This window comes from Hibiscus syriacus, unplaced genomic scaffold, assembly GCF_006381635.1.
Source record: "Hibiscus syriacus cultivar Baekdansim isolate YM2019G1 unplaced genomic scaffold, ASM638163v2 tig00110895_pilon, whole genome shotgun sequence".
Lineage (NCBI taxonomy): Eukaryota > Viridiplantae > Streptophyta > Magnoliopsida > Malvales > Malvaceae > Hibiscus > Hibiscus syriacus.
Window position 1 is genome coordinate 5,614,120 of NW_024062903.1, and position 144,179 is coordinate 5,758,298.

The 144,179-nt window shown below is 33.5% G+C and overlaps 4 protein-coding genes and 4 pseudogenes across 4 annotated transcripts; 4 read left to right on the forward strand and 4 right to left on the reverse strand.

Annotated features, from left to right (window-relative positions):
* Nucleotides 1-4,708: 4,708 nt before the first annotated feature.
* LOC120146080 lies at nucleotides 4,709-9,445 on the reverse strand (annotated as a pseudogene).
* Nucleotides 9,446-36,803: 27,358 nt separating this feature from the next.
* LOC120145816 (aspartic proteinase 39-like) lies at nucleotides 36,804-41,736 on the forward strand. Its single transcript, XM_039159541.1, has 10 exons — nucleotides 36,804-37,204; nucleotides 37,747-37,876; nucleotides 37,978-38,225; nucleotides 38,617-38,844; nucleotides 39,377-39,539; nucleotides 39,723-39,796; nucleotides 39,892-39,988; nucleotides 40,111-40,174; nucleotides 40,859-40,930; nucleotides 41,037-41,736. Exons 1-10 carry the CDS (start codon nucleotides 36,984-36,986, stop codon nucleotides 41,201-41,203), a joined length of 1,464 nt encoding a protein of 487 aa, XP_039015472.1. The 5' UTR covers nucleotides 36,804-36,983; the 3' UTR covers nucleotides 41,204-41,736.
* A 171-nt stretch (nucleotides 41,737-41,907) lies between these two features.
* LOC120145882 (peptidyl-prolyl cis-trans isomerase FKBP16-4, chloroplastic-like) lies at nucleotides 41,908-43,924 on the reverse strand. Its single transcript, XM_039159601.1, has 10 exons — nucleotides 43,761-43,924; nucleotides 43,509-43,655; nucleotides 43,304-43,359; nucleotides 43,150-43,205; nucleotides 42,931-42,988; nucleotides 42,621-42,695; nucleotides 42,425-42,514; nucleotides 42,256-42,333; nucleotides 42,142-42,182; nucleotides 41,908-42,069 (listed from the first exon to the last, which is right to left on the reverse strand). Exons 1-10 carry the CDS (start codon nucleotides 43,837-43,839, stop codon nucleotides 42,042-42,044), a joined length of 708 nt encoding a protein of 235 aa, XP_039015532.1. The 5' UTR covers nucleotides 43,840-43,924; the 3' UTR covers nucleotides 41,908-42,041.
* An 11,352-nt stretch (nucleotides 43,925-55,276) lies between these two features.
* Nucleotides 55,277-75,130, forward strand: LOC120146081 (annotated as a pseudogene).
* Nucleotides 75,131-90,156: 15,026 nt separating this feature from the next.
* Nucleotides 90,157-91,802, forward strand: LOC120146002 (annotated as a pseudogene).
* A 1,323-nt stretch (nucleotides 91,803-93,125) lies between these two features.
* Nucleotides 93,126-94,778, forward strand: LOC120146141 (60S ribosomal protein L24-like). Its single transcript, XM_039159798.1, has 5 exons — nucleotides 93,126-93,224; nucleotides 93,826-93,901; nucleotides 93,984-94,085; nucleotides 94,329-94,477; nucleotides 94,590-94,778. Exons 1-5 carry the CDS (start codon nucleotides 93,214-93,216, stop codon nucleotides 94,744-94,746), a joined length of 495 nt encoding a protein of 164 aa, XP_039015729.1. The 5' UTR covers nucleotides 93,126-93,213; the 3' UTR covers nucleotides 94,747-94,778.
* A 17,367-nt stretch (nucleotides 94,779-112,145) lies between these two features.
* On the reverse strand, nucleotides 112,146-113,028 carry LOC120146040 (annotated as a pseudogene).
* Nucleotides 113,029-131,351: 18,323 nt separating this feature from the next.
* On the reverse strand, nucleotides 131,352-140,503 carry LOC120145802 (pyruvate kinase 1, cytosolic). Its single transcript, XM_039159525.1, has 16 exons — nucleotides 140,203-140,503; nucleotides 139,985-140,081; nucleotides 139,774-139,871; nucleotides 139,278-139,433; nucleotides 138,847-138,924; nucleotides 138,552-138,683; nucleotides 138,341-138,421; nucleotides 138,189-138,260; nucleotides 138,000-138,089; nucleotides 137,531-137,675; nucleotides 133,885-133,973; nucleotides 133,271-133,366; nucleotides 133,066-133,133; nucleotides 132,079-132,178; nucleotides 131,750-131,809; nucleotides 131,352-131,645 (listed from the first exon to the last, which is right to left on the reverse strand). The coding sequence occupies exons 1-16, from the start codon at nucleotides 140,269-140,271 to the stop codon at nucleotides 131,493-131,495; spliced, it is 1,584 nt and encodes a 527-aa protein (XP_039015456.1). The 5' UTR covers nucleotides 140,272-140,503; the 3' UTR covers nucleotides 131,352-131,492.
* Between the last annotated feature and the right edge of the window lie 3,676 nt (nucleotides 140,504-144,179).

The following is a 144,179-nucleotide window of genomic DNA, read 5'->3' on the forward strand; positions in this document are numbered from 1 at the left end:
CCTAAACCTAAACCCTCAAAGGAAGCTTGTCTTACCAATTTCTAGCTTTCCATTTGGATCCTGTAAGGGGGTTTTATTGGCTATGCGGTCAACATTATTCTTTGACATTCAGTCAGACTGTAGAGATTTGAAATTTGTAATAATTAAAAATTCTTAAATACTTTAATTCAATTACCATTTCAAAAACAATTACAAGAATACATTGATACTTACTGGAAGTACATATATTCACACAGTGGTTGCTTTCGATTTTCTTCAATGCTAATACGCTGGGGCACCATTTGAATGTCATCATCTTTGTGAACAAAGATTGAACTTTCAACCTATAATAGGTCCATTTCAAGGTCATCATCTTCGCGAAAAAATGTTTATTTAATTTGAAAACAACAAACTCAACCCCTATTTATGAAGACTGCAATAATAATAAAAATTAGGGATTCAATAACATACCTTTTGAATCGATTGCATCAACAAACAAACAACTACAATTCCAAAAATGCGTTACCACTATTTAGAACAACTATCTTCCCTCATAAACTACGGTCGTCTTTTACATATTTCTCTGGATTAGGGTTTTCTTTGTAACCCGATATGTTATTTATATTGAATACTCTTACCAAAGTAATGATACTTTTGTGTACGGTATCGATACTTTCAAGACGTTTCATTTTTTTCAAAAATGGTAGCGATTTACTGGTTACATTGTATATTAAAACCGGTTTTTATCAATTTTAACCTTTTATATCATCATGTATCGATACATGTATCATAGGTATCGATACTTCCTACGTGCATCTAGTTTTGGGAAACATACTGGACAAAAGTATCGTTACTTTATATAAATGTATTTTACCATTAAATCGGTATATTTTTACAGCTTACATTGTATATTTACCTATTACTTTAAAGTAATAGGTTTCGAAGTTTTAAGAATCGATACTTTTCATACGTGTATCGATACTTTATAGGCTCAATTATGGATATCGATTTTCTCAATTTTTTACTTGTTATGTTATTTTAAAATCGATACCATTACCCTTACATAAGTATTGATACTTTTATGTACGGTATCGGTACTTTCGAGACGTTTCATTTTTTTCAAAACTGGTAGCTATTTACCATTTTTATCATATTGAAACCGGTTTTATCAATTTTTAACGTTTTATATTCTCTTGCATTGATACATGTGTCATAGGTATTGATACTTCCTACGTGCATCTAGTTTTGGGAAGCATACTGGAAAAAAGTATCGATATATATACCAAAAGTATCGATACTTTTTATAAAAGTATTTTACCATTAAACCGGTATATTTTTACAGCTTACATTTTATATTTACATATTACTTTAAAGTAATGGGTTTCGAAGTTTTAAGAATCGATACTTTTCATACGTGTATCGATACTTTAAGTTATTTATATTGAAACCAATTTCGTCAATTTTCAACCTTTTATATTGTCATGTATCTATACATGTTTCTTAGGTACCGATACTTTATAGGCGTAATTATAAAAACCAGTTGTGTCCATTTTTAATATGTTATATTTAATTAATTGTTTAAAATTTTTGCCGTTTTCTCAAATTTTAACCGGTTTAGAAATTCTAAGTATGGAAACTTTGTTGTCAAGATTATAAAAAATGATACTTTGTATCGATACATTTGCAGGCAGATATAAAATACATTAATAACTAGTATTGATATTTCAAAAATCCTCAAATATAAAATCCTGACCAATCAACCAACAACGCTTCGGAGATTAAATGTCGTTATATAATTGGAGTAATCAATCTAAATAAAACGCGAGAGAAATCCCGACCATCATAATTTTGAGTAACAAGTAGGAAGATTGGATATGCGACAAATGTCATCCGGATAGTATCTATTTCATCCAGCTCACGAAGATAGGAGAATCGTAAACCAAAACCATATAAGAGAAACATAACTGATGTAGAAGCAACTACATATTTAAAATCTCGAAGGTGATCTATTTGATTCTATAACATTTAAAGCATCAGAAGCATATCGAACTTATGATTTGGGTGCTACACGGGAAATGCAACAAAATGCAACAAAAAATTCTTGAGAATTAAACGCTAGATCTTTTAATAATAATGTCAAATAATAGAAGATACACACGTAAATCATAAGTACCGGTACTTGGAATTTCAAAATCTATTACTTTAAAGTAATAGTTAAATTAACAATGTAAACAGATGAAAGTCCTCTAGTATAATGAAAATAGTCATAAATGACAAGTTGAGACGCTTGTCATGTACACCTATTATCATTGCACCGGTAGAATTTTACCGTTTACATTGTTAATTTAGCTAAGTATCGACACTTTATATATGTGTACCCTTCAATTATTTTTATTATTATTACAAGTTGTAGCCCTCAATTATCGGGATTTTTAGTTGCCCTCTGTTGCATTTCCCGTATACCACCCAGATCATACATCGGAAATGTTTATGGCGCTTTAACTGTTTGAGAACCAAAAGCATCACCGTTGAGATTTTAAATCTGCATTTGCTTCTACATCAGGTATGTTTCGCTCTGACAGTTTCAATTTAGTGTTAACCTATCTCAATAAGTTGGGTGAAATGGATAATATATGGAAGGCATTCTTGACGTATCCAATCTCCCAGCTTGTTCCTCAAAATTATAAAGGTCGGGATTTACCTTGCGTTTCAAGTTGGGGGAAAAAACAAGGGAAATTAGGAATAATTAATGATAACATGCAAATTGTCTAAATTAATAAGTATTGAAAAAGGGTTTAGGGTTACCTTAGAAATGGCATTTGATGTAATCCCTCCTGATACATTGAGCAAGTTGTTGTTTGAAGGGAACAAAGGCTCCAACTCATATTTATAGTGGAGCTGAAATTTAAATTTAAATTCAAACTCAAATTGAAATTTAAATTCAAACTCCAATTAAAATTGAAATGAACATGAAATGCATTCTTAAATTGAACATGAAAATTGCATAATTGATTACTATTGTTCAAGTAACATGCGTTATGTACCATCAAGTCGGGAAAGACAATACTGATTTAATTCAAAGCTGAGTTTATGGGGTTGTCACATGGGAATAAAGCAGTGACATGGAAGAGAAGAGGAGATAGTTAGATTGTTATCTTTGCACTGGCTCATATGACTGGAATATTTACTGTGTAAGTCACATGTTCTACTATAGAATATTAAAATATACAGTTATTGTGTTATATTTTTTAGTATATTTAAATTAAAAATAGTGCATTATGTGTATTATGTGAATCGAATGAAAATATACATACAATATAAGTAAACCAAACATACATACACAACAATTTGTTAAATAACAATGTTCAAATAGTCTACCCACAACAAAATTAATCCGAAGAAAAAGGGTTATTTCTAACGAAGTCTGGAACATTAGGTGCATTCCACAAATTTTCCAAATACTCTCGAATGTTACCGCCTTTTGCTGAGGACATATATAAATAATTGTAATTATCAAACTAATCAGGTGCAATTTTAGTAACAAAAAACTAAATTCGTATAAGCAGGAATAAATTTGTGTCATACCTAAAGTATTGTCCTCCGAATACGAAGCGTCAAATGGATGTGGACATATGTAATTGTATTGCTATATAAAAACATAAATTGTTAATCATCCAATGTATAAACACCTGTTTAAGTGGAAAAACATATGGCATAAATGTAACTTACTGGATTATAAATCATTTTCTCGCAGAATCATCGACAAATAGTGTATTTAGGGAGTTAAATTAAGGAAACACATTCCAAACATCATGGAGATCTTTACAGTAGGTAACACTATCTTTTTGTTTTGCAATTTCCTTGATCCTGTTTACAGACAGTCTAACATAAATATGTTGGAATCATAAACAAATAAAAGTCAGCAAAGTTTAATGACATTCATCTTACCCAAATGAATAGAAACTGGTTACACAACAAAGATAGTTTCTGAAGTACACGATCGATGTTATGCCTGATATTGTTAACAATTTTGAATATTAACATCTAATTGTAGAATTTCAATTGTATATAGTATTTCAATTGCTTAACAGTGCTAACCTCACTACTAGAAAAAAAACCCCTTTAATGATGCGCATTCCGCATCATCTATGGGTGTAGATGACACACAAATGCGCGTCATTGAAGCCACCGTCATAAATCTCAGATGTCATACAATTGTGTGTCATAAATCTATGACGTGTATTTATGACACGCATTTATGATGCGCATTTATGACACGCATTTATGACGCGCATTTATGTCGCGCATTGCGCGTCATTGAATGAAGATGACACACATTTGTGTGTCATAAATTTACGTCACACATTTACGACTTACATTGCATGTCATTGAAGCACGCATCATTAAAAAATATGACACACATTCATGTGTCGTGATTGTATGTCGTAAATTATATATATATATATATATATATATATATATATATATGTATATTGATAAATAATCAAACTAAATCACATTTAATGCCTCATAATACTAAATATATATATCATATTATATATAAGCAATCAATTTGCATACAATATATTAACATTAAGTTATCAAAAATATTGTAATCATATGTCGATACAAGATATCACGGTATAATATTGTAATCATATGTTTGGATTTTGCAATAATATCTTACTTTAGTTGTGATCTCTAGATGACGTCAAAGCTCTTCATCATGTTATTTCAAAAATTGTGACAACCGGGTAATTGTGGCATAAATTCCAACATTGTTGTTGTCAAGTTGCTTGCAGAAATGATCACAGAATCCACTCAGCAACTCAACAAAACAAAATAATGAGTTATCTTCAGCAGCGGCCTGCAAGAGTTCAATAAGAAAAATGTATGTATTAGTTTTGGAGCATATAAATTTTTTTGGCTTGTATGCATCAGTTTTTACTCAAGACTCAAATATGATGTCATGTCACATGCGAATATGTATCTGAAATGGGTGTGTTAAATTTAAAAAAAAAAAATCAAGTAGTATTTGGATACACCTTGTAGGGTAATATCTCCTAAGTTCAAACCCATGTCTCTATATGCGTTAAGTGTAGGTGTTTCAAGAAGAATAAAGAGTTTAAGCAAGTGTCAACTAAGTAAATGAAAATTTTCTTCATCATGTTGCTTGAGACAAGAAAAAAGTGGGAGTTGGTGGCAATAGTGTTGCAGATAGAAATGGGCAAAGACATGTTTGACAAGAACACCAAACGATAAACAAAATGTAAATCTCAAAGATGAAAAAAGTGGAAGGTTCCGGAAGTAGAAAACACTTTTTTGGTTGCACCAACAAGTTTTGCGTGAAGTAAAACATTAAAACAAATAATACAGATTAGATAGAAAAGGCAATGAGATCTTTACCACCATTTCTTCATCGGGATCATTTCTAAATACATAAAATAGAGGTGCCAAGATTTTATTCATCCCTTGAACATATCTTATACCTGGATTTAACATGGAAAATATAATTAATATGTCCTTCAATGCATCCTGAATGAGCAAGGTACAAGTCAGAAATGGCTTTGTTTCTCATATCAAAAATTGAGTCCAAAGGGCTAAACAACAAAAATTACAAGAAAGAAAATGCATACCCGATTAGACTTTGCAAGCTGCGAGTTTCCAGAAAAGAAGTTCATATATGGATGAGTGCGTTTCACATCTCGGTCAATATGTTCTATAATTTTTGAGTCCTTGAAATACCACCAGCCCAAAAAAAAGTCACTTAATCTTTATCTAGAACTTAAAAGGAGGACATTTCAAAAAAATTCGGCTCATCAACAACATGACTAACATCGCAAGAAAACTAAGCGAACAAATGGGGGAAAACCTCTTCCTAAATGCTTGCTAAATCAGGAAAACTTTAAGGACTAGAGAATAAAATAAATGACATATTCAATTAATAATTGAAAATCAGAACTCTCCGTTACTACTTTCATGTATAAACTGATATACAAATACAGTTGTAAACTAGTAATGCTCAGTTCATGTTCTCTCAACTAAGTATTGACCAAAAACTAGTATGTGTAGCATGAATTGTTTTTCCCTCATCCAACTTCTTGGATTTCTTACTATAATACTATATAACACTGACAATTTTAAATACCAAATATCAGGATCTAATAATAACAAAAATAATCAGATAACACATTATAAAACATATGATTATTCTTTTTTAATTAAAGCTAAAGATAATATATGGGATAGATATTTTAATGCTAACAACAGCACAATTGTGCAAGAAACTATTCAATATTTTAATTATAATTCAATAGATTTTACATCAAAGTGTAATACCCCTTCAATGTTTTTTCACTTCTGTCCATATAGTTGTTATCCTTCTTTCTTTCTTCTATCCTTAACGTCAACTAAGCACTAGAAGTCAGGCTCCAATAAAAACAAAATGAACTAAATTATTGGGAGGAAGCTCAACTTAGCGTTCACAGTCTTTATTTAAAGCATTTAACATAAAAGAAAACACCACATATGCAATACAGTTCCAATAACTGATTTTCAAATAAGCCTAACAATATACCTGAAAGAATTGATTCCATATGATGCTTTCGCCAAGGCTTAAAGGATGTTCTCCATGATTTACCTGTGATCTTGAAAACAGACCACTGCTTTCAGATTCTGAATGATCATTGTCACGAACTACATACTTCTCCAACTTCCTTTCCATTTATGTCTGACTAGCCACAGAATATTCAAAAACCCAAAACTCTCACAGAAACTGAGAAAGAGATCGAACACACAAGATAACCTTAAAAATGCTGTTAAAATTTTACCATGCCAGAAAACAAAGTGACTTATAATATCATACTTGTCCATAGTGTATGAAATCATTATAATGTATTTATTAATACACTATTTGGTTAAAGTATCTAGACATTCTTGGTACTATAATCAAACTATAGTTAAAAGTGAAATTTAACCCTTGTACAATATAATTGTGTAATTCAATCTTTGTATGGTATAAACAAGCAAAATCTATAACAATGTTCGTATAAAATCATCTAAATGTTGACATGAACTTCTAAAAGTTAACAAAGCATATGAGTCAAAAATTGACACAACCACTGTTTTATAATTGAAAAAATCCATTTGCTACTTAAGTTAATCTACAAGTCTGTATTTTCATATTTCAGAAACCCGTCTTAGCATATAGACGGCTTTCCATCAACGCCAATATCAATTTTACTCATACTAGAGAATTGTTTTTTGTCTTTTTCAATAAATAGGACTGTTAATTTAATCTTTGTATGGTGTAAACAAGTTTTACTGATAATAGTGTTCATGAAAAATCGTTTAAATGTTAAAATGAACTTCTAAAATCTGACCAAGTATATGAATTCAAATTTCACAATGCATGTGTTCGTTAATAGGAAAAATTATTTTGCAGCTTTAGTTCCATCTTCAGGTACGTACTGTCAGATTTTCAGAAATCTGTGTCAACATTTAGACATTTCTCTAGTAACCATTATTGATTTTACTTGCCTGTGATGAAATCAAATATGAGATTAAATTACACGGTTTTATAACTAAATTGCAGTTGTGACCTATAGGGATTCATCTATTACACTATTTTAACACGCAAAAGGAAAAGGAAACACTTACAGGATTCATCAATAGTTCTTCTTTAAATTGTTTGTACTCGGACCTTTTCTTACTTAATTCATACGACCATTGCACACGATCTGGTGGTAGATACCCTAATAATAACTGCCAGAGCAACCAAATAACCCTACCTCAGCATTAATCAAAAAAGAAAAGCAAACCAACTTTCAATGTATGGGAATTGACGATTCATTCGATTAAGAGACTAAAAATATAGGAATCTCAACAAATTTCTAAATTTCTCAGCAACTAAACAGAAAAGATAGAGACACCACCTTCCACACTGTAGACATGATTCCTGCACCTTCAGGAATTCCCTACGACGCAATCTGTCGCAGTTCCCACAAATTTACTACCTTCTTTGACAACTGACACGAAGAAGATGGGAATTAGAACGAAAGAAAGAAGAAAAACAGTAAAAAATGGAGAAACAATTAAAAACCTCGGTTAAAAGTTGAGCCTAGCGAGAGATATCATTCAGAGAACTGCCGGAAGAGCTAGCGTTTTGGTCATTATCATTGCTATTATCATCACTATTTCTATCAACTCGATCTCTGGATTCAGATTTGGGGGAAGTAGCAGTGGACTGAGGACTCGAGGCTGCAGCGAGAGAAGGCACGGGAACCGGAGGTTGAACAATTAGCTCGGAGACGACATTGGAGGAGATGGTGGGAGAAGGGGAGTGACGGTGGATGCGGTCGTCGCTACCGCTGAGAGTTGTGGACCACAGTGAACTGTTGAGCCAATCGGGTATTCCATTCTTCCCTATTTCAATGTTGGAACCGAGACTTGTTCTTCACAGAAATATAAATAATTTTAATATTTCTTTTGAAAAGTTTGAATTCGATCAAATCGATGAATGTTTGAGGGACTGATTTCGGAGTCGAAGGATTTGATTTATTATTTATTTGGGTAAACTAGAACGGGTTTATTTTTTATTTATTTTAAGCTAAAATATATAGTTCCCGAATTAAAAGATGACTTTTAGAGATGACACACAATGAAAAGTTTACTCCGTGTGTTTGCTAAATTTTTTGGATTATGACTATTAAATATGACACACATTATTGTAAGTCATAAATCGTTCATATTTTAAGAAACATGGCATTTTTTATGACACACGTTTTTTGCAAGTCATAAATTAGCGTGTGCCGTCGTTCGTGTGTCATTAAAGGTATATTTTCTTGTAGTGCCTCATCTTGGAAGACCAAATAGCAACAAAAAAAATTTCTAAACAAAAATGCATAAATTCATATACTTCTGATCTCAGTATAACATCTAAAACATGAAGAAAATGAGATTAAAGTTGTACGCTTATATGTTAAAATAATGGATACAAATAAACAAAATTAAAACCTTTTGGATTTCTTGAGAAGTAGGCAATGCCACCATTTATATAAAAAATTACAAGTTTTCTTGTCGGCGGTGTTGCAGACACGATATACTTGTTTGGATCTTTAACGTTATCATCATCATCTGTAATGTCGTCATCTTCATTAAGCGCTTGGTTGTCCACCGTTGTTAAAAGAAAATCAAATACATTTTACAACATGTAAATGTTTAGAACATAAATAATGAATTACCTAACTCGTTTGATCTCGTTGATATAATTTGGTATGCAAGCTGAGACTTCATCGCATAATGATGCAATATCGTCTCGCATTTCGCTCATATGAGAATCAAAATGCTCCCGAAAATTGACCATGTATTCCATCATTGTTTTCATTGTGACATACTCTCCACCTGTAGCGTCTTCCATCATTGTGTCTTCCATCGGTTGGTGGTCTTCATGGCCAATGGGGTCCATTTTCTCATTCTCTTATTCTACTCCAATGCCATCCTTGACAAGCTTTCAACCGACATTTTCAATAAAATCGTATCTCGCTTTAGTCATCGATAACATGTCAATCTTGTGGGTTAATCGAACAGGGGAATCAAGCGAAAAATCAACTTCATTCTTCTTCAACAGATGGGTGATGACACATCCATATGGTAGTGAAGTTGTGAGAGATGTTCCCTTTGTGACTATATAAACAATTGTCTTAAATATCAGTTCAGCAATGTTTGGAGCTGTTTTGGAGCTATACTTCGCTAACCACCAAAAATCGCAATCTCGAATAACAGAAAATTTTCCCCCATAAGGCTGAATAAACTAAGTGAGCATTTTTGGAACACTCTCGACTCTACATTCAGGTGAATTGGGCTATTTCTGTCAATATGTTTTATTATAGTATCTAAATCATTTTCATCTGAATCCCCTTTATTCTCGACACCTATACCCGCAGTAATAGAATCCGGAGATATATATATATCCTTCCCTATGACATGCTTATTAATTCTGATTATTTTAGTCCTATTAGGCTCACGCTCGAATGAAGCATTATTGTAGAAGACTCTAACTAGGTTTGAGAAATATTTTGATTCTACACCAAGAAATTCAAGTCAACCCCAAGATGTAAATATCTCTTTAAAACTAAAATTATATTTTTCGTCGAACATGAAATCCATGTTAATTACACGTTTGGGACGAATATTCCTTACTTTGAACTCTGATGCCATTTTTCTTTCTCCTCATCGGTTCTAAAGTTTTTCGTATCAAACGACATGTTTTGGTCAGAATCCCTTTGTTGAGAAGAAGAGCATGGTTGAGAAAAAGGTTGTCGTTGAGAAGACCTGTGCCTCTGACGTTTTGCAGCCATTTTTAGGTGCGGATGTTGTTACATTGGAACACAAATACATTAAGGAAAAAATAATCCAATCCGTAAATCAATCAAACCCTAATTTATAGCAAAATATCGATAATTTTATATGAAAATCTGATCGTAATTGTTTTGAACTCTGGTATTCGTCGGAGTGGAATAGTTATCTTCTTCCTTTTGGGTTTAAGGTTTTTGATTTGGAGGGGATGATCGATTCTTTTATCTTTTAAATGTTAAGTTAATCGGTTAATATCCTAATATCAGTAATAGTATTCAAAGTATCAGTGTTTTCATACTGGACAAAATGTATCGATACAACTTAAAAAATTATCGATACTTTTTCTTTACATATTCTCTCATTAAACCGGTATATTTTTACCGGTTACATTGTATATTTATCTATTACTTTATAATTATCAGTTTCGATGTTTTAAGGATCGATACTTATGATACATGTATCGATACTTTATTCGTCCATCTCATTTGGGATTCATACTGGACTAAAGTATCGATACTATTTAAACAAGTATCGATACTTTATGTATACCTATTCTCTCATTAAACTAGTATATTTTTACCGGTTACATTGTAAAATTACCTATTACTTTATAATAATCAGTTTCAATGTTTTAAGGATCGATACTTATCAACTTGTATCGATACTTTATGCGTATATCTCGTTTAGGATTCATACTGGACAAAAAGTATCGGCACAACTTAAAAAACTATCGATACTTTTTGTTTACCTATTCTCTCATTAAATCGGTATATGTTTTAAGGATCGATATGTCTTAAACATGTATCTATACATTATGTTTCCATCTCGTTTGGGATTCATACTGGAAAAAATGTATCGATACAACTGAAAAAAGTATCGATACTTTTTGTTTACCTATTCTCTCATTAAACCGATATATTTTTATCAGTTATATATTTACCTATTACTTTATAATTATCGGTTTCGATGTTTTAAGGAATGATACTTATTATACATGTATCAATATTTTATGCGTGCATCTCGTTTGGGATTCATACTGGACAAAAAGTATCGATACAACTTAAAAAACTAACGATACTTTTTGTTTACCTATTCTATCATTAAACGGTATATGTTTTAAGGATCGATACTTCTCAAACATGTATCGATACATTATGTGTCCATCTCGTTTAGGATTCATACTGGAAAAAATGTATCGATAAAACTGAAAAAAGTATCGATACTTTTTGTTTACCTATTCTCTCATTAAATCAGTAACAATATACCACTTACATTGTAAATTTACGATTATCTTCAAATAATTGGTTTCGATGTTTTAAGAATCGATACTTTTAATATTTTTCTCGATACTTTTTTTACTAACTTAAGTTTGGGAAGTATACGGGACATAAAGTATCGATACATATTAAAAAAGTCTCGATACGTTATGTTTACTCATATTGTCATTAAAAAAGTCTTTTCTTACCACTTACATTATAAATTTACCTATTACTTTAAAGGTCATCATTGTTGAATTTGGTAGTTATTAATTGTACATACCTAAATATGTCCTAAGAAATTAATGTTGTACCTTCCCTTCAACTACTACATCCTAATATAATTGAAAGTACCACTGAAGCATGTTATTGTATGGACCTTTACTTATATCTCCATCAACTCCTGTTGGGACCACTGAACTTGCACAAGCAAATTTTTGTAGTTCTTTTGAACCATTAGTGATGGATCATACTGCATCAGACAATGTTAAGCAAATCGAGGAATCCAATGAAGTAAATATTATTGGTGAATCTAACAATGTTAACCCAACCAAGGAATGCAATGAAGAACATATTGTTGAAGAATCTGACAGATTAGTTGGTCAGCTCTTCTCTTCACGTGAGGAAGCTTGGGACTTTTACAAGGGATTCTCATAGAAACATGGTTTTAGTGCACGTCGGGGAACAACACGCCTTGATATGGAAGGGAATCTGAAGACACAAGAATTTTATTGTTCAAAAGAAGGGTTTTGAGTATCTAAAGTCAATAATATTGATCGTTAACGTGCTCATACGCCAGTCACAAGAACGGGATGAAAGGCTAAAGTCATAATTACAACAAATAATACAAACAATCAGTGGGTTGTAAGTAAGTCTTCTCAGCAACATAATCATGCATTGTGCACACCTGCTATGACACCATTTATGTGTTCAAATAGAGTTGTGAATAATGTTGATGTGGATGAGGCAACAACATTGAAAGTCGTCAGTGTTGACAAATCACTAGTAATGAATTATTTAACGCAGCAGGCATGGGTTATCATAATGTTGGATTTACACATAAAGACCTCTACAATGCACTTCAAAGAGGTAAAGCAAAGGAAATCTTCAATGGTTACATCAATGCTCTTATTGCTTACTTTGATTATAAGAAACATAATAATCTCGGGTTTTTATGACATACTCAGTAGATAAATCAGGGGGCATTACATAATCTTATTTGGTCTGATTCTACATCGAGATCAAATTACATGTGCTTCGGTGATGTAATTGCCTTCGATACAACATACAAAAATAATTTGTATGGTCGACCAATTTTTCCTATTGTCAGTGTTAATCATCACCATAACACAATAGGGTTTGCTACTGTCATAATCGTTAACGAAACGTCCCAATCTTTCGAGTGGGTTCTAAAGAATTTTTTTGAAGCCATGATGAATAAATTGTCTAATTTAGTTGTCACCAATGGGGATAGGGCAATGCAGAACAAATTCACTAGGTTTTAATATTTTTTACTTTCTACTTACCACACTGCCAACCCATTCCATAGGCTTCAACGTCGGATACTGAAGCGAATTGATTTCTCATTTCGATTACAATATATTTGTATGAAGCATTAGGATTAATATTTTGTCATGAAATATTTAAATATCACTCACAAAGAAATATATTTCACTTACGTCAATTGTAACATATAATCACACATTGCAACTTCGTATTCCCCAATTCTGCTTGGTATTTTTGCTTTTTCAACCTATAATTTTGCTTACAAATTTTTGTCACAACACAATAATAAAAATCAAATTAAGTTTTCTTTTATTCAACTTACCTTCTGCTTCTTCTTGGGTGCAGGACATTCTGAATCCAAATCCGCGTCTATTAAACTCTTCGGTTCCGTATAACATCCACCTCATTCCTCATCACTTCATCTATCTTCTCTTCTTCATATTTTTTCAATTCATCGTATTTTTCCTCCACATAACTCTTCATCTCTTTTATTTCACCCTTCATCTTTCCCCTTCATCTAAATTTTTCTCAAACACTCCCATCACCCCCTTAAGTTCACCCCTCAATTCCATAACTTCCTTCACCACTCCATCAAATTTTCCACCCATCACCATCTTAAGTTCACCCCACAATTCCACAACTTCTTTCACCACTCTATCTATTTTCCACCCACTTCCCCCTTAAGCCTCTGAATTGCCTCTTTGACTCTTGATTGTCTTTGCAAACAATAATAAACGACTTTTTTTACATCCACCAATTCAGATATCAAAATGTCAAATTTACTCTGTTTTCCCTCACCGTCATCCCCTCTACTACCATATCTTCTTCCTTCTCCTCTTCCTCCTCTTCCTCTTCTGCCTCCTCTACCTCCATGCCAATAACCTTTAAAATTAAATTACAATATTAATACAGTGATTTTATTCTTAATGTTATATAATTACATTTATTACCTTTTCTTTCTTGGTCAGTATTTCCAACTTCAATTTCGACATCACTCTAACTACTTCTTTCTTCTTCATGCATGGATGTGTGCCACTCCGGTTCTTTGGTATATTGGCACACTATTACAGTCCAATCAAAAATCGAACAGTACAACCTACATTTATAATTAAATTTATCATTTTATATAATAATTATACTAACATTTTATATAAAAAACAAACACGTCCTTCAACTCATTTACCTCTAAGATTGCTATGCACCCTTTGAGGTATCTCTGGCGGCCCTTTTGAAAGATGATTATTGATTCAATCAATCTGGAATGGACATATTCAGCTCAATTGAGTTCACCTTTCAAGTCTTCATCACATTTCAACTTCATATTGTCCTTGCTCGGGGATGTATCACCTATTAGACAAAGAAAGATCCCGAAAAGGTACAATAGAACTCGAGCCTTCAGGTTATCCCCCTCGTAAGATCCACTTTTGATTTCCTCTTCAAGTTCAACATATGTCACCTTATGCTTTAAATCATATTTGGAGGCAAGTGCTTTCCAATTCTTAGTCTTAATGACTTCTTCAACACTTTTGCCTTTATCTTCTACCTCCAATATGGCTACAGCACATGGAACCCCCAGAGGAAATGAATATTTAACTCTTCATTCTTCTACATCAAATTGCTCCACCAAGGATCGACACAATTCCCTCTGAATTGGTCGATCCCTTACTCCGATCAAAGATCTAAACCTCATTTCTTCCAGGATATTAACTTTATTCTTCTCCTTATGGTGTTCAAGTAATGAGTTCACTCTTTTGATGTTGCACCTTGTCGACACTTCCTACATTTTGAAAAAATATATAATGTTATTGTTCTTATATATCTTTTATCAAAGTATTTACAAGTTTAATTAATACCTTCTTTTCATGTGCTTTCCTCCAAGCTTTGTATTGTTATCTATTCTTTTTTTACAGTGTCACGTAAGGTTCCTTCTCATCATTAGCCATCGACTTTCATTTCTCCAATACATCATTTTTCACCTAAAATTAAGCATAAATATTTCTTAATCAATACATTAACCCTAAATAATACTCAATGTCAATTTCATTTTACATATCGAACCGATGTTATTACCATATTCCTTCATCCTTTAGCATTCGGTCATACTGTCAACATTTAAAATTTGTAATCAATTTAAAGTTCTTAAATACTTTAATCCAATTACCATTTCAACAATAATAACAAAAATACATTGATACTTACTAGAAGTACATAGATCCACCCAGTGGTTGCTTTCGATTTACTTCATTGTTCATACTCTCGGACTCAGTTTGAAAGTCATCTTCGCGATCAACAATTGCAAGATCCGTTGACTTCATTTTTCCTTCATATATAAATTTACACAAATCAAAATCAAATATTGGTTACATACACTTTATTCAATATAAAAATATCGATAACTACTCTTGTAGTAAAATGGTTTCCTTTAAAAGAATTTAAATGGACACTACTACAAGTATCGGTACATTTATACAACCTACAATATCATTTTCTACCTATAATATTATATACAGGTATCAATATTTATTTTCTACCTATAATATTATATAATTGGTCTCAAATCTTTCTTGGCTTCAAAATCCCCAAACCAAACCCAAAACCCTAATCCTTATTTCCTTCAAACGAATAGGAATACTCTATACTACAAGTATCGGTACATTTATACAACCTACAATATCATTTTCTACCTCTAATATTTTATAGTATTGATATTTATTTTCTACCTAGAATATCACTTTCTACCTGTAATCGGTCTCAAATGCTTCTTTACTTTGAAAACCCCAAACACATAAAACCCCTATTTCTAATTTCTGTAATAATTAAAACTAGGGTTTTGACAACGTACTTTTCGATTCGACTGGAGCAACAAGCAAACAAACTTCACTTTAAAAACGCCTTCTGAAATGCAGCAATAATTATGCTTCGATTTTGAAAACTACAGCCTTGTTCTATTTATTTTCAGAGGAAATTTAGCTATATCTTCGATATTTTAACTGGATATGTTATTTATATTTAATCGATACAATTACCCAAGTCTCGATAATTTTATGTCAGGTATTGATACTTTCGATACATTTTCATTTTTTCTTTTAAAAGTATCAATAATTTCTTACATATACTTATTAAAGTATCGATACCTTCAACATATCCGGTAGTGCTTTACCGGTTTTGTCATAATGAAATTGATTTTGTCATATTTTGACCTGTTATATTGTTATGTATCGATACATGTTTATAAAATATCGATACTTTATAGGCGCTATTATTGTTTTCCTTTTAAATTCCAAAAGTATCGATACTTATTTGAATGGTATCGATACCTTCAACATATATGGTATCTCTTTACCGGTTTTGTCATAATGAAACTGGTTTTATCATATTTTTACCTGTTATATTGTTATGTATCGATACAAGTTTATAAAGTATCGATACTTTATAGGTGCTAGTATTGCTTTTCTTTTCAATTCCAAAAGTATCGATACTTATTTGAATGGTATCGATACCTTCAACATATCCGGTAGCTCTTTACTCGTTTTGTCATATTTTTACCTATTATATTGTTGTAATACCGCAATTATCATGTAAGTGACTTTTTTAAAAGATTTAAAATGTGAGGATTTATTTGATTAAATGGTAAAAGATGAGGAAATGATTTGGAATAATGTTTAGTCTAATTTGTGACAATAGATAAATTAAGAGGGAACTTTGGTCTTTTAAGAGGGAAATGAATTTAAAATATATCCCTATTAGGGATTTAAAAGGGGCGAAAGAGGAAAGTAAGCTATCTTTCTCTTTACTCTTCTTTCCCGTGGAAAGGCTCTCCCCCATAGCAAATGTGAGTTTTCAAATTGTTAGTTTATCCTTTCGATTTTGGATGGTTATTGAATCCTTGAGTATCATAGAAGCTTAAGAAAGGTTTAGATGGGATTAAAATTATGAGATAGAGAAAATAATGGAGAATTTAGAAAATGGGTTTTAAAATAATATGTTAATATACGAGTGCTTATTAATGTTTATTGTTAGAATTGACTTGTCAAAAAGGTAAATAAAAGATTAGAAGCATTGGATGAGTTTAAAACAAGTTAGGAATTTTGGTGTGATTCTTATAATCAAATGATCTTCAGGGATACTAGATGTTTTAAGTATCTAAATGAAGGAGAGTTAGTATGGATAAGTAGAGAAGAGTTACATAGTATTGTTGGGGGGTAAACATGAGGAATTTTGACCAAATTTGGGTATGTTTCGGGTTGAAAAATGGAAAATCTGGGTAATGGCATCAGTACTGATAGAACAGTATCGATATTATAGGCTAAAATGGAATGAATTAGCTGAGTAGTATAGATACTGATGCAATCAGTATCAATAACGAAGGGGGCATATCGATACCGAAGGAAAGGTATCGATACCATCCAAAACAGAACGTAAAAATGGTATCGATACCATAGTAGAGTATCGGTACCATAGTATAGTAGTATCGATACCATGGTAGGGGTATCGATATTGAGGAGCCAGAAATTATAAGATAGGATGATATCATTGTAGAAAAGTTCATAATAAGTACTTTTTAGTAATGTTTAAGTGTAATTGTTAGAAAACATAGTAACAATTGATATTGTACATGTATTTAATGGATATGGAAAAGAAAGAAATCAAGCTCTTGAGTCAAGCAAAAGGCAAAGGCCAAGTTCCGGAGTAATCAACTTTGCATTGTGGATACCAAAGCGAGGTAAGTCAGGTGAGTACATTTAGTATGTACGCATATGTTATGGTAGTCATATATGTATGATTAATTGGTATATGTATGGTGATTACATAATGGCACTGAGTGTGCAAAAAGTTAAGAAATTCATAATTTGTTTATGAATTTCTGTATGGGCACTTTGTGTGCAAAAAGTTAAGAATTTCATAATTTGTTTATAATTTCCGTATGGGCACTGAGTGTGCAAAAGTTAAGAAATTCATAATTTGTTTATAAATTTCTGTATAAGAACTTTATGTGTAAAAACTAAGAAATTATATCAATTTCTTTATTGGTATGGTGGGTGCAACCTACGTAAATTATAGTAAGATTGTGGGATTATTGCATTGGCACTATAGGTATAAATCATATAGTGTATAATGATTTGAAAGAGTTAATTGATATTATGAATAATTATTATAGTAGAAACTGTTCTAAAATAAAAGATTAGAGGTCTAGTTGTGCATTTGACAGAAAGGTGTCAATTATGCCAGTTAGATGAAAGGCTAAGTGCCTTTGAGGCCTAGATGTGCATTTGACAGAAAGGTGTCAATTATGCCAGTTAGATGAAAGGCTAAGTGCCTTTGAGGCCTAGCTGTGTATTTGACAGAAAGTTGACAATTATGTCAGTTAGATGAAAGACTAAGTGCCTTTGAGACCTAGCGGTGCATTTGATAGAAAGATGCCAATCATGCCAGTTAAATGAAAGGTTAAATGCCTTTGAGTAAAAGGCTAGATGTATAACAATGCATAACATTGTATAAAAGACATGAAAGGATACCATAAATGAAATGTATAATAGTGTCTAAAAAGGCATGAAAGGATGTCATAAAAGAAATGTATACTAGAGTATACAAGGCATGAAAGGATGCCATAGTTGAAATGCATATGAGTGCATTATCGGCATGAAATGATACCATAATTGAAATGCATATGGGTTCATTATCGGCATGAAAGGATGTCATAATTAAAATGCATATGAGTGCATTATCGGCATGAAAGGGTGCCATAATTAAAATGCATATGGCTGCATTATCGGCATGAAAGGATGTCATAATTGAAATGCATATGGTGCATTATAAGTATAAAGGAATGCTCTCAATGAAAATAAAGAATAATGACTAAAGAGATAAATTATAATAAAAGAAAAATATAAAGAAAGATAGGTATGCTAGACATACTAAAAATAATTAAGATAATTGTGAATGGATTATGGTTTAACCGAGGAGGATTATAGGATCCTTAAAAAATATATGATTTAGTACGAACTAAATCAATATGACATACTTATATATACATAAAGATTACTTTACAATATTATGTCTCACTATGTAAATACTTAACTTGTGTTGCTTCCACGCTTAGGTAAAAGAAGAGACAAATCAAATAAGGAGTGCAGCAGTTGCAACGGATATCATCAATTAAGGTTGACTTTTCAGTAACTATAGGACAATCTGGTTTGTTTTGTTGACATGTAATTAAAGTATGAAAAATGCTCTGAATTGTATTCAAGTAGAACCTCTTATCATATTTCAATTAACGTTTTGCTTTATATTAAATACCATATGTTTTAAGAAATCTGGAAACAAAAATTTTACGGGTTTTTAAAAGAGGAAATATTTTAAAAGTGATGTGACATTTGTATTTCGTATACGGAAAGGTATATGGGATATGGGTGTTACAATTTTTATGTATTGATATGTGTTTATAAAGTATTGATACTTTATAGGCGCTATTACTGCTTTTCTTTTAAATTCCAAAAGTACCGATACTAATGGTATCAATACCTTCAACATATCCGGTAGCGCTTTACCGATTTTGTCATATTGAACCCGGTTTTTTCATATTTTTACAATATATATTGTTATGTATCAATATGTATTTGAATGGTATCAATACCTACCGACAAGCTAAGTTTGTCGGTTGCCAATTTTTTTAATATTTCTTCATGATTTCCACCTACAATATTATTATTACTCAACATTTCTGATAGCGCTAAACCAACTTTGTTAAGTATCTTATTATGTTTCTGGTAACGTCATATATTAGTCATTTATTAGTTCGCCTTTCCTGAGACAATCCCCAATGTAGAAAGCATAAACAATAAACAAAGACGTTTGGTTTACCACCACCATGGTTGTTTAATCCCACATCGGTGTGATAAACACCATAAAACAGATGGAGTTCATTAATTGGTCATGTTGAAACCCCAAAAAAAAGTTAATTATTTCTAATTTTTACGTTTACAAAACAGGTTTTAGAATCAAATTACAGTTTTAACATTGGTGTGTTAATTTTCTAATCAATAGACTTACATTTTTTTATCAAGATATAATTATAATATTGATCGCACCAATCAACTTACTTAAGTAGTTAAAAGAATCATTTTTGTTTTTAGAAGTTACGAGTTCGAGCATCAGCTACTGCAAGGGTAATTGAACGTTCATTGTCAAATGATTGAGAATATTTAGAACATATATTACTTTGTAATCACCATTAGCTTAATAAAAAAAATTATGATTAACAAATTATTTATGGGTTTAAAATTTTTATTTCTTCTTATGTCAAATTTTTTAGACAATAATTATTTTGAATTTTATATATTTTCATAGAACACATATATACACTTATTAAATAATTATTTATTTTCTAATAAAAATATTTTTATATTCTTTTATTACCATTTAAGTTGATTTATTTTATACATTATAACATTAAAGAATTTAAAAATTATTTAAATGTATACTTTTCACTTATAGCGTCATGTCTAAAGTTTTTATTTATTTTTTCTTAAAAATACGTTTTAGCAATAATATTAAATGTGAAAGAATCTAGTGACTTCAGTGGTAAAGAAATTATTGTTATTCCTTGAGGTCTTAGGTTCGAGCACATTATATGATGAATCCATCAAGCTATCTCAATGGTAAAAAGAAATGTTGTTTTTTCAAAGATTTCAGGTTGGAGTAGTTGTTTCTGTAAAATATGTATGTGTTATCAATTATTAAAATAATTATGAACAAATATTACTTTGTAACCTTAAATTATTCAAAAAAAATAAAATATTTCTACCATGTTATATAATTGATACACTGATATGAATTATTATATGAGTTTACCCAAATTTGATGAAAAACCTTCGAGTTCTAGCATTAGACCATACAAATATATTTTTTACTTTTGCTGCAATTTTTTTACTAAAATTCTATTTATAAATTACTGAAAACATGAAACCCCAGTAGAAATAAAACGGTTTCATAAATTTATAATATTTATTTATTAATCTAGGGTGATTAGAATATAGTATATGTTTATATTTTTTTCTTAACTATTGATAATACACACTTTACATATGTATCTGCTCGTATTCATGATCTTAAGAGAGAACAATATTTTCTTTAAGAATTAAAGTCACTCAATAGGTTCTAAAGTCATAATGTTAGAATTTTCTGATATGACTCTATCATGTGTGTAAACATTAATAAAAAATTATTTATTACGTATTTAATCACACAATTATTCTTATAGTTTTGTTTTAGTCATTTAACTATTTTTTCAAAAACATCATTAAACTTACATTTTTATTTCATTTTGGTCACCCATCGTTAAAAAATTATCGATGATACCAACGTGTCACCATAAGATAATGACATGTCATCATAGAGAGAATAAAAAGATTGTTAGGTCAACAGTTCTGTTTATTTTTAACAGTGAGTGACCAAATGAAACAAAAATGTAAGTTTATTGATGATTTTATAAAAAAAAAAGTTAGATGACCAAAATAGAACTACGAGAATAATTGAGTAACTAAATTAGTAGTTTACCCTTAAATTAATAACAGACAATTAAATTATGGTGAATGTGCTGCTAATGTAGCTTTAATGACTTGAACTCATACATCAGAGAGGAGTGTTTAAGCACTTAACTTCTAAATCCAATTATAGATCTGATTATTATTTTCACAGTATATGATATATAACTAAAGTTGGATTTGCATTAATTAAAAAATAAAATATAAATAATATATTTTTTATATTTTCATGTAAATTCAGTGAATTATTATTGTTAGGAAAAAATAGAAAAATAGGGTTGGCCCGGACAACTTTGCTTTTTTTTCAATTTTAAGACTAAAATAAAAGAAAACGAAAGTGTAGAAAACAAAAAAATTCTGAAAATCAACCCTTTTAGTGAAAACAACGAATTTTAAGGAATTAAATTTTTTGTTTTTCAAAAATTACAAAAGTAGAGCAAATATGGGACCGGACCAAGATGTAAGAAAATATAAGCATGTGGATTAAAATATTTTTTAAATTATCCGTTTAAGAGAAAACTATGAGTTTAAAGAATGAAATTAAAAATATTATTGTTTAGACTACAATTATATTGTAAAATTTTGAAAGGATATAACATTACAAGGATCTAAAATGAAAATTTTCATAAAGTTAAAAATAAAAATTGTGTTTAACTTAGTATAAAATATAATGTATGTTTGTTTTTAATTTACAGTAAATATTTTCAAGGTTGATGACTACTACCGATACGTTTAGTTTGATTACAATTTTATTTTACACCACAGATATCAAATTGAAAGGAAATTAAAATTAAAATGATTAAAATAAAAAAATAGAATACAGTTAAATTACAAGTATCAAATCTTTTTAAATAATAATATATTTATGTATAAAAATCATATTTTCAAGTCTGGCATGATAAGAAAGATTGAAATCAAAGAATATATATTATCGATAAAAATAAAAATTAAAGGTCAAATATTGTCATCGCGTAAATCTTAAAAAAATTGTGTGTATTCAAAAAAATATCTCAATTAGACATTAGAGCACAAAATTATATCTTAAAAATTCTTTAATATAATTTTATTTGAAACATCAAAATTTAATAAAAAAATTCATTATTTTCACTTAAAAGGCTGATTTCTAAAAAATATTTTTTTCCAAAAATTATTTTAATATTTTCTTTTATTTTAATCCTAAAATTAAAAAAAAAAACAAATTCATCCTGAAGGTAGGATAACTTTGCCCAAAATTGTTGGGACTGACTTCCCTTGTCATTATAACATTCATACTAAATCACTAAATAATTCTTGACCAATTTAATTTCCCTGAATGTTTTTCCTAACGCAATATTTTATTAAATTAGTCGCATTTTTCAACCCAATAAATTCTAGCTTTATTTTTTTCATGTAAAAAAATCTAATTATCTCATGATTAATAGAATAATTGTTATCATTATAATTCTTAATTCCAAGAACTAACATTTTTTTGTTTCTCATAGGAAATGTGATTATGAGACAAAATATGATAGGATTTCATGTGCACCATTTATTAGAAATAGTATAGAATTGTCAGTTTCTCCAAATTTGTCTATATGTGTTTAAATGGTGTCGAAATTATTTTTCTTAAAAAGAAAAAATTTAATTTTTAAATGTAAATTTTAAAAGATTTCGTCTTGAATAATTTGGTGACCTTTTTAATAATAAAACATAGTTCGAGGAGTCGCCATCAATCTTTGATTAGGGTGAGATTGGGCACCCAAAAACATATTTTTTTTATTTTAATAAAAATATTAATTTTAATTGAAATAACAAATTTACGGTCTACATTACCAAAAATTTGAGTTTGGGAGTCGGTTACACATGAGAAAGATTAGCAGCCCCCACAACGTCCTAAATTTGTACCTAGTTGATTAATTAGTTGTTTTTGCAATGAAATTTACGATTTCGAGTTTAATTTAATTTAATGTCCCTTTAAATAATATTCTTTAAATTTTAAAACGGAAAAATAGCAATATTTAATTATTTCCTATCGAGAAGAATCGACCTCTCATGCCTTAAAGCAGTCGATTCTTACTCCAATCGAAATAAAGAAATATTACTATTTCATTCTAAAATTCATTATTAATTCCAAATTTAAGCTCATAAATAACAATAACAATAAAAACATTCTTTGAAATTCAGGAGGAAAAATGAAATATTTAATTATTTTCTATCGAGAAAAAACGACCTCTCATGCCTTAAAACAATCATTTCTTGCTCCAATCAAAATAAAGAAATATTACTATTCCATCCTAAAATTCATTACTAATTCGAGTGTGAGTTATTTTTGAAATCATATTAAAACACACACAAAATAAAACGAAAATTAAACAAATATTATTAATTAATTATTTTATCAATCTTTAATTAGAATAAGAATGTTCAATTATTTAAATACATCGAGATGAGACCTTAGATCCGATCTAACTGTGTTTTCTCAGTGAATTTAATTAAAATAACATAATCTTTTTTCTCAGTCTCAAGTTTTAAATGCAATCAATTTTATTCGTTTCACTGGATAGGATACCCTTTTATTTTAAGATTATTGAAAACAACCTCTTATTCTTTAAGAAAATCACTTCACTTAATCTCAAAATAAATTGATATTCCCTAAGTCAAATTATTTTGATCGAATCAATAAATGCTTATGAGGATATGTTTGTGTTTTGTGAGTACTAAATATGGACGCGAAGTATATGCAAGCATACGCAATCGAACAAGTCATACAGTGATGAGTGAGTATCATCTCCACAGGGATTGGAGGAAGTTTATAAGTTTAATAACAACAAAGAACTACTTTATCTAAGTATAGTTAGTGTGATGGTATGAACTAATGAGAATAATGAGGCAAAATGAAATGGATGTTGGTGGGAAAGGAATGATAGTGTAATGTAATGTGACAGAAAATGGAGATGTCGTGGCAAAGTGAATTGTGTATAGTGAAGATCAATTTAGAATGTAAAGGCAAATCAAAATGTAAACACTGGACTTGAATAAAATGACTTGACAATCCTCACAAAACAAGCTACTATGGGAATGAATGATAGGAGTCACTTGGGAAACTTAAGTCTATCTTCTCAGGATGGTCTTACTTCTATGTTTTACTTGCCTGATAGATTTTACTAAAGGCTCCCTACGCTATCTCTGGTCAAGGGACTCAACAGGTTGAGAATGCCTTGGAAATACCTCTCGGCGTTAGCAAGTGCATGTATCCCATTGGTTCAGATGAACATAATATGTCACGGCAATACCACTCGACGTCAGCACTAGCATCTAACATCTCGACCGAACACTACTCCTTTTAATCGATTGAAATCCTAGCCTTATGTCTAAAGGTGGATTAGGTCTAGTTACTATCTAAAACCTATTGCTTATGTTGATCCCCCTTAGTTTCTCTCGAACAATAAAGATGAGCTACTTAGTTTCTCTTGAACACTAAGTATTTTCCTAAGGAATGGCTACTCTCATAGCTCCTACAACCTTAAGACATTAAGCACCATAAGAAAAAAAACATAAGAAAAACAACCATCCATTAAAGAAAAACTTAAGCATCCATAATGAACTCCCACCGAATAAAGCTTGTTCATGGTGGAGTTTGAATATTCCATGAAACAAAACATGAAATTCATTCGTTCTATACAACCCAAGTATAATAAGAGATGAAAAACAACAAAATGATGGAGGAAAAGCCTTCGACGCGTGATGTCGGAGCTCCACTTGTCACCACAAACTACCCCAACTCACTAGCTCCTCTCGGATGCCTAGCTCGCCACTCCCTCGAGCTTGCTAATATAGGAATGCCATGGCAAAAGTGAAGAAACGGAAAAATGTGGAAACTTTTTCTTCCAGCCACCTCTCCACTCTTTTCTCATGAATTTAAGCTAAAATGTCTGAAAATCCAGTCTCCCTAATCTAGTGGCTTCATCTCATATTTATAGTGGGGAATAAACCTAGGGATTTGTGTCAAAATTCCCATGATACCTGAAGTGTGTTCCCTTCACGTTGAGGGTGGTACAGAGGTGGCAGTGGTCCCCTCTTGAGCGAATGGCATCTGAGCGTACGTGCAGACAAGGTCAGCCAACCAAGGTGGCAGATGTTCCCTCCTAGGTGTCTGGCAGCTGAAAACACGTGAAGATAAGGACAGTTGACTGAAAAATATCTTCTTTTGTCTTTTTGGCTTCCGAAATGTCGTCCGAGTTGGCATTTGCATTTGCATTATGCTCATCATTCTCAATTTGTCACGACAATTCTCCTCGCTCATCCTTGCTCTCAATCCTGCATGACATCAAACAAAGCACCTTCCCCATAACGCAACACCGTTTTCAAAATAAAATGTCACGACAAAATATATTTCCACAACATGCAACTATATGCTTCTAAATGCATCTATATGATTCTATATGTGCTTTTAGACAGTCAATAACTTAAGTGAAAATGCCCTAAATATGACCTTTTTATGGAGTTATCATGATACCATGCAAATTAATTTAAACTAAAACCTGAACTTTATATGCACCAAATTACACATTTACCTACATAGCATGCCTAAAAATAATAATACAATTAATATATATTTAAAATATTATTTATTTAAAGTATATTATGTTTAGTAAGCAAAGATTAATAATATAGCATATATGTATGAATTTAAAATTCATAAAAAGTAACACATATAAAAAAATTCTATGTTTTCATATATATGTCCACACACACACACACATATATATATATATATATATATATAATGGGATTATCATTGTTTCCAAACGTTATAGAGAAGAAAAGGAGAACACTTCTCAAATGTAAGTCGGATTCATAGATTCAAATAAAAAAGAAACATTGTGAGTTTGTCGATAAAAGAAAGTAATCTCATTATTTGCTTTTTCTTTAAAAAAAAATAAAGTGATGAAATCTCAACAATTTTAATAAAGGAGTTTGGTAATTTCCTAAAAATATGAAACAAGTTAGAGATTTCTTGGACGAAATACCTAATCTTTGAGCTATAAATAATTCATTAACTTGACCAAATGAGAGCATTGTTTTGAGTGAGTTATACTTCAAAGAATTTCCAATACTATTTCTATTTGCTGGCAAATACAACTATGGAAGCATGAGTTTTTATTGATTCATTTGTGATATTATTTTAATTTTAACAAATATTAAATCTCAAGATATGATCTCAGATATTTAATTTTGAATTTATTAAATACTCATAACATATATATAATCAAAATGTAATTATCATCATTTTGCAAAATGTACACTTCTATGAATTCACATTTTAATCTTAATCTCATTTAACAAATATGGGACATTTGAACCCATTAAGTGGTCTAAGTGGTTAAAGAGAGTGTTATTCTTTCTTGAAGTCCTAGGTTCGAGCAACTATGTCTGTAAGGTGTGTGTGCGTCGTCAATAACTTAAAAATATTATAAATGGACACAATCTAATAATCACTTCTAACTATTAAAAGAAATACGTGTTAACATCTATATTTTATAATTAAAAGTATAGAATAACAAGTTGCCTGAAGCCCGGTTCTCAAATTTGAGTTTGATTCATTACATTCCATGATTTTCTATTAACAAAATATTCCATAGCTTTAGAAAAATAAAGTAGACAGACATCGATCAACATCAACCCTTCGTAAAGGGTTTTCAACAAGAAAAGCAACAAGTTGGCATCGTTCATCCTTTTTTTTTTTTGTGGAAGAAATATTGGGAGGGAGGGAAAATGTGTACCATAAATGATTGACTATGGAAAGAGATTTGAAATTTTGAATACAATGTTTAATAATATTAGATATGATGTAATTATACAATAAATAAAATATGGGGTAAACTACAAGTTTAGTACTTCAATTATCACTTGTGTTCCATTTTGATAATCTAACTATTACTTTTTTTTTCAAAATCATATCTAACATTATATTTTGATATCATCCGTTAAAAAATGATGATGTGATATTTTTAAAAAAAATCATATCTACCGTATGGTGACACGTCAACATCATCATTAATTTTTTAACGTTGGGTGACCAAAATGAAACTAAAACGTGATGTTAGCTATGATTTTGAAACAAAAAATAGTTAGGCTACCAAAACAAAATGAAAATGATAATTGAGATGCTAAACGTATAGTTTAGCCTAAAATATAAAAATGGGGATTATTTAAGAGTGGACTCATGCTTAAATATTAGCAATTGAAGTAAGAACAAAGATCCATGCAATGCAAATCATCAATTAACAAAATCAAAGATGATGAGTTTTGACCCATAATGGTATAAATGCATTCAAGTCTCAGTCGGATATCCAACTTATGTAAATATACGATAGGCTGTTCCTCGATGAAAATGACTTCATATATTTGAAAAAACTATTCATTTTAATACTCAATTTGAATAACATTTATCTGACATTATTAAAATAGTTTATCCTTACATTTGATCCAAGTAAGGCTTTATTGTAATTTCAAGTGAAAGGTTGATTACGTTAAGGATTAATTTAGGAATAAATTAAAGATTGAGGACTTATTTAGTATAAATTAAAGGTTAAATGCTTATTTGAACACCAAGATGGTTAAGGCTTAGTTAGATGTACAAAATGTATAAGAGTTTTGTCCAAAATAAATGGTTGAAATTTTGGATTTTTTTTAATTTAGCCAAAATAAAAGATTAATGTGTAATCATCAGCTTTATACACTTCACATGTTAAAAACATATTGTAAATACTGAAATTTAAATTAAAATGTTATTATTAGGATTTATAAATTAAATAATTGAGTTTAAGTTTAAAGTTGGTTGTCTTTTCTATTGCAAATTAAAACTATAGTCTTGATGATATCCTTTGTATTATGAATATAAAGCCTCTCAATCTTATTGATAAGCTTGACTATTGCACGCAGTTGTGAGTTCCTAATCAACATTTCGAAGTCAATGTTATTTAAAATAAACGTTTTATTTATTTAAATTTATTTTTTGAGATCACTTTTTTTGAAAAATATTTTTCATCATACTTTTAAAAAGCATTATCAAACTGATTATTCTTGACATACTTTTAAAAAGCATTATCAAACTTGTTATTTAAAATATTTTCTCCTGGGCAGATTTTTGATCTAGCAGTGCTTAGGACAGGAGTATGGTCCAAATTCAAGTGGCCAGCGTTAAGGTGTTTAGTTTCTGATTTTGTCTGGTTCCCTCAAATGGCCTGTGTTCAAGTAAGTCTAGGCAAGTCATCTAAGTAAGGAGTATGTCCTCTGGTTCGAGGTGCTTCCATTGTGAATTGTATTTACTTTTCGACCATATAATTCTCACCGAAATACTTCCTTTAAACTCTTTAATGAACAGATTTTATAGCGGGTTTTGATTTTGGTCAAGAAATTTTATAATGAATCTTTAAAATGATGTCAAATATTGAGATATGATGACTATCCGTAAGCTAACATACTAAATATATATGATTAATTTGCAATAGATTGGATTTTTATAAACCACATATGTCTATGAAAAATTATATCAACAAATACGGCAAATACAAGTTACTTTGTGGTGCTAAGAGTGAAGGCTATTCGTTGGCAAATGTAGGGAGTCAAGGTCTTCGTCGCCACGTCCAACATCTGCGTGTGTATGTGTTGACTCTGGGTCAATTAGCATATATTATCAACAAATTATAAGATAATAAATTGAAACTCAAAGACCTTATAAGTCAACTTTGTAACATTGCTCCCTTTCTTGACAATTTCTTCTCATCCTCACATGCAACACTTTCCTTTTTTCTTTTCTTTTCTTCACTAAAATTAATATTATTAGAAACTAACTGTAAATTTTTTATAGAAAGAAACTAACTGTAATTAAATAAAAATGTAATAGAATTTGATATAAAAAAAAGTCACTAATTGATGTAATCAATGTTATTTTGCGTAACTAGGAAAAATGTTATTTTGCATAATAATATTTTCATCTAACATAATGATATTAATAAAATAAAGGGTAAAGTATACAAATGCTCCTCGATTATAGGGTATTGTTTTGTTAAGTCATCCGACTATTAAAAGTTACAAAATAGTCATCGACTATATGAAGTTGCTTTGTTGAGTCTCCCAACCATTAAAAGTTATAAAATGATCACATTACTATTCATATGTTCTAAACTTGTCATTTTCTGTTAAAAAATTAGCATTCGTTTGAGTTGAAATTAAGAACATACAATTACTTTTTTTGAATTAATCACTGATATTTGATCTATTAATCGACAAATCCTAATCGAATTTTGAAGAGACCCATTACAGGGTCGACTCTCCTAACCCAATTTACTTCATTCGCAAGCGCCCTGGTTCAAACCTTTGATATTGCTTAAAGAATCTAGTGTCTCATCCTACTAGATCAAATAAGATAAATAGTATAATACTTTATTAGATTCATGGATCTCCCATACCCTTATATAACATGTATAAGTCTAAACTTATTTTTTTTCATTTTTCTTTTTGAATAGTATAGAGTGATTTCAAGATAATATCTATTTAGAATCTTTTATTGTCATTGATAACGCGCATACACTCTACAGACACAATTGTTCAAATCTGAGATCTCTAGAGAGAACAATACTCTCTTTTATCACTGAGATCACTCAATGGAAGCTCTCAACCAACTTAACTAGTTTGTTCCCCGGAAAGAGCTTCAAATTCTCATCTTTTAAAAATTGGTCTAATTGTATTATAAAGCATCATAGTTTTACTTGTTTTACGATTTAGTCCATACCTTTAAAATAAAAGGTTTTTTCTGAATAGTCAGGGGTGATTATAAGGTATTATTTGTTCATAATCTTTCTTAATCATTGACAACATACACTCTGTAAACGCAGCTACTCGAACCTAATTAATTTGAAACTTTAAACTAAGTATCCCAAACCTATTATTCTCTCAATTTTTGGTATGATTATTTTAAAATTTTAATAATCCTTTAATTCATAGTAACTTGTTGCATTTTACCAGAATTCCATATCTCTAACAACTAAATCAATTTTACAGGATGTAAGTTAATAACTAAATTTGAAAAATATGACATGAGTTAATAAAAATTAACTTCATTAAATTTTTATTGATGTATATTGCCTTCAACTTATCAATTGGTGTCATGCGATTATAAAAATTATCATATGTATCAATTGATTGTTGGATATGAGATATTAACAAAATTTTAATAGAAATAATTTTTTGTTAATATACGTGGCAATTTTTAAATTCAAATATTAGCTATGTCACATCTTAAAATTATAGTTAGTTATTATAGAGAAATACGTTTCATATATTTAATTCGGAGTCTCAATTTAAAAGGTTTATATGTTAACTAAGTTTGTAAGATTAAAATTAAGGGTTCGTTGTCAAAAATACAGATTTTTCCATTGATTGATTAAAAGTATCACATCAGTAAAATATTAACGACATAGTTTTTTTCATTAATACATGTTATTATTTGTAAATTTAAGCGCCGACTAAATGTTTAAGTCCAAATTCTTAGGTCAATTAGGAAAACAAAAATAAAAATCAGAAAGTTAGATATCTAAAGTCACATTCAGGTGACAAAATATACAATAACATTTTTATATAAAACAAATAAAAATGATTATTTTTATCTTTTTTTATTTATTTATATAATTTTAAAATAAAAAAAATCTATCATTTAAGGATCAAACCCAGACGTTTTTCTCGAAAAATCATCTTTTTAATTTAATATTCCTGATCAGGCACCGGTCAGACTATATTTCCCGATCTAACACCCTTTACAGTAAGGCGCGCCCTCTGCATCGCGCTATATGCTGATTTGGCGCCACGTGGGGTAAGGAGCGCCTTATGCTGACATGGCTACACATGTGTATGGCGCGGGGCAGGGGTCGCGCCTTACGCCACGTAAGATATAGCGTGGGGCAAGGGCCGCGCTATTCAATTATCAAACCTGCATAATGCAAGGCGCGGTACAAGGACCGCGCCTTGCATTATTTTCCCAAACTTCTCGGCTTTAAGACATCCTCTCTCGGCTATAAATAGTCGTCTCCCGTAAACTCTCTCACCAACAATCCTTTGAATAAGTAAATAACATCCGACGATCATCTTATATTTGATTCAGAAGTTTGCTCTATCTTTCTTTATAAGGTAATTTTGTTATAATATTTATTTTATAGTTATATATGATTATTTGAAAAAATATTATACTAATTGTTTCAATTAATTTCTGTATTTGTAGAATTAGAAAGTGGGAGCATACGTTGAAATATTTTTGCGGTGTAAATAATAATATAAAATTATATTATTTAAATTATTTACGTTTATGTGTAAAAAAAATTATTCTGTTATATTTTTGGCCATATATTATTTATTTAATCAGGTTTGTTTCAGTTGTTTTTTTGCAGATATAATATTGTTGCAGGGAAAATACAAGCAAGTTTTATTATTGGCAGTTATCCAAGATGGCAATCGCAACATTCTTCCAATTGCTTTTGCTCTTATCGAAGGAGAAGATACAGATTCTTGGGCTTTTTTCCTCCGAAATTTACGTGCACGTGTTATCACGAGGGAAAACATATGTGTCATTTCAGATCGCAGAGCTGGGATCAAAGCAGCAATGGAGTCTTTGGGTCCAATATGGCAACCACCCTTTTTCCGACATAGGTATTGTCTCCGACACATTGCTGCGAACTACCATGGAAGGTACAAGAAGAATGATGAGCGTCAATTAATTGTGCGCATGGGTAAGTGAAACTGATGTAGTTTGTTTTCTTTCGATCGTTTTAATTTTGCAAAGAAAGCAAGTTAGTAAGTTATACATGTTTTGACCAGGTTACGAACTACTTCCTCGAACGTTTGAATCAATGCTTCAAGATTTGCGGGCAAAGAACGAGGAAGGATACGATTACTTCAGCCTCATCGATAAAGAAATGTGGACGAACGCATATGATGGTGGATATCGATATGGACACATGACGACCAACTTGACAGAGGCAATCAATTTAACTTTAAAGGGTGCACGTTACTTACCAGTAGTGGCTTTGGTAAAGACTACATATTTTCGTTTGGGGGCACTTTTTGCGAAGCTCGAGGGATAAGCTCAAACCTAGATGCAAGGCGGTCATGTCTATCACCCTAGAATAGTTGCAGATCTACAGAAAAAAAATTCTACATCAAATGGAATGTCTGTAACAAGCTTCTCTAGAAGGCATGAAATGTTTTGTGTCACAAAGTTGTCACGACCTCTTCAAGGGATTGAAGTTGTGTCGTTAAGAGTAAATCTAAGGGATAGAACGTGCGACTACGGGGTTTTTCAAGCTCTTAAGTATCCATGCTCTCAAGTGATAACAACTTGCTCACATACACTTCAAGACTATAACCATTTTGTGGATCTTGTATACCTACTATCTGAAGTTTTTAAGGTATACGAATTTGAGTTTCCCCCATAGGTAATGACAAAGACCCTGATGAGGTTCAAGATTGGCTTCCGATTGTACCAAATCCGAGTTTATTGAGGGAGCGTGGTCGTCCAAAATCCAATTGAATTCATTGCGATATGGATATTCGAGAAAGATCTAGACAAGACAGGAGATATGGGCATTGTAGAAACCCAAGACACACTAGAAAAACATGTCCACTTCTATTGCCATAAAGTAACAATTGATAAGGAAATGATGTATTTGTTTATCAAATAATAATTCTTGTACTTTGATTTGCATTTACTTTAAGTTAATGTCATTCGATAATCGCTAATGAAGATTAAAAAAACGATACAATAATACGAGATTGGACGTTTGCGTTATATGTGATTATAATAAAAGAGATAATAAGTGACAAACTTAAGAAAGTTATCGAACAATTTGGTATTTCAAAATAATTTTAAATACAACAAGCTTACAATAAGTATTAAATGGTAAATGATAACCAAATTACAATAACTAATATTAAATGGTAATAAACAAAATTAACTGAAATACATTAAAATTAAAAAAAGTCAAACAAATTTAACAAAATAAAGTAAGAATTAAATGAGAAATAATAAAAAATTACAATTAAAAAGTCCAATAAACTAAATACAAATATAATAAAAAACAAAATCTATCGATACCTGCGACGCGAATGTGTTCCGCAGGGCAGTGGCTGTCGGTCTCAAGGAGGATTTCTTCGTATCACTAGTTGTGACTCTTCGTTGTCATCATCATCACCACCATCATCGTCGTCGTCGTCGTCCTAAGTAGGTACATTAGGCTGATGAGGATCTGATGACGATGAAGCACCTCCATAGAATAAGGACCATGGAGGTGTATGACTGACTATCCCACCGGCCTGCGAAAACTGGGAAAACTCATAAAACCCAGACATCACTGAGTGTGAAAACTGTACAGGAGGTGTCTGTGTTGCGGCCATGGGTGATGAGGCTGAACCCACCAAATATCTATCATATGAACCCCAAGTCGAATCTACAAACATAGATCCATAATAGCCTCTAGGAGGGGTCATCTATGAAGGTGGCGGCGACGGGGTCATAAAAGCAGGTAAAGGCGGCAGCGGCGACACCTGGTAATGGAAAGGCAGTGGCGGCATCATATATGGTTGCGGTATGTAAGTCGCTGGATATGGTGGCTGCTGTAAAGGTCCTGCTGGTACAGCTGAGGATGAACCGGATGCACCTGCTCTCCGTCCACGAGTCGGGGGACGATGGTGCTGTGTCGGTTTGCCGTTACTGTTGAAAGGTCTATGTTTAAACGGTTTGCCCTCGTGAAAAGGTCTGCCCTCGTGCATCCTCGGGAAGCAGAAACGGTTTGCCGTTACTGTTGAACCACTCGTAATAACAGTCAGCAACCATCAAGAGTTCAAGTAAAATTGGCTCTCTATGGGAAAGGCGCCGATGTCGATCCTCCCACAACACGACCCACACATGATGCCTCACCAGCCAATCTGTATCTGTCTTGCCACGTCTATCTGTGCTATGCAACTCGTCCATATTGCGAGGTGCTTTCAGAATTGGTTGAAAACAACCAAATTACCGAAGCACGCGATAAGTGGAGTGCCACTCGATGGTCGCATAACAGATCAAGGGGATCATCGCCATCCAAACATCTGATGGGCCACTCAACTTAGGTGGGATCACCGCCCTCACATCATCAGTAGAATATGGCACCCATTCAAACTAAAACATATATATATAATTTTTATCAAAATATTAATCTAATTATATAATTATAATCTAAAATCGATTTTTAAACATTAAAATTCATACCTGTGTACCAGCCTTCTGATCGATTAACACCCTAATTTTTTCTAAATCATCAGGTAGCTCCTGATGATTTTTCCTATCAGTAGACCACCTATTCAAGAAAAATAATTTCTTATTCACTGTATAAAATTATTAATATACAAAATCAGTTTTATAATTACCTCAGGGAGTAGCGGAAATACGAATGGGTTCTTGACAATGGGACATAAAAAGGGCAATCGTTACCATGCCCAAGACTGCAACAGCAAGAGACATCCGCCGATAGCATTAGGCCTATAGTCAATGGCTTGACACATCTCCCTGTACAGGCAAGCCAAAACTACCGAGCCCCAACTGAGTGATCCGGCCAGATAAAAGTCGCTAAGATGTTACAACCATATACAGTAAACTTGGTTGCGCGATTTGTCCAGCATCAGCAACCCTCTTATCAGCTGCAGTATGCATGCCTGTGCATACTGTTTAATTTCATCGTTAGACGTGTCCTCGCTCAACTCCCTAAAATTGGCATCTAACCAATTTAACGGTATCCGTCCACCGTTAAAATTTTCCTGGACACGTCCTAGACTAACCCGACACAAAGTAGTCCAAGAACTGGAAGCTATCCCTGATATCACACCTCCATCCACCGGAAGCCCCAGGTGTATAGAAACATCCTCAAGCGTGATCGTGCACTCTCTGCACGGAAAATGAAATGTGTGGGTCTCCGGCCTCCACCGCTCTACTAAGGCAGAAATAAGGTCTGGTTCTATCTTACAGTGACCCTGATATCTACCTAGGTGTCTGAATACAACCTCTACTAAATACGACATTACACGAGTAGGTATAACTAACTTAAGGTTCATAATAAAAGGATCTAATATATGGTCTCTCTCTCCTAAAAAAATAAATAATTACACAAATTAATTTTTAAACTAATAATCATGCATTAAATTAATTAATTAATTAAATTAAAACGCTAAAATGTTACTGTATCAGCAAAGTGTCGAGATATATGATTTTCATCCAACCAAAGTAGTCCGCCTTTCATTTTATATCTATAAAAAAATTAATTAAATAAAATATTAAGCAATTAAAATAATTAAATAAATTACTAAAAAATACTAAATATAATAAAATATACCTTAATAATAGAATATAAGAGTATTTGAAAGAAGTTGAGAGGATTTGGTGTGATGAAAGTGATTGAGAATTGGCGTATTTATAGGGAGGGATAGGTGTGAATGGGTAGGGCTAATTTGGTAATTAAGAGTATAGCGCGGGGCAGGGCCCGTGCTTTTCTGACGCGTGTCAAAATCACAGGTATGGCGCGGCCCCTACGCCGTACCATACCTTTAATTACCAACCTACCCTCGCCCGTTCACACATGTATCCATGTCAGTATAAGGCGCGTCGCAGGGGGCGCGCCTTACCCCACGTGACGCCAAATCAGCGTATAACGCGGTGTAGTGGGCGCGTCTTACTACAAAGGGGTTAGATCGAGAAATATAATCTGACCGGTGCCTGATCGAGAATATTAAATTAAAAATATGATTTTTTTGGAAAAACGCCTCAAACCCACAGTCGATATATTTTTTTATATATTCTTATTATTTAACCTATGATCTTTATTTAATAAATTAAAAAAAATTTATTTTAGTACAAAATATTTTTTCCATTTAAATAACTATATAAAATAAAATAAAACTCAATTATCAAAACTAAAATTGGGTACGAAATGATATATTAACCCTTAAATTTATACCAAAACTACCAAGAAATTTCACTGCAAAATCGTTGGAGTTGCCAACTGATTTTCTTTGTCAATAATGAATGAAGGGCAGTTTGGTCTTTTCAATGTCTTCCCTCTTTAACGCCTATATTTTTTATCCGCTGGCTAAGCAATCAAAAAAACCATTCTCATTTCTCAAAATTTTTAAAAAAAAATCAGTCTTGGTCTTTAAACGTTCGTTATATTTTCTTTTCTCAATGCAGAGAATCAAACAAGATCGATCTTTTAATTTCGATTCATGTTTATAAAGAAGACCCCATTTCTTCTCTTCAAAATTTGTTCACAAAGCCTTTGGCAAAATGCGGGCTCCCAGTTTGCTGATCTTGGGATTTTTAGCAGTGTTGTCGGTGGTTTACTGTGTTGTTATCCCACTGGAGAGAGCTTTTCCTTTGAACGGTCAAGTTGAGTTGAGCCAACTCTTAGCTCGTGACCAACTCAGACATTCACGAATCTTGCAGCGTTTCGTTGGTGGAGTCGTCGACTTCTCTGTTCAAGGCTCCTCTGATCCCTATCTCGTCGGGTGATTTTCGCTTGCCTTTTTTTATTTTTTTGTCTTCACTTTTACGGCGTTAAGGTTCTTTTTGGGTTTTGCATTAATGGGGTTATTTTTGCTTGTCAATGAATTTAACCTGGTCTTTTTTTATAACTTTTCTCCCTTAATCCGAATTTATGGTTTATGTTTTTCAATAGGTTTTCTTTGATGAATTTTGAAAGTACGAAACTGGCTAAATTTAGGTTCTTTGTTTGAATATTTAGTTTTCTCCTTTCTATTATGTACTTAGTATTGCGTTTACGTATTTACTTTGTTTACAGCTTTATCTTTACGCTTCTTTTGACAGCTGAAGATGTGGAAGATAATGAATGTTGAAGGAAAAGATGAAAACTTGCCTTCTTTTTCCTTAATTTTTTTCTTTGTATCGCAAGTGTTTTTCTCATTCAATTTTGCCTATTATTCTCTTGAATTGCCTTTGCTTTTTATCGATTCTTTTAACACGTATTGGAATCTAGATAGTAGCATTGATTTTTTTCTTATATATTTTTTGTATTTATTTGTTTGTTTAGGCTTTATTTTACAAAGGTGAAACTCGGATCACCTCCTAGAGAATTCAATGTGCAGATAGACACTGGAAGTGATATATTATGGGTGACATGCAGTTCTTGCACTGATTGTCCCCAGTCCAGTGGGCTTGGAGTAAAATTCCTTCCTCTTACTTCAATAAGTTTGATAAGATTTTGGAGGGAAATGACAGTCGAGAATGTAATTGCTATCTTGTTTCGTTGTGCCCTGTGCAGATTCAACTCAGTTTATTTGATTCTTCAAGTTCGTCATCTGCTAAGCTGGTTTCTTGTTCGGATCCAGTGTGCTCTTCAGAATTTCAAACAACTGCAACTCAGTGTTCTCAGAGTAATCAGTGCAGTTACTCCTTCCAGTATGGAGATGGAAGCGGGACTTCTGGTTATTATGTAGCTGACATGTTGTATTTTGATGCTATTTTGGGACAGTCTTTGATTGTCAATTCTTCAGCTCTTGTTGTATTTGGGTGAGCTTCCGTGAGTCCATAGGGATTTGCTTTTTTCTGATAATATAGGATTGAAACGTACCATTATGATAAATGGAAGACAAGGAAGAAACATAATAAAGGGCCCAACCATGTTAATCTATTATGCAACCATAAGTATTTGAGCAACTGGAACGAGGTTAATGTCAAGATTAATTGTGTGCTTCTAGTACACTTTGATTTTTCCGTAGATGAAAGAAGGTAAACTTGGTCATTTAAGTTTCACATAGTATATTTCATATTCCAAAAAAGCAATTTTTTTCATTTTTTTTGTCTATGTTTTTCATCAAATAATATCTTAATTGCTGTTTGTCTTATGTTAATCTCACCATGTTATCAAAACTTATTCCTCTCCTGACATTTTTGGAAACAGGTGCAGCACATATCAGTCTGGCGACTTAACTAAGACGGATAAAGCTGTGGATGGGATATTTGGTTTTGGCCGAGGTGATCTGTCTGTTATATCACAATTGTCATCACGGGGAATAACTCCTAGAGTTTTCTCACATTGTCTGAAAGGAGATGGCAGTGGAGGAGGTATAATGGTTCTTGGTGAGATTTTGGAGCCCAACATTGTTTATAGTCCACTTGTCCCTTCACAGTATGTCCTCCTTCTTGTACACCGTTTGTTTTATTTGTACTTTCTGCTTTTCCTATGATGGTTTGGTTCTATTTTATTGTTGTGGAACATTTGCAAGTATTGTTGGTAAAGCTGTTCAGATACCTTCATGCTGTAATTACATAAGTTTTCTTATTCCCTCGGTCTAAATGGATCACATGACATTCATTTGGTTACTTTGAACTTCATTCCTCCTTTTAGTGCATGTTCCTTATATTACCACTACTTCTAGGAGTCGAGGCTTGCAAAAGCTTGGTCCTTCACATCATTATATCTGCTACTCTTTGATAATGGGATGGGAAAGAGTTTAGGTGTATGAAGGGGTGATGTAGATGCTGTCAACTTGCTTATTTGGGTTTTTATTTTTTGTTGGTGAACCGATGTTTCATGAATCATCTCTGGCTTTACTGTGTCAACATTTCTTTTGTGAACATATGATCTTTCAGTTTCACTTGGAATATGAGGCTACAAATTTTGCAGCAGGTTTGAAAATTTCCTTGTTTAACATTTTCAGGCCCCATTATAATTTAATGCTACAGAGCATTGCGGTCAATGGGCAGTTACTGCAAATTGACCCGGCAGTTTTTGCAACATCAAGTAATCATGGTACTATCATTGACTCTGGAACAACTTTGGCATACTTAGTGCGAGAGGCATATGATCCATTTGTTAGTGCTGTAAGTATGAATGTTATGAATATTCTTTCAGTTCTAGTCGAACTTAAAGCAGTGCAAATGGTGACATAGGAAATATACATCTCTTTCTGAGATTGCCACCCTGAAAGAATTAAATATTTTGTTATATTGCATCACTTTATTGGTATTGTGTTCTGAAGTTGACTTGCATGTTTGAATTTGCAGATAACAGCTACTGTTTCACCATCTGTTACTCCCACCATTTCTAAAGGAAACCAGTGTTATCTAGTCCCCACCAGGTTACTCCACCAACCATCTGTTTCACCATTTTTTGTTTTCACATACACCTAACATCATTTTATGTAAATGAGACTGATATTTGTTTTGTATTAAGTGTAAGTGAGATATTCCCCCCAGTTAGTTTAAATTTTGCGGCTGGTGCATCAATGACGTTAAAACCAGAAGACTATCTTATACGCTCTGGTTTCTATGTAAGTTTTCATTTTTCTTCTTCTTTTGTTCAATTCCGCATAAGTTTCTATGAAGTAAAAATAATTGCTGTTAAAGGAAATTCTGCTGCATGTAGTGTAATGGGTCATTTTGTATTTTGCAGGATGGTGCTACAATGTGGTGCATTGGTTTCCAAAAGGTTCAGGGTGGAATGACAATTTTAGGAGGTTAGTTGAGCTTTTTTTTTAATCAAATATAGTTTGGAGTTTGGATTTTTTTTTGTCTTTGCTCCATAGTATATAGTGAGTGCTAGTATTGCTGCATGAACTCGTAAAAATCATCAGAGTTGAGACTTTTTAAATGGAGGACATTGCCGAATTGTACCTTTACTGCACTCGTCTTTAACTCCAAGGAATCACCAAATTTTGGTGGTATACTGAGGAATTCTCACTAACTCTTTGAATATGGATAGTAAAAGTGGTAAATATAATTTATATAGTCAGTCTAAAATCAATTTATTGTTATTTATTATATTTTATTTATGTAAAGTTTATGTTTGGAAAAAATATTACAATGAAACTCTTCTTTTCCTTTCCATACAAAAAAAAAATTCCACCTCCAAGGATTAATTAAGAAAATGGGGTTTGGTTGATTTTATTCTCATCCACTGAGAAATTGAATAAGTTTTTTTTTTTTGCCTAATAACATGAAACCCTCGATCATAAGGTATCCAAGGTAAAAAAAAATCCTTTTACACCTGTATGAATTTGTGTCTCTCCGGTTCAACTTGGGCCTATGATTTAGCCAGTATGGATTCGGGCCTTCTATTTTGCACTAGACTTGTGATAATTTAACCATTTTGTTTACTTTTTTAAAGATGAATTTACCATTTTGTCATACTCGTATTGCAGATCTTGTCTTAAAAGATAAGATAGTTGTTTATGATCTTGCTCATCAACGGATTGGATGGGCCAACTATGATTGTAAGTTCAGTTTATAGTTAAATTATCTTTCGTTTAAATCCTAAAATCTCATTGCTTCATTTAGCAACATCGTCTCTTACATTGTATCCGAAATTGAACTTGTTAGGTTCATTATCTGTAAATGTTTCCATCACTTCCGGTAAAGACTTCATAAATGAAGGACAGTTGAGTGTGAGTAGCTCGACGAGAGAGATGCTATTCAAGCTTATACGTTTGAGTTTTATAACTCTCTTAATACAACTGTTAGAGTTTGTGGAGTTCCAGGTTTTGTAAAACCCATCAGTCTTTGAAATTCCATTCTTTCTTCAATCTATATAGTAGATTGTCCGATCTTTATTTATGGTGATCGGAAAGGCATTTGTGGTTTTTACTCGGATAGCAAAGGGTAGTTGTACCTGACAGTGTAAGGTTCTCACCTGGCCTGGATTGCTCATGAACGGACCGGAACATTGAATCTTCTTACGGATAGCTGGGCTTTCTACTTGTAAGGATCTTTTATGTCCATTGCTAAAGCTGTATATTATCTCTCCACTGGATTTGACGTGTAACACGAGTACAAACAACAATGTTGCCATCGAAAGCGGAAAGAAGGGCACTAGTTTTGGCTTGGTTTTAGTCAGAGATGCTGAAATAGGCACTTAATGTCCAAGTTTGAAGTCAATTTTGGAACATCATTGTTTGTCTGGGTTTTAGTGATATAAAAATGTTCATAATTTTTCATGTTTCCTCGTGTGTCAAGCCATAGGCCATAACCTTCTTGGTGACAAGCAAATGTAAGAAATTTCATTAAAAATTCTTCAGTTTATGATCTCGCTTTTTAATCATTTCAAAGTTTTAATCTTATATATATATATATATATATCACTGGGGGTTTCCAAAGAGAGATTTTCTGAGTTTGAGAAAATTGCTAGCAGAATTTGAAAATGGAGGTTTGTGAGTGATCCAGATACTGCTAAGCAGACAATGGAAACCATGAATGAATCACAACTGGGTTGGTTTTCTAGCCAGAAGAAGATGTATACAAGTTTTATACAAGCTATAAAAATCAATGATATTTTATTTAAAGCTCAAGAGAGCATACTTTCCACAGCTTTGTTCCTTTAACTCATCATCAACCTTCAATCACCTTAACAGGAGTTCTGCAGCACAAACTTATGTTTTAAACCAAACCGGCAGAGAATATGGATATAAAAGTAGGCATGATTACTTACCCAAATGGGCTTTGTTTGATTGACAATAGCTCAACATCCAACTGCAGGTTAGAGAGGAAGAGGAATAGTTAATATGCATAAAATGAGAATAATTGAGAAACATATGATTGTTACCTCAATGGTTGCATTTGGGGGGATTTCCTGGACTCCCTTTTTCCCATATGCTAGCTCTGGAGGAACTATCAGCAGTCTCTGTAAACAACCACCTATTGGTTAAACACTGAGTAAATATTTATAGTCATTACAACAAACATCGATAATCCTGCGTTTGTCCCTGTCTCACCTGGCCTCCGACCCGCATTCCTTCAACACCAAGATCCAATCCCTTAAGCACATTTCCTCTTTCAGATTGGCCAATATCAAATCCATAAGGCTGCATGAACTCAAACATATCATAATTGCCAAGCATGTCATTACAGAATATTACTACAATTCTGGTTTTAAGGCGTGAAAAAGGGTATGAAACATCTTGGTTTTACCGTGCCCCCTCCAACACCGAGTCCTTGTCTGCTAGTCATAAACGTGACGCCTCTCCATTTCGCGACATAATGAACCTACGAAAAAAGCAACCATACTGATCAGTTATATTCGAACTTACAGGGACAGACACAATTAATGGAACCTGTTTGGTTTTATCAAGAGCAATGTGTATGTTTTACAAGTATATTTGAGATTCTCTTTTAATTCCATTCGCAGTTCATAGTTTCCGGTAGAAAGTAATATAAAAGCAGATCATAAAGCATATGTTATGGACATTTTTGATGAAATGTAACTAGTTCACAACCGTACTGCAACCCGAGATCCCTTCACAGCCTTAAGTCCACTGCCAACCTTCAAATCATAGTACCTGAAGAATATGGTGAAGGTCAAAATTTGTATAATCATTTACATTGCAGAACATACAGAAGAAATACAACATATTCTTTCACTGTTTTATCCTCTAAGCCAAAGAAACAAAGAGATATATGATGTGACACATAAATCTAAGATGTAAGAAGAGCAACAAACTTGAGCCCATTGGGAAGAGTTGTGAATTCACTCTCAGGTATTTTAGCTCCTCTAAGCTGCAAGAATCAAATATAAAGTGCAGAAATTATACTTTATAAGGACCAGACATTACCCAAAAAAAGGATAAAATAGATATTGAAAAAGGGATATTTACAGCTCTTCGACTTGTGCTAGCTGCCTCAGCCACATCAGAGGCATACATTGCAGCAACTGAAACAAAGTTCATCAGAACATTAAACTCATAACTAATTACCCATTATTTTAAGTAACTTATTTAAACCAAAACACCATGAAAGCTAATTGATTATGAGAGTTGAAATTAAAGAGAAATTAAGTGGTAGTGATGTTAAAGCAGTAACTAGGTGTGAGGAGAGAAGCAAGCAATGCCCTTCTTCCCTGATCATGTTGCAAAGAAAAAAGTGGTGGCTTTGAGTTTTTATCATCAGAAGATGACAGTTTACAGTAGCATTGCAAAAGAAATGGTTTTCTCTTCGGTAGTCTCTTCCCTGAGATTCAAACAGATGTAAAGAGCATGAAAGTATAAACAAGATATGATCTTATTTGGAGGAAAATTTTAGAAAAGATTGAACATATTTACAAAGATGTTTTACCTGAAAAGGAGAGTGAGAAGTAAGGGTTGTGGAGGAGAGTTAAGGTGCTTTGATGAGAAGGGAGGAAGGAGAGTTCCATTGATGGTTTAAGAAGTGGAAGAGAAGGGTGAAGTTCATTGGAGCTTTCCTATTGCTATTTGGGCATGAAATGAAAAAGAAGATAACATGCTCAATACCATCCACATATTTAAAGGCTTCCCCTGTACCAGAAATGTCTATTTGAACCCAATTGTAGCAGGATTAAGACTTCAATCTTTTAGAAATTTTGATTAAGTCTCTTAAATTTCTTGAAAATTTACATTAATATATATAATATGTATTTATATATTAAATTATACCGTCAAAATAATTTTTATATTAATTTAATAAATTAAACAGACAAAAAGCATATGATGCATAATAGCTTAAACAATTATTACCTGTGATTTGTTTAAATCCATTCATTCTTCTTTCATTCGAATGAATCAAAAATATACGTATACATTATTTCTTTTCATAGAAATATACAATAAATATACATATACAATAAATATAAGCTTAAGAGTCATTTTGACCTTTTTCATAAACCTAAATTAATAATTTTATCTCTATTTTTTTAATTGTATCAATTTTATCACCAAACTTATTTAATTGTATAAATTTTGCTCTTTAATTGATGTTGATGCTTATAGTGCTAACATAATAATTAATAGTATTGATGTGATAATTTACTGTGCCGAATAAAAATATCGAGCCGAGTCGATCAACGCCAGGGATAACACTCACGGTAACACAAATTGCGACAAAAATGGCAAAAACTAAATAGAAGAATTGAGGAGAAAATAAAGAGAAAATAACTTTAATGACCGAAAATGCCTTATAATATACGATTTTAACCAATTTTTTTTGGATTTGCGAAAATGACCAACAAATTCGCAACGCGAACTCCAATTTCGCAACTAAATTTCCAAATTCGCAACGCGAATATGTAAATCGCATTTGTAAATCGCAACGTGAATTTGTAATTCGTAACACAGAAGTCAAATTCGCAAAGCGCGTTTATTTTCGCAACGCGAATTTTATTTTCGAATTCGAAACACAATATTTATTTCGCAACACAAATGTAAATAGTATAATCGTAAATCATAACCTAAAACCCTAAATCACAACTTAGTCACATCTCCATCTCTCACTCTCTACGGCGACATCCGTCCCCATCTCCGACGAAATCCGTCCCCATCTCCGGCGAAATCCGCCTATCTCCATCTCTCAGAGCCACCCTCACAACCATTCACGGTCAGAAATGGAAAATCAACCACCGAGGGTTAGTTTTTAATTATTTTTATTTTGAAATTTTTGTATTATTATTAGATTTTTCATATTTAAATTAATGATAAATTTACTGGTAATTTCAATAATAGATTAATCATTTCACTTAGATTGCTTAGTAAATTCATTCGGTTGCTGCCAATACTGCTAAACGGTTTAGTCTTTAACCCTGTGAAGTTAGTATTTGTCTTTTGGTTGAAGTAATGCAATTCATTCAAGTTTCAATTTGCAAAAGACTATTTGAAACTCAAATTCGCAACACGAAAATGAAAATCGTAACGCAAAACTGAAAATCGCAACACGATTTTCATTTCGCGTTGCGATTTTAAGTTTCAGAAACTATTCTTCTTCTGTAAATTGAAACTTGAATGAATTGTATTACTTCAACCAAAAAGCAAAGACAAATACTAACTTCACAATGTTATCTGATGCATTTTGTGAACTATGATAGAATAATGACTTGGGTGAATACCGTGCAAGTTTGAAACATATTTGGCTTTGTTTTCACTGTTTAATATCATGTTTGTTTATAGTGTATAATTTGTAGTTTTTGATATATCTAACTTGGTATGTTTATTGTTTTTGTAGAAATTTTTTTTCGGTGTAGAAATTTTTTCGGCTTCATTGACCTTAAGGAATAAATTAAGCCTAGCCACTACAATTGCGTCGACGCTTACACCTGTACAAAGAAAATTGTTTGAGGATACTTGCTTCGGGCCATGGCTGAAAGTACAACATCCAGGTGGAGATGCTATGTTGACCCATTTGTTTCTTCAGACCATGACTAACGATCTACCCGAGAGAATACAATGTGGTGATGAAGAGATATGGTTTCATTTTCCTCCGGCGTATACTTGTTTTGGGCAGGAGGAGTTTTGCTTAATCACTGGTCTACGCTTCGGAAACGATGATGTAGGTCGGTACACTAGTCATATCGCCCGCCCATCATGGTTATCTCGGGTTTTTCCTGAGCTGGCAAAGGCAAAGTCGAGTTTACACATCGACGACTTGAAGAGATTATTTGTTAAAGATGGTTTTACTCGGATAGATGACCTCGATGTTGTCCGAGTATGCCATTTATTACTTTTGCATGCTGGCTTTTTAGGCAAAGAGGACAGACAACCTATTTCTGAGGACCTAATATTATTGGTAGAGAACCTAAATGCATGGAACCTATTTCCGTGGGGTTCATATCTATGGAAAGCTACCAGGAAAAAGTTGTCATCTGTCTTTGAGGACCGAAAAAGTTTGCGTGGCCATGGTTCCAAATACACTTTGGCAGGCTTTATTTGGGCCTTTAAGGTAAGAATTTCTATATAATGTTTCCAAAATTATAATTAATTATTTAACAATTACTAATGTTTGTGTATTATATTGTTTGTAGATTTGGATATTTGAGGCTTTTCCCAACATGCGGACATATGTAATAAAAAATTCAAATGATATTGCTAGGGCTATTTCCTGGAGGAGGATCTGACTGTTGGATTGGGAAGAGTTACTAACATATACGACGATGAATGATGTAAGTTAACACAAATACTACCATATATAAACAAGTTATTACTAGTAGACGTTTAACTTTGTTTGAGCTTTTATATTGTTAGGAGGCCAAATATCCATTACAGAGGCTGACACCCACAGAGGCAGAGCTTGCCACTGATTGGTGGCAAGCTAGTAAGTGTTTTTTTGATGGCACGGATGATGAGCAGCCCCCACTTCGAGAGTCATCACCTCACCCAGAGCCATCACCTGATCGAGTCGATTATACACCTCCACAACGAGAGCCATCACCTATTCAATCACATCATCGAGCCTCTTCTCCACCATCACCTCATGATAGGCGGCCGCAAAAGATGCCACAACATTTATCTCCCTGTTCTCCACCTCCACAGGATAAGTTAGGGGAGTTACGTGATGAGGTCAATGCTTTGCGTAAGGAGGTCGGTACTTTACGTGAAGATAATGGTGCATGGCGTGATGAGGTACGGTCTTTACGTGGTGAGGTAGAGGTTTTACGCGATGAAAATGGTGCTTTACGTGGTGAGGTATCTACTTTACGTGATGAGGTAGCCACTCTATGTGAGATTTTTGTATCGTTGCAGAATGAGGTTCATACTCTACGCAATGAGGTAAGTTTGTTTAATATTATACTAAAAATGCAAATAACCTTTTTTCGGCATTATTTTTTTTTATTTACTGATTTATGTATTAATTTATTTTTAGCCGCCCGATAAGGTAAATGCTTTACGTCGGGTTTTTCTTGCACGACGAGGTTCACGCATCAGACGTCGTGCATGTGTCATTACGTCTCTGTTTACCCCAATAGTGCCAATACTCCATAAGAAGAAGCCCGAAGCACCTGTCATCATTCAAGAGGCTCCTATCATCCTTCAAGAGGCCCCTTCCATCGTTCAAGAGGCCCCTGTCATCGTTTAAGAGGTCCCTCCCACCGTTTGAGAGCCCGATTCACATGGCATAATATGTCGACATATTGATAAACCTCCTCACGTGCCCGACATGATGGATGAAAGTTGGCTTTCGTATGAGTTACCAATCAGTACCATTTCGGTATTTGAAGTGGAGAGGAGAACACTACCAGACATAATTCTGGATAATACCCTTTGGGCTAAGACCGCAGTTGATTTTTATCTACATGAGCGGAGCCAGGGGTGGTACGCTGATATATGCGAACTCGATGATGATATGCATTTTTTTCTTGATCGGTCTTGGTGGGGTGTGTTATTTCGGGTTGAAGACAATGGCTATTTCGACGGGGGATAAGTCTTATATTCTTCTTATATTGCATTTTGATTAATTTTTTTTAAATTTATGAAATTCACTAATATATGTATTTTTTTTATAAAACAACATATTGATGCATGGGTGTCACGTCTTCTGATAATAAAGAAATTGAAGAAAATAAAAAATACGCGATGGACTATTATGCCGACGACTTTTCACGTATCTCACTTGAAGGATCAGAGAGACACTTCATATGTGTTGGGTAATGGAAAATCTAAACTTTATCCTGCGTGGTGGGAGGTCGATAAGGTTAGTATTTATTTTTGAATATTTTAAAGGTGTTCATAAATAAAAATTTGATGTGCACAATTGAATTATTATTTATGATTGCAGGTGTTTATCCTTGTTTTGGAACGTCGTCATTGCCTTCTCATCGAGCTTCAGCTCCCATCCCTGAAGACAATGGTATATGATAGCATGTTGAATTACATACCATTGTCTGATTTGAGAGATATTATTTGTAAGGGATGGAGCGCTCATTTGGCTAAATACTTGGATGCGATTGATTATTGGACTAATTCTGGAAACAAGAAGCCAAAAAAGTTCAAAGTTACAATGATCAGAGATGAGACCGCGCCACAACAAACGCAGGGAGCCAGAGGGGATTGTGATCCTCTCGTATGCATGTGCTTGGAACATTTGACGACAGAAAGTAAACAGTTTATACCTCCCACAGATAGAGATAGAGGTGCAGTAGGCTTGTGGTTTCGACATTTTATGGCCAGAGCGATATATGCGAGACGCTGCCTACCTACATCCGCGTGCTGAAAGTGTGCATAAACAACACAAATTCGTAAGTTTGAGCAAGTTTTGTTAACATATATACTCTTTGTTGGTTTGAAAATGTTTGGTTAAGTACCTAGATAATTTGTTGTTTGTTGGTTTTAGATATGTAGAAAGTGTTGTTTGAGCAAATGTTTGGTTTCTGTAGGTTAATCCTGATCCTGAAGTGAGCTGCGTGAAATTGATGTATTTGTGCATAAACAACTGTCTGCATGAAATTGATGTATTTGTAAAAGTTTATTTGTTTAATTGATGAGGAAATAAGAATTTTTTTTGCTTGTTTAATTGATTTGTAAAAGTTGATTTGTTTAATTGATGTGTAAATAATTCTTATTTTTTGCTTGTTTAAATGATTTGTAAAAGTTGATTTGTTGTTTTAAATTTCAATCTGCATTATGTTGAAGGCAAAAAAGACATGTTGAATGTATACTTTCGCAACGCGAAAGTCAAATTCGCATTGCGATGGTTGTGAAAGTCAAATTCGCGTTGCGATGGTTGCGAAAGTTAAATTCGCAACGCGAAAGTCAACTTCACGTTTCGAATTTGACTTTCGCAACAATCGCAACGCGAATTTGACTTTCGCAACAATCGCAACAAAAAATCTGATAAGTGATAACAACTGAACAGATCATATCAATGTTCAAACTCAAGTTACTAATGAATGTCTAACTGAAATGTATGCATTCACACATAAAATACACATAATACAACGTTTGCATTTAAAAATCACCTAAGTTAATAAGTCCCAAAAGGTAAAGCCGGTTGTGATTGTGATTTTGATTTTGATTGCGATTTTGATTTCCTTTTGCTTGGCACCATATGAGCTTTGGATTTTGATGAGGATCCATATTTTGGTAGAGGAAAAGATGATTGTGATGGCACTGGTGATCCACAGGTCAACCTTGCATGACCACTTTCCTTGTACCGACTACATGTCGATATCCTCTTCTCTTCACCCTTAGACGGTATACGATCGTGGTTTTTTTGTCGGCCAGGTAGCCTGCTGGCCATGACTGGTGGCAAAACTATTTGTAAGTCATCTGGTATGTCCCACTTAGAAGGACGTGGAATAGGGTAGACAATCTCAGCATAAGTCTGTCGATATACTTCTGTAGTGTAGCAATCCATAGCGTATGCACTTGAATTATCTTGGTTTAGATGAAGAGCAACTTTTATAACATGGCTACACGGATAACCAGATGTTTGTCATTTCATACAACTACACGTCTTTGCATTTAGATCGACAAACCCATTTAAGTTATTATCCAATATTTCAAACAAAGTGTTTGAACATGGTTCAACTCTCCATGACGTTGACTTCACAACACGTTTCGTTATCTTTTTTTAGTCCATGGTGTAACACGACGTTTCAATGTTCCTATAAATTTAAATAAATAATACTTAGTAAAATATATGATAAGTTACGAATTTAAAGAAATAATACTTGCATGGTTTCTTTTCTTGTAGTACCACTGTTGAATAGAGGCTCGAAAAAACTCCATTAACATAGTAATGGGTAATTTCCGGGAATGACGACTTAGAGCGTTGATTGATTCTGCACTATTAGACGTCATGAAACCATATCTTACTCCAAGTTGATGTACTCTTAACCATCTTTCAAACCCGACATCTTCTAGTGTTTGAGCACATTGAGGCAAAACACGTCTTAAACAATTTATATGCTTATTAAAATCCACTTCCCGATAAGCTTTTACAACCTTCCAGTATGTCCATTTGTGATTTTTTATACCAACAGACCTTAATTTTAGATTTCTGTACAAATGAACACCACAAAGTCCATGAAAATCATCTGGGAAACACCTTCTAACATCATTGTCAATTGAGTTTGCCCTATCGGATATGATTGTCAGATTACTAATAGGACATATGCAATCCCTAAGATGCCCCATAAACCATGTCAATGAATCAGAGATTTCAGATTTGCCAACCCCGTAAGCTATTGGATGTATCCCATTATTAGCATCCATGGCTATTACTAATAAGTTTACTTCAAGGTATCGACCTTTCAAATATGCTCCGTCAACTATAATAACTGGGCGCATGCAAGTAATAAACGAACGAATCTACAAAATAATATACACAAGACATAATCATTTAAATGTGAAATGAATGTAACTAACAAAAATGAGTCAACAAAATTATATTGATTTACTAACCGCAGCACCAATGGCGATAAACAACAACTCAAAGCGTCCATCTCTATCTGTTTTGATATGAGTTACCGACCCAGGATTTTTCGGCTTTAAATTGTGACAATAAGCTGGCAGTTGGGCAAACGATTCTTCTGGAGACCCCCTCAACAATTCTAAGGCATAACATTTGGCTCTCCAAGCTTGAGAATATGAGATACTAATCTTGAACCAAGCATTCATGTCAATCATAATTTCATGTCCCCGATATACCCTGCCATTCAAAAACATTAACTCAACTAGAAAACCACCCAACACCTTTTTGTTTGCCTGTCTATGGTGAGGAAAAACTTGGGTTCTTGAACATGTATGTTTATCAATAAAAGTCCTAACTTGAAATATTTCGCAATCTTTTATCCTCTTTGCAATCATACACCACGTACAGTTTTTGTCAATCATACACTTTGTTTTGAAACAATCTTTGCTTGATTTGTTAACTTTTAGTTGATAGCCATCTTCCTCACATTTCGTATACAAAGCTATCTTCAAGTCTTCCTTTGTATCAAAACAATCATCTTTCTTGATACGAATAACTTTTGTGTAACAATCAACTGATATCTTTACCAACTCTTCTTCCGGTATCTGAAGTAATTCAGGCATATTCCAATTATACTCCTGTGGCATTTTCTTCTTTTTCTTTTCTTTGGGGACTTCTTTTTCTTCTTCAGGGTTATATGAATTACAGAATAGATGTTCATCATGTTCATTCACAGTCGTAACTTCCTCATCATTATTATAAACATCATCAAATTTGGTTGTTTCTTCTTCTGAAACATCATCAAAATCCAAGTATTGACCAAGATCAAAGTTCGGGTATTGACCAAGATCAAATTTCGAATACTGACTAGTACTCACAATTTTTTCTGTTGGCTCATAATCGTCTAACTGGTCAATACAAAAACCGGAATTTGGTGCTGAAAGTTGATTGAGATTTGGATTAGGAAAAGGTTGTGGGTTTTGATATTGTGTTTGGTATTGGAAATGTGGTGAAACAAAAAAAATTTGTGATGAAATTGTGGTGGAACCATTAAATTTTGAGGTTGATAACAACGTTGTAAATTGTGAGCACCATAAACTGGGGTTGAAGAACTTAGTTGATTACTACCTGCTACTGACCCAACTTTACTACTTCTAGGTTCAACAACATACAATGTAACATCATCTTCTTGCGAAACACTAATGTAAGCAATGAATCGTTCAACATCTTCATTGTCAGTTAACAAATAAACTTTACTTTTTCTCTGATAAGATAGTCTAAATCCACTTAGCGACTCTAAATTCAATTTCTTTGCAACACGTAACATTAGAGTTTCATAAGTTAACTTTTTTAATGATAGTTTTAGTTGAAGATTCATGGGTAAAGACATATATTCTAAAACACCATGAACATTCTCCCATGACCCTCCAAAACACAAATCTATCCAAACATGATCAATATTAGATGATTTTATTCTACAAATTGTAAATTAATTTACTAAACAAACGAGCTATAAACTACATATCATCACTAACTTAGATAAAAACATACTTTTATTAAGTTGATAGTTGATAATTTGGGAGAGAAATCATTGAAAAATTATATAAAAATAAAATTATGTAAAAAAAAATTAGAGATGGGGAAGGATGTCGTTGGATATAGGAACGGATGTCGCCGGAAAGAGTGATAGATGGAGATGGAATGAGTTACGATTTAGGGATTTAGGTTATGAGTTGATGCTGCTGCGTAGTTATATACCCAAAACATTTGTATTGTGAAACTAAAACCTGTTGCGAAATTAAAATTCGTGTTGCGAATTCAAAAATCGAGTTGCTACAACAAAATTCGCGTTGCGAATTCAAAAATCGAGTTGCGAATTTGAAATTCAGTGTTGCGGATTTGGAAATTGCAACGCGATTTACAGATTCGCAATGCGATTTACATATTCGCGTTGCGAATTTGGAAACTGAGTTGCGAAATTGGAGTTCGCGTTGCGAATTTGTTGGTCATTTTCGCAAATCCAAAAAAAGTTGGTTAAAATCGTATATTATAAGGCATTTTCGGTCACTGAAGTTATTTTCTCGAAAATAAAAGATGCAATATGCGACTGAATAGTTTTCACAAAATGGGGAAAAAGGAAAAGAAAGAACTAACGGATCATTTTAATACCCTAAGGGTGCGTTTGGTTCTCGGAATGTAAGATTACCAGTGGGAATAAAAGATTACTAGAGAATAGGATTACTGGGAATGTTATATTTTGTGTTTGGTTGGTTTAGCAGGAATGTAAGATTACCATGTTTAGTTAAAGAAATAAAAGATTATTGGAATGTATATTTGACCAAATTGTCCTTATTATATATTTGTTTGTTTAACAAGTTGAAAAATATTTATATATTTTCTTTAAAAATTTAAATTCATAAAATTTATATAACTTTTGTACAAAATTGAAAATATAAAAAGGTTAATGAAAGGGTAAAATTTTATTTTAACCCTGAACTTCATATAAAATTATAATTATAGACTTTTTTTGTAAATCTAAAATAGTTTAAGGATAAAATTGTAATTTAACCTTCGTAGAATTTTTATTATTCATTAACAGAATAATGATATCTTTGAAAGAAATTTTTTAAGGGCATTTTAGTCCAAAACGCCGGTAATCCAACAATACCTAAGGAAAGGGAGGTAATGACATTCTCGGTAATATACCCCAAAAAATCTACTATTGGTAATGTAACATTACTAGGAATGACATTCTCGGCCAACCAAACGGGAGAATGTGGATTTCATTCCCATGGGAATCTCAAATTCCCCCAACCAAACACACCCTAAAACTTTCGTTAATCAAGCAAGAAGTTCATATACTCAAAAATTTATAAGTAGACACCAATTTTAATAAAACTTCCAAATTAACCCTAAATAATTAATCAGAAAATTTTAACCTTAACTTTAGGGTGTGGCATGCCATTAACCGGGTGAATTAGTTGTAGAAGAAGAAGAAGGTAAAGAGTAACGGTGGTGCTTAGTGTTTTGAAAACTGGACCGACCGGTTCAACCGGGAACCGCTGCCTGGTCCGGTTCATTCTACACCGATTAAATCGATACTAGTGAACTGGAAGGAACCGTTGAACCGGCTGTGAACCGTTCGAATCGGAACAGACCGTGAATCGGTTGAAAACTGATAGAACCAGTAAAACCTGTATGAACCGTCGGTTCTGTTTTTTTTCTAAAAACAAATTAAATCAAACGACGTCGTTTGTTAAACGAGCCGAGTCGAACTCATATATTGCTGAGCTCAACTCAAACTCGACTAAAAAACTCACGAGCTAAAAATTATCAAGTTTAACTCGAACTCGAAATATAATATTGAAACTTGAACTCAAAAAGGCTCGAACTAAAAAAAAATTTAGAAGCTCGATTGAAGCCTGAAATTCGAGCTCGATTGAAGCGAAATAATAGTTTGCTCTGTGCTCACCAAAAGGCTCCATGATTTTGAATGTCAAATTACCTCTATTATTTATAGAAGTCAGTTGGGATGTTCTTCTATGTTTCTTAGCCATGTGGAATTGTTTTGTTTTCATATTTTTACTCTTTAGACTTTTGTTATGCTCTTATATGTTTCTTAGCCATGTGAGATTTTTTTAGCCCCAAATTTATTTTTTGATTATAGTTATATAATTATATTTATTATTTAATATGTTTTACCTTAAATATTATGTTGTAGTTGATTTGAATCATTTTGTTTCACTTGATTTTATGGTTTTTAACTTATATATATTATGACTTGCTTTGAATATAACTTGTGATATAAAAAACTGTTTTTTATTAAATGTTTTTGGTATTTTTATTTAATTTTTTAAATAATTATTTAATTTTTTAAATAATTATTTAATTATGACGTCGTCTGGTGGAACCAGTGAACCGGTAGCACGGTCGGTTCGCTGACCGGTCCAGTTCTGAAAACCATGGTGGTGCCAATGGAGGAGCATTTGTTGTAGAACATTGAACAATTAGAAAGTAAAGACACCACATTAGAATATTTGACAAAGTAAATAGGTCATTCGTGCTATTAACCCTTTTTTAAAAGATAATATTTCACTGATGTAGTCGTGTTTTATCTCAATGTCAAGACAGCTGGATTTCCGTTCTTTCCACTAAATAGATCTATACGATGTCTCGAGATTATTAACTATGAAAATCGAGGTTGAACAGTGGAAGCGCCCATGTGATCGTAAGAAAGTTAAATCCGAAGAAGACAACAATGCACATAATGCTTGAAAAAATAATAAGAAAATTAGATAAAGTGGAAAGAATCAACTTTTGTAGTTTTTATATGCTGTCCATTGTTCATTAGAACCAGAGAAGTACAATTAAGCGGATCTCTCACTTGGAAAACAAAGAAGAGTAGTTGGTAATCGGACTCTGTTTTCGACCAGCAAAAGAAAATGGCAGACGCTATCGTGTCGTTGGCTGTTGAAAGGATTTCTGATTTACTCATCAATGAAGCACTTTTCCTATGAGACGTGAAAGAACAAGTTGAGAGCCTCAAGGACGACCTAAAACGAATGCGATGCTTGTTGAAGGACGCCGACCGCAAGCCGGAACAAGACGAACGTTTCCGCAATCGGGTGTTGGAATGGAGATCAGAGGTCTTGCTTACGATGCTGAGGATGTTATCGACTACTTCATTCTTAAACTTGCACATCGAGGAGGTTTTCAAGGAGTTGTCAAGAGATTATTCACCTCCATTTTCACCAAGCCTATTCATCAGCACAAAATCGGAGTGCAGATCCAAGCAATCCAAACTAAACTTAAAAGCATTTGAGAGACTCTTCCAGCCTTAGGGATACCTGGTGATGGAGCAGGATCTAGCTCGGTTACCGGTATGCAGCAACGGTTAAGAAGAACATTCTCGCATGTTGAGGAAGAGGATGTCATTAACTTGGAGGTTAACACCAAAGATGTGCTGTCCCAGTTGATGACAGAAGAAGACAGATCCCATGCTGTCGTCTCAATAGTTGGCATGGGGGGCATTGGAAAGACTACTCTTGCCAGAAAAGTATACAGACACGTTGATGTGAAGCGGCATTTTGATTTCTTGGCTTGGGTTTCTATATCTCAACAATGTAACCCAAGAGAAGTCTTGCATGAATTCCTCATGAAAGTTCAGCCTGGAGGAGAATCAATTAACAAAATGAATGAAAATCAGTTGATTAAAAATCTTTCAGATGTTTTGAAAGAAAAATTGTACTTGGTGGTCCTCGATGATATTTGGAGAATCGAGGATTGGGATATTCTTAAACCTCCTTTTCCACGAGGGGAAAAAGGAAGCAAAATCTTGTTCACAACACGCAACAAGGATGTGGCTTTACTTGCGGATCCTTGCAACTCTCCAATAGAGCTTCCATTTCTTACTGATGATGAAAGTTGGAAGCTTTTTATCAGAAAAGCACTCCCTCGAAACAAGACGGATCCTCATGCTTGCTCAAAAGCATTTGAGAAGCTCGGAAGAGAAATGGTGAAAAAATGTGGAGGTCTACCTCTGGCAATAGTTGTGTTGGGAGGCTTGCTAGCAACTAGACACAGAGCCGGTGGGAGATGGTTCACAGAAACATCTTCCAAGGACACTTGAAAGGGTTCCAACAACAACGCCATCAATATGTTGCAGTGAATGCAATCTTGGCTTTAAGTTACAATGATTTGCCTTATCATTTAAAACCATGTTTTCTATATCTTAGTCATTATCCAGAAGATTGGGAAATATCAAAGAAGGAACTCATTCGAATATGGATCGCAGAAGGTTTAATTTCACCATCACTGGAAAGCAGGGATATGTTGATGGAGGATGTGGGCGAACAATTCTTGGAAAGGCTTATGAATAGAAGTTTGGTTCAAGTTGTCAGGCAAGACTATACAGGGACAAATGTGAAAACATGTCGAATACATGGGGTTGTCTCAAGAAAGGTGGACTAATATACGGCTAATATACAGCGTTACTGGATACATTAAAAGATATTTAACAAATTTGGTTTAACGCTACAAGAAATGTTGAGTAATAATAATATTGTAGGTGGAAATCATGAAGAAATATTAAAAAATTTGGCAACCGGTAAACTTAGCCTGTCGGTATGTATCGATACAAAAAAATGTATCGATCTATAACAGTATAACAGGTAAAAATATGATCAAACCGGTTTCATTATGACAAAACCGGTAAAGCACTACCTTATATATTTAAAGTATCGATTCCATTGAAATAAGTATCAAAACTTATGGAATTTAAAAGAGAAGCAGTAATAGCGCCTATAAAGTGTCGATACTTTATAAAAATGTATCGATCCATAATAATATAACAGGTAAAAATATGACAAAACCGGTCTTGAAATGACAAAACCGGTAAAGCGTTACCTAATATGTTGAAAGTGTCAATACTTTAATATAAGTATCGACACTTTTGGAATTTAAAAGAGAAGCAGTAATAGTGCCTATAAAGTGTCGATACTTTATAAAAATGTATCGATCCATAACAATATAACAGGTAAAAATATGACAAAATCGGTCTCGAAATGACAAAACCGGTAAAGCGCTACCTAATATGTTTAAAGTATCGATTCCATTGAAATAAGTATCGACACTATGGAATTTAAAAGATAAACAGTAATAGCGTCAATACTTTATAAAAATGTATCGATCCATAACAATACAACATGTAAAAATATGACAAAACTGGTCTCGAAATGACAAAACCGGTAAAACGCTACCGGATATGTTGAAAGTGTCGATACTTCAATAAGTACGCGTAAAATATTATCGATACTTTTTTAAAGAAAATAAGTAAATATCCTATCGAAAGTATCGACACTTGACATAAAAGTATCGGCACTTTGGTAGTTGTATCGATTAAATATAAATAACATATCAGGTTAAAATATAAAGGGCATAGCTAAATTTCCTCTGAAAATAGATAAAATACGGTCGAGTTTTTGAGAAATCGAAGCGTAATTGTTGCTGCATTTCAGAAGGCGTTTTCAAAGCGAAGTTTGTTTGTTTGTTGCTGCAGTCGAATCGAAAAGTACATTGTCAAAACCCTAGTTTTTTATTATTACAGTAATCGAAAATAGGGGTATTATGTGTTGTTTGGGGTTTTGGAAGTAAATAAGCATTTGGGACCGATTACAAGTAGAAAGTGATATTCTAGGTAAATGATAAATATCGATATTTTTATTAAATATTATAGGTAGAAAATGATATTTTAGGTTGTATAAATGTGCCGATACTTGGAGTATTGAGTGTTCCCATTCGTTTGAAGGAAATAGGGATTAGGGTTTTTGGGTTTGGTTTGAGGATTTCGAATCGAAGCCAAGAATGATTTGAGACCGATTATATAATATTATAGGTAGAAAATAAATATGGATATATGTATATAATATTATAGGTAGAAAATGATATTGTAGGTTGTATAAATGTGTCGATACTTATAGTAGTGGTTATTCAAATTCTTTTAAAAGAAACAGTTTTACTATAACAGTAGTTATCAATATTTGCATATTGAATAAAGTGTATGTAACCATTATTTGATTTTGATTTGCATAAACTGATATATGAAGAAAAAAATGAAGTCAACGGATCTTGAAATTGTTGGTGGCGAATATGACTTTGGAATTGAGGTCGAGAGTTGAAAGCAACCAAAGGGTGTACTTCTAGTAAGTATCAATGTATTTTTGTTGAAATGGTAATTGGATTAAAGTATTTAAGAACTAAATTGAAAATAAATTTTAAATGTTGACAGTATGACCGAATGCCAAAGAATGAAGGAAGCTGGCAATCACATCGGTTCGGTATATAAAATGAAATTGACATTGAGTATTATTTAGCGTTAATCTATTGATTAAGAAACATTTATGCTTAATTTTAGGTGAGAGATGATGTGTTGGAGAAATGGAAGTCGATGAGTGATGCTGAGAAGGAACCTTACATCATACAATCAAGGATGGATAGACAAAAATACAAAGCTTGGAGGAAAGCACATGAAAATTTTTTTTTATTAAACTTGTAAATACTTTGATACAAGATATATAAGAACAATAACATTATATATCGTTAAAAAATGTAGGAAATGTCGACAAAGTGCAGCTTAAAAAGAGTGAATTCATTAATTGAACACCTTAAAGAGAATGAGCAATTGAATGTGCTGAAAGAAATGGGGTTTGGATCCTTGATAGGAGTGAGGGATAGACCAATTCAGAGGGAATTGTGTCGATCCTTGATGGAGCAATTTGATGTCCAACAATGTATGGTTAAATATGGTGATTATTCATTTCATCTGGGGGTCCCATGTACTGCAGCCGTATTGGGGTTTCAAATAAAGGCAAAAGTGTTGTAGAAGTCGGTAAGAATAAGAGCTAGAAATCGCTTGCCTCCAAATATGATTTGAAGCACAAGGTGACATATGCTGAACTTGAAGAGGAAATCAAAAGTCGATCTTACAAGGGGGATGATCTGAAGGCCCGAGTTCTATTGTACCTTGCCGGGATCTTTCTTTGTCCAACGGGTGATACATCAACAAGCAAGGACAATATGAAGTTGATTTGCGATGAAGGCTCAAGAGGTGAATTCAATTGGGTTGAATATGTCCATTTGAGATTGATTGAATCAATAATCAGCTTTCAAAAGGGCTCTCAGAGATACCTCAAAGGGTAGATAGCAATCTTAGAGGTAAATGAGTTGAAGAACTGTAACAACCCGAATATATATATATATTTAAGAAATTGGGTGAAATTTGGGGATTGAATTAAAAGTTTCAAAAACTTGTAGGTTATTTTAGAAGTTAAAGGAAATTTAGGGACCAAGCCCTGAATTTCTCCAATGAGTGTCGGCAGGTTTTATGTTACATACGTGTTTTCTGATTTCAAAATCAGAAAACAAAAGCTCAACTTTTGCTCAAATTACCTTTCCCGCACCCTTCTTTCAAACTCGATCTCGACGTCGTCCTGCCACCGATTGTTGATTCGAAACCACCATCGTGTTTGTCGTCGAGTGGTGAACAAAAACCTATAAATCAATCGTAGCGACACGTTGTCAAACGCCGTGAATTTCGATTTAAAGTTTTAAATTTTTTTAACAAAATCGTCGTGAAAATCGTCAATTCATCACCAATCGTTGCTCTGTTTTTGACACCTCCCACACCATCGTGTTCCTTGCGTCGTTCCAAGTCCACCAGTGTCCGTCGCGTCTTCGGCGGCGGCGGCGAGTGAGGGAGGTGAGAAAGTCGAAGTTTCCAACGTGTTGAAATCGAGCTTTTCACCGTTCAAAATTTTGAACCGAGCTTGGTAAGTGTCTCAAAATCGCTTAAAATAATTCTAGGAAAACTTTTGGGAATTTTTAGGACCTTGCAGGACATCCCAAGCGCCCCCACACGTGGGGGAGCTTCGAAATCGTTAGGGGCAGTTTGACCAGTCTGAACCGGTTTGACCGACCCAAATCGATTTTACTGACCCGACCAGTTGACCCGACCCTTTGACCCGACCTATTGACAGTTAACCAATTGTTGACCGTTGACTTTGACCAAAAAGTTAAATTTTTTGAAAAGTCATATTTTATGTTTTTCAACGTTCTGAGTCCGAATCCGAAGTTTGGTTTTCGAAATTCGAACCCGAAAGCCTCGAAATCATCAGTCAAACCCGTTGACTTTGACTTTGACCAAAAAGTCAAAATTTTTGAAAATACATGTTTTATGTTTTTCAACATACTGAGTTCGCTTTTGTAGTCCGTTTTGCCAAATTCAAAGCCGAAAGCCTCCAAATTGTCTATTAAACCCAGAAATGCATATGTACTTAAGAGTTTTAGCTTTGAATGATTAAAATTAGACTTTGGACTGATAAATTATTATTTTTTAAAGGTACAAGAGACTCTCCTGATCGCTCGACAGCTCGACCCAGCTCCTCTAGATCAGTTAAACCGCGTGTTCCAGTATTCACTCGTATGACCTGTAACTCTTATGATTTCATAAATTAATTATGTTACCTACTAGTAATATAGTGTCATTATGAATTAGTTTCGAAAACTATAGTAGAGCGTGGCGAGGCTAGTATTCAATAGATCTACAGTTTGACCATATTATCAAGGTGTGTTCCCTATGTACTTAATTGTTCTATCTGTTTTGAAATATGGTACATTGAAATCTGGTTTACTGTTTTATTGATGCACCGACTTACTGGTGATGGTTTATGGATTATGATTGATATATGATTATTGGTTTTCACTGATATATGATAACGATGATTACAGATTTATGAAAACTATGCTTACTGTATAAATTGTATTTTTGAGATACTGATTTTGGGTTGGACTGATGTACGAAGGTATAGCTCTGATCAAGCTAGTAAACCTTACGGACCTAATGTGACTCTTGTGTAGGCCTTCGGGCCCCAAGATGCTCTATTAGGTTGGCTCTCTTTTATGTGTGCTTAGGGTAAGCCCTACGGACCTAAGGATAAAGGCCCAGAGCTTATCCTTAGGTTGGCTTCCTTTTTGTTGTGTGCTTAAGGTAAGCCCTACGGACGCAGTTCTGGGGAACTTCGAATGGTGTACAGGAGAAGGGTTTAAACTACGAGTTTCAAAAGTTAAACTTCATTATGATTTTATAATGATTTGCTGAACTATTACTCGTTTATTGTACCTAATATGATTTAATTGTACTGTTGGGACACACTGAGCTCTAGCTCACTTTCAAAATGTTTCCTCTCTTTCAGATACTGTTGGTTAAACACCCCAGAACAAGTACTCGGAGGATCAACACATCTCTTGAAGTACATCTGATTGTAATATTTTTATCTTTCAAGATTGACTTTATTTTGGTAACATCGGCCTTTATTTCAAAGTATTTGTTTTAGTGATGACTATTGCTTTCGCTACTGATATTTGGTTTATGGTGATCCAAATTTTACGTCATATTTTAAATTAAATTTTTTATTTTTACATTCATGAGTTGGGTTTTTATAGTACAATTGTTTTTATAAATGTCATTTGAAACATGATTTTAATTATCGAATAACGGTTTTAGAAAAATGTCTTTAAGAATCATAAATGTAATATGTTAAACTTAGTCGAAATGCATAGGATGGGTTTAAGGGATTACATTTAATTGGTATCAGAGCTTTTGGTTTTGAAAATACGGTTTTGAAATGTTTTACAAAACAAGTCATTAAGGCCATGTCACCAAGTTTTTACGATTTTAATTGTGTTCGAGACTCCAAGTGCTAATATAACCCTAGGTTTTATCTTATGTAGTAAACTCAAGATTCACCAAGATGAGTGTTAGACGTGATCGTCGAACTAGCCGTGGGCGAAGTGGAGTGGCTAGATTTGCAAACTCGATCGATGAGATAGGTGTAGATCCCCCACCTCCGATAGATGATCCTGCTCCTACGACCCAGACGAATCTACCGCTTGCCGTTGGTATTGGCTTGACTACTCCAATTATAAGAGCAACCGATATTGAGCCAAAGTCTACCAGATTTGCATTAGATGAGAATTTTAGTAGAGAGTTTCTACATTTGATTCAGAGAGCGGTCAGAGCTGTTGGTATTGTATCTGAGGTTCCTATTTCTCAGACTCTGATTTCTAATGGAGTCAGAACTTTTGGAGGACAGATTGGTGGAGCTCCTACTGAAGCGAAACATTGGCTCCAAGATATTGAAAGACGCATGGATCAGTTGGATTTAGACCCAACTAAGAGATATCTAGGTACAATTGCGATGTTCGATGGCAATGCCCACACCTGGTGGGAGTCAGTGGTCAGTAGTGCTCCAGCTGATCGTCTGACATGGGATTTCTTTAAGGAGAGCTTTAGGAGCCATTTTCTGGGAGAGCGTTATTTATCTTAGAGACAACAGCAATTTCAAGATCTGGTTCAGGGAGACATGACCATTTCTGAGTATGAGATCAAGTTCTTGAAGTTGCTAAAGTATAGATTCAGTATGGTACCTACTGAGAGAGATAGATGCCGTAAATTTTCCCTCGGACTCAGATATGAACTACGCCAGCAGGTTGTGAGCCACCGGGATGATATATTTGACGTTTTGGTAAGTAGAGCAAATGATGCTAGGGAGGTAGAGACCTTAACTACTGCTAGAGACCGTGTTAATCAAGAGAAAGCTGGGAAATTTTCTGGCCCGATCGAGTTTTCTGCACGTCTTGGAAAGAAGACTCGTACTTCGGGTCCCCTGAGAAGCAATACCAGTTCTAGGCCTGCACTACCTTCACCCTCAATTGTCAATCGAGGTGGTTCTTCATCGTGGCCTCATGGGCCCCTTTGTTAGTATTGTGGTAAACGACACACAGGAGAGTGTCATAAGAAAATGGGGGTATGCTACCAGTGTGGATCTAGTGGTCATTTTCGGAGGGATTGTCCACAGTTAGCTTCATCTGAGAGGACCGCTAACCAGACTCCTACGCGTTCCCAGGCATCAGTTCAGACTCCAACCCGAGGTCGTAGTCAGGGAAGATTTTCTGGATCAGCATCCAGAGCCGATGGTAGAGTTCAACCCCAATAGAGTCGAGAGCCTGCAATTTCAGAGGCCAGACAACCAGCTCTGGTTTACGCCACCAGACGTCGAGATGACAGAGATGAGCTTGAGGTTATTGCAGGTCCATTTACTATTTATTATGTCTAATACTTTGCATTACTAGAAAATGGCTCCACTCATTCCTATATATCGAGTTCAGTATCTTGGAGCTTTAGATACCGATTGAGGACACATATGTAATGTTATGGTTACGACTCCAGTAGGACAGTCTATAATGGTGAATAAGGTATTTTGGTGTTGTCCTCTGGAAGTTCAGGGAGAATTTTTTCTTGATGATCTTATGGAGCTTCCTTTAGAGGAGTTCGATCTAATTCTTGGGATGGATTGGTTGAATAAACACAATTTAAATATGGATTGCGAGTACAAAAGAGCTACTCTGAAGACTTCTGATGGTCGGATTGTTGTGCTAATTTGTAAACATCGCAGCTATCTCTCCAATATAGTTTCAGCTATGGAAATTGATCGTATGGTCCAGAAGAGATATGAGACTTTCATTGCTTGTATTTTGAACACTAAAGGTTCCTTGTCTACGATTGAGGATATTCATACAGTTAGCGACTTTCCTGATGTCTTTCCGGAAGAGTTGTCTGGGTTACCTCCTAATAGAGAGGTAGAGATCGAGATTGAGACTTATCCAGGATCTGCACCTGTTTCCATGACACCTTATCGCATGGCTCCAAAATAACTTAAGGAGTTGAAGGTCCAGTTACAAGAATTATTCGATCGAGGATTTATCCGACATAGTATCTCACCCTGTTGAGCTCCAGTTCTATTCGTGAAAAAAAGGACGGGTCGCTAAGGCTATGTATTGACTATCGGAAGTTGAATAAGATGACAGTCAAGAATAGGTACCCACTACCTAGGATTGGTGACTTATTTGATCAATTACAAGGAGCTACTGTATTCTCTAAGATTGATCTTCGTTCGGGGTATTATCAATTGAAAGTTAAAGGGTCCGATGTTGCGAAAACGGTCATTCGCACTAGATATGGTCATTATGAGTTCTTAGTGATGCCTTTTGGTCTGATGAATGCTCCCGTAGCTTTCATGGATTTAATGAATCGTGTGTTCCTGCCATATTTGGATCAATTTATGGTCATTTTCATTGATAATATTATGGTCTATTCTCAGAATGAGGCAGAGCATGACGAGCATTTGAAGATCGTTCTACGGACCTTGAGAGAGCATCGCCTGTATGCCAAGTTGAGTAAGTGTGAGTTTTGGCTTCAAGAAGTGTCGTTTCTGGGGGATATTATCTCTGTGCGAGGTATTTAGGTCAATCCAAACAAGATTGAGGCTATTGTTCATTGGAAACGTCCCAAGAATGTCTCTAAGATCCGTAGTTTTTTGGGATTAGCCGGATATTATCGACGATTTGTCGAGGGCTTCTCGATTATTGTTGCTCTTTTGACGATGTTGTTAAGAAAGAACTTGTCGTTTGACTGGGATGAGGAACAACAGGAGAGCTTTGAGAAATTAAAGGTGGTTTTAACTCAAGTGCCAGTGTTGATTCAACCTGAGTTTGGGAAAGATTTTACAGTGTATAGTGATGCTTCACACTCATGACTTGGTTATTTTCTAATGCAAGACGGTAAGGTAGTGGCTTATACATCCCGCCAGCTACGACCTCATGAGTGTAATTATCCGACATATGATTTGGAGTTAGCAACAGTGGTATTTGCCTTAAAGATTTGGAGACACTATCTTTATGGAGAGAAGTGTTACATTTTTACAGATCATAAGAGCTTAAAGTATCTTCTGACCTAGAATGAGCTTAATTTAAGACAGCATCATTGGCTAGAGATTCTAAAGGATTATGATTACGTGATTGATTATCACCCTTGTAAAGCTAACATTGTAGCGGATGCTTTGAGTAGAAAGGTGATAACGGAGTTGAGGTCCTTAATGGCCAGGATGAATTTATATGATGATGGCACTCTGTTAGCAGAATTTCAAGTTAAGCTGACCTTGGTTGATGAGATCAAGGCTAAACAAACTTTTGATAGGTCATTATTTTCCATTTTTAAGCAGTTGGAGCAGGGGACAATATCAAATTATAATGTTGATCAGGATGGAGTATTATGCTTCAAAGATCGATATTGTGTGCCTGATGATGCTGAGTTGAGGTAGACTATCCTTAATGAGGCTCACAGTAGTCCATATGCTATGCACCCCGGTGGAGATAAGATGTACCAGAATTTGAGAAAGATGTATCTTTGGATCGGCATGAAGAAGGACATCTCAGATTTTGTGGCTAGGTGTTTGACTTGTTAGCAAGTTAAGGAAGAACATCAACATCCGTCAGGTTTGTTACAGCCTATCAAGATTCCTTAATGGAAATGGGAGTGTATTACTATGGATTTTGTTACTGACTTACCTATGACTTCTTCGAAAAAGGATTCAGTCTGGGTGATTGTTGACAAATATACAAAGTCAGCTCACTTCATTCCTGTGCGGGTAAATTATACGTTGGACAAGCGACGAGGTTGTATATTTTGAAGATTGTCAGATTGCATGGTGTTCCATTATTTATCATTTCTGATAGCGATCCGAGATTTACTTCGAGGTTTTGGAAGGCGCTACATATGGCTTTGGGTACGAGATTGGATTATAGTATATCCTTCCACCCACAAACTAATGGTCAATCTGAGAGAGTGCTTCAGATTCTGAAGGATATGTTGGGGGTTGCGTAATTGATTTTCGTGGTAGCTGGGATAACTTTTTGCCTTTGGTGGAATTTGCTTACAATAACAGTTATCAGCCCAGTATTCGTATGGCACTCTACGAAGCACTCTATGGGCGTAGATGTTGCACCCCGATTTGTTGGACTGAGTTGCGTGATCGGAAGACTTTGGGACCCGAGTTAGTGCGCGAGACGGAGGACACAGTCAGATTTATCTGTGACCGTGTGAAAGAGGCATTTGATAGACATAAGTCTTATGCGGATCAAAGGAGAAAAGATATTCAGTTTATGGTTGGAGATCAGGTTTTTCTAAAAGTATCCCCGTAGAAGAAAGTACTGAGATTCAGGCGTAAGGGTAAATTGAGTCCAAGATTTATTAGACCATTCTGTATATTGAAGAGAGTAGGACCTGTTGCATATCAACTTGAGTTACCTCCCCAGCTCAGTCATATTCATGATGTCTTTCATGTATCAATGTTGAGGTGATACCGTCCAGATCTAGGCCACATCATTCAGGTTGAGGAGGTAGAGTTGAGACCTGATTTTACATATGAGAAGGAGTCCATTCAGATTTTAGAAAGGGATGAGCAAGCTCTTCGGAATAGGCGTATCCCAATGGTCAATGTTCAATGGAGTAACTGTGGTCCCTCAGAAGCTACTTGGGAGACATTGGAGTCAATGTAGGCTCAATTTCCTCATCTATTCTCATAAGGTAAATTTCGAGGATGAAATTTCATGTAGAGGGGGAGAATTGTAACAACCCGAAAAATATATATATATATATATTATATTTAAGAAATTGGGTGAAATTTGGGGATTGAATTAAAAGTTTCAAAAACGTGTAGGCCATTTTAGAAGTTGAAGGAAATTCAGGGACCAAGCATAATGCATCGACACTTTATGCGTGCACCTCGTTAAGTATTGTAAACCACAACATTCAATCTACGACTTTTAACAACTGATCGATTCCATCTGCATAATCACGTAAATGCCACAATCATATCTGTTACAAAATTTGAATACCACACATGTCAATTATGAAACCTGCATAAATTGCGCTTTCTATTTATGATAACATCTCATACCCATTCAATTGCTCATTCATCTTATCTTGCGCAAATTTTAATTGTTTCAATGGGACCTTTAGACGGCCACATGCTTCTACAAAAATGCGTTCCTTATTATACCTATCTAATATTGTCATATGCATTAAAAAATATCAAGTTATGATCCAAACAAATTATGCATTATAATGAAATAATTTATTTTCATACATACCAATCTCTTAGCATCCTTCACTCTCTCTTTTGCCGTTGGAGATGAAAATAGACTATCATATACCGTTGCAATACGTTCCACCATATCCAACACCAACAGATACCAATGAGAGATGTTATAGTTTATTGTGATCAGGATCTGTAATAAATTTCACACCTAATTTGACAAAATTCATCATTATATATCCTAAAACATCATTTGCAATTCGTATGGTGTCTTACCTTGTCACATTTGGTGAATTTCACATAGTTATCCAATATCAACCCCCAAAAGCTCACAATACCATCAACAGTTGATATTTCATCCGATGCATGTTGCTGCATTTACGCGACAATCATTATTAATTAGAAAACAGGTCAACATAATGTATCGACACTTTTTAAATTTGTGTCGATACGTGTTGTCCATAAATGAATGCCCAAACGAGGTGTACGCATAAAGTGTCGATACATTTATAAAAAGTATCGATCCCAAAAACATTGAAACCCATAATTATAGTGTAATAGGCAATTTTGCAATGTAACTGGTATAAATATACCAGTTTAATTAGAAAACAGGTCAACATAATGTATCGACACTTTTTATATTTGTGTTGATACTTGTTGTCTAGAATGAATGCCCAAACGAGGTGCACGCATAAAGTGTCGATACATTTATAAAAAGTATCGATCCCAAAAACATCGAAACCCATAATTATAATGTAATAGGTAATTTTGCAATGTAACCGGTATAAATATACATGTTTAATTAGAAAACAGGTCAACATAATGTATCGACACTTTTTATATTTGTGTCGATACTTGTTGTCCAGAAATGAATGACAAACTAGTTGCACGCATGAAGTGTCGATACATTTAAAATTGTATCGATCCCAAAAACATCAAAACCCATAATTATAATGTAATAGGTAATTTTGCAATGTAACAGGTATAAATATACCGATTTAATTAGAAAACAGATCAATATAATGTATCGACACTTTTTAAATTTGTGTCGATACTTTTTTTAAATTACGCGTGTTTTTCCTTCATTATTTATATGTTAAAATTAGAATCGATACAAACTCCAAATCGAAAAACCCTAAACCTAAAGGCAGAAGAGAACTCTTCGACTTCGACGAATACCATCGTCCATAACAGTTACGATCATATATTCAGGTAAATTTATCGATATTTTGCCATAAATTAGGGTTTGATTGATTTCCATATTAGACTCTCTTTTTCCTTAATGTGTTTGTGTTCCAATGTAACAACATCCACACCCAAAATGGCTCCAAAACGTCAGCGTCAGAGGCGCGGTCTTTCTCAAAGCTCTTCTCAACGACAACCTCCTTCTCAACCAATCACTTCTTCTGAGCAAATCAGGTTGTTCGAAACTCTAAACTTTAGATCTGATGAGGAGAAAGAAATATGGCAAAGGAGTTTCAAAGTAAGGAAGATTCATCCCGAACGTGTCATTGACCCAGGTTTCTTGTTCGATGATAAATATGATTTTAGTTTTAAATCCATATTTATATCTTGGGGTTGGCTTGAATTTCTTGGTGTAGAACCAAAATATTACCTCAACCTAGTTAGAGTCTTCTACAACAATGCTTTCTTCCAGCGTAAGCTTAATAAGACTAATATAATAGGAATTAATACCATGTCATGGGGAAGAATATATATATATATATATATATATATATATATATATATATATATATATCTCCGGATACTATTGCGGAGGGTATAGGTGTCGAGAATAAAGGGGATTCAGATGAAAATGCTTTAAATACTATAATACAACGGGTTGCTAGAAATAGCTCAATTCACCTAGATGTAGAGTCGAAAGTGTGTCACAAAATGCTCACTTGGTTTATTCGGCCTACTGAGGGGAAATATTAAATTATTTGAGAAAGCGATTATTGGTGGATAACAAAGTATAGATCCAAAACGGCTCCAAACATTGCTAAACTGATATTTAATACAATTGTATATATGGTCACAAAGGGAGCATCAATTTCAACTTCACTACAATATGGATGTGTCATCACCCATCTGTTGAATAAGAAAGAAGTTGATTTTCGCTTGACTCCCCTGTTTGATTAACCCACAAGATTGACATGTTATTTATTATCAGAACGGGATATGATTTTGTTGAAAATGTCAGTTTGAAGCGTGTTAAGGATGTCGGATTAGATCAAGAGAGCGAAGAAATGGACCCCATTGGCCCTAAAGACGACCAACCAATGGGAGACGCAATGATGGAAGAAGTTTCACAAGCTCCAGAAGCTCCAACTGGAGATGATGTCACAATTAAGACAGTGTTGGAATAAATGGTCAATTTTCGGGAGCATATTGATTCCCTTGTGAGCGGAATGTGAGCCGATATTGCATCATTGCACGATGAAGTCTCCATCTTGCGTGACGAATTACGTCAACAACATCAAACAAGTTAGATAATTAATTATTTATGTTTTTAAACATTTACACGTTGTAAAATGTATTTTATTTTCTTTTAACAGATGTGGACAACCAAGCGCTCAATGAAGATGATGATGAAGATGATGATGATGATGAAGATGATGATGATGATGATGATGATGATCCAAACAAGTATATTATGTCTGCAATGCCGCCTGTAAGACAACTTGTAATTTTTTATGTCAATGGTGTCCTTGCCTACATCCGAAGACATCCAAAAGGTTTTAATTCTATTCATTTGTATCCATTATTTTAACATATAAGCATATAACTTTAATCTCATTTTCTTCATGTTGTAGATATTATCCTCAGAATAGGAGTATATGAATTTATGCATTTTTGTGTACAGAATTTTGTTGTTGCCATTTGGTTTTCCAAGATGAGGTTAGAACTGTTGAGCAATTGAATTACTATAGCCAAAATCGTTAATATACAATTAAATGTTAACATTCAAACTTGATTACAATCTCAGGCATAACATCAACCGTGTACTTGAGAAACTACCTTTGTTGCCTGACCAATTTCGATTCATTTAGGTAAGATGAATGTCATTACACTTTGCTGACTTTTATTTGTCTATGATTCCTACATATTTATGTTCGACTGTTTGTAAACAGGATCAAGGAAATTGCAAAAAAAAGATAATGTTACCTACTGTAAAGATCTCAATGATGTTTGGAACGAGTATCCTGATTTTAACACCCTAAATACACCGTTGGTCGATGATTTAGCATGAAAAAATGATTTATAATCCAGTAAGTTACATTTATGCCATATTTTTCCATTTAAACAGGTGTTCATACATTGATTGATTAACAATTTATGTTTTTATATAGAAAAATAATTACATATGTCCACATCCCTTCGACGTTGCTTCCCATTCGGACGACAATGCTCTAGGTATGACATAAATGTATTCATGCTTATGCGAATTTAGTTTCTTGTTTGTAAATTTGAACCTGATTAGTTTGATAAATGAAATTATTTATATATGTCCTCAGAAAAAGGTGGTAATATACGAGAGTATTTGGAAAATTTGTTGAATGCGCCTAATGTTCTGGACTTCGTTAGAAATAACCCTTTTTCATCGGATTAATTTCGTTGTGGGTACATTATTTGAACATTTTTATGTATAAATTTGTTGTGTGTATGTTTTGGTTTGATTATATTGTGTGTATATTTTCATTCGATTCAAAAATACTAAAACATATAACATAGTAACTGTGTCTTTTAATATTCCACAGTATAACATGTGACTTATACAGTAAATATTCCATTCGGATGGACTATGCATAACAAAACAATCTATCTATCTCTTCCATGTGAGTACTTTATTCCCATGTGACAAGTGTGACAACCCCATCAACTCACAACTCAGCTTTGAACTGAATCAATATTGCCTTTAACCAGCTTGATGGTTCATAACGCATGTTACTTGAACAACATGTTTCAGTCGTGGTTTCAATAGGATGTGGTATTGGTAGTGGTAGTTGAAGGGTGGGTGCAACATTAAATTCGTAGGACATATTTAGGTATGTACAATAACTACAAAATTCAATAACTTTAAAGTAATAGGAAAATTTACAATGTAGGTGGTAAAAGTATACTTTTTTAATGACAAAATTCGTAAACACAAAGATTTGTTTCCAACATTTTGTCCAGTATGGTTCTCAAACATAAAGTTTCTAAAATAGTGTCGATACATTTATTGTAAATATCGATGCTCAAAACATCGAAGCCAATTATTATAAAGTAATAGGTCAATTATATCGGTTTAATGAGAGAATAGATAAACATATGTGTTGATACATTTTCTAAAAGTATCGACCCCAAAAACATCGAAACCAATAATTATATTGTAATAGGTAAATTAACAATGTAACCGGTATAAATATACCGGTTAATTAGAAAACAAATCAACATAATGTATCGACACTTGTGGAATTTGTGTTGATACTTATTGTCCAGAATAAATGCTCAAATGAGGTGTACACATAAAGTGACGATAAATTTATTAAAAGTATCGATCCCAAAAATATCGAAACCGATAATTATAATGTAATAGGTAAATTTATAATTTAACCAGTATAAATATACCGGTTTTATGAGAGAATAGGTCAACATAATGTATCGACACTTTTTAAATTTGTGTCGATACATTTTGTCCAGAATGAATGTCAAACGAGGTGCACGCATAAAGTGTCGATACAATTATTAAAAGTATAGATCCCAAAAACATCGGAACCGATAATTACAATGTAATAGGTAAATTTACAATGTACCCGGTAGAAATATACCGTTTTTATGAGAAAACATATCTACATAATGTATCGACACTTTTTAAGTTTGTGTCGATACTTTTTTCTAGAATGAATGCCCAATGAGGTGCACGCATAAAGTGTCGATACATTTAAAATTGTATCAATCCTAAAAACATCAAAATCGATAATTATAATGTAATAGGTAAATTTGTAATGTTACCCGTATAAATATACCGGTTTAGTTAGAAAATAAGTCAATATAGGCGCTACCTATTACATTATATAAGAGCTACCTAATATGTTATTGTACTTTATAATATTTCCGGTTAAATGCCTATTTTATTATACAAGCGATATCTATTACATTATATAAGCGCTACCTAATATGTTATTGTACTTGATAATATTTCCGGTTAAATGATATAACATAACCGGTCTAAATTTTAACTGGTTACTTGTTTAACCAGTCACGCCGTTTTTTAACCGCTGCACAGCAGAACTTCACCGAATACATGATCTCTTGAGGGATTTGTGTATTGAGAAAGAGAGAGAGGAGAATTTCTTGGTAATTGTTCAGCCACCATTAATTGAATCTGATGTGACATTGGCAGAACCTATGCTACGAAGAATTGTAATTCATCCTAAAAGGGAGAACATCTGAAGTTAGGATCTTTGTTGTTGTTTCAAAAGGAGGGATTGATAGAACTAAAGATATCATAATGCAGAAATTTCAAAACTTTAACGGTGTTGACTGTTATGGTAGCTGTTAGATTATGCCCAAAGACCAATAATATGATGATTGTAATAATACTTTTATTTATCGATTTTATTGAATAAAGGCATTGCCGCTATTATTTTCATTTATATATATGTGTTTAACATAAACTGAAAGATAATAAAGTCCATATAATAACATAATTATTATTATTATTAAAAGATCCCTAGTCAAGTATTATTATGGGCATGGACAATAATAATATCCTTAAGACTAACATGTTATTGATTGATGACAATGAGTTGTTATTGACATAGAGATGTCAGAATTGATACATGATTATATTGTTAGAAAACAATGTATTGGATTGACCGACCATAAGCATATGTCTTGGATTATTATGTGACAGTCATAACATTGCTCATGGTGATGACTATATGTATGATCCTCAGACTTGAGATCAATATTATCCCAACATATATTGTTGTATGTTTTGATGCAGCTAAACAAGCTCCGTAACTGGTTGATCAATAAAGACTGTTATTGAATATATCTCAATATATGTAGTGGGTGTGTATGATTAAGATAGGATTTGTCCTTCATACATAATAGGAAATATATCACATGCCACTTGATTAAGACTAGAAACGCATGGACATGCTCGAATAAGTTGATATGAGATATCATAAACTATTCATTAATTAAAGTCTACTCTAGATATCAAGAAACAATAGATGGGCTATACAAGTGTGACTATTCCAAGACTTTTGCCTATTCTAGATATAAAGGACATAAGGATGTAATACATAAATCACCAAGATGATATGTCGAATCATATTTTCTTGTAACCTAGGTGACAATGATATATTGCTAGATGTCACTCATTAAATGTAATATTAGAATTGTTCTAATAATTACTGCTAACGTTACAAGAACCTACAAGGTCACACCCTAGGATTGAAACGAGCAAAGATGTACAATTGTTATACGTTACTAAAATATATATCTAGAGTTAATTAAATATATGTTTTAATAATCTCGAATATTTAATTTTAACTAATTAAATATAGATTTAATTAATTTGAAATAATAAAATCCCTAATATGATTAGGGTAACTTGGATATAAGAGGATTATTAAATTTTAATTAATTAAATATATATTTAATTAATTTGAAATAATAAAATCCTAATATGATTAGGGTAACTTGGCTATAAAAGGGTGTGTTAGGTCTAGAAGCCATTGAACAACACACACTCAAAACCTTCAGCCATTTTCTCTCAAAAGAGTTATGGGGAAAACAAAGATTGCTCTCAATCGGGTGAACTGAGTAGAGGCCTAGATGTGATTTCGTGGAGGCTTAAGATTCGAACCGATCTACACAACCAGTATTTACTGTTGTCCTTTCTATTTTTCAAGGAACCCACTGTAAGTATTCGTATCTCTTCCTCTCGATTTTAGTTTTTCGTACTTGGATTGCTGGTGAGAACGTCGAGTTTTGTTTATGCTGCGCCATGGGGTGCGTCGACTGTCCCAACAGTAGCGAATGTTCGGAAGTGGCATGTTTGAAGTGAAATCGATAATCTACATCATTTGAGGTATTTGAAGCTATACGGTATTGATATAATCTTGCCCCGAGCTATTGGAAGGTTGAAGAGTTTACACACTTTATACCTCAAATATCATAGATACATTACAATTCCTAATGTTGTAATCAAGTTAGAACGTTTGAGGCGTAGTTCGGATCGAATAGGAGATAATCTATGTTTACACCCCAAGGTATTTCCGAATGGTATCGGAACTTTAAAATACATAGTTGTGGATGAGAAGTTGATTGGATTCAGTAAGAAAGTGGTAGGATTGGATAATCTTCAGAGTTTAGGAATGGGATTTAAGAGAGTCAAGATGTGAAGCCTATTCTAATGTGGTTGAGGAAATTACAACGCCATGCATCATTGTACATTCAGTTTAAAAGGGGTTCAACACAATCATATTCAGACTTAGAACCCCTTTCTCTGCCTCCCCAAACTAAAGATAAGAGGGGAGTTGAAAAAAGATCCGCAAGGGAGCCATCATGTTTTGAAATTTATTCCACCAAGCATTGTGAAGTTTAACAGGATCGAATGGGTGTTTTGGAGAAGCTACCTTGTTTGAGGATTCTTAGCTTAAGCTAAAAGCATATGGTGGGAGTGAAGTGATTTGCTCTGCCAATGAATTTCCTCAACTCGATTCTCTTGAGGAGTGGGAGATAGAAGAAGGCGCAATGCCACATCTCCACATCATCCTTGAAACTCCAATACCACTTTAACCCTCTTTTTGGTGCTTATGAGATCCAACTCCACTCGCTTTAAAAGAAATCAACAGCGAATATGGCGATTGAAGTGCATTCTACGTGTTCAGAAACAAGGAGGGCAAATTATGCACTTCTCCATGTACATGTTTGGAATCCCTCCCCTTTAGAATGCCGCTGTTTGGTGCGTTATATATATATATATATATATATATATATATATATATATATATATATATATATATATGAGAACCCACGACCAAAATAAACCTCTTCCCCATTTGTTTCAATTTTGCTTGGCCTAAAGGAGAGAGAGATATAGAGGATTCTTGAGAGCTTCAACTGGAGTTCTTATATTTCCAAAATCTTGCGAGCCACTACTATGTCGGCTACCACTGAGCGGCGTCGGCCGCCGTCCACCGGGGCCGGAAGAAAATATGGTTCGAAGCACCTCTTCACCCTAGTCGTGGATCCGAGCTTCATTTGGTCTGGAAATAGCTCAAACGCCATAAATCTACGAAGAAACGCTTCGGTGTCTTCGCCTCTAACGACCCTTGGTATTCTCATCTTTCGACTTACAAGATAAGTATTTCCTCCGCTTATTTTCACTCTCTTTTCCTTCTATCTTTTTTTGTTCAGTTTGAATCTGTCTCTCTGTTTTTTTTTTCTTTTTTTTCTTGTTTTCTTTTTTGTTCTCTCCCCCCGAATGCTCCATTTTCCTTCTCTGTTTTCCTCTGCCTTTATCTGATAGCATGTGTGATTTCTGATAGCTTCCTGTCTGATGATAATTATTAAACCCCCTTGAAAGTACTATGACTTTCTTTGCGTTGAAGGGAAAAAAGCCCCGTTTTTTAGATTTAATCCATTTGTTAATGGTTTCTTTTTGATTGATTAACTTGTCTGTCATTGTAGGTGAAGCGGTGACATCAAAAATCCTCATCGGTGGTAGGAGAAATCAACGGCAGCAGTAGCTACCTAGGGTTATAATGAAACCCTATGTGAATCGGGTCGTATCAGTTGAATAGGGTTGGATCCTGGGCTAGGTTGGGTCCATTGCAGTATTGGTTTCCTAGTGGGTTGGGGTTGTTGTAGTTCAGCTTGGTGTTGGGTCTGATCTTGGGTCGGGTTTATTATAATTGGGTCGAGTTTGATATAATCGGGTCAACTTCTGTTGGGCTTCGGGTTATTATATATTGGGCCTAAAAAATGGAAAAAATGTAAAATTAAAATAATAATAATATAATAATAATAATAATTAAATAAGACCCAAATAAAAATGGGTGTCTACAACCCTAATTTTGTCCAAAAATTAAAGAGGGAACAAAATCTAAGGATCAAGCAAAGAATTATACCATTTGTAATTTGATAGGGCTTTAAAAGCCAATAAAAAAGCATGAATCAACCCCCAGTTTTTGGTAAGCAGCCTTTTTTTGTAAACCAAAAAGAAAGCAAATAAAAAAGGGGGCTATCTCTTCTTCTTCACATTTTTTTCTTTCATACATGTTTTTTAGCATTTATATGTAAAATATGGTTAGGGTGTTGGCCGTAGCTCTACATCGCTAGTGGGGGAGGTCGTTGTTTTGTTCGGGTCAGTTGAGCGTTCTAACCACCATCTATAGTGGTCGGAGGGATGAACGATGCCCACATAGGGAATTTGGGTTTCGAATGAGGAGTTTGGGTTAAGAAAAGGGGGTGTTTTGGTTCTTTTTTTTTTGCATCGGTTCGGGCTTCAGGCTGATTCGACGTTAGTTAGAAGTGTGAAGGCCATCGGTTTATGGTGGCCGGCGTTTGGCCGATGAGAAATGTTGTGTTTTCTTTGGGTGGTTGGTCGCGAGTAGAGAAGGAAGAAAGGAGGAGTCTGTTTTGTGTTTTTGGGTTAATTACATAGAGGTCCCTGGGTTTAGCATTTCCTCACGTTTTGGTTATTTATTTTAGGGGCTAATCGCCCATAAGTCCTCTTAGTTTCAACATGTTTCACGCTTTGGTCGCTATTAGGGGAGAATCACCTTTAAGCCCCCTATATTTTCACCATTTTTGCACTTTGGTCACTCATTTTTTATTTATTTCGGAAATGCATGTAGATTTTACTAACTTTTAATTTGATCACTATTATGGTATGTTATTTATTTCAAGTTAAGTACTAACTTTTATTTTATTGTATATTAACTACTAACTTTTATTTTATTACACTCTAACCATTGTTATTTATTTATTTATTTATTGTTTCTAATATTCGATTCGACCTTATGGTGACCTGATTCGAGGTATGTTCAACATTATTATGGTTCGGACTCTGCTAACCACTAGCTTTTTTATTTTATTTTATTTTTATTAATTTGTTTGAATTATTTGATTCTACTTTGTGTTGACCTTATCCGGGATATGATCCGCATTATTATGCGCTAACTTTTCTAACAACTAACATTCTAACAGCTAATTACTAACTACTAACATTTTTATTTATTTGTTTTATTTTATGTTTGAACCATGTACGACCTTGCGACGACCTACCATGGGGTATGACTCGCATTATTTACAGTCTCAGATAAATAATAAAATTTGATATTAACATTTTATTTTTATTGCATTTTATTTCTGTTATTTAACTTTATGCATTTTTAAATTTATACCTTTTTATTTCTTTTTTTTTATTTTTTATTTTAATTTCAGTCTTTACATTTTACTTGCTTTAATGTTCTAATCGTTTATTTATGTCTCTTTATTTTTCAGTACTTTAATTTTATTCATTTAATTATTGTGTTTTATTGTATGTTTATTTTTCTTCTATAATTTAATTTTTGCATAGTTAGATTTTGTTTCCTTACATTTTACCATGTATGGATATTATATATTTATTCGTATTATTTATGTATCTATATATTCTTTGTTCTTGGGAATTAGTTTCGAACGATTGTATAAAATGTTTATTTAATTCGTTTTTAACGCTTTTTTACTCTAATATTTTCAAAAACACTTATTTGTAGAATGGTCGTGGAAAACATTGCTTGGTCGAAGTAGTGCGATCCGATACGACATTTGAACTTGAAATAAATTGAATTTATTTTTTAAAAGTGATAATTAATTTATTTTTATTCTAATTCAAATTATGCAATGCGTTTTTTTATAAAGTAATTTATTTTATGCAAAATGCGGATATTCAATTTATATTTGATTTACATTTTTTGATAAATTGAGGAGGGAATATTCTTTTTAGGCAAGAAATAGAAGAGATAGCCTTCCTATATGAGGATGAGCAAATCGCGATATTTCTTTTCGAATTAAAGGATTTTCCCTAATAAATAATTCGAAGCAAATTAATTAAACTTTAATAAATGGATCATTTTCTAGCTTTATATTTGATTTATAATTTCCACTACCGCTACAATATATAAGTGATTAAGTACTAATTTTGGGCGTTGTAGGGGTGATTATCCTTCCCCACGAGTAACTGACTCTCGGACCCATTACGTCGAGTTTTTTGGTAAATACAGACCAACTTTTGTCTAAAAAACAATTTTTCCCTAAAATTGTTTTAAATGACGTTTTTAGGTATTCGACCTACCTAACCCAAAGGTTGATTTCAACTTCCATTCAATTTAATTCAAAAAAAATTCTCAAAATTTTCGAATAAAGTCATAATTGTTTTTTAAAATGATATTTAATTGTTTTTCTAAAAAAATTATTATGACAGCTTGACGACTCCGCTGGGGATTTTTTTAGAGAGTCAGCTATAAGTCGCTTACACATTGTCGCTGTGGTGGAAATTATGGGTCTAATTATGATCCATTTATTGAAGCTTAATAAATTCTTTATTTCTTTGAATTATCATACTAATGTTTTAATTTATGTTTTCAGATTTGTCAAGGTTTTTGTCAAGTTTTTTTTATTTTCCTTTTGAGTCAAAGGTTTGTATGTTTCTCCTCACACATATCACGAGCATTTACATGACATGCTCTAGACCCGAGCTTCATTCCAAATAAGTCGGGGTGAATGCTTTACTCTCGTAAGAATTTATTCTTTGTATGAGTTTTAGCAAATAACCCCTGGGATACATATGCCTTATACCTTCGTAGGGATTTATTCCTCCTATGGGTATAAGGAAGAATCCCATAAATTGAACTCGATCCATTTACACTTGTAATAGGTTAGGATTAAGGGCTTGGCAGCCCAATGGGGCACCAACATCAAGGACAATTTGAGTACACTTTCGTCATAGAGCCGAAACCATGCATGTAGTGAACCATAGAATGGTCACCCTAGGTATAGTCATACCGAACCTCTGTCCGTCAATAGGTGCCAAAATATATGTACACGAAGGAGGAAAGACTCTAAACCTTTTCCTTTTGCTTTAAGTTCGTAGAATATATTTATTCTTTTTTAATAAAAGAATGCAAACTAGATATATGTGGTTAGGATCAATTTCTTGAAAATAAATCATTTTGGGTAGAAAGCATGTCCAAGTAGGATTGTTATTTAATGAAATCATGCTCGAGTAGATACCATGATTGGGTAGATGTCATTTTTAAATAGCATTTTTTAATTCTATTGATTATCTTACCGGTACTAACTCATTTTTTTTCTTTTTGGTGTCATTTTCACATTTTTTGCATTGCATTTCATCAACATGACATAATGCGTAAGTGTTGATCCGCAAGGGAATATTTAAGTGAAAATTTTCAATCAAACAGTCACATATACAGACACGCACCGAGGGTTAAAAAAGAAAGTTCAAAAACTACAAGAAGATAACTTGCTTGAAGATCATCTATTAATTCGAGAAGTAATCCAGTAGCAGATCCTTATCTACGATCGTTCAATCGCTAATTACCAAGGAGTGACTCGTGACTTCAACACCTCAGGGGTATTAAATGAGATAGGTTATATAGTGCTTAAGGGGCATAATTTTCAAGGATGAAGATCCGAGATGAAGCACCAACCCATTTCAGACTGAGCATCTAAGTGAAAGCATGTCTGTAAAATGGACTATCTTGTAATGTGAAGACTTTTATCTCTGATGAAAATTATTCTATGATATTCATCGATGGGATCAACACTTTTTGTATCTGCATTTGCATATTTACATTCCACACTACATTTATTTAAACATTTTCGCATGCATCATTCATGAAAACATGGGGATTAATTTATGGAGAATTTTATGGAAGTGGTCCTGATCACGTGACACCACATTAAGCATAGAAGCAAGATTCAAACAAGTAAAAGAATAAACTAAAATCAGTACGGTGGGAGCCTACTCAGCCAGCCATAGGACTAAGCCTTATAGGATATCCGAGAAAGAGAGTCAATTTGATCCAATTCCAATGACCTCTGAGGAATTACTTTCAATGCTTGTTGAGAAAAATCTTGTGACTCTCATTTAGTCCAAGCTAAAAGAGTCCCTATATCCTGAGGGTTATGATGTTGATGTCATATGCAACTATAACATAGGAAGTTCAGGGCATCCTAGTGAGAACTGTAGAGCGTTGAAGTGCAAGGTCTAGAATCTGATCGATTTAGGGGCATGGACGTTCAATGAATAATGGGACATTCTGATGCTAATCAATAAGAGATATTGACATCCACCATGAACTTCTTTTTTGCAATTGCATTAAGAGCATTATTTTGTTTGAACTCATTTTTTTCTTTAATATTTGCTTAAATATTTTTTGTTATCTTTTGATGACTGAATGTATGTTACCTTCTAAGGTTGAATAATTTAACGAGTTTTAATCTTGTAGTTCTTCGAATATCAAGTGAATTAAAGATTCTTTTAGTTCTTCAAGAATTATACATTTTTGACATATGACAAGATTAGACCATTTTTTATCCCATCCAAAACCCAAAAAATAAAACTTCTCGATTCTTTACCTGAAATAATTCATGGTTACTATCAAAAGACCAAATTTTGACTTTATATTTCTTTGATATTTTGAAACGTTGCTTTTATCTTTTTCAAGACACAAAAAGTCATACTCTTATCTTTCGTTGAGCCAATAAAGTCACACCATCGTCTACTTAAATGCAAAACCAACATTTTTCTACCAATAAAACCTAAAGGCATTGAGTATAATATGTTCACTTGAACGTGAACCTTTCTACAATAAGACATAACGTGGGGCATCTCACATCAATTTTCTGAAGATGAGCCTAAACAATTGAGACATGCTAGAAGCATAAAGAAAATAAAAAGGGGAAATTAATTAAAAATAATTCTATCATGCATTAATTACATTGCTTTCATGTGAATAAAAATTAATCCTGAAAATCTATCCTCCTAAGATACCTCTTCTACAAGGACTTCCGTGTATGAAATGATGAACGTCTTTCTTTAATTATCTCTTCACAAAAGGAGAAAATATATATCCCTTGTGTCCCCATTTGAGTCTGAATTATATTTTCTTCTGATTTAACCCTAACTAAAGATCACCCTTCACACTAGGGGCAAAGTGAAAGAAATATGCTCGCATGAGTGAAGACAATCAATCCAGATAAGATACCGAAAGGTGAACCAAATGCAAAGTTCAAAGATCAAATCAAAGCAAATAAATAAAAAAGCAAAGAAAAAAATAGAGTAAAGAGAAAAAAACAAAGAAGAAGAAAAGAGCAAAGAAGAAGAAAAGAGCACAGAAAAAAACAAAGAGCAAAGAGCAAAAAAAGAAAGAAAAAGAAGAAGAAAAAGAAAAAGAAAAAAAGAAAAAGAAGACAAGAAGCACATGCAAAAAGTCCCTCTAGTCAAATGACGCATCGAGCCTCAAGCCACAAGATTGAGCAATTACAATTTGTTGAAAGATTCAGAATCAATTCACCAAAAGATCATAGAACATCAAGAGAAAATAAAGGACACATACGAGTAGGTTCAAATTGAGTAAGACAGTATTCAAGACATCAGAATAAATTGACCCTTGGTTCAATTACCCTTAAACACTTGTTTGGGTCTATTTATCCCTTTCTTTCATAACTGTGAACCATAGCCTACATTATATGCCAAAAAATCTCTTTCTAATCATATATGGATTTCTAAACAGAAGAAACTATCTTTAAATTTCATCCCTCCCATCAAGATTAATCTTTTATTTACAAAAGGTTTTCTAAAATCTTTAATGTGTGATAGAGAAAAATAACAAATGGGGGTTCAAGACGTAAATTTTGAATAACGTCTTGAAACTAAATGAGGATTTGAGTTGAAAACTTAAAAAGGTGGCTTGAATATAAAAATTGTGTAACTGTTGTATAGGAGGCGATCTCACAAATCCCTTGAAAAGAGATACTTATAACCCGAATGTGCTCACGAGAGTTGAGAACCGGAGAACACTTCCAATATATAAGCATAGAAACTATTCCATCAGATCAGTGAACATCAAAGAAACGAGAATGCCAGACTTTGACCAAAGATAACAACTCGAGACCTCTTATCATTTCTTACTTAACCCTACTTCAAAGATATCATTAATCTTGACACTTGTCAAAGAGCTATATTACTTTTGAAGGATTAAAAGTATAATTAATTCTTTGATATCCAATGAACTTTTTTTATGATTTTTATCAATTGTGAAACTTAGAAAGGGGAAATATTTTTTTCATTTTTCAAAATTCTTTTAATTGATATTTTTTCAAAATTTGAAAATAAAAGAAAAAGAAAAACATTTTCAAACAAGACAATCTCTCTGGAGTAGGCCTTAGTAATTGACACGTGTATCTCATACACTAAGCTCATAGTTAAAATCAGTGCTGGAGCCAGAAATGATAAGTGTTTGGGGCATTTTTTGAAGGCTCATATCATCTAGAAATGATAGATGTTGGGGCATTTTTAAAGACCCATATCTTCCAAAAGTACAACATCATTAAGCTTAGCTGACATCAATGATTCAGAAAGGTGTGACGACTGAAAATGGTGAAGCAGAGACAGTGGAGCTTACTATATGATTGTTTTGTCCATTGTCACAACATACAATTGCATTGTTCTGGTGATTACCCATGCATTAATGTTGGCAAGAAAAAATGTCCCACTTACATTACCACTGAGCTTTGCTCTTCGGTTTCCTAGCAACGCTATACAAAGCTCTGAACATCATGAAAAGAGCATTCCTAGTTGAAAAATCTAGACAGAAGTCACATGAAATGATGAGTAAGTTTTCGAATGTTTTACAAATCAGTAACTATAGAGCTGAACCAATGTTATGATCATGTGTTGTTTCCATAAATCCTAATTTCACCCAAGATGAAGGTTGTCTTCTACAACTCCCGAGATTAAAATTAAGGAAGGGTGAAGATTTCAATCCACAGAATGCGCGATGGAATTTTAAAGAAATAGTGAAGCCAACTAAGATTAAACGATGAGTTGTCATTAACTTCTCAACAAGATGTGATACAAATAGCCTCATTTGGGATTCAATTCAGATAAATCTCTATTCAAGGTGAGTCAAGATCCCAATCAGAGTAAACGCTACTATCTTGTTGAAAGAATTTAAAGAAAAGAACAAGGAAAGCCAATCTGAATTTCCTGAAGCTCCACAGTTCCTCCTTTGTGTTTTACCTGATAAAAAGAATTATGATCCTTATGAATCTTGTCAGGTTTGGCATAATTACGTAGTATATGGCTCCAACTAGGGTCAATGATCAGCATCTTACAAATTTGCTTCTAAGAATCAATGCAAAGCTTGGAGGACTGAATTTGATGTTAACATTTGAGCAAACACCTTCAATTCCCGTATTTTCTAAGGTTCCAACCATCATCTTTAGCATGGATGTGTCTCATGGCTCCCCTAGGCAATCTGATATCCTATCAATTGCTGCGGTAGGCAGCTTCAAGCAGTGGCAATTGATTTCCCACTACAGGGCAGTTGTGGGTACATCTCCAAAGCTTGAAATAATGGATTCTCTATTCAAAGTAAAGATGAAAGCTCTATTGGATCTCTACGTGGGTCCAGACAAGGGAAGCCATTTTTATCATGGGAAAAAATTTGCAAGGGCAAGAAGCCATTGATACAAGTCAAGAATTGCTAGGATGCGCTGGTGCAAACAAAGAGTGAAGACAATCGAATCAGGGATAAAATGAAGAGTTCTCCAATATCTGTCTTTGACCATTGAATCAAGAAAACATACATAAACATATACATACACGTTACATAAAATTTGCATCTTTGCATCATACATTCATCATCATATTGCAATAAAAGAGGTTTTTCCCTTCTCATAAGGGTACATTTATAATTGCTTTTGAGAAACTAATTTCATATTTCTCAAGATTGTCTGTCTAAAAACATCAATCTAGTCTTTCTTAAGATTGTTTTTCCTAAAATCCTTATTTCATTTTCTCTCAAAGGCCATTTTTCTCCTCTCACAAGGACATCATTTAATTTTCCTTTCTCAAGATCATTTTCTTTTCTCACGAGGACAAATTCAAAAAATGTCATTTTTATCAAAATAAAAATCAAGTCAAATACATGAAATCAACTTCATCATAACATCCAAGATAGTCATTCATAAATTCATCATTTTTATATTGATCTTTAAGGAAATATAAGTTTGGTGATGACTAGACATCCTCAACATGAAGGAACAATGTCATCCACATATTTGACATCCTGAAGTGAACAATTAGATCTTCTAAAGGCAGCTTTCCTCAACAAGTAGGAGCAGACAGTCTATAAACCTTTGAGATTGTTTTTCTCAAAACAAATTTTGTCTTGCTTGAGACGATTTTCCACAAAATTTGAAAATTTTGAAACAAAATTGATCTCATTTGAGATTGTTTCTTTCAAAACAAACTTCGTCTCTCTTGAGAAAGTTTCATTCGAAACACAAATTTTGAAATTGTTTCACTTGAAACAAAATTGCTGACATTTGATATTGTTTTTTAGTCTTGCTTGAGACAAATTTTAACAAATTTTGAAATTGTTTCACTTGAAACAAAATTGATATCACTTGAGATTGTTTTCTCTAAAACAAAAATTGTCTCACTTGAGACAATTTCTCTTGAAACAAATTTTATCTCGCATGAGAAAATTTCTCTTGAAACAAAAATCCTTGAGATTGTTTCTCTCGAAACAAATTTCGTCTCGCTTGAGACAGTTTTCCACAAATTTTGAAATTTTTGCACCTAAAACAAAATTGATCTCACTTGAGATTGTTTTTCTTGAAACAAATTTCGTATCATTTGAGACATTTTCTTTTGAAACATAAGCTTTTGAGATTATTTCCCTCAAAACAAATTTTGGCTCGCTTGAGAAAGTTTTCCCTTGAGATGCAAATTTTGAATTTGTTTCACTTGAAACAAAATTGATCTCACTTGAGATTGTTTTTCTCTAAACAAATTTTGTCTCATTTGAGACAGTCTTCCTTAATATGCGAACACTTGAGATTGTTTCTCTCAAAACAAATTTCGTCTCGCTTGAGATAATTTTCCCTTGGAACGTAAATTTTGAAATTGTTCTCACTTGAGATTGTTTTTTCTTAAAAAACTAATTTTGTCTCGCTTGAGATAATTTTCCCTTGAAACGCAAATTTTGAAAATGTTTTCACTTGAGATTGTTTTTCTTAAAAATCAAACTCCGCCTCTCTTGAGATAATTTTCCTTTTAAATGCAAATTTTGAAACTGTTCTCACTTGATATTGTTCTTCTTAAAAAACAAAATTTGTCTCGCTTGAGATAGTTTTCCCTTAAAACGTAAATTCTAAAATGTTTCACTCGAAACAAAATTTTATCTGACCCAAGATAGCTTCTATTGAAACAAATTTCTTTCCACTTATTCATTTTCATTCAAATATTTGATAGGAATTCAATGTTGGCAAACACTTCATTCCACAATTCCATGTTGGAAAAGAAGATTTCATTTCAAGTCAATCATTGGCAACTGATCATATCTCCTCAACGCGAAGGAGCAGTGTCACCCTCAGATAACCAGACTTCATCATCACGTAGGAACTGTGTTCTCTCCAAATTATCCCTAAAGACGGCTAGACATCCTCATCAAGTAGGAACAATGTCGTCCACCGACCAGATCTCCTCAACGCGTAGGAGCAGTGTCATCCTCAGACAATTAGACTTCCTCATCACGTAGGAATCGTGTTGTCTCCAAATTATCTATAAAGACGGCTAGACGTTCTCATCACGTAGGAGAAATGTCCTCCACCGACCAGATCTCCTCAACGCTTAGGAGTAGCTTCATCCTCAGATAACCAGGCTTCCTCGTCACGTAGGAACCGTGTTGTCTCCAAATTATCCCAAAAAAATGGCTAAACGTCCTCATCATGTAGGAACAATGTCATCCACCGACCAAATCTCCTCAACGCGAAGAAGCAGTGTCATCCTTAGACAATCAGACTTCCTCAACGCGTAGGAATCGTATTGTCTCCAAAATTATCTCCAGGTTGACCCGATTTCCTCAACGAGAAAAAACATCGTCATCTTCAATAAATAATTTACCCGAAAATGACCATAACTCTTTAACAGGAATGAGCAATGTCGTCTTCAACACCAAATTATCTCTAGATTGACCCGACGTCCTCAACATGGAAGAACAATGTCATCTTTAAATCCTCTATTTTCAGGCGAAGAATTTGAGCTCAAGATGCAGAGCAAACATCGTAGCTAGACAAAATTAGGCCATTATTTGTCTTTGCTTCGTCATTGTTTACACAATAGACGAGCAAATAATGGCATATGTAATACCCTAATTTTGTCTGAAAACTAAATATGGAACAAAATGTAAGGACCAGGCAAAGAATTATACCATTTGTAATTTGGTGGGGCTTTAAAAGCCAATCAAAAAGCAGGAAACATCCCCCGATTTTTTATAAGCAACCCCTTGATTTTTTGTAAACAACCCTCTATTTTTGTAAACCAGAAAGAAAACAAAAAAGGGGGCTCTCTCCTTCTTCACGTTTTTTCTTTCATACATGTTTTTTTAGCATTTATACGTAAAATATGGTTAGGGTGATAATCTTGGTCGTAGTTTTGCGTAGCTGGTGGGGGAGGTTATTGTTTTGTTCGGGTCAGTTAAGCATTCCGACAACCATGGATGGTGGTCGGAGGGAAGAACGATGCCCAAATAGGGCATTTGGGTTTCGAGCGAGGAGTTTGGGTTGAGAAAATGGGATGTTTTGGTTATTTTTTTTGCTTCGGTTCGGGCTTCGGGTTGATTCGGCGTTGGTTGAGAGTGTGAGGGCCATCGATTTATGATAGTCGGTGTTTGGCCAGTGAGAAAGGTTGTGTTTTCTTTTGGCGGTCAGTCGCGAGCAGAGAAAAAAGAAATGAGGGGTAGTATTTTTTGTATTTTTGGGTTAATCATGCAGAGGTCCCCGGGTTTTAGCGTTACCTCACGTTTTGGTCACTTATTTTAGGGGTTACTCACTCGTAAGTCCTCCCAGTTTCTGTGTGTTTCACGCTTTGGTCACTATTATGGGAAAATCACCTTTAAGTCCCCTATATTTTAGCCCTTTTTGCACTCTGGTCAATCATTTTTTTTATTTATTTCAAAAGTGCATGCAGATTTTTTAACTTTTAATTTGGTCACTATTATGCTATGTTATTTATTTCAAGTTAACTACTAACTTTTATTTTATTGCATATTAACTACTAACTTTTATTTTATTACACTCTAACCATTTTTATTTATTTATTTATTGTTTCTAATATTCGATTCAACTTTGTGGTGACCCGATTCAGGGTATGATCCACATTACTATGATTCAGACTCTGATAACCACTAACTTTTTATTTTATTTTATTTTATTTTAATTAATTTGTTTGAATTATTTGATTTGACCTTGTGGTGACCCGATCCGGGGTATGATCCACATTATTATGGTTCAAACTCTGCTAACCGCTAACTTTTCTAACAGCTAACCTTTCTAACCGCTAATTACTAACTGCTAACATTTTTTATTTATTTTTTTTATTTTATGTTCGAACCATGTACGACCTTGCGACGACATGCCCCGTGGTATGACTCTCATCGGGATAAATAATAAAATTCGATATTAATATTTTATTTTTATTGCATTTTATTTCTGTTATTTAACTTTATACACTTTTAAATTTATGCATTTTATTTCTTTTATTTATTTATTTTAATTTTAATTTCATTCTTTGCATTTTACTTGCTTTAATGTTCTAATCGTTTATTTATGTCTCTTTATTTTTCAGTAATTTAATTTATTCGTTTAATTATTATTTTTTATTGTCGGTTTATTTTACTTCTATAATTTAATTTTTGCATATTTAAATTTTGTTTCCTTACATTTAACCATGTATGGATATTATATATTTATTTGTATTATTTATGTATGTGTATATTCTTTGTTCTTGGGAATTGGTTTTGAATGATTGTATAAAATGTTTGTTTCATTATTTTTTAACGCTTTTTTTACTCTAATATTTTCAAGAACACTTATTTGTAGAATGGGCGTAGAAAGCATTGTTTGGTCGAAGTAGTGATATCCGATACGACATTCGAACGAAATGTGAACTCGAAATAAATCAAATTTATTTTTTAAAAGTGATAATTACTTTGTTTTTATTCTAATTCAAATTACACAATATGTTTTTTATATAGTAATTTATTTTATGTAAAATGCGGATATTCAATTTATATTTGATTTACGTTTTTTTATAAATCGAGGAGGGAATATTTGTTTTTAGGCAAGAAATAGAAGAGATAGTCTTCTCATCAGAGGATGAGCAAATCTCGATATTTCTTTTCAAATTAAAGTATTTTCCCTAATAAATAATTCAAAGCAAATTAATTAAACTTTAATAAATGAATCATTTTCTAGCTTTATATTTGATTTATAATTTCCACTACCGCGACAATATATAAGCGATTAAGTACTAATTTTGGGCATTGTGGGGGTGTTTATCCTTCCCCACGCGTAACTGACTCCCGGACCCGTTACGTCGAGTTTTTTGGTAAACGCAAACCAACTTTTGTCTAAAAAACGATTTTTTCCTAAAATTATTTTAAATGAAATTTTTAGGTATTCGACCTACCTAACCCAAAAGTCGATGACGAATCTTATTGAATTTAATTCTAATTAATTCATAAAACCCCAAAATTTTCAAATAAAATCATAATTGTTTTTAAAATGATATTTAATTATTTTTCTAAAAAATGATCATGACAACTACCTCAACATCTAGGAAAACAGTAACCCTCACTTCAAATATAGAGTGGTCGGTTTAGGATTTAGGCTTAATGTGCAATATTAATGAGAACATGCTTTAAATGCTAAGAATATACTTCTAATATGTAATCCAACTTAATACTATAGTTTGATCAAGTCAACATTTTCTTTTTTATTTATCTTATATTACTCAGATTTCAATGAAAATGCCATACAAATACATGCATTTATGCTCTTTTTAAGCCTGGGCACAGACAAAAGATCTATAAATTAAAAAATACGGGTTTAAAATTTAATACTCTTTTTTAAAATAATTAAATACGCAAATTTTCTTCTTCTTCTTTTTTCTCTTCTCCCCTTTACATACTAAATCAAAATTTAGCAGATTTTCTAAAATAATAGATACGGAGTTGCTCTCCTCTGGAACTTAGTACATAAGCTCCTGAGCCTGAGGGTCTTGGGATTCCAGATGTACTACATAAACAAGTGTAAGACCGAAAAACCTCAGGGAATAAAAAGAGAGAGATGAAACAAGATAATTGGTAACTAGTGGATATGTAAAGAGATAAAACAATTTCTAGATACGCTAGGGATGGGTGAAGTGATCATTCTTGTAGAATAAAAATGGAAAATTTATTGAAGACACGCCACCCCTTGATGAGGATGCACATCAAACGGCAACCAAACTAATGAAACTATTTCAAAAAATGTACTCAACACTTTAACTAATTCTATTGTCACCCGATGAAAAAAGTTTAGAACATGGACAAAATTATTGCACTTTGTTCAGTAAAGCTAATGGAAAAACATGCCACTTCTAGAAATAAGCACCTTTATGGAACCATTCTCTTAAAAACATTATTAACAATATGACCATAACTCTCATCCATGGCTCTTTATCCTTAAATTCTCCGTCACCTGCTCCCTCTTTCACCCCCATTCAGTCCAGAAAGAAAAAATGAGAATTTCAAGAGAGTTTTTGGGTACCTTGGTTCTTCTTCTGGTTTCATCAATGGCTAACGGAGACCCTCTTGTTCCTGCATTAATCATCTTTGGAGACTCGGTTGTTGATGTTGGGAACAACAACAATCTCTATACACTTATCAAGGCCAACTTTCCACCGTATGGAAGAGATTTTGTTACTCACAGGCCAACCGGAAGATTCTGCAATGGAAAACTAGCCACAGATTTCACTGGTAATTTTTTTTAGAGAACCCATACTTGTTTTTCCCCATTCATTTAGGCTCTTTCACTCCCTTATGTGATGGACCTTATCCATTCCTGCATGCACAGCGGAATACCTTGGGTTCAATTCATACCCGCCGACTTACCTTAGTCAAGATGCCAGAGGAAATGCTCTCTTGACTGGAGCCAACTTTGCTTCGGCTGCTTCTGGTTTATATGACAGAACTGCAAACCTATATGTAAAATATTAAGATCCCAATCCTCAACCCCTTTCTTTTTCTCTATGGTCCTGACTATGAAGCCTGATCATCGAACAAGATGAACTGTTTTGTTGACTTTTGTAGCGTGCCATAACATTGACCCAGCAGTTAAACTACTACAAGGAGTACCAAACGAAAGTGGTGAACATGGTAGGGAAAGCTAAAGCGAATGACATATTCTCTGGTGCCATATAACTTTTGAGTGCAGGAAGCAGTGATTATATTCAGAACTACTACATCAATCCTCTACTCAATAGAATCTGTACACCGGATCAATTCTCTGACATTCTCATTAGATCATACTCTACTTTCATTCAGGTATCATTTGGCTTTCACTTACGGGGGCTATTGTGATATCTTTAGCAATATTTGGACCATTTACTTGAGAAATTAGTACCTGTTTTATGTTTGAAATAGAATCTGTATACACTGGGAGCAAGGAGGATTGGAGTCACAACCTTACCGCCAACAGGTTGTTTACCTGCGGCGATCACCCTATTTGGTGGAGGAAGTAACCAGTGTGTTGCAAGGTTAAACCAAGATGCCATAGCCTTCAACAATAAACTAAACAGAACATCTGTAAGCCTACTGGACAAGTTGGCAGGTCTCAAACTTGTTGTCTTCGATATATACCAGCCTCTCTTGGACATGGTTACAAAGCCTAGTGATAATGGTAAATCACCTGTTGTGCAAAAGAGTAGTTAATCAACAGAATGAATCAACATTCTGTATTAGATAACAAATTTCATTGTTTTATTCAAGGCTCTACCATGCATGATTCATTAATATACTTTTCCCCTGTGAATTTGGTTGTTGCAGGTTTCTTTGAGTCAAGAAGAGCTTGCTGTGGAACGGGTACACTAGAGACCTCCTTGCTTTGCAATTCGAGGGCCCTGGGGACCTCCTCCAATGCTACATCGTATGTATTTTGGGATGGATTCCATCCCTCTGAAGCAGCCAACGAGGTCTTAGAAGGCAATTTGCTAGCACAGGGAGTGGGACTCGTCTCTTGAAGCTATTTCCTTCATGTTCGTAGAAAGGGAATAAAGAAAAAGAAGAAAATACTGTCACCCATTCACGTAATCTTCTCATATGTAGGATATTATATATTACTTGAGTCTTCGTTGGTATATTGTTTTAGCAGGAGACAGTCTTCAATGTTAAGTTGTTAACCATCAATAAAGTAGATGACAATTGAAACTTGAAAGAGACTTGATCTTCAGTAAGGATATTTCTATAATTTTTTTATATATATTAAAATCCTTATAGCCGATAGAAATGAGTTTAGACAATGAGGAAGTCAAACTCAAATGGCACTAGAAATTCACCTGCGCCAATGAAATATCTCAGGCCAGGAAGAAAGTTCTAATCCACCATTACAATTGTTCTCAAAACGAAGCTTTGCTTTCAGAGTACTTGACTGCTTATATGTTGGAAGCTGTAATCATCCATTAGAGCAAGAAAAGACAGACAGGATTAGTTCAGATTTCAGATCCTCAATTCATCCGTCCCTTCAGCAGATATGAGATGTTTAGAAACTGTAAAACATACATCAATGCTCCTTATTTATTATTCATAAACATTACATGTATATATACAAATATAAAGATCTACAATATGTAAAGTAATATCCTATGTTAATTATATAATATTCTACGTTAAATACAATATATATCAATCTATAAGATTCAAGCTGTAAATCCCTAAAACTCTCCTCAAGTTAGAGCATATATATTAATCATGTTCAACTTGTTATATAGATAATTAATCCAAACTCTGTTAAGAGCATTTATGAAAATGTCTCATAACTTGTTATATATTATGTATAATATATGTTTTTTATATTTTTTATAATAATTTATTATTTATCATTTTATAGCTTACATCATATTTGAATTTTTTAAATAGTGTTTTTAGTATTTTATTTTTAATATATTTATTTATATTTTGAATATTTGAATTATATTTTAAATAACTTTAATTTTCTAAAATTAAATTAAATAAGCATGTGAACTTAAAAAATCAATTTGATCCTCGAATTTTGATTAAAAAAAATCAATTTAGTACATTTGGTACATCATCAATCACCGTGAACCTTTACGTCAGTATCGTGGACTACCATGTTAACTTAGCGAAGTATCATGTCAGTATCATAACTATAGACATTTGACTCTGTTGGTCAAATTGGTTTTTTCTCGATTTAAGTTCCACAAATAAGTGGGGGGAAATTAAGGGTCAGATTTGATTTTCTGGAAAAAAAATAGGGTTTTAGATACTATCATGCCTAATTGCATTCAAATCTAATTATAAAATGAGTTTTACTAGTCTAACAATTAACATATTCCTTTGCTTTTAGATATTGGGTTTGGTCCATATCCAATTTATCATTCTATTCGCAGCCCGTTCAGGGTAATTCGTAATTCTAAAACAATATAAGGGCCGTTTCTTCAAAACCTTGAATATACCTAGCAAAGTCCGCTAGGGTTTCAAAACCAAAGGAACAGAGAAACAGCGGCAGCAACAGCGCCAGCCATGGTTCTCAAGTATGCTTCTTCTCTACATTTCCATTACTTTTTACCTTTGAAGTTGTTCCTTTTGGTTTTATTTTATTGTATTTCAGCCTGCTTGAAATTTGACTGTTGAATTCATGTTCATCTGTTTTAATTTAAGTACAATGCGAGGAATTAATGTTCGTCAATTTTAGTTAGAACATTAAAGCTGGAATTAACATTTCATCTCTCTCTTAAAATTTCTATTTTACGTGTCCATTTTCTCGGCAGCCTGATTGTTGTTAAATTTTCGTTTTTGAATTTATTGCATTAATATGAGATTTTATCAATTTATCGAAGCTGAATGTCTTGCATTAATGAAAGAAAATAAAAAATAAAATACTGGCTGCTAAATCTTGATGGTAAGAAATAAAATTAGTTCTTAGCTATGTGCGTTGAAATGGAATTATATTTTAGTTCTGCTATTGAGATGCTAGTGTTCATTTCAATTGCAAACGAATTCATCTTTAATGGCTATAATTGTTTAATTTAGTTAATCATGTGATAGTCAAGTGAATGATTAGGCTGGTGAATATTGATTTTATGTTTTCAATATTCCAAATTTCATACTAAACTGTGTGATGTGGAATGCTAGGACGGAGCTTTGCCGATTTAGTGGTGCCAAGATTTACCCTGGGAAAGGCATCAGATTCGTTCGTTCTGATTCTCAGGTAAATTTTTCTGAGTTATGATTTGAAGCAGTTAATATCATATAGTTGCATTTGTAATAATTGCCTTCATTGATTCTTTTAGGTCTTTCTCTTTTCCAATTCAAAATGCAAGAGGTACTTCCACAACCGTCTGAAACCATCGAAACTTACATGGACAGCCATGTATAGGAAACAACATAAGAAGGTGAGTATCGACATTACTAATGCACATATATACAGAAAATTGCTACATTTTGGAGTAATTATATCCAGGTTGTGACACAAGAGAAATGATTGTGAGTAATAAAATTTTATGACAAACATATTAATGTTCAGTATAAAATGAATAATTATCGAACAGTTTTAGGCATTTCTTTTTGTTCTTTTAGCAATCTGATAAAAGTTGAGTGATTTTTTTTTCTATTTTGTTACAACTTACATGCATTAGGACATTGCCCAAGAGGCTATTAAGAAGAGGAGACGGACCACCAAGAAGCCTTACTCCCGATCCATTGTTGGTGCCACTTTAGAGGTTATCCAGAAGAAGAGGAGTGAGAAACCCGAAGTTCGTGATGCTGCTAGGGAAGCTGCTCTCCGGTGTGTTTTTTGTTTTGTTTGGCATATAAGTTTCATCCCATAATTGTCATTGCTGATTTTCATGTATCAAGCATTTTGTGGGGAATACTTTGTGATTATTTTAATTCTGCAGAGAAATCAAGGAAAGAATCAAGAAATCTAAGGATGAGAAGAAGGCGAAGAAAGCTGAAGTATCTGCAAAGCAACAGAAGACACAGGGCAAGGGTAGCATTCCGAAGGGTGGGGCACCAAAAGGTCCCAAGCTCGGTGGTGGTGGTGGAAAGCGTTGAGTTTGCTAATTCATTATCTGCCTTTCTCTGGCCAGAGAATTAGGGTTAGTATAATGTTAATTTTGAAGTCATTTTATAGACTTAATGGCACTGATCGCCATGGTTTTGGTATACTATGAACTCTGTTGAATTTGAGTGAATTAGTAATTTTCAGGATTTTAATTTTGTTTTTCAACCTACATATTTGGAATTTGACTAGGGGGTGTAAACGAGCCGAGTCAAGCTCGAGTATTGCTGAGCTCGACTCGAAAACTCTAAAATAGAGCTCGACTCGAAAACTCTGAAATAGAGCTCGACTCGAAAACTCGCGAGCTTAAAATTTTCAAGTTCGACTCGAACTCGAAATCCTGAACTGAAGCTCGTGAGCAGCTCGAAATGAAAAAGAAAATTCTTAAACTTAACTCGATTTAAGCCTCAAACTCGAACATGAACCTTAATTAAATGCATTAAATCTTACTATATTTTTAAAAAAATTCAATACATAAATATTAATATTATTAATAATTTATTTAAAAAAAATAAAATCTTAATATATTATATTTTCAAGTTGCTCACGAGTTTTTCGAGCCGAATATCGAGTAGCTCGTTTTGGCTCGTTAAGAACTCGAGTCAAGCTCGGGCTCGAGTTGAGTCTATTCGATCCGAGTATTTATCGAGTCGATCTCGAGTAACTCGCGATCTGTCTTATCTCATTTTCAGCCCTAAATTTGACCAAGTTGAGAATGCAATTTTCTATCATTGATTTGGATTTTCAACTCAGAGCTTAGTCATGTTTCTTCTCTCAATCATTTGATAAGTTGTATCGATTTCATTTCTTTTAGACTATAAATTACATATTTAGTCATCCAACTATAACATTGGTTCTGTTTTAGTTACCTAATCAGACCCATATATAAAATCATACCCATATATAAAATCATACCTGAATCTTATTTAAAAAAAAATTGACCCTGTCAGACTTGAATGTCTTGAAATCTGTTAATATCGATTTAAATTACCGTCCCTATATATATCATGTTTGGGCAGTCAAAGGATTTGAAGAAAAACCCTAAACGCTCTTGAATTCCTAGCTAACTTATGAAATTTGACTGCCAATCCATGGTCGAACGGGCCCCAGATTTGAACTATTCTCGTCGAGACGAGTCTGTCGGTGTAATTTGGTGGCCAACAACAACCAACGATGACGTCGGACGGGTCGACGGCCGACAGGTGGTAAGCTACTGGCGATGATTGGTTTTCTAGAGAGAACGAAGACCCTCTCTCTAGAAATATTTTAAAAGAAAAAATGAGAAAAAAAGAACAAAGGAAAAAAATATGATATTTATAGAAAATTTTTTGGGAAATTACACTTAGGTCCCCTTAAATTAGGCGTGTTTTTGCAAAATGGTCACTTGAAGGGACCATTTTTTAATTTACCCATTTCTTATTCATGTTATATATTTTTTGTTTAATTATTGTTTGGTCCCTATACTTTTAGGCGTGTTTTGCATTTTGGTCATGTGTAGTGACTGTTTAATTTTTTAAATACTTAGGGACTGATTTAGTGATTTTACCTTTTTATTTCGCAGCACTAACTTTTTGGTTTATTTTCTTCTAGGTCCTCTACTTTATGCGTGTTTTTCCATTTTGGTCATTAGTCCTCTATTTATTTTATTTCTTAAATTTTGTGCTATAATTTGTGTTGGTTTCAATTTAGTTATTTTTATTATTCTGGTTTATTTGAATTTATTCACTAGTTTTTATTTTTATTCATTTTAGCCACTGTTTGGGTTCTATTTATTATTTTATTATAATTTAGATATGATATCTTCAATTTATACATTTTAGTCACCTGTTGATTATGATATGGCTATTGTTTTTATTTTTTATTTCATTTTAGTCCTTTTCTGCTTAGTATTTTATATTTATGATTATTTTAATTTGAGTGCCTTATTTTAATGATTTCTTTAGTCCTGAATGATTAAAGTTAGTTTATTTACGATTGTAGTGCTCATATTGTAAAATATTCGCAATATTTACTTTATTTATTGTTGATTGTGTAGTTTAATCCCTAAAATTACTATTCTTTATTATCTTGATCCATTATTTACATATATTTTAATTTCTTGCTATTTGTAATATTTTCAAATAGTATTTTACTCGAGGAATTTATAGAAGCGCGCATTAACTGACAAGGAGTGTGTTTCCAAGAATTGTTCGAATAAAATAATACTTTTTATATTTAAATGAATTTATTTTTAATATAATTAATATATATATTTTGGGCAATATTCTTTTGTATGGGGGAATCCAAGGAAATGCCCCCTTAACTGACAAGAAAGGTATCTTCAAGAATTGTTTGTACAAAATAATACCCCTTATATTTTTCTAAAAAAGATCATAATTTAAAAGTATATTCGAATTTGCCAATTTCAATATTTAAATGACGTATAATCGCTTATGAACCGATTTTGGGCGTTGTGCGGGTGTTAATCTTTCCCCACAAGTAATTGACTCCCGAACCCTTCTTCAAAATGAATTTTTGGTTAAAGTATATCATTTTTTTATCTTTTAAAATTATTTTTCTTAAAATTATTTTAAAAGGTATTTTTAGGTATTCGACCTACCTAACCCAAAGGTCGATGGTGACTCCAAATCTATTTATTTGTTCTTTATTTTAAAACCCAACTTTTTCCAAGATTAAGTTGGATCCATCACTATCATAGCCCTAAAAAGCTTAAAGACAGTTCCGACAACTTGGCAACTCTACTAGGGACATTAGAGAGTCAGGCCGTAATCGATTATATATAATCTTTTTAGTCGAAAATGGTAAATTTGAATGATATTTAAATTTTGATCCTCATGTTTTGGTTGCATCGCATTGTACATCTTTTATTCATTAGTTGTACTAACGTGTGATTTGCATATTTCAGATTTCTGACTTTTGTTCTAGTTTGTTGGTTTTTTTTTATCAAGGCAAAGGATTGTTAGTTTCCCCTCACACAAGCTATAACCATTTGAGTATTTGGAGCCTTCTAAATGTGCTTTGTCCCGTTAGATAGGGGTGAATGCTACGCTTATGTGAGAAAAGTATTTTTCTCCGCATGGGCTTTAGCTAGTAAAATCTATGGTACATATGCCTCATGTTTACAAGCGAAACATTGAGTTTCCTCGCATGGACATGAGGAAATGAATCCTCTCAAATTGAACTCGATCTATTTTAGCCTATAATGGGTGAGGACTGAGGGTCTGGCAGGCCCAAAGGGGCACCAGTAAAAGACAATTCGATGACCCTGTTAGTAATATCGAAACTCTACTCATTTCGTACTGAATTCCTGTCAGATGTTCTTCAAAGGTCAAAAAAGGGAAACTCACTCTAACTTTTTCCTCGAATTTATTTATTTTGCCAAAAGCATGAGAATTAGAAGAGTGTGCGATTAGGTTCATTTTTTTCAAACAAGCATGGAACTAGAAAGCATGAGGTTAGGATTTATATATTGAACAAAGCATGGGGGTAGAAAACATGCCTGGGTAGGACTGTTATGAAAGCATGTCAGGGTAGATACCATGTTGGGCAGGATCTTTTCCTTTTGTAAATATTTCTTCCCTTTTTTGGTTAAATGGTACTAACAATTTCTTTTGTTTTATATTATTTTTATCTGCCTTATGTTTGCATTTGCATTTTCACATCATAATCAAACAAAGTGTTAAGTCACAAGTGATTGACCGAATCAGAAGGTTTTCATATCGACATAAGAGTTCCATAACTAGACAGTCAACTCCGTAAGGGCGACGACTTACAAAGAAAATTGATCGACAGGAGAAGAGCTCAAAGATTTATTGAAGACTCTTATTAGAAAAAGATCAAGATGGCATCAAATAGCCAGGTGATAGTTGAGTGAAGAGTAAGAAGATCTTTCGCGAGATATCAAGGTTGCTTTTCTTCTGGAGAATCCCACAGAAATGGAAGTCTAGAGATCCCATAATCACAATGGGTGAATTAAACTGAACAAAGGTGGGTCAACACTCTGAGGAATCCAACAACGACTACAAAGACAACCTCAAATCATAAGAAATACCTAGATCGAGAAAATGAAGCTAGTTTGTCTAGTGTAAGGAACACTTACGATCTTATGAGGGTTGTTCTATAGTGATCGCTTTTGGAATTAACACCTTGTGCATTTGCATTTTCATTTGCATTCTGGTTTTGCATTAATTTATTTTGATTACTTTTACAGTAATTCTTGTCATTTTGTACTAACGTGTTTTTATGTTTTCGCTTGCATCGCATGATCATGACATAATCAAGGTGTTGATTTGTGAGTGGTCATCAAAGTAAAAGGTTTTCATGATGGACAAAGGGTTTCACAATCAAGTAGACTATAACACAGATGGGGAATGGCATCTTGAGGAAACTCCGAGGATAGTGGAGAGCTATACATCTTAAGATCGTATGTCTGATGAAGAGCAAAAGGTGATAAGAGAGATAAGAGAGCAAATGTCCAAGAGGATGTATAGATTAGTTATTCTAGCCAAGGGAAAAAGACTTCTGCAAGAGAAAGGAAAGAGCTCGATGAAAATGATCTTGCGACGTTAAATACACATGGGACTAATTTAGATCAATCTAATCCTAACCTATCTAAGAAGTCACACACAATCACCATTCGTATCAACAAGTTGTCTAAAGACCCCAAGGAAATAGTGACAAATGTATAAGTTTAGAAAGATGAAAAGAAGCCCTGTAATAAGAATTTGTGGTCATTTGAGAGTGTGCTCCCAACGTCAAGAGAAATAAACTTGTAGACTCCAGTTCAATCCAAGTTGAGAGGAGCTCAAAGACATGCCATTGAGAATTACACTGCCTTCAAGCATTGAGTCCAACACCTTTTAGATCATAGAGTTCGAGATGAAATCGTTCAAAGGTATGAAGCTCAAGTGTGTCCCTTGAGGAGTAGACAACAGAGGTCGCTGAACTGAAAAACAATGCTGAATAATAGAGAAAGAATAGCAAGATGCATGAAGGTCGAGCCAATAAGTCCTTTCATGTTGCAGAAAGAAGATGCAATACAACCATGGATAATTTGGAAAGATTCCAAGTCGAGAATCAAATGTTGGATATGTCCATAGCCAACATGGAAGCTTTATATCAGCGCCAAAAGCGTGAGAACGATGTCGAGCTAAAAGCCACTAGAGCTAAGAACAAGACATTGATGAGGATTAAAGATGTTAGATAACCACAAAGACTTTCGTACAAGGAAAGATGAACAACAGTGCCTACAACTCCGAGAATTGACACAGAATATGAAAGAAAAAGATGACGGCATGAAAGAAGCTATGATCCAATCAAGCAATGTAGCTCACTAGTTTATTGATTTAGCTGGATTTGCAAGAAAATTGAAGCATATTAACAACTCAGTACCCGACCATGAGAGGAAGTTAACTTGGTTTCTAAGAGAAATAGAAAAGTTAGAAGTTAAGGTTATTTCTTGTATGTAAAGTTTGTTTGACATACTGAAACCCTTGTCTTCAATGAAAATTGTTTTAAGATTGTCACTCTGGAATTACACCTCTTTCATACATGCATTTGCATTGCACATTTTGTATTCCCATTTCTGTATTTTCATATGTGCATTTTTGCATCTTTACATTCACATCTATACATCATACATTGCATAATATATGCTACATCTTAACATACATTAATCACGGATCTTGGTGGTAACTCGCGGAGAATCTTGTAACAGAGATAACGAAGGTAAATTGAAACCACCCCGTTTGTACCTAAAGAAGGTTTGAAAATCATGGATATGAAGCTTGGGGCATGCCATTAAGAACTGTGGATATCGGAGAGCAAGTTACATGATCTGATCGATTCAGAGACATGGTTTTAATGAGCAAGTGGGGCATCATATTGTAACAACCTTGAAGATCTAGCCAAGCATCCACATTTCTGATGAGTAATGGGGCATTCTAATTAGGAAAAGATCATTTCATTCATCATGAAGCTCTATTTCACTTACAGGGTTTTGTTTGAGTCTGTTTTTGTTCTTCCTTTCTTTATTTACTAAATATTTTGTAAAAATGTTTGCTGATTGAACCTATGCTACTTTTTAAGGTCATGAGCAATGAATCAAATTTTTAATCTTGAAGTTCTTTGAGTATCAAATTAATTAAAGATTCTTTTAATTTTTTAAGAATTATAGATCTTTGGAAAGTAGTAAAATTAGACCTTTCGTATCCCGTCCAAAGCCAAAAATACAATTAGTTGATCTTTTTTACCTTAAATAATTCTTGGTTATTACTAAAACCAAAATTTGGACACTACATTTATTTGAGACTCCAAAGTCATACCTTTACATTTTTCGAGACACCAAATCCATACATTTTCCTTCCCGAGAAGAGTCAATCTTTATATAACACTACCTTCCCCCATATACACGAATTCAAAGTCATACCCTTTTTTTTCAGATACAAAACTATCATTTTTATACCAGTAAAATCGAAAGGCCTCAAAGTGCAAAACTTTCATTTGTTCGTAAATCTTCTTGTAAGAATAGACGAGATGAGGCATCATTGATCAAATTATTGAAGAGAAGCTCGAGTAATTGGGGAATACTCGAAGAAAGAAGAAGAAAAAATAAATGGAATGATTTAAATAATTCTATCATGCATTAATTACATTGTTTTCATGCAAATAAAAGTTAATCCTGAATATTCATCCGCCTGAGGTTACCTCTTTTTACAAGGAATTTTGTGTATGAAATGATGAACGACATTATTTCATTTATCCCTTCACAAAATGAAAAAAAAATATCCCTTGTTGTCCCCATTTAAGCCTAAATTATTTTTCTTCGGATTCAACCCTAACCAAGGATCACCCTCCATATTGGAGGGCAAGGTGAAGGATATATGCTCGTAGGAATAGAGATCGTCAATCCAATTTTATTACAGGGGAAAGTCTCCATGAAATACAGATAAATAACAAGGAACCGCAAGGTATATCAAATGCAAAGTGGTCAGAGATCAAAATCAGTCGAGAACAACGAAAGAAGTTCCAAATACAAGAAACAAAGAGGAAAAGAAGTTGCTCAAAGCAATTGGAGTCATATACTCATCTAATAAATTCATTAAAAAATATAGAGATAAAAAGAATAAGAAGAAAGAAAAATAGAAGAAAAATAGAAAAAGAAGAAAAAGAAAAATAGAGAAAAATAGAGAAAAATGAAAAATGAAAAATGAGAAAAAAAATTAAGATAAGCGACTTATTGAGCCTTAAGCCACAAGGTTGATCAAGTGTAATCGTTTCAAAGATTCATATTCAACAAGAAGAGCGAGAAATGTTGAGGATATAAGAAAATAGAGATGAACTCTAGGGTGAAAACCCAAAAATGAGCAATCTAAAGGATCCAGAAAAAGAAAAATAAGATAAAAAACAGGTAGCAAGTATATCCAAGCTAAGCAAGGCAAGATTGAAGGCATCAGAACAAATTGATCATTGGTTTAATTACCCTTAAACACTTGTTTGGGCCTATTTATCCATTTCTTTCATAACCGTGAGCCCTGGCCTATGTTACGTCCCTGAAAAGTCCATTCTAATCATACATGAATTTCTAAGTAAAAGAGACTATCTTAATATTTCATTCCACTTCTTAAGATTAATTTTTATTTGTAAAAATTGGTTTTCTAAAATCTTTAATGCATGATAGGAAAAATAATAAAGGGAGTTTCAAGACGTAAAATTTTGAATAACGTCTTGAAGCCAAAGGAGAATTCGAGTTGAAAACCTAAAAGGACGGCTCGAATATTAAATTGTGTAACGACGACATAAGAAACGATCTTACAAAGCTCTTGATGAAGTATTGCACGTCCCAAAGGTGTTCATGAGAGTTTGGAACCAATAAGTATCTATAGAAGATGAGCATAACAACCACTTCTTCAAGTCAGTGGACTCCCAAAAAGACAGATATGCTGACCTTTTCAGAATCAACTTACACCTTAAATTTGTCAATAATTTTAACACTTGCCAATGGGCTATATTTTTTGAAAAATTAAAAGAGTAGTTGACTAATTTGATATTCATTAAACTCTTGTTTTATGATTTGTCTCAATCGTGAAACCTAAAAAGGGGTAATATTTTTCAAAAAATTTTATTAAACATTTTTCAAAATTCTTTTAATTGATATTTTTCAATTTTTTTGGAGATAAAAAGAAGAATAAAAGCATTTTCAAACAAGTCAATCTTTTTGGAGTAGATCTTGATAGTTGACACATGTCTCTCAGACATAGAGTTTATGTTTAAAATCAGTGTTGGAGCAAGAAAATCATAAATGTTGGGGCATTTTTGAAGACACATATCATTCAAGAATACAAGATCTTTTAATTGAACAAACATTTATTTTCAATGAAACATAAAGGTGTGAAGAATGAAAATGGTGAAACAATGAATTTGCCTCTAGAAATCAATGCAAAACTTAGAGGGCTAAGTTCGAGGTTAGCAATTGAGCAAACAATTTCAATTCCAGTTGTTTCTAAGGCTCCAACCATCATCCTTGGCATGGATGTGTCTCATGGCTCTCATAGGCAGTCTGATATTCCATCAATTGCTGCGATGGTTAGATCCAAGCAATGACCTTTGATTTCCCGCTGTATGTAAACAACACATACACAGTCTGCAAAGATGGTAGATCCTCTTTTCAAATATGAAAGCTCTATTGGATTTCTACACAAGTTCAGACAAAGAAAGCCATTATTATCAGGGGTCAAAAATTTACTGGGGGTAAGAAGAAATTGACACAACTCAAGACTTGCAAGAGTGACGCTGGTGCAAACAAAAAGTGAAGACAATTTAATCAAGAAAAGAATAAAGATCGCTCTTACAACCGTCCCCATCATGGATCAAGAAAACATGCATTTATACATGATACATGAATTTGTGTCGTTGCACCATACATCATTTCATACATACATGATAATTTTTTATTTCATTCATGAGGATGTCTGCTAAAATATGTTTTGAGAAATTTTTTCTCTCTTAAGATTGTTTCCCTAGAAATATCAATCGTGGCGTTCTTAGAACATGTCTCCTAGGAAACTCAATCTTGTCTTACTAAAAATCATTTTCCCTTGAAGCTTCAACTTGACTCCATTGTAAAGATAAGTCAATTTTTGTTATTCTTGACTCACTCGTGAAGAGGGGTCAATCTTTGTTATTCTTGACTTCCTTGTGAAGAGAGGTTAATTTTTGTTATTCTTGACTTCCTCGTGAAGAGAAGTCAATCTTTGTTATTCTTGACTCCCTCATGAAGAGAAGCCAATCTTTGTTATTCTTGACTCCCTTGTGAAGAGAGGTCAATTTTTTTTATTCTTGACTTCCTCGTGAAGAGAAGTCAATCTTTATTTTTCTTGACTCCCTCGTGAAGAGGATTCAATCTTTCAATGTTATTATTGACTTTCTCGTGAAGAGGAGTCAATATTTTAGTGCTGTCCTTCTTAACTTTCTCGCGAAGAGGAGTTAATCTTTCAGTGTTGTCTTCCTTGACTTTCTCATGAAGATGTGTCAATATTTTAGTGTTGTCCTTCTTGACTTTCTCGCGAAGAGGAGTCAATCTTTTAGTGTCGTCCTTCTTGACTTTCTCGCGAAGAAGAGTTAATCTTTTACTGTTGTCCTTTATGACTTTCTCGCGAAGAGGAGTCAATCTTTCAGTATTGTCATTCTTGAATTTTTCACGAAGAGAAGTTGATATTTTAGTGTTGTCCTTTTTGACTTTCTCACGAAGAATAGTGAACTTTTCAGTATTATCCTTCCTCAATGCGACTTTCTCGTGTATAGAAGTCAATCTTTCTGTAATGTTGTCTTCAATCTTGACTCTTTTAGGATTTGTGTCCTAGAAAGTTCACTTTAGTCTTTCTTGAGATCGTTTCCCTAGAAACCTCAACCTTGTCTTCCATAAGACTCTAGAAATTAACTTTGTCTATTTTGGGTCGCTTCCGTGAAAGTTCTAATTTTTTCTTTCTTAAAGACCTTTTCACTTTCTCAAAAGATTAACGATAAATGAATTGCATTACTGCATTCTTTATTCAGATTCGTTGCACTTTCAAGATTAATATTTTATAGGTTTTTCAAGAAAACTAAAGATTTATGATCAGCAGAAGTCATCAACCAATCCAAATTCCCAATAAGGGAAAGGTTCAAATGGCACTCGAGTCAATGCAGATTCCCATATCTGGTGGCTGCGAGACAAGTTCCCACATGAGAAATGGATTCTCAAAGATTCTCTTAAAATCTAAACTTTCGAGTATGATGTTTTCAAATTCTCAAACATACAGTAATGATTATTAATGTCTGATTTTCAGATTCGATTTTCTTGAAGACAAGAGAAGAAAATCGATCCCGATTCAATTCTCTCCAAAGAATGGTGAAGTGGATCAAAATTTCTATAGTCTAATCTCCCCTAAAGTGTAGTGGAGCAGATTCTTCTTCTTTCAGATTTGGTCTTCCTGAAGAGCAGTGAAGCAAATCACTTTTGATTCAATCTTCCCTGAAGAGCAATGAAGTGAATCAAGTTTTCTCGAGTCTGATCTCCCCTAAAGAGTAGTGGAACAAATTCTTCTTCTTTCAAATTTGGTCTTCTTAAAGAGCAATTAAGCAAATCGATTCGGATTCAATCTTCCTTGAAGAGAAGTAATATAAATCAAGTTTTCTCGAGTCTGATATCCCCTAAAGAGTAGTGGAACATATTCTTCTTCTTTTAGATTTGGTCTTCCTGAAGAGTAGTGAAGCAAATCGATTCTGATTCAATCTTCCCTGAAGAACAGTGAAGTGGATCAACGTTTTCTTGAGTCTGATATCCCCTAAAGAGTAGTGGAGTAGATTCTTCTTCTTTTAGATTTGGTATTCCTGAAAAGCAGTTAAGCAAATCGATTCTGATTCAATCTTCCCTGAAGAGCATTGAAGTGAATCAAGTTTTCTAGAGTCTAATCTCCCCTAAAGAGTAGTGGAGAAGATTATTCTTCTTTCAGATTTGGTCTTCCTGAAGAGCAGTAAAGCAAATCGATTCTGATTCAATCTTCCCTGAAGAGCAGTGAAGTGGATCAAAGTTTTCTCGAGTCTGATATCCCCTAAAGAGTAGTGAAGCATATCCTTATTCTGTCATATTTGGTCTTTCTGAAGAGCAATAAAGCAAATCGATTCTGATTCAATCTTCCCTGAAGAATAATGGAATGAATTAACGTTTCTCGATCTGATCTACCCTGCAAAAAATAGTGGAGTAGATCCCTTATCAAATTTCAAAGCACGAAGATGGAATCGGACCAAAATGCTTTGTCTTTTTTGTTTTTGTCATATTCTTGTTAACACAAGAATGGGCAAGAGGGGCATCTGTCGACACTCGTTTTAGTCCGGAGACCCGTTTTTATTTTATTTTATTATTATCATTATTATTTTGTTTGTATGATACAAACCCGAAACTGGGCCCCGAATTACAACAGGCCCATCTGGGCCCAAAATTACAACCCAAGGCCCAACATCACAATTGGGCCCAGTTACAAAGAAGCAATCATACAAGCCCAAATTTAATCCAGTTAACCCCTAACCCGACCCAGACCCTCTTTGATCACCCACGTAAAGCATCAGCTACTCCTGCCACCACCATACTGCTATTGCCATACCTATACCCTGCCATTACTGTGACACCAAGAATGCCACAACACCCACGCCATACCCTATTGCAGCAACAACAAGGTCACCATCTCCCACGTGAAGCCACTACCAACACTAGGATCACTGCAACACTCTAACAATCAACAGAAAAATTATTTTTTTCTCTATCATGTAATAGGATAAAATCGAAGCAAATTGAAGGAAAAAGAGGGTCTCAATTTTTAGACATGAGCATATTATAATATGGGCTCGATTTTTTGTAAAAAGGGGATGATTCATTCGAAATCGAATCCCGATTCAAAAACAATGTAAAATTTCCCTTTTGATTTTTCGAAAGAAAAATCAATAAAACATAAAAAAAAAGTTCAAGCAATATTTTCTAATTTATTTCTATTTCGATACAAGCAACAATTTTTTTTTCTTTTTGTTCTTTTCTTTCATACGAAACATAACCAAAGTAAACTAATATATATATAAGAAAATAGAGAGTTTACCTTCGGCCGGTGAAAGAGGATGGCGTTAGGGACCATAGTTTGAAGATCTGAACGGTCAACTGAATGAGGAGGCTGAAGGGAGCAACATACTTTGGAACGAGGATGATCCAACGGTGGCAGACCAGATAAAAAGAATCCGAGCAGTTTTCAGGCATTTTGCGACGTTCGGAGCATCCTTTGGCGAATTGGACACCAGATCCAGACTATTCTTGTCGAGACGAGTCTGTCGGTGTAATTTGGTAGCCAACGACCACCGGCGACAGTGGCAGCACGGCGGCCGACGGGTGGTAATCTACCGACATTGACCAAATTTCTAGAGAGAAGGGAGAGCCTCTCTCTAGAAATATTTTAAAAGAAAAAATGAGAAAAAAGTAAAATAAAGGACAAAATATGATATTTCTAGAAAATTTTAGGAGAAATTGCATTTAGGTCCCCCTAAATTAGGCGTGTTTTTGTAAAATGATCACAAAAAGGGACCATTTTTTTAATTTACCCATTTTTTATTCATGATATATATATTTTTGGTTTAATTATTGTTTGGTCCCTGTATTTTTAGGCTTGTTTTGCATTTTGGTCATGTGTAATGATTGTTTAATTTTTTTAAAATACTTAGGGACTGATTTAGTGATTTTACCTTTTTATTTCTCAGCACTAACTTTTTGGTTTATTTTCTTCTAGGTCCCTCTACTTTATGCGTGTTTTTCTATTTCATGCACTAGTCCTCTGTTTACTTTATTTCTTTACTTTTGTGCTATAATTTGTGTTTGTTTCAATTTAGTCATTTTTATTATTCTGATTTATTCGAATTTATTCACTAGCTTTTGTTTTTATTCATTTTAGCCACTATTTGGGTTCTATTTATTATTTTATTATAATTTAGATATGATATCTTTAATTTATACATTTTAGTCACCTATTGATTATGATTTGGCTATTGTTTTTATTTTTTTATTTCATTTTAGTCATTTTCTGGTTAGTATTTTGTCTTTATGATTATTTTAATTCGAGTGCCTTATTTTAATGATTTCCATTTTAGTCCTGAATGATTGAAGTTAGTTTATTTACGATTGTAGTGTTCAGGTTGTAAAAATATTCACAATAATTGCCTTTATTTATTGTTGATTGTGTAGTTTAATCCCTAAAATTACTATTCTTTATTATCTTGATCCATTAATTACATATTTGTTAATTTCTTGCTATTTGTAATACTTTCAAATAGTATTTTACTCGAGGAATTTATAGAAGTGTGCCTTAACTAACAAGGAATGTGTTTCCAAGAATTGTTTGAATAAAATAATACTTTTTATATTCGAATGAATTTATTTTTTAATATAATTAATATATATATTCTGGGCAATATTCTTTTGTATGGGGGAATCCATGGACATGCCCCTTTAACTGACAAAAAAAGTAATTTCGAGAATTGTTCGCGCAAAATAATTCCTCTTATATTTTTCTAAAAATGATCATAATTTAAAAGTATATTCGAATTTGTCAATTTCAATATTAATATGGTGTATAATCACTTATGTATCGATTTCAGGCGTTGTCGGTGTGCTAATCTTTCTCCACACGTAATAGACTCTCGAACCCTTCTTTAAAACATATTTATAGTTAAACGCATATCATTTTTTTATATTTTAAAATTATTTTTCTTAAATTATTTTGACATATATTTTTAGGTAATCTATCTACCTAACTCAAAAGTCGATGACAACTCCAAATCTATTTATTTGTTATTTATTTTAAAACACAAGCTTCTCCATCCTACAGTGCACTCGTCTCCTTAAAACGAAAAACCTCGTTTATCCATGCCTTTTTCATTTCCGTCAAGGTCATTCGTCTTCTAGAACAGGTGTACAATAGCCCGTACCATTTCTCTGCACCCCGTCTGTCGTCTTAACTTTGCCCTACGCATAGATCTCTGCTCCCTCGACAACACTCCTACGCCTTTTTTTGCTCTGCATAATCCCTAGCTACACAATCGGGCCCCATCCATATCTGTGCATTTGCACCGCTCCTCGATCCCATGTTTTTTCGCAGTTAATTGATCGGTTGATCCAAAGGAGTTGGTTAGGTCACCTTGCTTAAAAAAACTTACGGCATATATTCTCTTTTACCTGCTTTGGTAACGATCACCAAAGGCCAAACTAGCTGCTATTGACTTTTACATTAGTTCCTTGAACAAACATGCTATGAATTCTCAAGCTTTTAGTAATATTGGCATCCTGAATATATAGCTTGCTAAACTCAAACCATGGGTTTATGATAAGAATACTAAGCTTAAGGATGTAACTATTATTCGCTGACCATTAATTGATTTAATGATCAAACATATTCATGTTCTCCTATTTTACGTGGATTTAAAATTGGTGTTTATCTTAAAAACGTAATATTTTTTACTTAATAAAAAAAATTATTACTTGCCTTATATATGTATTCTCACATTTTGATCAGATGGCATTGTAGTAGGGAGTGAGCATTCGATCTAGTTGATTTAATTTTTTTAATTATTTGAATTGACGAGTCTTATTTTATAGCTCAAATTTTATTTGAAATATTTTTTTCGAGTCAAGTTTAAGAAATTCAGTCGAGCCGAATCAAATGGTTTAAATTTCTATCTAAATTTAGTTGTAAATATTTATAATGTTACCATACTAATGTATTCAAATTTAAACGATTTTCTAACAATATACAATATACAATATACATAAATATTTCTTCATATTTTTTCATATATAATATACATATATCATGCAGAGTTGAAGTATCCGACTCAAACTTTAAAATCAATCCACTAATTACTAAAAATTTTAAGTTACTCTAATTCTTTATAACTTGGCTTGAATTTAAAAAAAATCGAGTTAAATCAAATTTTCTAACGTCAAATTGAATCAAAAAAATTTATTTTTTTTTCGATTGGAGTTTTATTTATTCCTAATTGTAGTTAGCCACCTCGATTTCACATGTGGCAGAAACGACCATCATGTCAATCTACCCTGAACCGCAACCTTCGGTCACCTAGCGTTGCACATAAATTCCGTACATGATTTAATTAATGATTTAATATGTACTGATTGATGTGTGATAATGATTGATACACCATGCCACTAGTTTTGTTCATGATTTTGTTGAAATATGGATATTCTGTACATGTTCCTATAAGACTAAATCTACGAGATAATGTATTAGAATTATTTATTTCACGAGATAACGTTTTCCCAAGATTAATTGTTGAAGTAGGGCAAATTGCACAGTGTTGTCCGTAGGTCGCCATGCCTTCTGGGCGACCTACGATGTGGCAGCTTCCGACGAGGGAATGATCGTGTGCATGGACATGCCCAACCCAACCCATAGGTCGCCATGCACTCCCAGCGACCTCCTAGGTCGCCATGCACTCCGGGCGACCAAGGAGGTCGCCATGCATGCCCGGCGACCAAGCTTTTAACCCTTACACACCCTGCATGTCATAGCTGGGAGATTCCTGCCCGACGACCAAGCTTTAACCCTCTACTCCCTCATGCATGCGTTGCATCTATAGAGCGGGACGTGCAGAAATATCACATGGCCATGCAAAGAGACAAGGTTGCCGGGCGTGCATGGCGACCTCCTTGGTCGCCCGGAGTGCATGGCGACCTAGGAGGTCGCTGGGAATGCATGACGACCTATGGGTTGGGTTGTGCATAAGCTGCCACGTCGTAGGTCGCCCGGAAGGCATGGCGACCTACGGTCAACTGTGCAATTCGCCCTACTTCAGCAATTAATCTTGGGAGAACGTTATCTCGTGAAATAAATAATTCCAACACATTATCTCGTAGATTTAGTTGTTCCTATTATAGTGTGCCTTTGATTTTTTTTTGTCTTTACTAGAATTTTAGAAACCACTTGCACAACATTCTATTAGAAAGTTGAATTAATAGATAAATTGTGTAAATTAAGACAAATCAATTAGGTGAAATTAAAACACATATGAAAAAAACTAAAATTAGCAAGATGTGAAACAATGATATTGGATGAAATTTTGATTATTAGCTTCACCTCAGTTGTAATTATGACCACGCTTGCTTTAATATTGCTATGACAAAGTTACACAATCAACCGGAATTCTAATCACGACATAGTTACTAAAATTGTATAAGTTCCTCCACTAATATAAAATTTTACATTTATCCTTTAACATATCTACATATATACTAAAAAATTAGCCTGCTCTGATAATCAAATCAAACTATCTCCCCATTGGAACTTTAGACCGTAATAATTATTTTAAATTATTTACTTAAAAGGTTCATTGAACTAAAAATATGTTTAGATTACCAATTAATATAAATTACCTTATGTATTGTAATCAACCTTATAATGCAATTTATATTCAATTAAAGTCAGGAAATTAATAAGCTGATTTTTATTTGAAAGGTGATAAGCTGATTTTTTTAAATATTTCCTTTATTATTTTAGTACTAAATGTGTGTTTAATTTTAAAATTAAATTTGAGAAGAAAAAGATACTAGTAGAGAACTGACTCTAAATATATTTATATGTAAATATAAAATTATTAATTAAATCCAATAATTTAATTTAATGTTTACACTTTAATTTTAATATTATTATAAAGTTATATATTTAAAATATATAAAAATTAATTTGAAAAAGCAGAACTCTGTATCAATTAGTACCGACCATCAATTGAAATTGATATGTTTATTTGTGAATAAAAAATCCATAAATTTTATGGTTTTGAGAATCTATAAAATGGTCTTAGTAGTTAAAATAAATATTGTTCTTCCTCAGGTTTTAAATTCAAGCAATTGGTATGCAAAATACATATGTTTATCATTAGGTTAATAAAATTATAAACATATACCGCTTCTTATAATCAATTCATTCTATTAAAAAAATTATGGTTTCGGTTTATCATGGCAATGGAGCGTGCATTTGGAAATATTGGTGCAAGCATAATGCTTTGTCCTAAGAACAGTTATTATAAAGGGGGGAGGACATGTTTTCTTTTCTCTGTGATGAGTATTCATTCAGATTTCCAGCTCTTGACCGATACTCAATGATGCAGCCTTTTAACTCGTTAAACATCTTAGTACATACTACAAATATATTACCCGTCAATCCTCTCCAAAACTCTTGAAACTGAACACTACTCCCATTACATCTATGTTAATCATACTAATAAAACTAATTAACTTAAACCGATAATCTAAGATAAAACGAAGCAAGTCTGATAAAAGATTGACGAGTTACTTTAAAGTAGATATTTAGGGATAAGAAGAGAGTTGAGCACCCCATTTGGGGATGAAACTGGGTAATACTCCTCCACATTGAAAAGATAGCCGCATTCAGCAACCGGATGGTCGTGGTTTTCTGATGGCATCGGCTTGTTCGAGGTGCTCTCGATGGCTTCTTCGCAGGAGATTTCCGTGTAAACTGCAGCTTGGTTCCTTGCCTTCTGTTCCATTAGCATGCCTTTCAATTTCATTACCTGCGTTATAGGGTGTGAGACAGTGAAGAGTACAAGGGATTTTCTTTCAATATTTCTTTCTTCCAATTAGCTTTGTTTAGGGTTGATGTTATTTACTATATGAAAATTCTGTCGTAAAATCTTTCTTGTTTAATATTGAATATGTATGCTAACCTCATCTTGAAGCTTCTGCTTTTCCCTGGAGATAACATCATAGTCTATTTTAAGCGTATCATAAGAGTGCTCAAGCTTCTTGGATTTCCATCTGGCACGCCTGTTTTGGAACCAGACAGATACTTGTCTTGGTTGAAGTCCAAGTTCACTGGAAAGTTTCATTTTCCTGTCGGGATCCAACTTATTCTCTTCCTGGAAACTCCTTTCCAACGAATCTAACTGATCACTTGTCAACTTCTTCTTCTTCTTGTCTCGATTATTTCTCTTGTTCACCGCTGGGACCAACCCATTGTCCGCCTCTGTAAATCCTTGATGCTTCATCTCCACACCTTATAAAAGAAAGAAGAAAAGAAACACATAAAGATTACATATATATGATAAATACAAAGTGACTATACGGAGTATATACTACCTGGGTTATAGGGATCATGATTATAGTTACAGAGGAAGTTAAGAGAAGGTTCCGGTCGAGAAACAAAGGGCGGAAAGCTGCCATTCCAATCCATTATTTTTCCTTCAAATCAAACCAAATTTATAAAATCAGAGTTAGTAATCGGGTGTTTTATTTTCTTCTTTAAAATTTCTGTTGTGTAGTGCAACAAAGTGATGAATGCGGGAGAGAAGGCAAAAGAAACGGGATTGGCTCTACTTCACTTACGGGGTGCATGCAATAATGGGTTAAGGTGTGAATTTATAGGGCTAGGGAGAGAGTATTTTCCAAATAGAGTAAGTTGATTTGGCATGTGAATAGGTACCTTCTCTTTCGCGTGCAGTACTTGATTGGAGCCTGAGCAAAAAATTAAAAAAATCCATTATTTTCATTGTTTTGTTAAGAAAACAACTTAAATACAATTAGGAGAAAAAATAAAAAAAAATAAAGAATTATGTATTATTTTACCATTAGATTGAGATTGAATTGATAAAATTAGGGGATTAAAAAGATTATGACCCTCAATTATAAAGTAAAAAGCAAGATTGATAAATTTAGGGACCTTGTAGAAAATAGGGACCCTAAGCAACCGCTCAGGATGCTCTCCTATTAGCCGGTTTTGATTCTAAAAGATCAAATATATAAAATTAAAATAAACATATTATTGTGGAAAAAACTAAAATTATTATTAAAGAGTAAAAAGAGCAATAATACTTTTTTTAGTTTTTTATTAAAATTGTATTTAAAAATATTATTGATTAAAAAAATTAATGGTAAAGACAGTTTTGGATAGTGGGATCCCAAGTAGTAATTGTTTTTAACTGTATTATTGATATGAGTTTGATCTAATTTAAGAATTATTTTTTTCAGTTCAAAGACAAAAAAGTTTTGCCATAATTTTCTCAAATCTCATATTATTTATGTGTATTTTTTAAATATTAAGTCTATTAAACATGTACTTATTGAGTGATTAAAGATAATGCCTACACATACGTCGTCATCCAACTCTTGCTCGTGCAAATACATGTGTTAGACAAGTACCACATGAGTTGTTTATTCAAATCTCATATTTTTTTATATATGTTAGCGTGAGAGGAATAGTCCATACGACCTACCTAGTAGATAAAACACACTTCTATCTAGGGGTGATCAAAATTCGACATGACTCAAAATTTTGATCTTTTCAACTCGAATTAAATTTGTGTTGTAATTTCATAAATTCAACTCGAAAAAATTTCTAATTCAAGTCTAGTTATAAAATAGAACTCGAATAACTCAAATTTTTTTAGTAATTAGTGGATTGATTTTCAAGTTTGAGTCGAGTCCCTAGACTTTGTATGATAGATGTATATCACATATGAAAAAAATATGAATAAATATATATATGTATTGTATATTGTTATAGAAAACTGTTCAAATTGTAAACAAATAATATTATAATATTATAAATATTTATAATTAAATCTAAACAGAAACTCGAACAACTCGACTCGAAAAAATTTCAAATCAAGTTTGAGTTATAAAATATGACTCGTCAACTTAAATAACTCGATATTTTTTGACTCGATGCGACTTGATCGAACACTCACCCTTTTTCTGAAAGGAAAAGGTCTTGTATTCAAATGTCAATGGCATCAAGAATTACATCATTTTTTTAATACATCTCGGTTTATAAAAATAAACCAAAGAGGATTGATTATCGATAAAGACCAATAAGCGAGTGAATGTGCAACACGGTTTGCCCCTCTATTCACGTAAAGAATTTTGATGGACGGTAATTTTGCAAGGATCGCTCGTGCCTCGTTAAGCATCAATTCAACCACCAAAATGTATTTTTGCGGATTCATCGAGCGATTAACGATGGAGATAGCGTCCCCATCAATGATCACTCGATCCCACCCATTCTCATTTGCCGTTCATAATCCCTCCATGAAGCCACAAGCCTCAACCGTTTCAGCCGTGTGCGTTCACTTCTATCAAAAGGTGCTATTTTGACATTTTAATAAAAAAAACTTGAAAAAAAATATTATTAGCATAATAGTGGGAAGGTAAACATAGATAGAAAGAGAAAGATGGAAGGGAATATATTCCATAATAGGTATCGGAATGACGCAGTGAGGCGAATTAGTGAAGGGATTCATCCTCACATCACATGTAAGACTTGGTTGTCTTTGGACGTTATTTCCCCTGCCAATGGGAAAACTGAGATTATGATTCATTTTTCCTGAATCATCGTCCGTACCTCGCTAAACATTATTTTGTTTCTTCTTTTTCGTCAGATATGTGTGGAGCCCACCCCCCAAAATAAAGCACGCAGTAGGTAGAAGCCGGAGAAACAGACTAGACCCATTTCTAGAAAATCCCAAATGAAATTACACCATTCCCCATGTGATTTGTCCACTGCTTTCAGTTTTGACCAATGCATCGTCTCTCATGCCATTACTTTCCACATCTGGCGATTTTTCCGAAAAATCACCTTGCAAATCTTTATTTTCTCCCATGTGCGGTCATGTATCTCGCCATACGTTGACTTGATGTCACGTGGTGTAAGGCGCGATCAATGCATTGCGTTTTATATTGATATAGTGATATGCTGGGTAAAGTGTGGTGTATGGGTCGCGCTTTTTCTTTAATTCTGAAACGTGTCAGAAAGGCGCCATGCATAGGTCGCACTTTTGCTTTAATTTCGCAATCACCCGCCCGTTCACACCTCATTCTCTCCCTATAAATACCTTCATTCTCAATCATTTTCATCACACCAAATTCTCTCAACTTCTCTAAAATACTCTTATATTATCTTATAGCTCTTTAAGGTATATTTTATTATATTTAATATTTTGTTAGTATTTTATTTAATTATTTAATATTTAATATTTTATTTAATAATTTTTTTGTCCAGTTATAAAATGGAAGGCGGTCTGCTTCGTTTGGATGAAAATCATATATCGCGTCATTATGCTGATACAATAACATTTTTATATTTAATTTAACTTAAATTATTATTAATAATTTATTTATTTAATGCATGATTATTAGTTAATAAATTAATTTAATGTAATTATTAATATTTTTAAGAGAGCGATCGTATATTATATCCTTTTATCCGTAACATTAAGTTAGCGATACCCGACCGTGTCTGGCCGTATTTAGTCGATGCTAGATTCGGTCACATAGCTAGATATGAAGGCCATTGTAGGATAGAACCAAACCTGATTTCTGTATTAGTGGAGCAGTGGAGGCCGGAGACTCACACATTCCATCTTCCGTACGGAGAGTGCACGATTACTCTTGAGGATGTTTTTATACACTTGGGGCTTTCGGTGGATAGAGATTTGATTTCAGGGATGGCATACGATAACTGGACTACTTTGTGCCACGAGTATCTAGGAGGTGTCCCATGGAATTTTAACGGTTATCGGATACCGTTAAATTGGTTATATGAAAATTTTCAAAATTTGAGTGAGAACGCCTCAGAGGATGAAGTTAAAAAGTATGCATGGGCATGCATACTGCAGCTGATAGGAGGGTTACTAATGCCAGACAAATCACGCAACCAAGTTTATTGTATGTGGTTGTGGCATCTTGATGATTTTCATCTGTCTGGATCACTTAGTTGGGGCTCGACAGTTTTGACTTTCCTGTATAGGGAGATGTGTCGAGCGACTGACTACATGAGAAATACTATCGGCAGATGTCTCTTTCTGTTGCAGTCTTGGGCATGATATTGTTTGCCCTTTTTATGTCATGTTGTGAAGAACTCATTCGTATTCCTACTGCTATTAAGGTAATTACAAAACTAATTTCATATATTAATCATTTTATCTAGTGTATAATAAAAAAATTTCCTTGAATAAGTGGTCTATTGACAGGAAAAATCATCGGCATCTACCTGATGAATTAGAAATAATCATGCTACTAATCGATCAGAAGGCTGACACAGAGGTATGTATTTTAATGTTTGAAAATCGATTTTGTATTATAGTATAATATTTAGATTATTATTTTGATAAGAATTACATATATTTGTTTTAGTTTGAATGGGCACCTTATTCTAATGATGATATGAGGATGTGTATCCCACCTGAGTTGAGGGGCCCATTGAATGTTTGGATGGCGGTGGTCTCTTTGATCTATTATGCGATTGTGGAGTGGCACCCCACTAATCGCGTGCTCCGGCAATTTGGTTTTGTACAACCAATTCCAAAAGCACCTCGCAATATGGACTAGTTTCATAACACAGATCGACACGGTAAGGCGGATACAGATTGGCTGGTAAAGCATTATGAGTGGGTCATTATATGGGAGGATCGACATCGGCGCCTTCCCTATAGGGAACCCATTTATGTTGATCCTTTGACGGTTGCAGATGCTTATTATGAGTGGTTCAACAGTAACGGGAAACCTTTTCTGCTTTCCGATGATGCACGAGGACAGAGAATTCGTCGATGTCGACAGAGACATACACCGTCAGAACTCCATCGTCCCCCGACTCGTGGACGGAGAGCAGTTGCTTCCGGTTCATCGTCAGCTGCACCACCGGAATCTTCACAGTAACCACTGTCTGTAATGACGTACATGCCACAACCATATATGATGCCGCCACCACCTTTCCCTTACTAGCTGCCACTGTCACAAAGTTATATGACCCCTCTTGGAGAATATTATGGGTCTATGTTTGTATATTCGACTTGGGGTTCATATATTAGTTATTTGGCGGGTACAACCTTATCACCGACGGCCGCCGCACAGACACTTCCTATACACTTTTCAGACTCATTGATGTCTGTGTTTTCTGAGTTTTCCTAGTTTTCTATGAGCGGTGGGATAGTTAGTCATACACCTCCAAGGTCCTTATTCTAAGGATGTGCTACATCGTCATCAGTTCCTCATCAACAAAATGTATCTGCTCTTGACGACGACAACGATGACGATGATGATAATGATGACAGTAAGGAGTTAAAACCAGTTATACGAAGAAATCCTTCTCAAGACAGACAACCACCGCCCTGCGAAACACATTCGCACCACAGACATCGATAAATTTTGATATTTTATTATATTTGTATTTAGTTGTTTATTGAACTTTTTTATTGTAATTTTTATTATTATTATTTATCATTTAATACTTAATTTATTTTGTTAATTTTGTTGGACTTTTGTTAATTTATTTTGTTAATTTTGTTTATTATCATTTAATATCAGATGATGGTTAGATTTTATTATTTATTATTTAATACTTATTGTAAGTTTGTTTTATTTAAAATTATATTCAAATACCAAATTGCTATTAGTTTGATAAAATTTAATAATTGTGTTCGATAACTTTCTTAAGTTTGTCACTTATTATCTCTTTTATTATAATCACATATAACACCAACGTGAATCTCGTTTTATTCTATCGTTTTTTTAATCTTCATCAGCAGTTATCAAATGAAATTAACTTTAAGTAAATGTCATTTGATAACAAGAATTATTATTTGATAAACAATAACTACATCAGTTCCTCATCAATGGTTACTTGATGACAATAGAAGTGGACATGTTCTTCTAGTGTATCCTGAGTTTCTACAATGCCCACATTTTTTTCATGTCTATATTTTTCTCGAATATCCATATCACAATGAATCCTAGTGGATTTTGGACGACCACAGTCTCTCAATAAAGTCGGATCGGGTATAATCGGAACCCAATTCTAAACCTCATTAGGGTCTTTGTCATTACCTACGGGGGAAACTCAAATTCATATACCTTAAACACTTCTGATAGTAGGTATAATGGATCCAAAAAACGGTTATAGTCTTGATGGGTATGCGAGCAAGTTGCTATCACATGAGCGCATGGATACTTCATAGCTTTAAAAAACCTGCAATCACATCATCTGTCTCGTAGATTTAATCTTAACGACACAACTTCAATCTTTTGAAGAGGTTACGGTAACTCTGTGATATGAAACAATTCACGCGTTTTAGATAAGCTTCTTACAAATATTCCATTTAATGCAGCAATTATTTTATAGATCTGTAAGTAATCTAGGGTGATAGACATGACCGCCTTACATTAAGGTTTGAGCTTGTCCCCCGAGCTTCGCAAAAAGTGCCCCAAAACAAAAATATTTAATTTTTACCAAAGACACTACAGGTAAGTGACATGCACCCTTTAAGGTCGAATTGATTGCCTCAGCCAAGTTGGTCGTCATGTGTCTATATCAATATCCACCATCATATGCGTTTGTCCACATTTCTTTATCAATGAGGCTGATATAATCGTATAATTCCTCGTTCTTCGCCTGCAAATCTTGAGGCATGGATTCAAATGTTTGAGATAGTAGTTTGTAACCTGAGCATAAAATGTATAACTTACTAACTTTGTTTCTTTAAAAAATGAAAATGATCGAAAGAAAAAAAACTACAGCAATTTCACTTACCCATGCATACAAGTAATTGGCGCTCATCATTCTTCTTGAACATTCCATAGTAGTTCGCGACAATGTGTCGGATACAATACCTATGTTGGACAAAGGGTGGTTGCCACAATGGACCCGAAGATTCCATTGCTGCTTTGATCCCAACTCCGCGATCTGAAATGACACAGATTTTTTCCCTTGTGATAACATGTGAATGTAAGTTTCAGATGAAAAAAGCCCAAGAATATGTATCTTCTCCTTCAACAAGAGAAAAAACAATTGGAAGAATGTTGCGATTACCATCTTGGACTATTGTCAATAGTAAAACTTGCTTGCATTTTCCATACAAGAAAGCCACGTCAATCTGGACCACATGCTTGCAGTATTTGACAACATTAACGCACTATGTGTAAGTCCAAAAAACCGGTAGAATTGGCATCGATCACGAAGAACTAGATCATTATGGTATGCATGGGAGGTTTTGAAGTCCACAATTATCATAGGATGCAACCTCCGCACCAGGCTAAACCAACTTGGAAGTTCGTTGTAAGATGTATCTCATTCGCCGTGAAGTTTTTTAATGGCATTATACTTTGCCCTCCATGCTTTTCTGTATGAGACAGAATACCCATACTGCGATTGTATAGTTGAAATCAACACAACAATAGCTATATGTGAGCTTGCTTTTACCATGGGCATGATAGCTTGGCAGATGACTTCAGAGTCCAAGTTGGGATGATCTTGGTTGATCCCTCCAGCACAACATGTGTGAGGACTGTTGTATACCGTTAGTTCTCATTTATTATTTTTCATCTTCCTCTTTGTTACGCGAACCATCCAATTGTATCCGTCTTCACGTCGGGCACAGTGACATACATATTTTTCTTTCGTAGAGCGGGCGACTCTGGATTGAACAGAATTACGGATATTGAAATTTTTTATAGCCATCATCGCTTCTTCTTTGCTTGAAAACTCCATGCCTAAAGATAACTCATCATTATTTATTGATGAGTCAATTCTATAACCACCAAGATGAGGTATATCCAGAAATTCTGACCCGTACATTGCACCATAGTCAGCTTCATATATGTGTGCTGGAGGGTCAGTTTGTGCAACATTTGAGGGAACTTCATCCACATCATCATCATCATCGGAGTTGAATTGCGGTGATTCTGGGTGAATGAATAGTTTAGTCTTAGCACAATCCGCACCTGGCTCACGAAGCGGTTCTTCTGGTGGAGATGATTGTTCCTCCATGTTCTCCACATTTAGGTCGAAGAATCTACTACTTGCACGCCTTCCCCTTGAACTAGAAGGTATATCGACCTTGAGATCGAAAAAACTCGCAGTTGAATGCCTCCCCCTGGAGCTTGAAGCCATTGTGTCAAATGGAAATTGCACAGATTGTTGCATCGAGGGCATCTCCATATTAAGGTCAAAGAAATTGGCAGATGAATGTCTTCCCCTTAAACTAGACGTGATGTTTCCATAGGGATTGTTCGTGGACCCACCTCGGTACAGATCGTAAGGAATTGTTGATGAAAGTCTCCCCATTGAAGTTGATGAGATGACAACATGATGCAGATTTCCCATTATAGCATTAAAATCATTACACATTATTGTAGTCGGGCTGTCAACTTGTTCAGGCAACCCATAGTAGGAGCTTAATGACAGACCCCGAACAACACGTACTTCAACAAACTTTGCATACATCTTCGTATCGGCGTCTGAATAATTACTTTGAGAATCAATCATCATTTCAACATCATCATTGTTCGATAGATCGAACGCTGTATAAGTTAATGACAACAATGATGTTGAAAATCTGTACTGAAGCGACGACATTCTTCTAGTACTTCCAACATGAGCCTTCCTTGAAATCTTCGTTATCAGCTCCTCAAGAGTTATGTTTCTCTTGAAGGATATTTTAACATAATGATTTGATACGAAAACAACGCTGGTTTCATCTTCCCGAATTTTTCCATTATAATAAACAATAGCTGAAATTCGCGTCATTCTTAGAGTTTGAAAGTGAGACAATATTATATCTGCAAAAAAATTGAAATAAGCCTAATTAAATAAATAATATATGAATTAAAATATAACACATTAAAATAATTTAAATAATTTAAATAATAATAAAATTTTAAATATATGAATTAAAATATCACACATAAACGTAAATAATTTAAATAATATAATTTTATATTATTACCGTATCGACAAAAATATTTCGACGTATGCTCCCGCTTTCCAATTTTACAACCACAAAAATTAATTAAAAATAATTAGTTTAATATTTTTTTTTCAAATAATCATATATAATTATAAAAAATATTATAAAAAATTTACCTTATAATGAAATATCGAATGAACTTCTGATTCAAATATAAGAGGATTATCGGGTGTTTTCTATTGGTTGAGAGTATTATTGTATTAATTTTTTGGTTGAGAGGGAGTTGTGAGAGAGTTTACAGGGAGAGGCGTATTTATAGCCGAGACAGGAGATGCTTTAAACCCGAGAAGTGCGGGTGTAATTATACAAGGCGCGGCCCATGCACCGCGCCATTCTGATGCGTTTAATAATTGCATGAAGGTGCGATCTATGCATCGCGCTCTATCCCTACATGACAGAAAGCATGACCCATGCACCGCGCTATATCCCTACGTGGCAGAAAGTGCAGCCTATGCACCGCGCCTTACTCAGCGTGTCGCAATGCCAGCATAAGACGTGATGCATGGGCTGCGCCTTACACCACGTGGCATCAGGTCAACGTCTTCCTGCCAAAGGTGTTAGATCGATAAATAAAGATGAAATGATATATGACAGGTAAATAAAGATTTGCAGGGAGATTTTTCGAAAAAAATGGCCTGGTAAAATTTATCAAAGAGAAAATAAATCTGTCGTTTTCTTATTGCCATTTTGTACGGATGGGGCAGGCTTGGATTTGGTTTAGAACGCAAATATGCAATTGAATTAATTGAAATGGCCTCGCCATGATCAGTTCATACAGATTTCAGAGTTATAATTAGCGCTGTTAACGAGGAGTCGAGCTCGAGTATTGCTAAGTTCAACTCGAACTTAAAAGTTTAAAATTAGACTCGATTCGATTCGAAAATTCGTGAGCTAAAAATTATCAAGCTCAGCTCGAACTCAAAATATAATATTAAAACTCGACTTGAACTTGAAAAGGCTCGAACTCAAAAAAATTTCAAGAGCTAGATTCAAGCTCGAACTCAAACTCGAATTTGAACCTCCAAAAATCTTATATTACATTTAAAAATATATTTTTAAAAATTTATAATTATCAACAATGTATTTTTAATATATTTTTAATAATGTAATTTTAAAAAATCTAAAATTATGATATAACATTTTTTCGAGTAGTTCGTGAGTTTTTTGAATCGAGCATTAAGTAGCTTGTTTTAACTCGTTAAGAATTCGAATCGAGTTCGAGCTCGAGTCAAGTTCATTCGATTCGAGTGTTGATATAACTTTGACCGAATTGATTTCGAGTAGTTAGTGATCTGTCTCGTCTCATTTACATCCCTAGTTATAATAACTATTTGTACAAATGAGTAGATTTCTAGTTGGTTGACAACCCAAATGTGCAATTGAATTCAATTTTCGTCTGGCTTTAGACCTGCCTATCATCACTTCTTTTCTGGGAAGCTGTGATCACTTTTTGCAGATTTCATGACAAGAGTTACCTAAAAAAATAAGTCAAAAGGTAACTTCAAATATATATAGACTTTATTCATACTCAACTTGCATGCTTTGAAATGCAACACAATTCTCAACCTTTTATTATGGCCCGGACGGAAGTGAAGTCGGGCTTTGTCATGTTTTGAGTTTGTTTGTTTTTATTATTATTCATTTCACTCATGCATGCAAAGGAGTGTTCCTACATTGCTTGATCATAATATGGTATTACCACCTTTTGTCGATACAAGTTCAATTTGATCTTATCATATTTTTTCTCAAGTACCAACACAATAGAGTTTATTACAACAAGTTATGCTAAAATTCAACTTCATAGTTTTTAAGATATCGACATGCTAACTTATGAATTATGTTCTTTCTCAATTGTCAATTTCTCAAACTATCAAAATCACACAAGTACTTACTCTTTTGTATATTTTGTTAGCCTTCTTATGTTTATAGAATCATGATGTGTACCTTAGGTTAGCGATATAATATTGAGCTTGTGAAGTTCAATATTCGGATATTTTTATTCACATGTTAGCAGATTTTAGTAGTTCAAGGAGCGCCATTATCGTAGGATTCCATCTATTTCCAGGATACAATATTCAAATACTTTTGTAGTCATATATATCTATAGTTCACTTACTTGTATTTGGTCTGTAAACCTTATTGATGATTTGGTATTATTTTGCTAAACTTATAAACGAAATTCCAGTTTGTAAATGTATTTTAAATGCTTATTAAACTTATTTTTTTTATTTATATTGAAAAATGGAAAAAATTTCAAGTATGGCTGTCTCGGTGGTCCAATATGGCACACTAGGTCCGATACGAGTTTGGTGTGTTACATAATCATTGCCTAATTGATGATGAAAATTGAGATGTGATAGCACCACCGTCAAACGTCAAACCATCATTGACCATCGCAAATCACTGTCGAGTACTTTAAATTTGGCTACATGAAAGACTAAAAACCACTAAAGATCTTCTAAGTACTTGAAACCTCACTAGATGAAATATAATTCAAAATCTTTGAGTATGAAATTGCTTGAATGTTTTGGTACTTAGAGACATCTAGACTTGCTGTTTTTCCCATAAAAAACCACAAATGCCATAGAACGTGGGATATGCAAAATGTGGGGATAGCTCCCCCTTACCACACTACGTGCAGCTATCCGAATGTGGGAGTGCAAATTGTGGGTGGTCACGAATCAACTTTTATATTTTAACATTTTCTGTGTAATTGACTCCTAAATCTAACTTTCTGCTCTTATTTTTAGGGTAAAATTTTAATGTTTTCTTTTTCTAAAAGGATTTTCAAAAATCTTTTAGAAATGATGATTTTATAGATATTCTATCTTACCTATCCTAAAATAATTGGTCATAACTCAATTTTCAAAACACTTGCTAATCTTTTAAAAAAAATTGCTAAGCTAAAAACATTTTATAGAAATAATAACATAAGAATTCATAACAATGATTATTTGTTGACATAATAATATTATCATAACTCAACTATGATCTATCTTTGGTGATTACGATGATCTATTAATATCAAGGTTCAAAGTAAGGATAAATAAGTAGGATAACTAACGGCGAATCTAATTTAAAAAAATAAAGAAAAATATATATATTATAAGAGTAGATAAAACCATTTTTCATAAGAAAGTAGAAAGAATAAATAATAATAATAAAATCACAACTACTATTAGAGGGAGGTAAAAGAGAGAGAAAAGCCAATGCTTCATTATGCTTGACGACTAGTTTAAGATTAGCATCCCCTCGGTGGAAAAATATAGAATAACTAAGAGAGGAGTGGTACAATAGAAGAGTTATCGATAGAGATTGACCAATCAATTTGGGCCATTTTTTAACTATACTAGAATACGACCATTGTCATGATTTGAAATATTAGATTATTTTTTAAAATATTTTATTAATTTATGATAAATATAGTGATTTCATTTTAAAATTAATTCATTTATAGATATAATTCAACTGTTATTATAAATAATATAAACGATTATAAAAATATAGCATTTAGGTAAAATAAATTATAAATAAATATAACATTTGAAATATATTAATAATGTGTTTATAAATATAAAACAAATATATAAAATTTTGTTAAATGATAGAAAAGAAAAGAAAATATGAAATACGATTAACTTAAGTTATTTACCCGAATTAGTCAAGATCATTTATACTCATTTGCATTTGTAATCACCTTAAATTAATCGAATATATATATGTATTAACTTTCCTATCTGTTGACACCGTTTTTATCCCGGGCAGGGAAAAACGATATTGACTCGGGGGTTCTCTTTGAAAATCGTTTCGAAATGTGAGAAGTCGCCACCAATCATTTAAGGTGTGATTGGAACACCGTAAAAACTGGGTGATTTTAATAAAACATTTTATTTTTATCAAAATATCAAGTTTTGGGGTTTGCCAAAATTCAAAAATCAAGTTCATGAGTCGGTTACGCGTGGGGAAGAATTGGTACCTAGTTGATTACCCTATATTTAAAATAAAAAATTTTGAGTTCGATCTTTATTTAATTTAAAAATCATTAGGAATGCAAATTTTGAAAAGGGTATTCGTTTATTGAGACCGATAGCACTCACCCCAGCGTAAATGCTAGAGATCATCTATTGTGCCTAATAATCGAACATTTCCTCATTTTTAGAAAACATGATGAGGCTTTGAAAATGATGTCGACTTATTTAGGTAATCACCAGTAGTTACCCCTGAGCATGATCGCGGGAGATATACTATTATTTCCTTAAATAAGTGAACAGTGTCTTAAAGTTAAAATAAAATGCAATCAAACAAAAAAAATTCAATCCTAATTAATCTATAGTAAATTAAGGCTTTTTCTAACTTAAGGTGTCAAATTATGAGAATTAAGGAACCTAGGGGCACAAATATAAAAATGTAGGCTCTAGTATTAATCCTATTTGATTTTAAATAATTATTGAATCAAATAACCGATATGGTCTCTCGAGCGTTTCGCGAGGGCCGACTCGGATTATTCCCTAAATTAAGAGATTAATTTGAAATCTAAGTTAAAATGGAGGCTTTGTTTAACCTATTTAATTATATCAATATTAAAAGTCTAATTGAAGTTCGGGGACTAAAAGGGTCAAAGTCTAAATGATCGAGTTCTATAAGATTTAAAAGTCTAATGACCTAAATAGGCATTTTCTAAAGCTAGGGAGTAATTAAAGCCTAATTATTATCTAAATTATTACACTAAAATTTTTAGAAATTATTAATTATTAATTAATTTTAGAATCGAACAATCAATTCGAGTAATCGGGCGTATAATGCGAAAACTCGACTATGATTTCTCCCTAATTAAACTAAAGTGTCGTCCTAATTTCTAAGCTCTATTCGAATGTTAATCTAATTTAAAACTAAATCTAAAAAATAAAACTATGAAATATTAAAATAATTAATAAACATAATTAAAATCATAAAAACAACAAATAAATAATAAAAATAAAAACAGTAAAAAATAACATAAAACAAAAATAAAAATAAAATATGAGGACCTAATTACATAAATATAAAATAACAAGTTAAAAAGAACAAATTGAACATGCAATAGGGGCTAGATTAAAACAAACCAAAATGTAACGGCTGAATCGAAATAAAATAAAATAAATAAATTTAGGGGCTAAAATATAAAAATACACTTCAAATATAGGGACAAAAAAATAATTATACAAAAAAATATAAAGCATGCGTAGAAAATAGTAAAAATCACAAAAACAACCTATTTAGTGATTAAAATATAAAAATTCGTTAAAATTAAGGAGATTAAAACAATGAATAAATCAAAGAAATAAAACATTCATAAAAAAAAGGTAAAATATCAATTTTGGTTCCAACATGATTAAAATATAAAAATACGACAAAGTTTCAAAAATTTATGATGAAATTTACCCATAAATTTCTCCTATATATACCACTTATTTTGTTATTTTAATTCATTTTCAACAAAACAAAAAAACACAGCTCTATCTCTCCTCTCCCCGGCCTGCAGTAGACCAACCACCGCCAGCCTGCTCCGGCAACCGCCCGACCACCATACCGGCCGCCTTCAAAACGTCCCAAAAATTTTCCCAGACCTAGATCTAGCCACCCCGAAACCTATTTTAGGGCCTAGATCCTCTAAAACGACCGGATACCTCCCGAAAATAGCCCTAAACCATTCGACTACCCCTATTTCCGGAGACCCGTTTTCGAACCAAGTAATTTCCCGATCTACTCCTCCTATTTTTTTATATCATTTTCTGTTATTAGCATATATTTTTAGGCTAGATTCAAAAGTAATAAAAATGTATATTTATATTGGTTGTTTTCTTTTTATTCGAACATGCATGCATGGTTGGTTTGAAGATTATCATAAAATTTTGAAGGAGATAAGGCACAATACGGGGTTTAATCGAACTGGTAAAAATTAAATCTAACTATGAACAGATCCAGAGAAAAAAATAACTAGGCATTCGAATAAAAATAAAAAAAAAATAGTAAGTAAAAGATAACCTTTTAAGCCTGTTATTGCTTGAAAATAGAGTTTACAGTATATTTGTTGGTGGGATTTTCGAACCCTTTACATATTCTGTTTGCTGGGTTAAATACCCATTTTCTGAAAATAAAATCATTGTAATTTTGTTGTCTTTTTCCTTGTTTTGGCAGGGTGGCGTGGAGTATGCTGGTGGGAGTGCTCGATGGCTCTGCTGGGGTTGGTGTAGATGCATGGTGGATGTTCATTGGGGGAAAACAATGGTGGGTTGTGATCGGGTGAAGTGGGCGGCTGCCCAGCTGGTAGACCCGGGTCGGGTCTAATTTTGGGCCCCGAGTCTTGGTTTTTTTAGTTGGGTCTCGATTGTGTTTAATATGTAAAATGGGTTGGGGATTTTTAATTGGGTCAGATTTGGGGTTTGGTTAAAAATAGTGCTTACACTATCTTTTTATATTGTTCATTGAACAAGAAGTTTCACTTGCCATCAGGGATGAATCGGGGACGAGTGAAAGAAGATCATCCTCTTGTTTTTTTTATTTCTTATATATTTATATATCCTCTATTAAAAATTTATTTGGGGCTTCTTAAAATTTTATAAATTTGTAATCTCTTAAAATTTTATAAATTAATCTCCTAATATAAAATCATGTATTCATCTCTATTTGTCACATTAATTAAGATTAAACATGATATATTTTATTTAGTAATTATTAAAAACAACCTATCAAATGATTTTAATGGTTAAAAAAGAATATTATTTTCTTTTGAGGTTTTATGTTCATACAATTACGTCTACAGAATATGTGCGTTGTCAATAATTAATAATGTGCATTGTCATTAATTAATTAATATTCTAATTAGATATTACTCTTATAATCACATCATATAATTTAAAAAATAATAATTATCAGAGACGAAAGTAACACAGCCGGAGACTTTTACTAAAAACTTCGTCACCCAAAAGATTTGGTTTGGCAGAGATTAAAAAAATAGTACAAGGATTTGCGCTTGTGTGCTGTCGTTTTTGTTTGTTTAAATAGGAAGAAACTTTTGAACCTACTCTCCGACAAAGTAAAGCTCAATAAGCTGTGGGCATGACAACGTTGTACTTGTCTAGGGATGGCAACGGGTCAGGTTCGGGCCGGGTATTGGTCCTCACGTCTTTGTTTCCGTTTAAAAAATTCGTATCCGTCCCCGCTTAAAAAATCGCGGGGATTTAAACGGGGATCCCCATCGGGTAATCGAGGAAAATCGCAGGGAAACGAGTATCCCGTTTAGCATAAACGGTTATTTAATCGGGCCGGATATCGGGTCGGGTAATCGGGTAATCGGGGCGGGGATTACTAAACCCGTCCCCGTCCCCATCTCCATTTAACATAAACAATTTTTCCCCGTCCCCGACCCCCGTTTAGCATAAACGATTTTTCCCCATCCCGTTTAATTCGGTTTTCGATTTTCCCCGTCGAATTCGGATTTTTTTGCCATCCCTATACTTGTCTGACTCTCATATTTTGAATCACATTTATGACTCAAACATGTTTTTATTATTATTATTATTATAGTTATTATTATTATGGGATGAAATCTACATTTTATTCACATTAAAGACGGTAAGTAAATCCAATATAGTTTGGAAAACTATTGAAATTTTAAATTTAAATTAAATAATTTGAATTATTTGAGTTTTAAAATCAATTTGAATACTCAATTCCAATTAATTCATTTAATTTAATTTTAATTGTAAAATCAAATTATTTAAGTAACTATAATAATTATGTAATAATGTCAAAATTAGTCCCTATTATTTATCAAAATAGACATTTTGGTCACTATTTTTTTTTTTTTTTGCATTTTGGCCCCAACATTTCATTTTAGGGCAAACAATGTCATCCATAGATGGAAAATGTTAGTTAACAAACGGTTAACATTCTCAATAGGGGTCTTTTTATCCTAAAATGAAACATTGAGGGTCAGAATGAGCCAGAAAAAAAGAATAAGGACCAAAGTGACTATTTGATTAAATGTTAAGACCTTTTTGCTTTAAAATGAAATGTTGAGGATCAAAATGCCTAAAAAAGTATAGATGTCAAAATGACAATTTTAATAAATATTGGGGGGCTAATTTTAAATTATCTAACCAATATAAATTTAATATATTTTTAGTAAGTATAAAAATAATGCATATTCTAATATACATTAATACAAATGTGCAACAATACACACAAACTTGAAATTCCATGTTCATAAATATTTGATCCACCATACAATATCGATCCAAAAGATTTTAGTTTCAATTTCGACACATTTTTTGTTCTTTTTCTTTAAAAAGCATATTGTGATTTATGAAAAAGAAAATGAGTAAACGTTTTACTTGGGTCACTGGCCGATAAAATATAAGTTTATTAATGAATTATTATTTGCTACACAGTAAATAAAAAAATAAATTTATATATGGCGTGTTAGAATGATACAAGGTGTGTTTTAAGTAGATTTAAAAGTAGGAAAAATAGATTAATTGGACATTTATTAGCATCTAAATCTGGGGTTAAATTCAAAATTATCCTATAACAAACCGAGACATAACAGATTTTTGACCTCATTCCAACTCCTCTTGCAGTCTAAAAAAGCACTATACACTAGAGTTGGTCGACTTGCTCCCACTTTCTTCTCCACCGACCTTTTCACTTGAGGGACACACCTCTCTATCTTCGTATTTGAGAAAATCCAAACCAAAAAGTAATACAATTTCAAAATGTACAGAGTACAAAGAATAACAAATAGCTTTTTTTTTTACCCCAAATACCTATTAAATGGTCGAAGAACGTATGGTCTCCCTGGCGGTGGAAATTCCACACATCTCTATTACAACCACCACGTAGCAACAAGTATACAATTCTCAAGCGTTCAAAAAATAATTATCACTGTAGTTCCAAAAACGACACACTTATTGCACGCACCAAGTTCATGTCAGGCCATTATATAATTTCTTCGGTTAAGGGAAGACAAATGTTATATCATTTTCAAATCTTTTTTGCAAGATTGATCTTTGCAATGCACATCAAGACCTCCAAAAAAATCTCCTTGTAGTTGAAACCCCTCCCCATGATGTTTGCATTTCTCGAAAAGTTATCATCCTTTAACACAATATTTGATAAACACTAACACTAAAGCTCATTATAAAAAATTTCGATCAAAATCGAGAGAAAAATTTAACCCAAGGCTCTCACTTCCATCCTCCTTCCTCACAAACATAGAATTTTAACATTGACCAATGGTCATTTGACTACAAACTACAACTCTCCACTTAAATTAAAATAGATGAATCGTCTATAACCACCATAACTCATATGTGCAATATAAACTTGATCTGAAAATGAAAGTGTTTTTGAAATTCATTCTCAAGTGACAGACTCAATAGTTAGTCGAAGTTAACATCACGCCTTTTTTTTTTTTTGCATATTTTAATTTCGAGCTAGTAAAGAAAAAAAAAACGTGCATAGTTTGTTTTCAATTAGCTTCCGGGGATGATGATTGATCCTTGTCTCACGTGTAGAAAAGTATAATTTACGACCTTGAGCTGAAAGCCAAAAAAAAAAGTAATCAAATTTGTTCTAAAGGCTTAACTTACCAGTCTCTACCCTAATTGTTTCGGCCTGAATTAGTAGAGGAAGAAACAAAGATTGTAAATTGATCCACCATCTTTTATTTAGCACCGAATCAAGAAAAATAAGGTTTGTGCCGTCTTTCACCTTCCCATTAGCTAAAAATGGGATCATGGCCATATTTTCATGAAACCAGATTGTAAAAAGTGTTCTTAATGCATTTCAAATCCAAGCGTTCACCAAAACCCCATCGCTTTCAAAAACCAGTTATAGAAATATCCTCAACGATAATAGGTTAATCTTCAAGTTCGATAATCTTCACAACTGAAGCATCCCCCACCTTCTGGCAAACAACAACCCGATCATGTGACTTGATAACTCCGGCAGCCTTCCCGTGGTCAAGCGCAACCCTCAAAACTGACTCATTTGATGCACTTGTGGACTCCGCCTGGAGAAAACAAAGCATAGCAATATAAGTTCCAAGGTACAATCTAAATGTACAATTATGGAAGTTTCTTTCAGTCTTTAATAACACAGTTGCTCAGTACTTACAGGATGTCGCGGATCAGCAAGCATAGGGAAAAGACCTCTGACGATGAGGGATTGTCTTGCCTGAAGAATTGGAATAAAAAAAGAGATTTCCATTAAGAACAGCACTAGTGTATAAGCCGAAATAGACAGTTTAGTGAAGACGTGATCTAAAAATTAACTAGCAATGTAAATTAAAGTTGAGAATAAAACTATTCCGACTTATAAAAACATGCGGCAGATTTATACAACAAATTATTCATTTAGATGACGATCGCAAGGCATTATAAAACAAACAACATCAACTTTTATGTGGTTACTTGGACGTCCTGGATTCAAGGTGAATGGCATACCTCAAAAGCCCCACTGAAGCTCCATTTCAATTGATTCGTCTTAAGGCGAGGGATAACAACTGAGAGAACCGGCATTGTTGGCCTGTACTTTGCAATCAATCTGGTATATACATGGAATTCAGATGCCGCATAAATGAATCAAAGTATACATAACATAGAATATTAGCAATAGTAATGAAACTAATAAAGTTAAAGAGTTTGCATTCAAAGGGGGAAAGTTGCCTCTGAAATTGATCTTTCCATGAAATTGCTCAATTAGAAATTGTAATATAAAAAATTCTATTTCCAAATATAGGAGGAAGCAATTGACAAACAATTGCATCTTATAAAGCTACTTATTGACATATATAGTTACAAGTCTACAATGCAATAAAACTACTAAACCAGTTCAGGAAGAATGAAAGTCTGCTCTTTACTCTTGCATTATCAATTTAGATTCGACTTATAATTTCAATGTCATTCAAAGATAATAATTATAAAATTATTATTACTGACATCTTATTTACTTTACAATTTATATAAAATTATTATGTATCCAATATACACTTATTGATTGGTAAAGTACCTTCTGTATCATAATTAACATCAAGTGAAAAATAATTTAACACTCAACAGATCTATAGCATATATTGTTTGGTAACTCAAGTGGAAGCAGTCTCCAACAGGCGTGTGGAAAAATAAACTAAATGAGAAATCATCAAAGTTCAACTTAATTAATTTTCCCGTTTAGGCTTTCTTTCTTATTTTATTTATTTATAGTTTAATTAAAAAATATATTGGTTTGTTCGGTTTGAAATTTCAAAATTGACTGACTTTAGCTGAATCCTTCTACTGAATAAACCGACTAAACGAAATTACTTCCGTAGATCGGTTTGGTTCAATTCTGTTTTATCAGTTAACCCCCTTAATACAACTTTGACAGGGAAACAGAGTTCATCAGGAAAAGAGAGTAACTACAGAGAAAATAAAACAGCAGCTCAGATATACCTTGCAGCCCTCCCTGAAGATGTGAAGCATATAATAACTGATGCCTTCACTTTAATTGCCGCTCGTACCTAAACAAGAAATTCAGCATATCAGTACACATTTGCAGTTACAAAATTGTTTATCTATAATTTAAGTTGGTAAATGCTAGTTTGGTATAATGATAAAAACATGAATTCAAAAAGCAGCATTGGGAAAGAAGAAATACCGCAGAGGAAGCAATGGATTCCAAGTGGGTCATGGGCTCTCCAACATATTTGACAGTCTTTTTGAAAAACATGTCCTGATTGAATACCTTCTCTGCCTGTGAAATTTATAATAAAAAAAATAGGCAAAAATGCTTAGAAATGGAACACAAATATTATTGACTTCCTATTTTAATAATTCCAGACCATTAAATGATCCATATCAGTGACAAACACGGCCAGTTGATGGTACCAGATGCAATATGCAATAAAATAAAGCATCAAAATTCTGAACCAAAATTTGATGCATGAATTATATTTTCTGGTTAGTATGATAGAAAGTCAAATGTCTGCGGAAAGGTCATCACCAATGGAAGACCAGCAAGAAAAAACATGTTTTAAAAGTGTTACTATTTTGGGTCTCGGTGAAGACAATAAGCTGACCAGAGAAACAGGTAATAAAATGACTTGTCCCTCTGAAGGATGCTTTTCTCATCCACACGAAAATCAGAAAAAGTGCAGTGGTTTTACCCCTTATGAGCCACGTGAAGATGGCTGCACAGGTCGCAAACAACTACCAGGAAGTTAAAAACAATGCCTACATGATTAAGTTTTCTGAGTCAAAAAGAGAATTTACCTCGGAACAAATTCTGCCAACAGTAGAAATGGTTTCGACTGGATATAATCCACGTAGGGTCTCAGCACCAAGAAGAATAGCATCACTTCCTACAGTCATCAGAAAATGGTATAACCAAAAGACGAGTTTTTAAGCCCTGTACTATGGGTGGTGGCCATTGTAACATCCCGAAATCAGGGTAAGTGACTAAATTGTAAATTTTGAAAACTATGTACTCGATTTCGAAACAAGTTAAAAGTTCAATGACTTAAATAGGAATAATTCCTTATTGGATTAGATGATAATTATGGAAATGTTGAAGGGTATAATAGTAATTCCACAAGAAAGATTTTTTTTCCTCCTTTACATAGGATATAACATGTGGAAATGAAGAGAGACAAGGTTCTAGTTTCCAGAGTTCTCTTCTTCTCCTTTCTTCTTCAAGTGTGAAAGCCAAGAGCAAAGGTAAGATTTCTTGTTGGTAGATATTTAACTGAATTTAAGATTGGGTTATGATCATTTGATGATAACAAAGCTTAAGGAAAGCTTAGGTTATCTTTAAACCACAAAATGAGGAGTATATGAAGAATTTAAGAAAGGAAGTAGAAAAATGAAATCTTGGAATAGAGTTCATAATAAGCATTGGAAGTGAGATTTGATTTGTCCTCAACTTAATCAAGAGATATGAGGTGTTAGAAATGGACTTAGAACATGTTGAAAAATTGAGTTTAATTTTTTAATCCCAGAGGTGGATAGGATTTTGAGGTTTAAGATGTGATAAATGGGTATTAAGTGGTTTAAGTAAGAGTATGTAAGTTAAGGATATGAAATGGGTTGAATTATGGCACTATTGAGCTAAGTTGAGTGATTTTCGTGCATAAATTGGAATTTTGGACCAGTGTGCATCGGTACACATTCAACATGTACCGATGCATCAAGGGTAAATTTCCAGAAATTGTTCAGTGTGTATCGATGCACAGGAAGTGCATCGATGCACCCATTAAAAATGGAAACATCGAATGCAATTAGTGCATCGATGCACAAGGAGTGCATCGATACACCCCCTTAAGATTGAAACATCGAAGGTGATTTGTGTACCGATGCATGGGTAGTGCATCGATGCACATGTTAAGGGATGCATCGATACACTGTAGAATGTACCGATGCACTTCAAGAGAAAATAGAATTAGGTCTTTCTTTTGGTCTAAGAAATGACATATTAGAATACATCAATTAGATAATGATAAGTATCAATGTATAAATATGTAGATATCGAGCACGATCAAGTTTCGGGATGACCATCAAGTTAAGATTCGATCGGAAGAAAGGAAATCATAAAAGGAGATTGGAACTTAGTGAGGCCAAGGTAAGTGCATACAAGTTAGTTTATGATGTTTAATGGAAATAAGACTTGCGACGAGTCTATTTCCTATATTAGAATGTGTGAATTTATGATCATATGCATATGTTTGATTTGGGTATATGTGATATATATTATAGTATGTATTAAATGATTTGTGTGAATACATGTATTGTGAAAAGTTATAGGAATTAATATGAATTATCTATATGATTACATGGGAATGTGAAATAGGTTATATGATAGGCGACCATACATGTTACATAGTATATGTGATCAATTATAAGAATCAATATAATAGATTTATATGACTACATGAGAAGGGTGATGAGTTAAATAAGATTAGACTATATAGTAATATGAGAATAATATATTAGTGAAGGGAATTGAGTATAAATGATGATACCAAACTATAAGATAAGTGTTATAGAGAATAAGTATACTTAAAGAAAACTATGGTATAGGAGTTATGTAAAATTTAACTAAATAAATAGATTAACTTATTATACAAATAATATTAGATATGTGATATAAATTATATGTTATGGTATAAATAATTATGAGAATAAATGGAAAAATGAGACAATATAAGTATTTACTTATAGGATAATACGAGATTATATGAATATATATAGTATAACTTTATGAGGAAGAATTGGGTGTTATATGATTTAGGTATGGAATGATCTATGTGTAAGTAAATTATGTGATTATGTGATTGTGTGAAATGGAGTAAACTAGGTAATTATAAGGTATGTGAATATAGGTATATAAGATAAGCCACATGACTATGAATTAGGTGAAATTAAGTGGTGAGAATGATATGACAGAAAGATATAAGAAAATATGTTATGAGAAGATATAAGAACAAGTATAAGCTATGTTATATGTGAGTTTTATGAAGATGTTCTACGTGTAAGTGATCTACATGTATGTGTGAATTATATGGAAATGAACTACTTGACTACGTGTGATCTTATAAAAATGTAATAATGAGACTATGTGTATATGTGAATGTGTGATAACATAAATATTAATGCCCATGTTATGTGTCATGAGAGCTAGAGGTATAATTGGCATGCCAAGAGTCGAGGGTCTACGCGGTCCTTCGGGACATATATGTATTCTTTAGAACATGTGTGAGGTCTTTTGAGACACATACTTGATCTTTGGCATATGTATATGATTCTTAAGGAATTTTCTACGTGGTCCTTAGGGACAACCTTATATAGCACTTCGGTGCATTTCTAAGCGGCACTTCGGTACAATTCTACGTGGCACTTCGGTGCATTTATACGAGCTGTGGTGACAGCATTAGTGCACAACCTCTAGAGACTCACATATCAATAGTTCTCACATATGAACATGGGCTAATCAAGAGATAATAACAAATATATGTTGTGATATGATAAATTTTATAGCAAGGACATGATGAGGTATAGGTATAGTATATGATTAAGAAGGTTAAGTATATGTGCTATGTGATTAAATGATAAGTGACTAATGATGATTTATATGTAGGCATGTATTTCTTATTAGATAATCTGATAGGATTTATATGATGATGTATGTATTGATTGGTTAATTGAATAATATGTTGAGTAAAAGAATAGATATAAGAGAATATAGTTATAAGATATAAATGATAAGAATATTGATAGTGGAATAAGGTTAGAGATTTAAAATAATGTGTGATATATATATGTGTATAGTATGTTATATACAATGTTATATTGTTTTGATGTGGCATTATAAGATGATATGTTCATGCATGTGTAAATAGTTAGAGTTCTTTTATAATTTAATGCCTCACTAAGTCATGGACTTAGCGTGTGATTGTTTCACACGTAGGTTACAGAAACGAGAAGAAGAGTAAAGAGCAATGTGAAGCAAGGCAGGGCAGTTCTCCTTACTGAAGGTCAGATCAGAAGAGAGGTGAATAATATGTATTATAATATATAAAGTTCTAGTTGGCATGTACTCAAAAGAATATAGTGTATAAGCTCTGAATAGTTCTGTAAAAGTTTTTAAATTACTCACTATTTTCTATAAGTAAATGTTTTAAAAAGTCAATGTGACACCTCAGACCCGGATCCGGGTCGGATACGGGTTGAGGGTGTTACAGCCATAGCCGTTAAATAATAGAAAAAGATTACGTCTTTGTAAGAAAGAGTGTGTAGTTTCCAGTTTCAATGAAAAAAATAAAATAATTTTTCATACATCATTGAATCTCATCATATATGGCACGTAAACATAAATAATTTGAAAGATATAAATGAGCAGAATCAATAAAGCATAATAATATACCATCAAGAACAGCATTGGCAACGTCAGTTGCCTCGGCACGAGTTGGCCTCAAGTTGTCCGTCATACTGTCCACAACACGAGTAACAACTGCAGGCTTTCCAGCCATGTTACACTTATAAAGGGCAGCCTTTTGAAATAAGAACACCTGAAAAGAAGGGGAAGCAATTAACAAAAAGCTAATAACATTAAGCAATATGCTGTATCGAAACTTATTTACACACATTTAAAACGAGGACCAAGAATCCAAGGCAGCTAATAAGCATTTAGAAAGTAAGGTTATACATTATGGAACGCTGTTTATTTTATATTAGACCATATTCATAGCCCAATTTTGCAGAAAAACTAATAAAGCCACATTCATAGCCCAATGCAAACTGGATCTCTAGTATTTATATAGACTACTAGCGTATTTTATGATAAGAACTTTAAGACCAGCAAAATAGCTGCTGGTTCAAGTTACAAAACTGACCTTCTCAGGTGGGAGATCAATGCCCAAATTTCCACGGGAAAGAATGATCCCATCTGCTTCCTGAAGTATCTCATCAAAATGGTTTAATCCCTGAAAAATGAAAAAAAATATTAGTGTCATATTCTAATTCACAGCATGTTCCAAAACAACCATCATTTCCTTTTCTCTCTGTAACTACAAGTAATGTACCTCTATGTTCTCAATCTTTGCAAATATTTGTGTCTGATAGAGGTCACCCAACTTTGAAAGGAACTCACGAGCCTGAAAAGAGCATGCGATCAGATAAATGCATAAACTTTAGGTGGTGGGTGGTGGGGTGGGATCATAAGGATTGGCATTACTTGGCGAACATCTTCTGCATGTCTTGTGTAGGATAGTGAGAGGAAGTCAATTTTGTTTTGAACTCCCCAAGTACTTATAACCTGAAATATTACCAGGTCAGAAAAGGGACTCTGTGAGAAAAAGCAGGGAAACAAGCTAAAACTTATGAAGAGGGAGGTTACTTTCTCCAAAACTTTCATCATTAAAATCAAAAATCAAGGGCGAACTTACTTCCTTGTCTTTGTCAGTGAGGGTAGGCAAATCAATATGAATTTGAGAGGCATGCAAAGTGAACAATGACCCAGCCAATGTTGCAGAGTTCTTTATTACACAAACCACATCATTTCCTTTTACCTCACTAACCTGCACAATTTCAGTCACAAATTTCAGGCAATGATAAGTGCATATGAATTCTCATTGTAAAGTTCAAATCCCTAATTAATCAACCAACAAATAGGCAGTAAAGTAAAAGCAAAATATCTTAACAAAAACACAAAGAGATAGTATCTGTTTCCACTTTACTCACCTCCAGCCATACAGATGTGGTTTCACTCCCAGTAAACAGGTACTGACCGATAAAAATAGTGTCTCCCTTCTTCACTGCCTGAAAAAACAAGATTGGATGACTTTATCATAAAGGTTGCACAAAGAAACAGGACAACCACCAGCAAGTACGAATTCCTTTGAGCTAAATGAAAAAAAGTTAACAAGCTAGATTTCTTGTATCAATAACCCATAATCATCGTGCACTGGCCAATGCAGGCCTCACAACCCCTAATTTAGGAAAATCAGTATATAAAGGCTGTGAATGTACAACAGAATCAGACATCCAACGCACATTATGCTTTAAATCTCAGAACCAAAGTACAAGAAGACAAAGCTTAAGCAGATACTTTCGCAGAGCAAATAACATGGGATATACAGAATGCAATGGGACGTAGTGTACTAGCTTTGTACCTTTGACAATCCATCAAAGTTGATTGGCAATAATTCCGAAGAGGCCTCTTGCCCTGCATCCGGTGTCAAAATAACCATAGCATCTGCCTGAAGTGAGATGGCTTTCTCACTTTTATTAACAACCTGCATCTCAGCACCTACAGTATCCAACATAACCTGGGAACAGAAACAAAAATCACTTTATTTCATAAATTCCATTATCTACATCAAAGGAGTCAAAGGATACAATCTGTGCTACAGTAACAAACAAAAAACACTCATTGTTTGCCACACTCAAGATTCTGTGACATTCAACTCCCTTCATCTGGAGTAAGGTACAATATTACTAGCAATTCACATTAAAAATGTATAAATAAAGTAATATTAAAAAAATCATTGTAACAAGAATTATCCTACTGAACACAAAGTTTACATTTAACATTAAGACGGAATTTCTCCAATGAAGGAAACAAAAGTAATATAACTAACAAAAATAACCAAAATACAAAGAATATACCGCACAAAGCTTCTTAGTAAGCTTAACAGCTGCCTTCAAATTTTCTAAAGTTTCCTGATGATACTCTGGGTCATGCCACGAGAAATCGAACCTAGCCACTGCAAAGAAATTAAATAAAAAAACAGTAAAACAAAAAAGTTTGAGTCAACAACTTCCAACAATAATACAGTAATAATAACAATAATGAAGATTGAAGCAGCAAATAGAGTACCAGACATTCCAGCTTTAAGGCAACCAGAAATAACTTCCACGGATCGAGATTTCGGGCCTAAAGTTCCCACAATCTTCGTCATTGCCGGAAAAAAGCTCTGGTAAAAAAAAGAAAGAAAACAAGTTAATCAAACTCCAAATCTACTCGGATCCGATCAGCTTCCCCATAAAAACAAAATCTAAAAACTGACTGACTCGAAATTGAAAGTGAAAACTTACAGCCTTCGATGGTTCCAGGATTGAAGCCATCCTGATTGGTTCTTCGAGAAGCAGATGAGTGGAATGCATTGTTTTGGTTTATTAAATAAAACAAAAATGAATCGATTTCCCTTCTTTAGTTTCCCTATGTGTCTTGACAGAGAATCGTTTGATCAAGAGGTTTTGCGTTAAGAGGACGAAGGGACTTTTTCTTCTTCTTTGGGTTCCACAAAAACTAAAAGCTTTGAAACCAAAGAATATGCTTTTGTTCTGAGAGTAAAACTTCCCTTTTTTTTTTTTTTGCTAGAGAATGAAGTACATGAAATCTGCTTCCTCTACAACCATACGACTTTTTCTCCATCTTGGGTCGGGCCCACTCAAATTTGGATCCAAAATATTTTACTTTTGTTTCTACATTTTCTTATTTTTCTATATGTTTAGGACTCTACTTTTTAGTATCTCTATCTCTACTCTAAAGTTGAAACAAAAATTTATCTGTAGCACTATATCTACATATAATAAAAAAACAAAAAATAACAAAAATAACAAAAAAACTCTATTCTTCTATTTTATTTATTTTATTATCTTTTAGAATCTCGTTAGTTTCAAAGATAAATAATTTGGTCTCTCCTATAACTTTATCATAGTTCCTCCTTTGTTCTTTTTAGATGTATTGAATTCTATTAATTATGTCTAAACGTTATCGTTAAATAAGAAACATTAAACATATATTATTTTGTAATCATCTCAAACCATTTAAAACAATTAATTTGTAACAATTTATATGTAGTTAAGGTAGACATATATTTTAATATAAATATATTTATATGTAGTTAAGGTAGACATATATTTAAAAATTAATTTGTAACAATACACCAAAAACATAAATACCTATGTATCAGTACCAAAAAGAATAAAACAGTTACTAATACGACATTCTCAACTTTAATTTTAATACTTAACTGAAATAATTTCCTTAATAATATAAACAGTTATATATTTTTATAAAAAAATCAATTTGATATAAGGCAAAATCGGCCAGCGTAGATGGGTTTGCTCCGCCTCCTGCCTCGAAGATTCTCATTTCTTTATATTTTTGTTACACGTGGCGAATATCAGTGGTTAGTTTTTAACGGCTTGTAATGTTGCTAAAGCCTGGTGCTTCAGCATCACACAGTTTTTTGGGTAAATGGAGATAGGCTGATGTCACGTTGCCCACTCACAACAAGTTGCGCGTGCTCTAAACGAATTGAGTTGCTTGGGTGACAAGATTGAGGGATTGTTTGTTTGCTTCATAATAGAATCATTCAAGATTGATTGTTGAACGAACCGTTTAACATTCAACGCGTTTATTTAGTATCTCTGAATAATTCAGTGTTGACTGATTCAGCAAAACAGTGTTGAATGATTCAGCACAGAAGTACATTCTAAATGATTTAGAACCATTATCAAATAACATGTCACATCCAGAGTTAATTTATACAGAGCCACTGAATCATTCATCATTTGAATCATTCATCGCTTAATCATTTTGAAGTAAACAAACATCCCCTGAGTAATATTTACGGGGGAGTTCTTTTGTGGAATTACTGTTTTGGTCCCCCTATTGTACTTAAATTGAGATATAAACCTCGTCCTTTAATTTGTTATAGCTTAATCCTTTACTTTTTATAAGCCACAATTTTAATCAATACGGATGTAATAAAATTCAACCAACAATGAACAAACAATTTGACTTTTTAGAGGGTAATTTATATTCTAAATCACATAACTTAATTTTTATTTTTATTTAAAATACAAATCTTTAATTTAATTAATTAGATTATTTAATTTTTATATTAACACTGTTAAATAATTTCAACAACAAAAAACTTAAATTAACATTTTTACTTGATATGTTTTTCATAAATCATCGTCAAATAAAATTTGACTGATAATTTAAATACTTTTATATTTGCATTTTCTCAAACATTTCACTCAAATCAAGGATGTTGGTTCTCGGAGCTCTCCAATCAACGTTGCTCTCCGTCAGCGTTTAGGTTTCATGGTGTTTATGGACAATATGAGCAAGAGAATCCATCATTTGACTTTGAAAGAAGCGTTTAAGATGTATGAAAATATGCTAGACGTCTTCATTGACCACAATAGTCAGACAGAGATTAAAGCAAAGCACATTTGCTTTCGTTAGATTTAGGAATCAGATAAAGGCTTAGGTGCGATTGCGAAAGGTAATGGATGGTTATCATATTAAGATTTATCTTGCAAAAAGCAGCTCAAGCAATCAATCCAAAGTCAGCAGGTTGGCAGTCAGTCCCAAAAAAATATAGTTCGTCTCTAAGAGACACTAGATCGTATAACGATGTTCTGTCGGGAGCTAAGAAGCTCGTACCGGAGCATTCTCAACCGGTTTCAGAAGAATTATAAGGGGACGTCAATATTCGTTTCCCTAGAGAGAAGGTGACTGACGTTTTAATAGTGAACGATACGGTGCATATGTCATCGGTCTCGAATGAAATATTGTCCAATCATAATATCATTTTGAAAGTTTATTTAAATTGGAAGGGTTGCCGTTTGGTTGGGCAAATCAAAGCTATGTATAACCCTGATTTTGTGCGAGAAGTTTTAGGGGCAAATGACTTTGATGCAAAGGTGTGCCCGTGGTATGGGTTACTTCTTGTTATTCGTTTTTCTTCTATTGAAATTCGTTCACAATGCTAGGCGAAAAGAGAGGAGTTGCTTCGCCTATGGTTCAACGAACTGGAATTATTAGAAGGTTTCGATGGCAAGAGAAGAGTAAAGGTCTGGATGGTGCTTGAGGATGTTCCTCTACTTGTGTGGGACAAAACATTTTTTACTGAGTTGACAAGAAGGTGGGGAGAAGTATTACGGATCGATGATGAAACACTCAACTTAAACCAGTTTGATTATGTCACACCCAAAAATTCTAAGGTAAAATTTATTTAATTTATTCAAATTATTTAATTTAAATAAGAGGCCAAAATGGGCAGTTTTGAAAAGTTTTTGTGTCAATCTCGTAAATTTGGGAAGTTCAGAGTCTTAACCCTGAATATTCTCATTTTTTGATCAGTTGAAAAAAATGAGATTTGGTGATTGGGAGGCTTGAATCCGTAACCCTAAGGTTATGACCTCCCACACCCTAGCCACTAGGTTAGGCTATTAGCGCTTTTATTTAATAAAATTTTATTTTATAAAATGGGTGTTAACCCATTTATTTTCAAAAAAAAATTGTCGAGGAACCAACCCCAAACCCATTTCTCCCAAATAAACAAACCTACGTCCACATCGCCTCCAATCAGTCACCACCGGTCGGTGGTGGAGTGCACCGTCGTATCCTTCAAGCTCGACAGTAACCCGCAAACTAACCTCGATCCCTGGATCGCCCGAATCGGCCACCTTCCGTCGCGAACTAGGAGAACTCGCTGAAACCCCCGTCACCTAGGTTAATTGCAAAATCCGGTCGCCACGATCGTTTCCTCGCTTCACCTCCTGCACCACCGGACTCCCCTCCTCCGTATGCTCAAAACCCAATCCGTGGGTTGAGACGTCGCCGGTGTGGGTAAGCTCGAGTTTTTATTTCGGTTAATTTTCTCTTAGTTTTGCATGGATTTTGTTGAGTTTTGGCTTGTTGTAGGTCGTTATTGGTGTGTGTTTGCTTGTCGGAGTGCTCGATCGATCGACCTGACCCCGTCATCGCTGTCACGTGCCACCACACGCCACTGCGTGTGCGTGGGGCTCGTCCTCACTCCAAAAACCTTCTAGAACGGTCTAAGTGGATCTAATCGGCCTAAAACAGTTTAAACTGGCCCGAGTCAACCAAACTGACTTGAGTCAACCTGAACCGGTCTAATCCGTTGACCTTGATCCGAACCATTGATTTTGACTTAACCCTTGACCTGTTCATTGACTTTGACTTTGACTTTGACCGTTGACCGTTAACTTTAACCAAAAAGTCAAAATTTTTTAAAATTCATATTTAA

Excerpts from the sequence above, each read along its gene's own strand:
- LOC120145816 (XM_039159541.1), top strand. The coding sequence starts at position 36,984 with ATGCGGGCTCCCAGTTTGCTGATCTTGGGATTTTTAGCAGTGTTGTCG. Across the intron at positions 38,845-39,376 it reads AGTCCACTTGTCCCTTCACA|GCCCCATTATAATTTAATGC; the intron begins GTATGTCCTCCT and ends TAACATTTTCAG. Across the intron at positions 39,989-40,110 it reads TTATACGCTCTGGTTTCTAT|GATGGTGCTACAATGTGGTG; the intron begins GTAAGTTTTCAT and ends TGTATTTTGCAG.
- LOC120145882 (XM_039159601.1), bottom strand. The coding sequence starts at position 43,839 with ATGGAACTCTCCTTCCTCCCTTCTCATCAAAGCACCTTAACTCTCCTC. Across the intron at positions 43,656-43,760 it reads CTTCTCACTCTCCTTTTCAG|GGAAGAGACTACCGAAGAGA; the intron begins GTAAAACATCTT and ends TTTGAATCTCAG. Across the intron at positions 42,183-42,255 it reads CCCCAAATGCAACCATTGAG|TTGGATGTTGAGCTATTGTC; the intron begins GTAACAATCATA and ends TCTAACCTGCAG.
- LOC120146141 (XM_039159798.1), top strand. Across the intron at positions 94,086-94,328 it reads ATAGGAAACAACATAAGAAG|GACATTGCCCAAGAGGCTAT; the intron begins GTGAGTATCGAC and ends TACATGCATTAG. Across the intron at positions 94,478-94,589 it reads GCTAGGGAAGCTGCTCTCCG|AGAAATCAAGGAAAGAATCA; the intron begins GTGTGTTTTTTG and ends TTAATTCTGCAG.
- LOC120145802 (XM_039159525.1), bottom strand. The coding sequence starts at position 140,271 with ATGCATTCCACTCATCTGCTTCTCGAAGAACCAATCAGGATGGCTTCA. Across the intron at positions 138,422-138,551 it reads TCACTGACAAAGACAAGGAA|GTTATAAGTACTTGGGGAGT; the intron begins GTAAGTTCGCCC and ends GTAATATTTCAG. Across the intron at positions 137,676-137,999 it reads TTGATCTCCCACCTGAGAAG|GTGTTCTTATTTCAAAAGGC; the intron begins GTCAGTTTTGTA and ends CCTTCTTTTCAG.